Raw genomic sequence first — 130,709 nt, forward strand, 5'->3', positions numbered from 1 at the left:
CATGTAATGTGCAAAGTGCACAAATCTTAAACCATAGTTCCATTTGCTTTTACGTATATGTACCCCTGTGTAACTGTCACCTATATCAGAATATGGAAGAGCCCCCTTGCCCCTTCCCACTCAATCCCAACCCTGCCCCCGCACTGAGGTAACCACTATTCTGACCTCTATCATTCTATACCAGTTTTGCCCGTTCTTGAACATATAAATGCAATCATACAATGGAATCTTTTGTGTCTGACTTCTGTGAGACACAGATAAAGTTTGTGAGTTCATCCATGCTGTTGAGTGTTGTGCATCAAACATTTGCCCCTCTTTCTCTCCAAGGTGTATCCATTGTACAGGTGTGACTCAGTTTACCCATTCTCCTCCCAGTGGACATTGGCCCATTTCTACTCTTTGTTTATTCATGAATGTGGCTTTATTATAAATGGTGTGGCAGCTAAAACATTCCTGCCCTTGTCTTTGGATGGATGGATGGACTCTTCTCTTACTTTTTACCCAGAGGTAGAATTTCTGGGTCAGAGAGTGGGCACGTGGGACTAACCAGTGATGTACTAATAAATATTTAACCAACAGCTCTTTGGGGAGAAAGAAAAAAAGTCCTGCTGTGTAGTGCTGGCCAATTTCCACGGCATAAATAATTCCACTATGGCCGATTTCAAGCTACCCACGTGAGGTCACTGTACCTAGATTTGGAGAGAGAGTCACGATGTCAGAACTTGGTGCCCGTAGGAACCGGCTCGGGATCGCCACCGGGGCTCTTTTCCTCTGGAACTTGTTCAAGCAGAACAGGGCCTCTGAACCCAGACACTGGGCTGCGTTGTGTCCATTCACTGTCCCTTCATAGTCACATTTGCTTTTCTGCTGTCACCCTAGTCCAGTCTGTGGGTTCAAGGGCAGTGTCCACCTCTCACCAGAGCATTAACGGGGTCGTGTGTTCATGTGGCCGGCAGTAGGAATCAGTGAACCGTGGAGAGTTGCCCCATCCCCCCCGGAAGTGTCCCCTTGCTGCCAACATTGGAGGATGTAGGTCTTACTGTTCTTAAGGAAACTGGTCAATTCCTTACAGAAACGAAGGCTCAAAGAGCTTAAGGGTCTTGCCAATGACTACACAGCTAATGAGAGCGGCCAAGTTGAACGGCACCTCTAAAGCTGGTGCCTGGAAAGAAAAGACATCATGTCCGAGGAATGAGCCTCTGATGACATTTCAGCCTCCTCCGCAGGCCGGTCGGGGAAGGAACGGCCTCACACCCCTCATGACACCCCAAAGCTCCCTTGGAAGTCTGGGCCGGCCAGCCAGGCCTTTCTGCCTCCTTTGAAGCCTCCATTCCCCACCGTGCAGCCGCGGGCGGTATCTTACAGAGTAGCCAGCCAGCCCTCAAGGAGCTGCGTGAGGGGAGACTTTTCAGTCCAGGCACGCAGCAGCTGTTAACAGACACGCCGATCTGAGGGCCCGAAGCCTCTGAGGACACATCTGCTCCCCAGAAGGCTTCACGATGTGACAGTCTTCCATCCCGGCGCCCTGTCTGCCCTGGGGGAGGGGGGAGTAGTGTTCCCATTCCTTCCCAGCGGCTCCCCTGTGTCTCTCCATCAGGCGCTGATGAGCCCTTGACTCCCCCCTACCGATGTTGCCTGGCTCCCCACTGCCTGCAAGAGGAAGTCCAAAGTCCTGTGTTCATTGTCTTTGGGGTCTTACAGGTGGTGCACTCACCTGCTTCCCAGAACACCTCCTGTCACTCACCAGCCGGCCCTTCACCATGGACTTGCCGCGCACGACGCACAGCCTGTGCCCTCTGTGGAGCCCGGACCCCGCGCCTCCGCCTGGTGGGCTCAGCCTCGTGGACCCGGCTCAGTAGCATCTCTTCTGGGCTGCGCTTCCCCATCCCTGGCAGAATTAGCTCCTCACCCAGCACCACTGTATGGTAACAGGTAGGGGACGGCTGTCTCTAGTCTGCCCCCCAAGGTCACAGACAAGGTCATCTTCATCTTGGTGCCTTGGTGCCTAGCCTTGAGCCTGGCACGTAGCAGAGGCACTCAGGAGATGTCCACGGTTTATTGAGAATAGGTGAAGAAATATCTCGGCGCTAAGGACCGCCACCAATACCTCCCTGCCTGAAGGTGGTCCAGGGAGGGGGCGGGGTGGGGCGACATTTGGAGTCCTGTCCCTGAGGAGGGTCTGCAGGCCCTGCCGTGGTGGCAACAGTGGGAGGAGCCCCAGTCTGAGCTTTGTCACAGGTCCCCCTCCCCGAAGGTGGACTTGGGGAGTGGTCTCACCTTCCTTTCTCCAGCCTGGCAGCAGAGGAGCTGACGATGAGGCAGGAGAACGTGGACTTTGCAGCTGTACTTACCCGGCTCGCTTCCTGTCTAACTGTCTCCACGATGGGGGCAGATGTTCCCGGCTGTGGGGTTGTTGTCAGACACGGGACGAAAGGCCCCAGCAGAGGACCTGCTGCCCCGGGTGCTCGGCCAACAGCAGCTACTGTCACCTCCCCGGCTTCCCCGGCCCGGCCTGGCCTGGCGTGGTTCTGCCCCAGCCTTGACCCAGCCTCACCTGCGTGGTTTTAAATGCAAATAAGAGATTTCCTTCTGCTGTGTTTCCCCCACGATCATGATGATCTTCTCCTATAAAAAGACTATAGACAGCTAGTGGGAAGCAGCCGCATAGCACAGGGAGATCTGCTTGGTGCTCTGTGACCACCTAGAGGGGTGGGATAGGGAGGGTGGGAGGGAGACGCAAGAGGGAGGAGATACGGGGATATATGTATATGTATGGCTGATTCACTTTGTTATACAGCAGAAACTAACGCACCATTGTGAAGCAATTACACTCCAGTAAAGACGTTAAACAAAAGAAAAGAAGACTGGGAGTTAGACTTGGCAGATCACAGCGGAGGCACTGAGGTTGGGGTGGGTTTTTTGGTTTTTTTTTTGCAGTACGCGGGCCTCTCACCACTGTGGCCTCTCCTGCTGCGGAGCACAGGCTCCTGACGCGCAGGCTCAGCGGCCATGGCTCACGGGCGCAGCCGCTCCGCGGCATGTGGGATCTTCCCGGACCGGGGCAGGGGGCGGGTTTTTTTCCTTCTTTCTCAAAAGGCTTTTGAGATGAGAGTCTATTAACACCCTGACCTTGTCTGAGCCCCTGCTGGAAACTCTGATGAATGAATATATGTGAGGAGAGAAATAAAATGGGAAAGTGAACATCAGGCCGAACAAAGCATAGGTTCTGCTTTTCACATCTGAGATCAGGGTGGCCTGGGTCCGAGGCCTGAGCGTCTCCGAGACTTCGCTCCTCACATCTGAGGCAGACTAATCATGTCCATCTCCAAACGCTGCTGGGGAACAAATGAAATCTGGTGCAGAGACAACACTTTCTACACTGAGAAACAGTGTAATCACTGACCGTTAAGGGTCTTTTACCATTTAAGAAACGTGTGGTCTATCCAGCCCATGGAATATTATTCAGCCTTTAAAAAGGAGGACATTCTGGGGCTTCCCTGCTGGTACAGTGGTTAAGAATCCGCCTGCCAATGCAGGGGATACGGGTTCAAACCCTGGTTGGGGAACTAAGATCCCACGTGCCACGGGGCAACTAAGCCTGTGAGCCCACGCGCCCAGAGCCTATGCTCTGCAACAAGAGAAGCCACCACTCTCCACTACTAGAGAAAGCCTGCGTGCAGCAACGAAGACCCAACGCAGCCAAAAATAAATAAATAAATAAATGTATAAAAGGGAGGAAATTCGGACACACGTTACAACGTGGATGAACCCTGAAGACATTCTGCTAAGTGAAATAAGCCAGTCGTAAAAAGACAAATCTGATATGATGCCACTCATACGTGGTACCTGGAGGAGTCAAGTTCATAGAGGCAGATAGTAGAAGGGTGGGTATCGGGGGCTGGGGGAGGAGGGATGGGACTTAGTGTTTGATGGGCACAGAGTTTCAGTTTGGGAAGATGAAAAAGCTCAGGGGATGGATGGCTCACAGCCATGTGAATGTGCTTAATGCCACTGAACGGAGCCCTTCAAAATGGCTAACGTGGGAAGCTTTATGTTACGTATATTTTATCACCAAAAGAAAGGTGTGACAGACACTTTGGGAATGGAAAATGAAGGGATGGAAACATACACCTCATTTCCAGAAAACAAAGGTTGTGTGTGTGGGTTTGCTTTATATAGATGACAAGTGAAATAAAGGGAAAAGAGAGAAAACTTTAAAAGGAAGGATGCCAGTCCACGAGGCTGTGGTTTTTATAGCCTCTGGGTCAGTGTCCTTCACATCGGAGAAAAGCTGATATTGCTTGTAACATTTTTAAAGGTCAAAACCAAGCGAAGCGTCAGCCTACTGCCTAAACGCATGATAATAGCAAATTTAAAAATTAATTACAGAGTCCTTCCTGCTGACACCTGGTGCCGCTCAGAGGTGCCACTGTTCTCAGACGCCTTCCACTGCTTCTATTCTCAGGAGCAGCTCAGCTCTGCCTCACACCATTGTTCCCGGACAACAGTACATTTTGAAATGAAAAATGTTCTAATTGGACACAGAGGAGACACCTTCCAGATTCTGAGCCGGGACGGGAATAAAAATTCTACTCAGCTGAGGGCAGAAGGAAGAGCAATTCAAGGAGTGTGTCTGGGGAGCCCTGGGTCATCTTCAAACTCCCTGAGTTGCAGGAGCACCTGTGAGATATGGCGCCGGTGGAGTGGGGAGGGCGCAGGGCCGGGGGTGCAGGGCTGCCGAGCACCCGTTACAGCCAAGCGCTCTCCGTACAGCATCCAATTACGTTCTCCCAACCACCCTGTGTTCATCTTGTTTCGCAGATGAGCAATGCAGCACTACAGAGGCTAAGCTTGCCCAGGGTCACCCGTTCTAACACTCAAGCCGAGCTGGATTCAATCCTTGCTCTCCCTGATGTCAAGAAAGGAGCAGAAGACCCAGGATCCATTGCAAATTGATAGCTAGGAGGCCTTGGGGAAGTGTATCTTCATTTGCTCATTTTGGAAATGGGGTTAATTTCTGCACCCATCAGTATTGAAACCAAGTGGGACCCTGTGGGCCTCCTGGGTACGGAAGCCTTTCTGTCCCCCAGTTTATTGTTTGTAGGGAATAGACTCCAGCCTCCATGATCTTCCCCGAGTCCCAAGGGGCAGATTAGAACAATTGCTAATCAGGGAAGTGGGGGGGATGCAGAGACAAGAGAGGAACAGCCCAGAAACAATAGTGCAGCCTCGGGGCAGGTCCTGGTTCTGCCTCAAGGGATGCGCATAACAGTGACTTTGAGCTCTTTACAGAACTAAAACCCCCAACAAATGGAAGATGTTAGCATTCTTCATTCCAGAGAAGACCACCTGAGGCCAGATTAAAGGAACCAGAAAAGCTCATCAGACCACCTGAGGCCAGATTAAAGGAACCAGAAAAGCTCATCAGACCACCTGAGGCCAGATTAAAGGAGTGCAGGCCCTGCACACACCCTAATCCTTATCAGCAACCCCGCCCTTGAACCATCGTCATAACACTCCTCACCAATGCCTCCCAGGTTGGGATGCACAGTTTTGAGGGCATTAGCCCGCTCTGCTCACCCCTTTGCCTCGCAAAGCAATAAAGCTATTCTTTTCTATTTCACCCAAAACTCTGTCTTCAAGATTCGATTCGACGTTGGTGCGGAGGCCGAGTCTGTGTATTTTTCGGCATCCGTATGGTGAGGCGCTGCTGTGGTGACGTCTGTGTGTACCAACCGACACACACGCGTGCTGCCTGGGGACTCTGCCGTGCCTCCCTGCTCTGGGACCCAGGCTGTTCCATGGCAGGGAACCAGTGACTTTTAACGTAAAGGCTTCAGCGATGTTTTAAGTGACGTGGCCACACATAACCTCCCAGGGAGTGGTCGTGCAGTTTTGCTCTGTGTCGGGGGAGGAGGGGACCAGGTATATTTGGTTCCACAGTGTTTTTCCTGATTGCTTCGCTAGGTTGTTGTCAGGATGGAGAGAGGGGATTGTGTGATGTGCACTTTGTTAAACATCAAGTCCTCTGCAGGTGTAAATTCCACATGTGAAATATAAATGTAAGCTACTAACGTATTCTCATTGTTATTATTACTGTTATTAATACGCCTTCCTGTCTTTCACAACATCCAAGAATCAGCTGTGACCGTGAACCCAAAGTGGTTGTAGGTGCTCTCTTCCTGTCAGGACAGAAGGCTCTGAGCCGACCCTGGCACTGGGACTGTGCTCTCTGCATCTGACTTCTGCTGTACTAACTCCCATTAGAGCCTTTTCTTCCTCTGCTGAAGTTTCTATCGTTATCCAATCCCAAAGCCACAGAAGCATTAGCATTTTAATAGACTTGGGCCCCAGAGCCTGAGAGCAAAACATTATGATGCACAGCTACGGATGCAAAGGGCTGGGTCTTTACATTGTGACTGAGCACTGTGCCTTTTAAACCATTCAGGGGGGCCCCGGGGCCCTGCAAGGGCAATGGAGAGGTTTCTGGGAAAACATTTCGTGGTGGAGTGTCATTTAATTGGCTCCGTTTTTCTGTCCCAAAGTTATGCCATCAGTTGGATACCAGGGATTTAGAAAAAACACATCAAGAAAGATTTGACAGGGCTTCCCTGGTGGCGCAGTGGTTGAGAGTCTGCCTGCTGATGCAGGGGACGCGGGTTCGGGCCCCGGTCTGGGAGGGTCCCGCGTGCCGCGGAGCAGCTGGGCCTGTGAGCCATGGCCACTGAGCCTGTGCGTCTGGAGCCTGTGCTCTGCAACGGGAGAGGCCACAACAGTGAGAGGCCCGCGTACTGCAAAAAAAAAAAAAAAAAAAAAAGAAAGCTTTGACAACCTCTAAAAGTTCCCAGATGTCTGTCCTTGAGGTTCATGCCTGCAACTGTACTTCTTTATTCTCTCCCTCTGCAGCTCTTTCTTTTCGCTTCTCTTTTCTAGCTAATGGTATCTTCTTATCGCTGTTCTCCCCCATCGCCCACCTCTCATCCAACCTGGACGCGTGTGCGCGCGCGCACACACACACACACACAGAGTTAGCTCTGAGTACTTTCTCTTTGCACTTCTCTGATAGGAAGTGTAGTGTCATGTATTTGCAAGAATACTTCTTTGGCCTCAAGCAGATCCGTGTTCAAATCCAGCCTCCGACTTGTACTGGCTGTGTGCTCTTGGGCAGTTCCTTAACCTCTCTGGGCCTAATGTCCTCACCACAGCCTGGGGAAGGCAAGGCCTAGTTTGCAGAGCTTGGTGTGTGACGGTGATTCATTTCCTCTTTTCCTTCCTCCCTCTCCATCTCCCTCTCCCACCACAGCCCTGGCCCTAGGTCCACAGTGCCCTCCTCTGGGCTTCCCAGCCCTCACGTGTGTCTCCCAGTCCCATGTGGGTGGCCCTGGCTCGCCCTGTGCTGGGAGGGCCTCTCTCCCCCTTCTGGAGCTCGTGGGTCAGGCAGAGCTTGGAGAGTTGGGGTGCTGGGGCTCTGGCAAAGGAGCAGCCCAGGAGAGGAGTGGCGTATGAGGGAAGAAGAGGATCCAAGGTGTCCCGCTCAGGACACAAGCTGTGTCAGCTTTAAGAGATGTAAGGCAGGGCTTCCCTGCTGGCGCAGTGGTTGAGAGTCCGCCTGCCGATGCAGGGGACACGGGTTCGTGCCCTGGTCTGGGAAGATCCCACATGCCGCGGAGTGGCTGGGCCCGTGAGCCATGGCCGCTGAGCCTGCGCGCCCGGAGCCTGTGCTCCGCAATGGGTGGGGCCACAGCGGTGAGAGGCCCGCGTACCACAAAAAAAAAAAAAAAAAAAAAGAGATGTAAGGCAGAACGGGGAATTCCTTATTATTGCTTTTGGCTCTTCGGATGGGGCTTCTGGCCTGTGACTCCATTCAGAGGCTGGTCCACGTGGGTCCACGACTCCAAGAGTCACCTTCACGTTGATATTTAGTCCGTGTCACAGCTCCGTCCCTGGCATGGGTTCGTCCACGGCCCCGCCTGTGCCAGGCACTCAGGAAACCTTGGTTCCCGCCCAGGACCCCTTCTGCCAGGTTCTCGGTCACGGCTCTGCGTGGCATCTGCTCAGCTTCCCTTTGGGGCTTCCATCTTCCTCGCTCACCCTCCTGGGCCGCCTGCTCAGTCATGCCCTGCCCCCTCGCAGCCTTCGTTGCACCATTAGGTAACCTGGACTTGGGGTGCTTCAGCTGACTTGCAGCCTCCTCAGGTTGCCGTTTCTGCCTTCGTGGGTCTGCCTCGCCCTCATCGCTCCCGTCTGCTTCCAATACCCACCTCGCCTTGAGACCTCTGGCAGGAGGGGCCGTGCCACAGCCCCACCAGAGATCTGAGACTCTTCCTAATTAGGCCGGGGCCTGGGCCTCTCCACCACGACTGCTCACCTTGACGGTGCATCACTTTGTTGTCTCTGGGGCATCCGATGCTAAAGAGGCCACTGGCCAAGGAGCCACCCTGGACCAGAAGGTCGACTGGCTGCCCGAATCAGCCTGGTTCCAGGGGCATGGCCCCTCTTGACGGGGTTCCTGGACAGGCCGATTCCTTCCTGGTGGGAGCTGACCCTCCAGTCTGGCTTGTGAGGCTCCAATGGGCGTCCCCTCCATGGCTTCTCTGACCCAGAGGTGGCCTCTGCCCACTATCCCTCCCCAAAAGGATTCACTTCAATGCTCCATATTCCCACAGCAGCACCCCCTGCAAGATCAGACAATGTCAGAGATGGGGTGGGGGGACTGAGACCATCCACCCCAAGGTCCTTGTCTTACAGATGGGGAGCTGGGGCCCAGGCCACCTGACTCAGGGACCAGCCAGGGCCAGAATCTTGTCCTCTGACTCCCAGCCAAGCACACAGGCCTCCTCCAGTGCCATCCCTGCACAAGCAGCTCAGGACTTTGCTCTAAAATGAGCCCAGACAGTGGGATTGCCCATACGGTGGCTCCTCACCCCACTCCCCACTGGAACCCCTGGTAAGGCCTCCCTGTGAGATTGACATCCTGGCACCTGGCCGGCCCAGCCCAGACACCCTCCATGCTGGCACTAAGCACCATCACTTTACAGGAGCCAGGTGTCTTCAGACCTCCCAGATCTTTAAACAGTAGGACCTTGTGGACCACGGAAGGAAAGATGCTCTCACCGCGAGAGGCACCAGGGCACCAAGGGAACCGTTGAGTCTCGTGTCCTATTTCGGCTCATTCTGAGGTCTGAGTCCACTGCGTTAACCTAGATTACTGGCTCCTTCTCTTCTGCAAGCCGGCGTAGCGTGAAGCATGGAGGTGGAGTTAGACGTGCATACTGTGTGACTCCTCTGTTTGTGGGTAGCGAGATCCAGGCCCCCAAAATGAAAGTCACCCTGAAATCCAGGCCAAGGTCAGTGGTTGCCATGGTTTGGAGGCAGAGCCGACAGAAATCGCAGTGGATGGGATTCGTTTTGGCCCATCCCACACTGTGATTTGCCGAGAGTTTATTTATAAGAATGAGGTCCATCTCTACATCGTCAGAAAGCTGTAATTTTGGACATTGTAACATGTCATGGGGTGATGCTGCTGAGAGAAGCTTCTAGGGGCCAATGAGGAACAAGAAGGAGAATCAGAAAGAAAGAACAGGCGGAGCACCCACAGCCCCCTCCGGGGGAGGAGTGCTGCCTCTGGTGTGGCTGTTGTCCCATCTGGATGGTTTCTCTTTCTCACATAGATCCTTCCGAGACTCTGGCTGTGCTCCAGGCACTGTGCTAGGTTCTGGCGGTCCTGGAAGCAAGACACTAGAAAAGGGGCAGAGGCCCCTGCCTCTTCCCCAGCTGCCTTCTGTGTGGGTGCCCCCTGGGCTCAGGACACCCTGGCCTGATTGACCTTCTACTTGTTCCTTAAACAGTCAAGCTCATCTCTGCCTCGGGGCCTTTGTCCGTGCTATCCTCCGTCTGCTCAGGCATGACTGCCTCCTTCTCATCATATAGGTCTCAGCTCAAAGTTACCTCTTTGGTGGGGTCTTTGTTAATTAGTGCCATTCACTCTCTGGCCTGTTTTCAGTCAATCTGTTTTATTTTCTTTACAGCTCTTACCACTCTCTGGAATTCTGATTTAGTTATTGCCTGTGCCCACTAACTGGGCTGTAAGGTCCATGACAACAGGAACCTTGCCTGTCTCGTTCTCCACTAGATCCCAAGAACTTTCCTAGAACAGTGCCTGGCACAGAGTAGGTGCTTGGTAACTATTCATTGATGAATAACGTTCCACAAATAACTCTTGAGCACCCACTGTGTGCCAGGCACTGTGCTGGGCACTAAAAAGTTGTAAGTAAATTGACAATTTACTGTGCTGCCAGACACACTGCATTTCATTAATCTACGTAAGTGTCTTGTTAAGAGGGAACTGCTATGATTCCCATATTGTAAAATAGACCATAAATGTAAATAACCTGTTAAAGCAGATTATGTTACTGTTGCCAATTATTTGCTGTTCCTACTCCCCTGCCAGGGACAGCAGGCTTGGCCAGGCGGCTTACTTGGTAACTTTTGCCAGAAGTTTTAAAAGTCATCGTGTGGTTCCACCATTGTTCTTTCCCTCCTGCCGTGAGAGCACATCACATCCCAGGGAGGGGCTGGGATCCTTCAGGCTGGATCTCAGAAAGAAGATGCTGGCCAGGAGCTGAGGTTTAACCTGAGAGAGAAATGAGCTGTGGTGGTCATAAGCCTCCGAGAATCTGGGGTGTTTGTGACACAGCCTAACTTAGCGAGAGCTGATTAGTACACTGGCTATAAGAATGTTGATCAGGGAACGCTTTCTGGGGGAGGGCACAGCTGTGGTTAGCTGGAGACACCCTAATGAAGAGATGGGAGGATGCTGGGCAACCCACGTGCATCCACGCAAGTGCTCTGGCCACACACGATTTCTCCTCTCTGGGTTGACCGTCACCAGGACGCTGGTGTATTGTTTCTTCAATGGACACCCCCTCCCCCAGGTTTACAATCAGGCCCCAACCTGCCTCTCCAGCCTCGTCTCCTCACTGCTTTTCTCTTTGGTTCCCCCCATATTCTTTCCTGTCTCTATCCTGAGTTCACCACAAGAGCAGGCATCTGGGGCAATGACTTCATCTTTCCAAACCTCCGTTTCCCCATCTGTAAGGGGAAGGATAATGAGGCCTCTTGGGATTATTTTAAGAATTAAATGAGTCAACATGGGAAAGCGCCTGGCCCTCCTTAGATGTTTGTTGAATGAGTGAATGAGTAAACAAATGAATAAACACTTGAAATCTGGTACCAAAGAATGATCCGGTTTATAAAAGAGCCTCTTTTGATTTGGGTTATTACGAATCAGTCTCCTCTGGCTTGAGCACTTCTGGGAGAGCTGCTAAAGCAAGCATTTCTGAACCTGCAAAATCGAGGCGGCGGTGGCCTCGGCAAGGGGCAGCACTCCCGTGAGTGTCATTTTGCAGCCGTTACAGCCTCACCTGCCCGAGGCAAGGACGGAGGAGCCAGTGTCAGCCGGGGCCCCTGAGCGGAGAGACGCATGCTCTGGGGCAGCTGCTCTCTTCTGAATACTACTCCTCAGGATGCAGGCTCCCAGTAACAGGGCAATTGATTTCTATACGGCAGACACAAAGGCCCACGCAACATGGGACTTGGAGAGACACTGCGACAGTCAATCTTTGCCAGGCACGACGTTGGCCCTGTGTCTTTTTCAAAGAAGGCAGCCTACCAGTTGGCTTGGTACCCCTTGGTGGATTCTGAAAACCCAGGCACTGAAAAATGCTTCTCCTTGCCAACTAATTGAGTCACAAATGCAGCTCGAAAAGCACTTATTTGTTGCAGAACTGCCTATATAATAATGTCAGGTCAGCCCCAAATCCCAGGACTGTGTGAGGTGTGTGGGAAACATGGAGATGGGAAGAGAGAGCTAACATTTATTGAGCATCTACTATGTGCAAGGCACCTTGTAGACATGTTTTCGCGTAATTCTCACAATAACCAGGCAAAGTGGGTGCTATTAACTCACGATGCAGGTGAAGGAACAGAGGCTTGGGAAGGCTGAGTAGTAGGCCCGGGGCTGCAGAGACCAGAACGGCAGAGACTGGACTCAGATCCCCACTGTCCGACCCCCAGAGTACGATTCTCACCCTGCCGCCTCCTGTGAGCCTGCACAGCCTCCGAATGGTTGAAAGGGAACCTGAGGAGGGCTGGCCTCGGGTCACACTGCACTCTCTCGGGAGTGGGGCTGGATTGAGCTAGGTGGGAGCCTGGGGAAGGGGTTGCTTTTATTGAAATGTTTGTTCACATGTGAGTAGAGGAGAGGCTGTGTGTGGGAAAGGGGGACTGTGACGGGCTGAATTGTGTCCTCTAAAAAATTACATATTGGGGTTTTAACCCCCAGTATCTCAGAATGTCTGTTTTTACAGAGGTCATCAGACTGAAATGAGGTCAGCAGGATGCGCCCTAGTCCAACATGATGGTGTCCTGACAAAAAGGGGCAATTTGGACACAGACACATGTGCGCAGGGCAGACACGTGAGGAGACGCAGGGAGTTCGCCACGTAAAGGGGCTGGAGGGAGGTGTCTCCAAGCGAAGGAACCCCGACGACCACGATGCTTGCCAGCCGCCACCAGTGGGTGGGAGGGAGGGAGGCCTGGAACAGATTTTCCCCTCGCTGCCCTCAGATCACATCTTGATCTCAGACTCTTGGCTTCCAGAACGGTGAGATGATAAATCACTGTTATTTTAAGCCACCAAGCGTGTGGCCAAGGAGCCCTAGGACACTAGTACAGGGACGACGGAGTTGGCTCAGCTTCCCCTCTCTGTGGGAGCCCTCAGCTCTGGCCCTCAGCTTGGACAGGCCACTGCCTCAGCGAAACCAGCTCGACCCCTGTTTGGATGGCTCGGGTGACACCAGTACGCCCGTTGGAAGTCCCCACCCCCATCCCAAGGGAGCTGCGGTGAAGACTCGGCTCTCACCCTGTCACGTTTCCCATATAGACTAGGGAGTTGGACGGTGCCGGCGGATCTGCAGGGGCCAGCTGCAGACACAGAAGAGAGAAATCACAGAAAGACACACGATCGCTCCCAACCCCGTCCCGCCCCCTAGATTATTTTAAAATTCTTTAAAATTCAGAATGTTAATAACCAATTGCTTGTGAATACCAAGCACCTCTGTTTACTGCATTTTTCCATGCCCTGACGGTGATGGGCTGAGAAGCTGTCGAATACTGCTTCTGTTCTCATGTTAAACAGCAGAGCGTGGCTGCAAACCTCAGCAGATTAGTCATTGAAATTCACCCTTTTAAAGACTGTCATCTGGGCGTAGAGGCAGACTCGGGGTGGATAATCACCACTGCCCCCTTCCAGTGCATCTCAAGAATGTGCGGTATTCTGGTCTTTGTGTAATATTGTTTCCAACAGCTCTGGCTTTTAGGGGAAGGGGTGGAGATTAATGAGTCACATGAAAATACTAATTTCCATATATTAGAGATGATGAAATATGTTAATGGCTTAAACAGAGCTAATCTACAAGATTAAGAATGTAAACGACAACTTTAAGGGCAGAGACTCCATACTGAGTTTTTGGCAACTGACTAGAATGCTGATGCTTCCCTGTGCCAGGAGAGGGGCTGGAGGCGGCACAGCTAGTGGCGGGACAGGATGCCTCCTGCATCAGAAACCCGGGGGAGGTGTCCCGCCCGCTGCTCAGAGCTATGACCTTGAGCCATTGACTCAGCCTCTCTGAGGCTCCAATCTCTCATCCGCCTCGCTCTCCGAAGAGCCATGAGACTAAAGAGAGATGTATTCAAGTGCTTTGCCAACTGTAAGGTGTCCCACAAACGTTAGGAAGCACAAGGCCAAGGGGATTTGAACAGACTGAGCAGTGAAAACCTTCTGAGATGAATACCCGTTAAGCACGACGAACTCACGTGTTGAGATGTTCCTCCTGTAGCTTCCTAAGATGCCCTAAAAGAGGAAATCCACAGGCTTCGGGACGAGGCTTGTCGGCCAGCTCCCACCTACACGGCAGGTAGAAGAGCCTCTGGACCTTTGGTTCCTAAGTTGCTTGCCATTACTGTCTCCACTGGGGACCACAGCTGGTGAAGGGCACCTCCCCTCAGTACAGCCTTGACGATTTAGCGGCCAAGGTGGCAGGGCCACACTCGGCAATGGTTCCCAGCAACCCAGTAAGCTGGTCTGGGATCTGTCCAGCCACAGACTAGACGGCTGTGCTTGCAAAGGAGCCCACTCCCCGAGGACTGCCAGCTCGGTCCCCACCGCAGCTTTGGGGGAGAAGGCAGGGAAAGCCTGTCCTCCCCATGGGCTCTCACGGCCTCCAGAGGCTCCTGTTTATTCAGGGGTACAGACATGGATCTCGAGGCACGGTGGCATCTTCTGTAAGGGCACCTTGTCTCAGGAATGTAGGAAATTTTGGCTTCGTGTTTCCTGTGTCCTTTCACAGTCCCCACGAGGGGAGGTGTGCCTGCCGGCACTGCCTCGGATCCTGCTATGCTCCCACTGAGGCTGGGCCCTGCCTCCCAGCCAGCCTCCCATCGCAGACTGACCTCCCTGCCTCTTTCAGCCTCAGACCAACTTCTCAGTTACGCCCCTTCCGGCTCCTTGTCCAAAGGCTCTGCAACCGCCAGCTGACATGGTCCACAGCGGGTCTGTATTGACCGCCATCTGCCCTGTGAAAGGGACAGGCTGCTGTGCCTTCTGCGGCCCCGCATTCCCGGTGTCGCATCTGTTTGCCTCCCTCTTGCTAGTTCTCTTTATCTTTGGAATTTGTGCTTTTCACGCTGTGTATTTATTCTCAACTTCGGCTTAATCTCGTGTGTTACTGTTTCTGGTCAGTCCTTTCTCTGTTTTTGGTTTTTTGGGGGTGGAGGGAATACAGGTGGAACAGACAGGTTAAGGGTTAATAGAAGCAGCTCCTCCGGGGACTCCCTGGGACTCTCTCACACAGAGAGTGTGGACGTAAAGCAAATGCCACACCGTTAGCCCAGAGATAATGAAACTAACCACCAAGAGTCACTATGGAGAAAGAGCTCCCCATCACTTCTTCTTTTTTAAAATATTTATTTGGTTGCACCAGGTCTTAGTTGCAGCAGGCAAGCTCCTTAGTTGCCGCATGTGAACTCTTAGTTATGGCATGTGAACTCTTAGCTGCAGCATGTGGGATCTATTTCCCTGACCAGGGATCAAACCTGGGCCCCCTGCACTGGGAGCGTGGAGTCCTATGAACTGCGCCACCAGGGAAGTCCCCCATCACTTTTTAAAAAATGAAGTATGAGCATATTACTGTCGTATGTAACTGAATCAAAACTAATTTTTTCTTTAGTTTCTGTCGGCTGTTTCCGGGTTGCTCTCTGTGGTTTTCAAGTGCATATTATATACTCCAGAGGCAGAGACCCATCATACAAATGAAAATTCTCCACTGCTGGGGTGAACCACTGAACGCAATCCCCAATTAAAATCGTGTGTGTGAGGCTACGTGACATTTCCCAGGTTTAATTATGTGGGGAAAAGAAACCGGGACAGTCTCTCCACCTCCAAACCAGCTCTTACTATGTTCTAGCTTTCTCCAGGCTCTGCTAATTTGGGTCTAGACATGAAAGAGGGCAGGGAAGGGCTGGGAAGCGTGTGTGGAAGCAGAAAGTTCCTCAGCAACAGGAACCAACAGCAGAAGACCCAGAAGGTCTGGGGCAGCCACTTGAGCTGAGCAGTTCTAGAAACTGGGGGCAACCGGCTGGACAGCAGGGTGTGAATGGCGAGGGCAGCTGTGCCTGGCAGGAGCTCCAGCCCCTCCCCAAGCAGGGGCCAGACAGGCTAGGTGCACCCATCTTCCTCACTTTCCCATCCCAGCCAGTGGTACCACCGCCCCCTGGGTACCCTCACCCCGAATTGTGAGGCAGTTCAGCCAGCGGTGCAAGCACAAGCTCTACACCCAGACAGACCAGGGTTCCAGGTCTGGCTCTGACCCTTACAACTACCTGTGTGACCCTGAACAACCAACTTCCTTAGCTTTTCTCAGCCTCTGTTTTCTCATAAGCAATGTGGCAATCCCTTCCTGGTACAGTTGTTGAGAGATTTAAAAAGTGCTTAGAACATTGTTAGCAGTCAGTGAATGTCAACCACTCTTATTGTTGTTGCTGATGCACACACACACCCCAGAATTCTGGAGCTCATCCTTGATTCATTCCTATTTCACATCCTCCAGTTTTAATCAATCACCAAGTCCTAGAACTACCGCTTTTTGCATTTTGCTTCATTGTTCTATGGCGTAAGAATGATGCAGTAACACTATAGGGGACAAGCTCTCAACTGCAGCACAACTGAACACACAGACTGTCATCTTTTATAATGGCATTTTACTGTTTGAATAGCTACGAATGCCCGAAGCCGTAATTCTGCAGTAATTACCATATCTTTGAGAACTTTCTGCACCATCAGTGAGAAGACAATTTGAAATTACCAGCAAACACCTAGTTTCTTCTGAGCCAACTGACTCTTTTCTAAGCCTGCCTGCTGCTAAAAGGTGGCACATGTATTCTGCCATAACGATAATATGGCTGGCCTCCCCAAATTACTTGGTGTTCTGCAAGAAATAAAAATCTCTCAGTTCCACATACCTAAACCTTTTTTATCACATCTCAGAATCCACTCTATTAAAGTGAAACCTAGAACAACAGTCCCCAGTATACTGAGTACGTAACTGATTTGCCAAGTTGTCCTCTGCTCCCTTTCTCTGTGAAATGAAGGCACACGAAAGAAGAGGCTCCTTGGGCAGCCAGGAGCAAACCACTGTCACCACAAACTCATTTGGTGAGGAGATGAGTCACCAAGGTCTCCAAAACCCCCTTTTAAAGGCTATTTTTACCCATTTGTGAATGGATTTTGGAAACCCTTTAACCCCCACGTTTCTATGACACTTTATTTTCAATACGATCCATTTCCTTGTCACTCGGTCCTTTTCTGTTATTTAGTCTATAAATGCTACCTACCCATCACCTACTGTGTCGACGCATAAAGGTAAGCTAAAGTGCTCACATTTCTGACCCACCAGTTCGCAGTCCTATCCTCAAATTCTCCTAGTTCTGGATCCCAGCTTTTGTACATGTTGTTCTCTCTGCCTAGAAAATTCTCTCTCTACCCTAACCCCCTTTGCTTTACTAAATCCTTCTTATCCTTCAGAATTCAGTTTGGACTTCATTTCCCTCGGGATGCAGTCCCTGACCCCCAGATCAGAGCTGGTTGTGGCTTTACACCAGGCTCTCCCACACCGTCCTGTGCTTCCCAAATTCACAGGACTTACACATTACACTCTAATTGCCCATTTATCTGTCTGTGTCTCCACTAAACCGTGCCTCTGAAGACAGGACCGCATCCATCTTGTTCACCATTGTATCCCCAATGTCTAGCAAACTGCCTACTCATAAAGGGCACTTAATAAATGTTTAAAGAATGAACACGAGTAATTTGACAGCAAACAAACTGTAAAATATTTTTATAACTGCCTTATAATAAGATCCTCAAGTTCCAAGTAAAATGCTTACGAGAATAACATCTAATGAAGTATTTTTAATCTGAGATAATTACGAAGTCAATCAGAATATACCCACTCCTAATTTAAGCCAAGTTTGTTCTATTCGTTTAATGAAGTTGGCTAAATAGAAACTCAAATAAGTGCTTGTTAATTATGCTAATTAACAAATGCTTGAATTAAAATATATGAGCTATGTAAAACCTAGTTAAAATATGAAGTTATGGGCTTCCCTGGTGGCGCACTGGTTGAGAGTCCGCCTGCCGATGCAGGGGACGCGGGTTCGTGCCCCGGTCCGGGAGGATCCCACATGCCACGGAGCGGCTGGGCCCGTGAGCCATGGCCACTGGGCCTGCGCGTCCGGAGCCTGTGCTCCGCAACGGGAGAGGCCACAACAGTGAGAGGCCCGCGTACCGCAAAAAAAAAAAAAATCTGAAGTTACTATGTGCATGCAACAAGCACATAGTAAGTAAAGTAGTTTCTCAAAGGGATAGTTTTTGTTGCCTCAATTATTCGTGGGGTTTCTCTAAACAAGTAAATTTCAAGATGTCTGACGTAGTACTTCTTGGTGATGGGGGGTGGGGAGTGAAGAATGCTTTATCTCTGGAAACATTTTCTTCTCAACTGTTGGCAGCGTACAACTAAGAAGTTCTACAGACACTACAAAAAAGAGATATTGTATCCTACTGCCCCTTAAGAATCCACTGGTGGATCTCCCAGATGCATGAAGAAAGCCAACAGAAGATGTCTTAAGATTTCACACTTACTTTATGCTCTGCTTTATTTCATAAAGAAGTTTATTTGCCCAACATGTCATTAGTGGCATTTATTTCAATAACACTGGAATTCATATTTCAGCTCAAAAGTTATTTCCTTAAAGAATTCTTTCACCAGGTCAAATCCTATATATTCTTTCCCAGAACTATTAGCCTCTCACATTTTAAAAAACAATTTGATTAATCTATCAAATTTCTCCAGAATTCTAGAACTCAAGCTGTGTGAGGACAGGAACTATATCTGATTTTGCTCAGCACTGTATCCCCAGGGCCTGGTACAGAATCTTATAAATAACAGGCACTGAAAAAGACAGAGACCTGACAGGCAAATGATCACATAAGCCACTTTTCCCTGAGAGCACTTGCTGAGTTCAACAAATTCCAACTTTCATTTTGATGGCCTTGAAAGGTGATAGGAACAGAAATTACTGCACACAAGGTGGGGCATCTAACAAGAGATACTCCTTACAACAAAGTGGAATCCAATGGCTATGCATTGAGAATGAATTAGAAATGAATCATCTCTTATGAGGAATTTAAGTCGGAGATTAACCTGGGTATTCTAGAAAACTTCAAGCCATGACCTTGATTTACCTAACCAGTATGGTGGTGCAATAGAACCTGGCACTTGGCAGAAGCAACAAACAAATTCTTGTGTTAACTGTACAAATAAATTTTCAAGTGTCATGACCAGCACATAGTCAAAAATAATCAGGTACGTTGGGACTTCCCTGGTGGCACAGTGGTTAAGAATCCACCTGGCCAATGCAGGGGACCAGGGTTTGAGCCCTGGTCCGGGAAGATCCCACATGCTGCGGAGCAACTAAGCCCTTGCGCCACAACTACTGAGCCTGTGCTCTAGAGCCCACGAACCGCAATTACTGAGCCTGCGTGCCTAGAGTCCGTGCTCCACAACAAGAGAAGCCACCACAATGAGAAGCCTGCACACCACAACGAAGAGTAGCCTCCTCTCTCTGCAACTAGAGAAAGCCTGTGTGTGGCAACGAAGACCCAATGCAGCCAAAAATCAATCAATCAATAAATTTATATAAAAAAATCAGGTACACAAGAAACATAACATCATGAGCACAAATCAGCAGGGCAACAGATAACAAAAACAGACCTGCAAAAACCTTAGGTGCTAGAATTACCAGAGAGTACAATATGCTGGAAAATTAAGAAACACACTTCTACATTTCTTCATGATAGGAATTAGACTATATTGTGAGCCAAAAGACAATGAAAATATTATCAATACCTACCAAAACTTGTGGTTCAGTGCTGAAGCCACTTCAGAAAATAGTTTGTCAATTCCTCAAAAAGTTAAACCTAAGAATTACCATATGACTCAGCAATTCAACTCCTAGGTATATGACCAAGAGAAATGAAAACACATGTTCACACAAATTCATAACAGACAAAAAGTGCAAACAACCCAAGTGTCCATGATGAATGATTAAACAAAATGTGGTATATATCCATATAAAGCAGTATTATTCAGCCATAAAAAGGAATGAAGTACTGATATATGTTACAACATGGATGAACCTAAAAAACATTATGATAAATGAAAGAAGCCAGACACAAAAAGCCAAGTATTATATATTCCATTTATATGGGATATTCAGAATAAGCAAATTCATGGAGACAGAAAGTAGATTAGTAGTTGTCAGGGGCTTGGAGGAGGGGGAAATGATGAGTGGCTACTAACAGGTATGGATGTCTTTTTTGTGGTAATAAAAATGTTCTAGAATAGGATAGTGGAACCTTGTGAATAAACTAAAACCACTAAATTGCACACTTTAAAAGGGTAAATTTTATGGTATGTGAATTATATCTCAATTTTTAAAAATTGTGGATTGCAGCTATGTAAAGGAAAATGTATAGCCTTAAATGCATGTATTAAGCCATTCTTAATAGTTCCTATCAAGAATACTTTCTAGTTTACTTACTATTTTTACTAGTAAGAATTCTATACTAGTTTGCTTGCCATTCCTAGTAACAAAGATATGCTTGAAAATATCTGCAAGAAACATAGACCTATGAAAAGCAATAAAGCAGATTTTAAAAGAACCAAGTAGAATTCTAGAAATGAAAAATACAATAACTCAATTAAAAATCCGATGGGAAGATTTAACAACAGATTAGACATAGCTGAGGAGAGAATTAGTTAACTGGAAGGTAGGTTGGGAAATAATTACCCTGATTCATGCAATAGGTATGCTGAAGTATTCTGTTGTAATGTGTCATGATATCTGAAACTTACTTTCAAAGGGCTCAGCAAAACATGTTTTTGTGTGTGTCTACCTACATAATGTGCATACAGACATACATGTGTTTAGCAGCAGAGGGGGATAAAGCAAACATGGCAACATGTTAAAAATTGGTGAATCTGAATAAAGGCAATATGGATGTGCAATGTACAACTATACACTGAACATTTTTATGAACTATTCTATTCTAAAATTTAAAAATGGTAAATTAGCAAAACGGTAGCACTTACAATAGCATAAAAATATCAAGAACAAAGAATTAGGTCTTTAAAAAAGAAATAGAAGCCCTATGTGGGGGAAATAATGAGCCTATCGAAAAACATTAGGAGAACATTTATATGGACATAGAGATATACCATGTTCATGGATTAGAAGATTAAATTTTTAAAAATTCCCCCAAATTGATTAATAGACTTAATGCAACTTTGTTCAAAATCTAATAGGGCTTTGGAAAGAACTTGACAAGATGATTCTGTAATGCATACAGAAGACAAAAGGGCCAAGAATAGAAAAACCCTCTTGGATTCCAAACACTACACACTGTATTTTTTTTGTTCTTACTTCAGTGGTGGCTCTTTCTCAGCTCCTTCATTGGTTCTCCAACTTCTTCCTGATCTCATGTTAGAATGCCCCAGGGCTCAGGCCTTCAACTCTTTTCCACTTTCACACTGACTCCTTTGGTGATTTCATCCAGTCTCCTAGCTCTCAATAAAAATCAACTACTAACTCTCAGCCTCCATTCCAATCTAGACCTGTCTCTCAAACTCACTCTCATATCCAACTGTTTACTTGATATCTTTAATTGGTTATCTAATAGATATATGATATTTAACAAAATGGATGCCTCAATTTTTTTTCTGTCTTCAACTTTCCTCATCTCAGTTGATGGCAACTTCATCCTGAATTTTAGTTGCTTAGTCCAATACCTTGTGTTCATCTTTGACTCCTCTCTTTCTCATATATTTTATACAACCCATCAGCAAATCCCTAAACGAATCACTTCTCACTTTCCTTTACTATGCTCACCCTGGTTTGAGCCACATCAGCTCTTACCTGGCTAACTTCAACAGCCTTCTGATTGGCTTACCTGTCTCATCCCATGTCCCTGCACTAACAGTCCCCTCTAGTTCCTAACCGAGTTTGCATGATGAAAATCAGTTTTGATTTGGGAGTGGCACCCAGGGCATTAGAATACTTTTTAAATGTCTCATACTTCTTCAAAATTATCAGATATTATTTTGCCCTTTGGTTAGTAATTGTTGAAACTGAGTGACAGGTACATGGAGCCCTTTACACTATTCTTTCAAATAAATATGAAATGAAACGAAAGCTTCTCTGGTGACTCTACCACTTTTTTTTTTTTCTATTTTCTTTTTGGCTGCACTGCTTGGCATGAGGAATCTTAGTTCCCTGGCCACTCGCCCTGCAGTGGAAGCACGCAGTCTTAACCACTGGACTGCCAGGGAAGTCCTCTGGTAACTCTAATCTGCAGCAGGATTGAGAAACAACGGTCTGTAATCCCAAAACCAGAGCATTTTCCCTATAAGTAATTGAGACATTTCTACTTGAAAGGCAGTCTTAAAGAATTTAAAAGATACATGTAAGATGAAAAACACCAAATTTATTTTCCAAAATACAAGAAAAAGAGTACACATTTAAATTCACTTTGCAATATACATTAACAACAACAACAACAAACCACCTGTTCCATGTCCTACTTGTCTCAACTTAACTCTCAACCAACAGTGGCATTTGCAAGAAGGGAAAGATTTCTGGCCCTTGGTTTGCAGAACCTGAAACTTGACATTAGAACATGTGAAATGTACACTCCAGACTCAGTTCTTCTAAATCAAGGCAAAGGTTTGTTAACAATGAACCTCCATACAGACGGAAAATGAAGGGCTTCTTACTACCAATTTATCCAAAAGCTCTAGAACAGTCATTTGCAGTTTGAAGTCTGACCACAACTTTCACTAGTGCTCAATGTATTTTGAGGTAAAGTACAGATCGTGGAAGAATGAAATTCTCTTCAGTTTCAAATGAACTAATATCTAAATCTGAAAATATTATCAAAGGTGATTCTTTCTCTCTGTAAAAAAATAAACCACCCAAATGAATTTATTGGTTTGAAATATACTTGTTTAATAAACCTGACAAGGAAAAATCAAACCAACAACCTATTTTTGCCATAGTAATGAGAAACTATAAAAGGTTAATTTCTTAGTCCTTGGGAAGTGACACCACATGAGTTCTATAAAAAAATGGCTATTGAGATTGCTAGACTCGATGTGAGCACCCCTCAGAATACTGGGGAGACGGCAGAGACTTGTTTATTTGGGGACTATTCCCACTCATGCTTACCAGATGGTTATTGATGACATTAAGTTCTTGTATCACCATGCTCAGATCTTCATGTAATTTAACTATTGCATTATTCACCTCCCTTAGAAGAACGTTAGTGGAATCATTTGTTTCAGGCTCCCTAGGCAGGTCTTTGGTTGCCTGAAAACTAGAACAGGACATAGAGGTGAAATGGTCTACATTTTGGGTGGAAAATGCTACCCAATTACTGCTAGAAATAGGACTTGTCTTCTTTTTGGCAGAATCAGAGTTGTCTGGAAGAATTTCCAGTAGGTTGAGGTGGTCATTTTCCTCTTCATCAGAGGACAGTGGGCCCCTAGGAGCAAAAGGGTGATGAACCCTGGCTGTCTTATCTTTAACAGAGGCAGGCGAAGATTGTTGATGGGACAAACTCCAGAAGGAAGGTCCAGCCAAAATTGGGGGTGAGAGATGAACAGACTTCTTTGGAGAGGCTGAATCAGGAGATGACACGGATAAAGTAGAAAAGGAGGATGCCCCCTTAGAGGCAGCTGAAACTAAAATGTATAAATGACAGACAAAGATTAGGCAACATACAAATGACAGTAATAGCTAAAATAATTTTACAATGTAAAATCCTATCTGGTCTCACTTAAATAAATTACTTAGAATTTTATATGTTAAATAGTCATAATAAGCCCAAATAAACCCAAAGCAAGAAATAGAGAAAATCTGAAGCTGTGTTTATGTGTCAATAATTCCACGGAAATGAAACTAAAATAGGAATATCAATATTCATCTTGACTCTCAAACGTTGCCCAATATATTTTTACACTACACTTATCAGAGACAGCAGAAAAGTAAAGTATTACACGGTATTCTACTCACTGCCAGCATTTTAAGTTGACATTTAAAGTAGAAAGTGTGAGAAACCTGTAACTTAGATTCCTTCATTTTTTTTTTTTTTTGACAGAAAATATTATGGCAAAATGAACAACTAACTACAAGTACCCCACAGTTATAAAACTAATCTTTTTCTCTTAATGGTCAAATATAGTCAAGACTGAGTCCAACCCATCTGAGATCCAGGACACTTCAGCACATGTATATAATTTTTTTTTTTCCTCCAAGAAACTGTAAGTAAAATCAAAAGCATTCTAAGCCTATTTTCCATAAAATTAAAAATCTGATAACGTTTTAAACTTCCCTTCAGGCAAAATCATATTAAATCTCTTCTTTCACACTTCACTCCAAATCATTATTTCCCAAACTGTTCTGGGGAACACTGTGTTCCTTAAGATGTAAAAAGATGTTTTGTGAGAACAGGGCTTCAAAGTCAAGACTAGCCAATTGCATACTGTGCCTCCCGTTAGGGGATTAACAATGTCCGTTAGCATATTTAAGGTTCTGAGAAATCGACAGTACAGCTGGCCCTTGAACAACATGGGGGTTAGGGGCGCTGGCCCTCTGCACATTTGAAAATCCCTGTATAACTTTACAGTTGGCCCTCCATACCCGAGGTTCTGAATCAGCAGGTTCAATCAACCTCAGATCCTGTGGTACTGTACTACATGCTTATTGAAAAAAATCATGTGTAAGTAGACCCATGCAGTTCAAACCCATGTTGTTCCAGGGCCACCTGTAATTTATTCAAGTGTTTTCCAAACTTTCTTGGGCACAGAACTTTTTCTTGTCTCCTTGGAATGTCTATTTACATTCACTTATGTCTTAGGTGGTAAAAATTGGCAAATTCCAGTGCTGAAGTCTTTGTAACTAACTCTGTGCTTGTTACTTAAAAAACAAAACAAAACAAACGTATTCACTATAAGTCATAGAAAAGGGGAATTAATGCTTACCATTTAGCACTTATCTCTCTATAGTAATTTTATTTTACATATTCATGCCCCTCTAAACCAAACTAGACCTCCTGTAGAACACGTGGCCAGGGCAGGCAGCTTCTGTTTTCTGCTTCAAAGCTCTCTGAGGCCTATCTCCAGTTCTCAGGAAAGAATTCCCATCACAAAACTTTTGGGGGGTGAAATGAGTATTCTCAGCTGATGCAGCAGCAGGACACAAAAAGGAAAGTAGGAACTTGACGCACACACGGTCAAGACAGGACAAGCACACTGAGGACTCTAGGTCAGGCCTATCCAGACATTCTATCCTTGGATTAAAAAGAGGGTATGTGGTAATGGGCATGCCAATGACGAAAGCCTCAGCATATCTGTGTTCTGAGTCACACAGCGACACTCTGAGCTCCACTCACAGCTGTCATCTGACATGTCCCTTCGCCATCCTCCTGTTTTCTATATCCCAGGTCTTTCTCTTTTTCTTGGTCTACTCTCGTGCTGGAGTAGCACGTTCTCCAGTAGTTCACTGAAAAAGGATGCGTGAGAAGTAAAATTTTGAGAACGCACGTGTCTGAAAATGTCTGTGTTCTACTTTTAGGCTTAATGATATTTGGTTAGGTATAAAATTCTGGGCCAGAAATCCTTTCTTTCAGAATTGTGAAGGCAGAATTCCACTGTCTTCTTGCTTCCAGTGTTGCTGCTCTGGAGTGGGAGTCATTCCATTCATTGTACATAACTGTATGTAACGGTTTTCTCTCTGAAGTTTCATGGAATTTCCTCTTTGTCCACCGTGTTTGGAGGCTTCTCTGTGTGCCCCAAGGGTGACTTCATTGAGGTCAACTGAAAGTCAACTGACTTTTAATCAGGAACTCATTTCCTTCAGCTTTAGAAACTTTTCTTTACTGCTTTAATAATTTATTTTCTCCTCTCTGTTTTCTCTGTGTTCTTTTTCTGAACCTCTAACTAGTCCGGGTGTTAGGTCTCCTGGACTAGTCCTCTAATCTTGTCTCCCATCTTCCCTACATTTGTCTTTGTGCTCTGCTTCCTCAGAGAGTTTTGTCAACTTTAGCTTTCAATCCTACCACTGAGTTGTTAATTTCTGCTATTATATTTTTAATTTCCAAGAGCTATTATTTGGGGGTTCTCAGAAATTCTTTTTGTACCACCCTGTTTTGTTTCATGGGTGTCACATATTCTCTTATCCCTTGTTTCAATGTTCCACGTTAGAAGTTTCTTTCAGATGTCTGGAACACCTTGCTGTCTGCTTATGATTAAGAGTGAAAAGTTACAAAGTCGATTGGAAGCTCTGAGTGTAAGTGTGAGACTTGTCAACACTGAGCTTCAGTGTATAGTCATTTCAGTGGGTCATCTGTTGGGGAACCACTAATGTCAGTATCTTTGGTTCTTTCCTCTGAGGGTTATAGGTTCTTGTGAGAACAGTTTCTCTCTCTTGCCTAGAAGGTAAAGATCTGGCTCTCAGTGTGCTAGGAGTCTAGCAGGGAAAGGAGACGGGGTTCTCAGCATTCAGCATTTGGTTTGCATATGGTCACTTAATCCTGTAGTGTTTGTTATAGGACCTGCACACTCAACTCTACCTAGCATCTCTCATTTCAGAGACCCTCCACCCACCTTCTCCAGAAAACAAATCTCCAGACTTCTGCCAGAGGTTGTGACAGTGGGCGAATATTCAGGGCAATTGTTCATCTGTTTGGCACGGAGGAAAAGTCTAAGGATTTAAATTGCTTTTCAAATAACTATTTTCTAATTCTCTTTATTTAGCACCACACTCCAATAACAACATGTGGAGTAGGCTTTATAACCCCATTTATTTTATTTTTATTTATTCATTTATTATTTTTATTTTTTGCAGTACGCGGGCCTCTCGCTGCTGTGGCCTCTCCCGCTGTGGAGCACAGGCTCCAGACGCGCAGGCTCAGCGGCCATGGCTCACGGGCCCAGCTGCTCCGTGGCATGTGGCATCCTCCCGGACCGGGACACGAACTCACGTCCCCTGCATCGGCAGGTGGACTCTCAACTACTGCGCCACCAGGGAAGCCCCATTTATTTTATTTTATTTTTAAATAAATTTATTTTTGGCGTGTTGGGTCTTCGTTGCTGCACGCTGCACACGGGCTTTCCCTAGTTGCGGTGAGCGGGGGCCACTCCTCGCTGCAGTGCACGGGCTTCTCATTGCGGTGGCTTCTCTTGTTGCAGAGCATGGGCTCCAGGCGTGCAGGCTTCAGGAGTTGTGGCACGTGGGCTCAGTAGTAGTGGCTCTCGGACTCCAGAGTGCAGGCTCGGCAATTGTGGCACACGGGCTCAGCTGCTCTGTGGCACGTGGGATCTTCCCGGACCAGGGCTTGAACCTGTGTCCCCTGCATTGGCAGGCAGATGCTTAACCACTGCACCACCAGCAAAGTCCCTATAACTCCATTTAAAACATGAGGCAAAGGTATCTCAAGGAGGCAAAGAAACTTTCCCAAGATCACAGGACTAAAAAGGGGCAGAGATGAGACTCAAATTCTAGTCTCTGATGTTAAACCATATAATCTAACCCACTAAGCTCTAAGTCCACACCATTCTACTATAATTATTTTTACAGTATTAGAGAATTATGTTAAATTCTGGATATAAAATTGAGAAGGCAGGCAACCAGGATGATGAGGGAATATGACAACCATTCCTTATATAAAGATACATAAGGAATGGTTGATGGATATGCACATCTTTATTCAAAAAGGGATAGGAGGACAAAGGGTAAGAGGCTATATTTGGTTATTGGAAAATAGTCACAAAATCTTAGTAATATTTCTCTCCCTTTTCTCATATTGTGCACAAGTTGGAACTGGGGTTAACAGGTGAAAGTAATAGGAAAAGAGATTTCAGCCCAATTTAAAAAAGAAAACTTTTTAATAGTCATGGTTTTCCACCCATGAAATGAGCTGCTTTGGGAAGTGGTGAGTTTCTTGGTACTCATGGAGCTCATGCACAGCCTGAATGACCATTTGGCAGGAATGTTTCAGGCAAGATCAACGCATCATGTGACAGAACTATATATCCTTGGTGAGATTCTAAGATTCTAGGACCCAAAACACATATGTTAAGAGTACTAAGAAACTGTTCTAGAAATAATTCACTCTGGTCAGGAAGAATGATTTCATAAGGAACATTTAAGAAGGCCAGGAAGAAAATAATATTTGAGTCAAATACTAATATAATGTTATATATGTAAAGATAACACAGTCATGATAGTCACACGTGTATGACGTGATGAGTATCTGGTATTCCACTTTATGTGTAGTGTTTCTCAGAGTGTGATTCCTGAACCAGGAGCAGCAGCAACATTACCTGGTTATTTGTTAGAGATGAACTTCTTGGGCCCCACCCCGGACCAACTGAATCAGACACTTGCGAGGATAGGTTGGGCTCAGGAGTTTTAACAAACCTGCGTTTCTGTTGCATGCTCAGGTTTGAGAATCACTGCTTTTTACTGTATGCCCACCTTTCTTCTGCTTCGTAGCTACAACTGCTGAGTAAATAGCTTCTCACTGTTTACAGTTCTGCAGCTTTGATTCATAGGCTACAGGATCCTTTTGCTCATAAAAAGCCACTTCATCTCTAATTGCTGCAGGCCAATTTACTTTTGTTTCCAAACACGCTGCAGCTGTACCAGACACTGCACACTGCGCTTCAGGGTGCATCTCCCTGCCTGTTTAGTGACCCTTCTCTGGCTCACTAAGGAGGTTATTTGTTCACAAGCATCCTCTTCATACAGTCCACCCCCCAGAGCTGAAATGCAGAGAATATTGCAAATAAGCTGCTGTAAATGGCTGGTTATAAAAATCTCACTGTGTGATACATGCATGCTAATGAATGCTGCACTCACTTGAATATAGCACTGACAAAATTATTCCAAATGCTGATGTGTTATCTCTAACTTTTTATACTCACGAATAACATTGGGTCTGTTAATTATCATATTACAATTTTAAACTTAAAAAGCATTTGGAAGTACTGGGCTGCAAAAGTAAAATGACAAATACACTTCTGGAAATATTTAAAAACTCTCTTTAGCAGTAAATGGAAATTTTTCTGCTAGCAGCAGGTCTTTGGTCAACTAAACAGTTCACTGTACAACAGAGGGATTTTTTTTTTTCATTCTCCAATTCATCTCTTTCAGTCTTCCTCACTGATATATAATGGCTGTCAAGTTACCTACACACGTGAATTAAACTATTCTGATTTTGTTCTATGGTTAAAAAAATGAGACATTTACAAAAATCTTCGTAACAGCCAAAAAAGTGGAAACAACTCAAATGTCCATCAACTGATGAAGGGATAAATAAAATGTGTTTATCTATACATTGGAATATTATTCAGCCATAAAAAGGAATGAAGTACTGATTTGTTACAACATGGATAAACCTTGAAAACATGATGCTCAGTGAAAGAAATCAGTCACAGAAGGCCACATATTGCATGACTCCGTCATATGAAATGTCCAGAATAGACAAATCCAGAGAGACAGAAAGTAGATAGTGGTTGCCAGGGGCTGGGGTGAGGGGGACTGGGAGTGACCGCTCATGTGTACAGGACTTTTTTTTTTTAATTAATTAATTAATTGATTGATTGAGTTTTTGGCTGTGTTGGGTCTTCGTTGCTGCTCGCAGGCTTTCTCTAGTTGCGGCGAGCAGGGGCTACTCTTTGTTGCGGTGTGCAGGCTTCTCATCACGGTGGCCTCTCTTGTTGCTGTATGGGCTCTAGGCACGCGGGCTTCAGTAGTTGTGGCATGAGGGTTCAGTAGCTGTGGCTTGCGGGCTCTAGAGCGCAGGCTCAGTAGCTGTGGCGCACGGGCTTAGTTGCTCCGTGGCATGTGGGGTATTCCCGGACCAGGGCTCAAACCCATGTGCCCTGCCTTGGCAGGTGATTCTTAACCACTGTGCCGCCAGGGAAGTCCCTGTACAGGACTTTTGAGGGTCATGGAAACGTTCTGGAATCAGTAGTGATGGCTGTACAACTCTAAGAATATACTGAAAACCACTAAATTGTCCATTTTAAAACGGTGCATTTTATGGTACATGAATTAGATCTCAATTTTTTTAATGTAATATTTCAAATTTTATTTTTAATGCCATTACTATAAATAAGCTACACAAAAGAACCAGATTTAGGAGTAACACAGAGAAATGCTAATAAGTCTGCCTCATTATAAGTGATTATAAATCACTTACGCTACATTTGTATTAGGAAAATTGGATTACTGGATTAAAGGTGAGTTTACTCACTTACCTATGAAGTATAAGTTTGGTTCACTAAATTAAAAAAATCAAATCAGTGTGTCTTTTTGTCTGTACAAAAGCAGGCAGGGGCTGCACAGCTGGAAGCATTGTCGGGCTGTGTCTGGCGTACAGGGAGCATGTGTGCTGTGACTTCCCCGGCAGGTGCTAAGACTCCCCTCTCCCTTCAATGCTCTGCTCTGCTCTGCACGGTGCTTCTGAATCAGCCTGACCAGTAGCTCAGAGTTAGCTGAGATGGTCTGCAGAACTGTTTTCTATCATTTTCCCCATTTGTTAGGGAAATTGTTAATTGTTCTAGCTCTGAAGGCTTTTATAGCCCAAAAGAAAAAGGTATGGTTAATGAGTCTTTTGTGTGTGTGTCATGTTTGGTTTCTTTCCCCAGCAAAGGTGAACTGAAACACAGCTACAAAGAACAACTACTGCTGAAATTCAGAGTAAGAAAACGGAACTGATGAGACAGAAAGAAAGGACGAAGCCAGTGAGAATGCTCACAACTATCCCAACACGAGAATGTATAGATTTTTCTTTTCCTCCCACAAATTAGAAAGTAAAATCCAATGCGTCTAACACACTTACCCTAACTGTGGCTTTTGAGACGATAATGAAAGCTGCCTGCCACCAGACCTGGCTTCTAAGTACTTACTAGCTCCTGCTTCCTTTTTAGCGTGCATGATAAACTAACGACCTAAAACAATAGTCTGATCTCCAAATAAACAGAGGAGCAGAAGGAATGGGCTGTTCTAGGAACAGTTATTTATCATCAAAGGGTCAAAGGAGGTCGCTGCAGCAAATCCATCCCTCTCATTCAGTAAAGACACTGAAGTGTATTAGGTGGCTGCCTCAACAGCCTCCCTGATATTTGCGAACTGCTAAAATACGAGTGTGCAAGTATTTTTTAATTTGCCCAGCTCATTATCTCCAAAGAGTTTATAACATCAGACCTGGAGCCTTCATGTAAACAAATATTTCTTAAAAGAAAACCAGGAAATAGGTACTATCTTCTTTATCCTCCATCATCTGAGACTAGCCATCCAACCTAGCCTCATCATTTCTTGAATTCCTCAACCACAATGACCTTCAGCCATTCCTCTGAGTACTCCCTAGAAATATCATCACTGACAACTGCCCTACTCTGAAATCTTGTTTTCCAAGATTACTTTTCTTCTCAATTACTTCCAGCCTTTTAGATTCCTTTTAATACATCTACACTTTGGCCTCATTGAGACAACAGAGGCAACGATCCGTCTATTTTCTGTCTATCAGTGCCTCCCAGCTCTGGCCCCTTTCTTGTCCAGTCTAGAATCCCAGGATCCATCACTTCAGCCATTTTCTAGCTACCCCCTTGCCAACGCATCTTCTGCCTTACCTGCTACTAATTCCTAACTCAGGAGTCAGCAAGCCTTTTATATAAAGGGCCAGAGAGTAAATCTTATAGGCTTTGTGGTACATACAGTCTCTGTGTGAACTACTCAGCTCTGCTGATGTAGCACAAAAGCAGCCAAAGACAATATGCGAGCTGAGTAGTGTGGCTGTTTTCCAATAAAGCTTTATTTACAAAAACAGGCTGTGGACCAAGAGGCTGCAGCTCCCCAATCCCTGTCCTAACCCTATTTCAATTTGAATATCTACCCTCTTCGTTCCTATCCCTGGGATGCTCAGCACTACAGGAGAAAAGCACAGGCGGCTGCAAATCTGGACTACAAATTCCGCCTCCTCCGTCTTCTCAGTGTCTTATCAGCTCCCTCCTCCACTCTCTAGATGGGCTGTTCTACATCTCCAGCCTCCTCACAGCCCTTTTGCCACTCCAAACCCTCGGGCTTGGTAGGTGACCTCAGACAGTAAGATACTGAGGCCATGACACATAGAGTGTGGCCCACGAAGGCTCAACGCATCTAAATTATTAAAAACAACAAAACCCTTCCCTCACATCTGGTACAGGCTTTCTCCTCTTTCCTTACAGGCCCGCAGCATGAGGTGACTCTCTTTCTGGTCTGGATTCTTGTCTGCCTTCCCCACATCATGCTCCATCTTGGGATCTCTCCCCCTACCTCACCCACCGGCTCTTGTCTCCTTTCTCTCACCTCGAATCCTTTCCTATAACGGCCTCTGTGTTCCATGTGGCAGTGCCATCATGACTTCTGTCCTATAGATGGAGATACTGACATGCAGAGAGGTCAAGGGCCTTGCCTAAGGTCACACAATTAGTGGTTGAGCTGAGATTATGAACCCAGGCAGTCTGACTCCAGAACCTGTGCCATTAACAACTATGCAATTCAGCCATTCTTTGTGCTATGCTGTGATGTAATTACATTTACATAAGTTTTAAAACCCAAAATACAGTATTAAAATTTTTTGCTTTAAAGAGTTGTATGTTACTTTTCAAATTAGAATTAAAAAAATATATAGTATTTTATATTTACCCACATATTTATAATTTCCAGTGTTCTTTTTTTTTTCAACGAGTCACTGGGGTCTTCCCTTACACATACAGTTTAGCAGTCAGTCAAGGATTTGGGCAGAGTTTATAAATGGAATCTGAGACTCCATCTGAGTCTCCCTCCCTTTCAGGGTTTCCCTCATAAATTTTCAGCTTCTCTGCCAGTGCTGAACTCTCTCTTTTGACATCTCAGGCCATGTGCACTGAACAGTAAGTACCCTCAAGGTATTAATTTCAGTTACTATATTTTTCAGCTTTGGAATTCATGAATTCACTTGATTCTTTTTTTATAGAGAGTAGTATTCTATTCTGATGAAATCCCCATCTTTTCCTCTGTTTTCTTGATTATATTAATCATAATTATTTTAAAGTACCTATCTTATAACTTCAGGATCTCAATTATTTGTGAGTCTCTTTCTGTTGTCTGTTTTCTCCTGTATTTCTGGTCATTTGGTCATTTCCTGGTATGCCTGGTAATTTTTTGTTGAATGCCAAACATTATGCATGAAAAATTGTAGCAGCTCTCAAGAAAGGATTTCATTGTCTTCCAGACACTTTGCTGTAGTTGAAGTTCGGTCTCAGCATTTGGGAGGGCTGTTCTATTTCTGGCTTGTCCTTACTCCTAGAGTGTACTTCTGATGCTTAGGGTGTAGCCTGTTAGAGAGCCCAGCTGAAAGCACAGAGTATTTACCAGAGCCCCTGCAATTTGGCATATCCTGAACTCCAACCTCTGTCTCAGTGCCACAAGATTATGAGAATCTCTGATTAGCTCGTCAGCCTCTTCCCATTTAGGTTGGCTGAACGGGTTGGCTGCTTCCCATTTCGTTTCTTGGCATCTTATCCAGAACATGAGCAGTTTAGCAGCAGGCAAATGTAACAGTAAGAAATTACACAAAGACTTATGGACTTTTTCTCTGTGATTCCCTCCCCTCTGGAATATTGGCCCCTTGAGTCCCTGACACCTTGGAAGTCCAAAACTCCAACCCTACCTCCCAAGCTCAGTGAGACTGTGGAAAGCCCAGGCCTCTAATTTTCCCTCAGCTTCTATCATCCTGCTCTGCTAATAAGCAAATGATGTAAGCAGGGAAAACTGAGGTGAAGGTGGGACCAACTAAATGTGGTGAGTTTCCTACTCTTCTCACATCACTTCTGACACCAAACGTGTGGGCTTTCCACACGAAGGATTTCTCCTGTGCTCTGTGGACACCCAATTGGGTGTCCTACAATTTAATTCAATTCTGACACTAACTACCCAGAGTTAGTGCAGACCCCAGAGATTAAGGGCTTAAACCCTCAAGACTGCCCCCCATTTCAGATGCCAATTGCAAATTCAGGCCTCCTCTATTCCTGATCTGTTGACTATAAGTTGAAGGATCCCATGGTCCCCTCCTTGGGTTTGATAATTTGCTAGAATGGCTCGCAAAACTCAGGAACATGCTTTACTTACTATTACTGGTTTATAAGGAAACAGCCAAATGGAAGAAATGCATAGGGCAAGGTATGGGATAGGGGCACAGAGCTGCCGTGTCTTCTCCAGGTGTGCCATCCTCCCAGAACCTTTATGTGTTCCCCAACCAGGAAGCACTCTAAACCCCGTTGTTTAGGGTTTTTATAGAAGTTCCAATACGGAGGCATGACTGACCAAATCACTGTCCCCTGACGATTAACTCAGCATCCACCCCCTCTCCTCTCCCCACAGGTCAGGGGTGGGCTTGAAAGGGCTTATTATGAATAACAAAAGATGCTCCTCTCTCTCCTATCACTCAGGAAATTACAAGGGTTTCAGGAGCTCTGTGCCAGGAATCAGTGATGAAGACCAAATATATATTTCTTATTATATCACAATATCACAATCCTTTTTCCTAGGATCCTGACCCATCATGTGTTTTCTACCTTGGTTGTTTTACGATGACTTCTAATAGTTTTCCAGCTTTAACCAGCATTTTTGGCGGAGGATTAGACTAATGTTATCTACTTCATTTTAAGTAGGAGAAGAAGTCTTCCTTGTTAACTGGTTTTAGAGGAACTTCTTGCTAATTTTTATAATTAAATGTACTTGATACACAAGCAGTGACCAAAATTTATTTTCAATTTTCTTTTTGTGGTATTTGTGAAAGAAATGAATCAAAATAACTTCCCAGGGGACAGCCATGCACATAAACTAACACGGCCATCATAACCAGTACTAACTGGGTTCTCCATCAGCAGTCTCAGCAGAAAAGTTGATCTGGTGACAAAACTAAGAATTAGTCTTATTTTTAGGCTACTCAATTCAAAACATTCTGGAAAGAGCAGTAAGAAGAGTCTTTTGTTATTCACTGGCCTTACTAGCACCAAGATAAATTTCTTTAACCTCAACATTTTGGCTTCCATTGTCTGTATTTATATTGTACTTGTGACCTGAATTTGAGGCAGTTTATAAGATTTATATTAAAAACTTTATATTTATATGAGTTAATTAGCATTATCATATATAAGAACAAACTACTTAGTCTTTGAAAAATGCACCAGCAAACAAGTTATTCTTTTACTAATTAACTTTACAGAAGAAATTATAAAAATGTAGGATTTAATATCTGATGGCCAACGACCTGGAATCTCAACTGGCTTTATCCTTTATAATCCAGTCTGAAGAATACTGCAACCCTCTTAATGTTTTGTAAGACAGAAAAGGAAGAGATTCTCCACCTGTTTTTGGAATCAGTACACAACTCTTTTAAAAAAGGGAAAACACACACACACATATGCATGTGTTCCCATATATGTGTGTGTGTGTGTGTGTGTGTGTGTGTGTGTGTGTGTGTGTGGTTGTGTGTGTATACATACTAAACAATTTTTTTCATATAGTTTTTTAATAACTAGCCTAAATGTTTAACAGGAAGCTCTTCTTTAATGCTAGTTCTTTCTAATTTGTTCTGCATCAAAACTGTTCAGAACGTGTGCTTCAATCAAGCACTTGTAATCCACAAAGATGAACTGCTATTAGCCCTTTAATAAAAGGGGACTTCCCCAGCTCAAGTACGTCTCTTAATACCAATGGATGGAGAGTAAAACGAGGGAACAAAAACAGGAGACAGAAAGCAGAGAAAAGTAAAAGAAGAGTACTTCAAAAGAGGTCTTTTGTAGACTCACCCCATGTGGTTAAGGTCTTGAGGTTTTCATCCTCCATCTGAACCAGGCCGGATTCTGTTCGTTTCTGATGGTCCTTACTGATTATTACAGTCTGTTTCACTGGGTCAAGTGTTTTGAATGAGGGAGAGACAGAGAGTGTCTCCACAGAGCCCTGGTTATAGAAAGTAGAATCCGACTTTGATATCCTTAAATTAGGGTTGATGAACTCTTCTTTGCTAGATGGCCAAAATGCTGGTAAAGTTGTCAATGTTTCAAAACTTTTTGCAGCTGGCTGCTTTTCTAGAGACATTTGCAGAGGGTTTTCTATTACAGTATCTGTAATGGTACTGTCTGATTTCTTGTCGAAACTCACACTTGTCTGCAGAGATGGGCTTTCTTCTGAGGGAACAGGCACAGCATCTGTGAAGTAACAAATAAGAACTGTAAACAAAAAATAAAACTGAAAATACTCTATTTCAAATTTACTGCATTTTTAATAATTGGATTTTTTTATGCCATAACAGAATTCTCTCCTATTTAGTCGTTTCTACTTTCTTACTATGTTTCTATTCTGTCTGTATAAAGTATACCCAAGCTATAATTGATGCACTAGTCATTTGGTGGCTGTCTTCTCTCTCTTTCTCCTCACTGAAGCCAAGTCAAGGAAAGCTTCAAATAACTTGTCTTTAAATATTTCTCCCTTCACCCACTTATCTGTCTCTGAAACCACTATATTTTTAGTGCCTTCAAACCTTCATCTCTTACAAGATAAACTAGAGAAAATATGCCACATCATACTGGTCTAGCCTTACAGAACCCCCAGCTACAAAAAAGCCTTTTTCCCCAGAAATAAAAAATGTCTTCCCACCCCAGTGTCTATACAAAGCCCGTAAAAGAAAATCACTCTCTTAGATAGCAACCTAATTTTCATGATAAATCTCTGTGGGAGAAAAAAAGCAATTTTCCAGAGCAGTTGTGATGATTACTAAAATGTAAGTTCCATCAGGTCAGGGATCTTTGTCCCTTTTATTCATTAATATTACCAAAGTACCTAGAATATAACAGACAAAGTACCTGGAATACAACAGACAAATAATATTTATTACAAATTGAAGGAATTGAAACAATGGAGAGGATCTGGAATTTAGGGTGGGTCTGATATGGAAATATTACTGAATATGAATTATGAGCCTGGTCCAAGTTTCTAGATGCAAATTGTTATCAACACTGTCAGTGCTAGGGACTTGCTCTCAGATAGTTTCATCTGAAATTGGATATGGAAAGAAAGAAAACTGAGAGAGGGCAAGAGGAAGACTGTCTCATTTGAGCTCCCAAAAGAGAGGAGGCAACAGGAATTAAGTAAGTTGCTATCACGTGTTTACATATCACAATGTGCATCACAACATACCTCACAGTGTGCAGTGAGATGCTTATTATCATCACGTGCAGGCTCTGAGTTATTATAAAGAAAAACAAATTCTCTTTGACTCTAACCTTCCTTTCCATTTTCATCCACAGTTGGAGGCTAACCTGGGCAAAAGTGCTGCTAGTTCACCACAGAATCAGACAGTTCAAGAAACCTAAATCATTACCTCTACCAGGAATTCCATTTTTTCCCAGACCTCTCATCTCCAAACGTTTTCATCTTTTAAAACTCAATTCAACTCTCACCTTCTCTATAAAGCTTGCCCTGATTTTTTTTCCTCCCCTAATCCTATTATTGTTTATCTTACCATATCCTGTTTGGAGCCCTGTGAGCAGTTGTAACACTTCATCTTGTTAACTACAAGTCTGGCTGCCTACCTGAAAACAGGCTCCTTGAGGAGACCTTACTAGGAGTTTTCTTTATACCGCAGCACACAACAGTGCCATTCCCATAGGATGTGTTTGATAAGTGCTTGTTGAGTGAAAAGCCAAACTGAAGCACAAGAATAAAAAAAGGTAATGCCTTTGTTTTTTAAATTGAATATAGTTTAACTACTTAATAACTTCTAAAATATTCCTGATGTGTATATGATCAAGTTATATACCTAGCTGATAAACGTTCTTTAAAAAATTAATATATTCTTAGTAGAATACGAGATCAATGGTATCCCAAAGTGCATGGGTACATCACCAGATTGACATAAAAGCATTCCTAAAAAGTGAATTTTAGTTAAATATTTTCCATTGACTTTAATTTTTCTTAGGAGGAAAGTCTTTCTATAAGTAATGAAAGCATCTTGAAATTTAGCAATATGTAAACTAAGATAATTCAGAGTGACAATGACTTTCTGATGACAATATTCATAATAACACTCCATCTAAATCTCAGAATTGGGATGTATAAAGTCATCTGTATAACCATAATTTTAAAGTTTAGTACAAAAGTTTAAAATTACAAAAGAACAAAAAAAATATTAAAATTCAACGAAAAAAACCGGACTGGAGTCATTATGTTTCTATCAGCCCCCTTTCTCAATAGTCCAGAAAGAACAGAATGCAATCTTCTGGTTACTTAGACTTTTTAAAAAACTGATAACCTTTTAAAATGAATAAAATACTATGATCTAAAAGAGAAAGCATGATGACAAATGGAAAATAATGATTTTAAATGCACAGATTACCTAAAAGAGAAAAATCTTCACTTAAACGGAAAGCTAAAGAGGCCTGAAGGTTCTAGACAGCAAGTTGTACTGGGTTTCTATGCCATCAGCCGTGTTTCATCCTTGCTCTTTCTGTGCAACATGCCAAACTGATCCTCTTCAATTCAATCTCTACTTTAGTTATTTATAGTTCACGTTAAAAAAATCCTGCAAAAATTCCCTCTTGTTTTAGTGACAGTCTACAAGCCTTGGGTTTAAAGGCCCTTCATTGCTTATTTTCTATCGTTACTCAATAGGAAACTAACCCTCAGTCAGGCCATTCTCTTGGTTACTCACACACCCCATGTTCATTCAGGTCCCTTTATCCTCATTCTCCGTGTTATTTCATCTTTCTTTAGCTTTATTACCATTGATTTCTTACCCTGCACTCCAACACTGGAACACCCTCCCCGTTCTCTATTTAAATCCTACCTATTCCTCAAGGTCCTTCTCAAATAATTACTATTTCTGGAAGCTATTTCCAGTCATGTCTATCACTCAATCCTAATCCTTCCCTTCTATGAAATAGTATTCATTTCTGTAAACTCATTTTTTCACTGAATTCTTTGCTGTATAGAGCCTATCACACACCATATTATGTTCCTGCATTCTGACTTCACAGCCTCCACCATGCTTTTGCCTATAGGAGGTGTGCAAATATTTGTTAAATTTAATAATTCCTTAATTTGTAAATTATCTAATATCAATTTTATATGTTGACTTTGTGTATAACAATGCATAGTGTATGTGAAGCCTAAAAATAAGAATGATCAATCAGGAAACGCTTGTTGAGCACCTACTGTTTGCACTGAACTCTATTAGATTTTAGAGACATACTTAAGAAGAAGTCATAGTTCTAATTGTCAATGAACTTAAGAGCAAGTGTGTATTTTATTGAGATAGATAAGTAGATAGGTAGAAGGAAAGAATATATATACATACTTGCATGCATATACACACTAAGTGCCAAAGACATAAAAATAACTAATAATACAAGTTACCAGTTCAATTTCACAATGTATAGGAGACTGCAGCTTCTCAATAAATGAGTGAATATAAAGAATACATTTGTTTAGCAAATGGTCTTTTTCATGGAAAAAAAAAGAAAGTGTTTGTATATTTGTATACAGATTTACATAACGTAAATTGAACATGTTTCAGTTTGGGTTCCCCCAAAAGCAGACTCTGAAAAAAAGACTTAGATGCACGTAGTTGATTTGGCTGGTGATCCCAAGAGCACAAGTGAGGGAGTAGGAAAGGTAAAACAAAAAAGGGCAAAAGCCAATAAACTGTATTAATTACCAGATTATTTTATATATATATATATATATATATACACACACACACACACACATACACACATATATATTGTGCTGAGAGGAAACGAAAACTGTCAATGCAGAATTCTATATTCAGCAATAATGTCCTTTAAAATTGAAGGCAAAATAAAAACATATTCAGATGAACAAAAACTAAGAGAATTAATGGCCAGCAGGCCTTTATAACAAGAAATGCTAAAGGAAGTACTTCAGGTTGAAGAAAAATTATTATACCAGATGGGAAGCTGGATCTTTGGGAAGGATAAGGAGTGCTAGAAATGGGAAATATTAAGGTAAATATAGAATATTATTTTTTCTCTTAATTTCTTTAAAATATATGTGACTTTAAAAAATTATAACACAGTGTGAAGTAGTACAACAAATGTAAATATAATTTATACTACAATTATGGCATAAATGATGGGGTAGTAAATTAGACCTATATTGTTGCAAGATTCTTACATTTTATGCGAAGTGGTGATGCAATGGGACTGCACAAGGTTCAGGATATATAAATTAATCCCTAGAGAAACCACTAAAATTAATACAAAGAGCTATAACTAAAAATCCAATTGATAAATTAAAATTGAATTCTAAAAAGTATTGAATTAGCCCAAAAGAAGGCAGTAAGGAAAGAACAGAGGAACAAAACACAGATGGGACAAGCAGAAAATAAAATAGTAGACCTAAATCCAACCATACCAGTGTTTTTTTCAGTCATATTTTCCAGACTGGATAAAAAACAAGATCCAATTATATGCTATATACAAGAGACACAGTTTAAAAACAAAGTCACAAGTAAATTGAAAGTAAAAGGATTTTAAAAGACATACCATGTAACAATAAGCATTAAAAAGCTGAGTGGCTATATTAAGATCAGATAAAACAGGCTTCAAGACAAAGAGTATTATTAGAGAATAAAAGGGACAGTTCACAATGACAAAAGAGTCCATCATCTGGAAGATATAAACATAATATGTGTATGTAGATGTATAACAGAGTTTCAAACTAAATGAAGCAAAAACTGATAAAATTGAAGAGAGAATTAGACAAATCCAACCAAATCACAGTTGTCAATTTTGATACCCCTCTCTCAGCAAGTGACAGAATACACAACATCTCAGGATACAGAAGACATAAACAACACTATCAACTATCTTGACTTAATCACATCTATAAAGCACCACACCTAACCACTGCGGAATACACATTTTTTGGTAAATTTGCAAGTTTACATGGTATGTTTACCAAGATAAACTATATGCTGAGCCATGAAACGAATCTCAATAGACTTTAAAAGCTTGAAATCTTATATTAGCTTCTCTGGCCAGTGGAATTGAATTAGAAATAAATAATAACATACCCAGAAAAAACTCCCCAATATTTGGAGATTTAAAAACACATTTCAGGGAATTCCCTGGTGGTCCAGTGGTTAGGACTCCACGCTTTCACTGCCTAGGGTGTGAGTTCAATCCCTGGTCAAGGAACTAAGATCCCACAAGCCGTGTGGCACAGCCAAAAAAATAAATAAATAAAAACACACTTCAAATGCCCATAGGTCAAAGAAGAAACTCTGTTAAAATAACTGGTGCTGATTAGACTTCCTCTTCTGGCTAAGATGGAACAGAGACTGGATTTAACCTACTGCTTAAAACAACTGAGAAACTGGACAAAATTAATGAAACAGTGTTGCCAGACTGTGAACTTCAGGCAATACAGGACAGTGAATCCTGAAAGAAGGAAATAAAGAAGGTGAGCCCTAAGAATTTTCCCAGTGTACTGCCTGGAGAGAGTTTCCAGGCCACAGAGAAGGAAGTGGGAACCCAGGGGGAGTGCAGTAGTATCCAAATTGAGGAGATGGAGCTGGGCATCTGTGGAGGCCAAGATGATAGGAGTGTGTAGGGCAGAGTACCAGAGAGACCTCTGGAGATCTGCTGATCAGTGCAGGCAGGTGAGGAAGCTACCTGAAGCCGGGGCACGCGCCTCCTGAAAGGAACAGTAGGTGTGATCTTCAGAGCTCACACGGGTGGGGAGTTCACGCATCCACTAGCCAGTGGGAGACCTCATCATTCACAGGACACTAGTTAGAGTAACACACATTGCTGGTGGGAATGTAAGAGGGTGCAATTACTTTGGGAAACAGTTTGGCTGACGCAGCATTCCACTCCTAGGTATTTGCCAATAGAAAACAAAGTTTAAGTCCTCACAAAGACTTCTTCATGAATGTTTTTCTGTTTGGTTGGTTGGGGTTTTTTTGTTGTTGTTGTTTTAATTTTCTGGCTGAGCCGCATGGCACGTGGGATCTTAGTTCCCCGACCAGGGATCAAACCCGCACCCTCTGCATTGGAAGCGTGGATTCTTAACCACTGGACCGCCAGGGAATTCCCAAGACTTCTGACAGACAAAATCTGAAAACAACCCAAATGTCCCTCAATAGGTGAGCGGATAAACAAATTATGGTATACCCATACAATGAAATATCACTCAACAATAAAAATGAGTGAATTATTGATGCACACAACTTCAAAATAATTAGGCCAGACAGTGAAATAAGACAGACAAAAAAGCACCTACTGTATAAATCCATTTATATAAATTCTAGAAAATCCATAAAATCTATAATGACAGGAAGTAGATTGGTGATTACACAGGAACAGGGAAGGGGCAAGGCAGGGAAGGGCAGGTGTAAGGATTGCCAAGGGCACAAGGAAACTTTGGGGGATGATGAGTATTATCTTGATTGTGGTTGTCATTTCATGGGTATATACATATGTCAAAACTTATCAAATTATACACTTTAAATATTTACATTGATTGTATGATAATTATACTTCAGTAAAGCTGCCAGAACCATAACTGGTACACCGTTTTGTCTCTTTACTGGATTCGGGCTGATACAGTACTTTAGGTAAATTATTGCTATATCTTTAAATTAAATTCTCTAGGGCTGGGAGAGAATAGAAATAAGGAAAAGCAACCAGGAGACCAGAGGAATTCAGATTCTAAGGTTAATTTAATACCAAAACAAGTACCACGAAACTACACATTCAGGCACTGTGTGAGGTTTAGAGGTACAAATACGTCAAAGAGGTTCAAGGAAGTCTTCTGAAAGAGGTAGTGTTTGAGCCGAGCTGAAAGGAGGAGAAGTCAACCAAGATGAGAAAGATGGGAAGGGTGTCCAAGTAGATGGAACAACCTCAGCAAAGCAATGAAGGTTACAGACAGCGTGGGGCGGGGGAAAGCAGGGCAGATACAAACCATTCGGTGGTACTAGAGCAAAGTGTGTGGCAGAGGGGAGGAGTGAAATCTGGAGGGAAAGGAAGGAGCCAGGGCCAGGGGGCCTCATGACTGACAGGCAGGAGTGATGAGGAAGAAGGAAATTGAAATCTCAAGACACTCCTTGAAACTCATTCCTCTGTGGTTGCTTCAGCTGAACTCTGCTGGCTCCTCCATCTCACTAAGCAATCTTTTCAATGTTCTTCCCTGGCTCTGTTTCCTCTAAAATGTAGACAGTCTATCCTTGGCCCCTTTCTTTTCTGCCTCTGCAATACCCCAGGGCGACGTCATCTATTACCATACTTAAAGGAGGATGAGATCTATCACCTGTAAGCAAGTAATTCACACATTTTAATTCTCAGCTCTGACTTCTGCTGAGTTTCAGCCCTAAATACATAGTCATGCCTCTGCACAGGGCAGTCTCACTACCCTCCAGCCTCCTCATCCTTGGGTGTTTGTTCTACCTCTATTAATATGACCATGAACCTCCCAGTCACACAGGTTATTTTGGAGCATAGCTGCTCCCACAGCCTCTAAAAGGTCTCCCCGCCCTGTCCCCTCAGTTCAATCGGCACAGCACAGCCAGAGTGACATTTCCAAACTGAAAATCTGATCATTTTCTTTCCAATACTTCTTCAAACTATTTAATATGGTTTACAAGGCCCTTCATAAATCAGTCCCCATTTACCTCTCGTCTCGTTTTGTACTACTTTTCCTAAAACCGTATGGTTCTGCTATGCTTAACTTCTCCCAGTTCTTCACATTTACCGTGCTCCTTCCAGGCACCAAGTCTTCACCCACACTGTTCCTCCTGCCTGAAATGCTCTCGTGCCTCTTTATACCTGACTCCAGCTTCCAGCGCGATGGCCATTAGGCGGACATACACTTTCACGTCTCTCTGGTTTTGCTCATGCTCTTCCCTCAGTCCAGAATATCCTCATCCTTACCCTTCTCTATCAAAAACGATTTCACTCTTCTAAACTCAATTCAAATACTACCTCCTTTGTAAAGTCTTTTCTATATCCTCAAAGTTAAAATGAATCCCTCTTTTCTTTGCTTTTGCATACTACAATGTGAATATTCATATTTTCACTTATTATTTCAAATTTTATTCATTCATTTGACAAATATTTATTACGTATTAGTATGTGGCAGGCAGTAAGCTCTGGTATCAGCAATAAACACATCTGTGGTTGACGACCTGTTAGAGCTTGTTGACAGCTCTGGCACCCCTGGAGGCTGAACACCCGCTCAGGGCACACATCCTGTTCAACTTGTTCAACCTGTAACTGACCGGTGGAGTATCTAAACAGTCACTTGATAAATGTTTGTTCAAGGAATCATTATCTGGATGATCTAGTCACTAAAAGAAACTTGACTATAGGACAGGAGAAGTCTTAGAGGACATTCTAATTCAGTCCCTTCGTGATACACAGGACAACCTGAGACTTCCAGAGATTAGGTGACTTGCCAGGATCACATAATGATTAAAGGGCAGAAGTAGGACTAGAACCCCAGATTCCTGAATTCTAAACCAATGCTCTTTTTAGGGGAGTAAAAGAAGGACTAAAGAGCGTGGTAGAACCAGCTGCACCAAGTACTTCTTTACCACAGTTGTTGTAATGGTGCATAACTGTGAAGCGACTGGGTTCAGGCCATTTGTCCCTGGGGCTGCCTTTAGGGATGCGGGGCCTTGCAGAGGGGGACAGAGTTAAGCTGGCCTGTGTATCTGTGCCTGTTTGTCTTCTCCCAGGAAGGGATATGGCGTAGATTTTTTCTTGGATTCATATAAAGAATGAACAGCATTTATGGAGAATTTTCTGAAGCCCAGGAGAACCTGTGGGGATTTGATGAAGAACAGCAAAATGTCTTTTTGTTTGAACACAAAGCGCATAAATGGATACTCTGTAAACACTAAAGGGTTTGTTTCGTGAGGGCCTCCCAGCTTTCTCTGGGAGAGAATTTCTCTGAATTCCACTGGAAAGGCAGAGAGGAGCACAGAGTGAACTAATCTGGTTGGCTTGCTTTCTCTGGTTTCTCATTTTCTTTCAATTTAAACCTGAATGTCAAAAAGCTTTATTCTCAAGTATATATCCAGCAGACTCCTGGATGGGAAGCCCAGTATTAAATTATGAGACTGTACCCCGTCTCTTTATTGTACAGTGATTTACACCTGCTAATATACTTGATTAATGCAAAATAGGACCTTGAAATGTCAGTCATATTAAAGCTGGTTTGGATATTCTTGACAGTTATCTTTAGGAAGAAGCTTGTTCCCTATGCAAGACATCAGACAGCATATTTAAATGCAGACTTATCACCGAAATGCCTGAAGCAAGGAAAAAAAAAAAACCCACCACCAACACACCTCCACGCTTTGAGCCTAAGGACAAAAGAGAAATAGCTATGCTGTCGAAGGTACTGAAAATGTTTTTGCTAGTTCGGAGACAATGATGAAATCATTTTTAAAAGAGAACATCAGATTTAATTCTGAGTTGAGAGACTTTGCCTACAGATAGGAACATTCCCATACTGGTAACACTTTTTCATTTTTCAAGAATTCCACTGCCTTGTTTCAGGTACTATAATCACTGCAAATTATTTTATATTCTATTATATTGTGAATCTAATAATGGGTGTTATATTGCAGCAGAGCTATTGCTGTGATCAGTTCTCCTGTTAGTCTGATACACAGTATCCAATTACAGCTACAAAGCAGAGAGTGGGCATGCATGACAAGAGGTGGATGCCAAAATACGTCCTTCTGTAGTTTAAAACTGTAACTGAAGGAGCTTCTACTTCAGTAATTATGTTAACCAAAGGAAATAGGACCTGAAGATAATAAGGCACATATACAATGGAATATTACTCAGCCATAAAAAGAAAGAAAACTGAGCTATTTGTAGTGAGGTGGATGGACCTAGAGTCTGTCAAACAGAGTGAGCAAGTCAGAAAGAGGAAAACAAATACCATATGCTAACAGATATATATGGAATCTAAAAAAAAAAAAATGGTTCCGAAGAACCTAGGGGCAGGACAGGAATAAAGACGCAGACGTAGAGAATGGACTTGAGGACACGGGGAGGGGGAAGGGTAAGCTGGGATGAAGTGAGAGAGTGGCATTGACATATATACACTACCAAATGTAAAATAGACAGCTAGTGGGAAGCAGCCGCATAGCACAGGGAGATCAGCTCAGTGCTTTGTGACCCCCTAGAGGGGTGGGATAGGGAGGGTGGGAGGGAGATGCAAGAGGGAGGAGATATGGGGATATATGTATAGCTGATTCACTTTGTTATAAAGCAGAAACTAACACACCATTGTAAAGCAATTATACTCCAATAAAGATGTTAAAAAAAAAAAGATAATAAGGCCATTTTGCTACGAGGCCAGAGTTATAAATTATTAACATGGAGGGGTGATTTGAATTGCTCATTAATATATTGGTTTAAAGTAGACAGGCCATTAATTTAAAATGGATATTTAATGTGAACGTTAAATAACATGTTTGACATGAAAATCTTTATATTTACCTTACAATATATATATAAAGCCCCAAATAATCATAATAAGTTAGAATAGCTATACTCTCTATATAATCTATGATAAGTGTGTGTATGCCATATGTGTATGTGTGGGTGTATATACACACAGTTGTAGGTTCTGAGAATTTTTTTATCGTATATCATTATATTTAACTGTAGTATATATTATATCCAAGTATTAACATAAGAAAACATATTTGGAAAATACAGCTATGAAATATGCGAAGTATATTTACTACTTTTGATATAAATTTGAGATAATGGTTTAGCGTCTCACAGAAAAATATGGACACATTTAAAATTAAGGTGCTTTTCTTTAAAAATCTTCAAGTGGGACGGCTGAAGACTTTCAGGCCACGAAAATGGATCACAATGAATGGATTATAAAATAGGCAGATACAGGATGCTCATTATTAAATTCTACACCATAGTTATGGTTCCAACAATAATAAAAACTATAATTTCCCTCAGTAGATTATCGTTATCAAAACTGAAGCTAGAAATGTCTTCGGGAAGCTGGTGGTCATTACCTATGTCCATTTTTCTGTTTTTTAGGCTAGAGTTTAAGTGGATCTGGTCTCTGGCATGCTAAGGTCTCCACGTGCTACAGGGCACACTCTAGGCTGACCAAGATGGGCAGGTGCCTGAAGTGTTTGTGACCATCCAACCAAATCTTGTAATGACAATAAAACCCTACAGGTGACTCCAGGAGAGTAAAATATTAAGCTAAATTGGGTCAGACGTTTAATTCTGACATGAATTGAATATATGAGATGTTTGAAATGGTATCCGGCCCACAGTAAACGAATAAACAGGTACTGTATTTTGGGACAGTCTAAAGAGCTGGCATTACGAGGGAGTCCCCACCATGGCCCTGCCTGGAAGCAGACTGGAACCCGAACACACCAGTACTCTCCCTTCTCCCCAGAAATTTCTGTATTCACAGACCACAAGCACGACGCATGCTCTTTGTACCCACTGGTTCTTGGTATCTGAGACCAAGAGACCTGGTGTGCCGTGGAAAGATGACGATGAGGTGAGGAACTACAGTTCTCAAACATTTTCCCCATTAGATGTACAGACCAATAATAAACTTTTTTACCTCAGTACTGATTATAAATCATGTCTAAGTCTGCAATACCGCAACGAACCTTTAAATATCATTTAAATTGTGAATTCAAGTGAAGTGCTATTTCTCATGAAGCATGAGTGCTCCATTACTCAAAATAAGCATACACAAAACCCTGACCTATTAAAACTTCAAGTATTATATAATCTATGTCCTTTTGGAAAACACCTTACTGAATACCTGATGACAGGTACCTTTTCTCTCCCCCCAGCAAAGGGGGATGGTCCTTGTTCTTATAGCTCTCTGCATATATATATATATATATATATATATATATATATATATATATATATATATGAGTCCAGGAAGATTCCACATGCCGCAGAGCAACTAAGCCCCTGTGCCACAGCTACTGAGCCTGCTCTCTAGAGCCCGTAAACCACAACTACTGAGCCCATGTGCCACAACTACTGAAGCCCGTGTGCCTAGAGCCCATGCTCCGCAACAAGAGAAGCCACTGCAATGAGAAGCCCGTGCACTGCAATGAAAAGTAGCCCCCACTCGCTGCAACTAGAGAAGGCCCACGCACAGCAACGAAGACCCAATGCAGCCAAAAAGAAATTAAATAAATAAATAAATAAATAAATAAATACTTCCACATATGGATTTGGTATATGATATCTATTTTATTATTAGCTCCTAAGGAAAAAGAGAGTCAGAAAGAGTCCATTTTAACATCCGAATACACATACGTAGTCTGGCAGAGTCCAAAGTTAATATTAACCCACCTTCTGAATCATTATTCAGAGACTTTAGAACCCTGTAACTCTAACTTGCCCCTCTCCTCAGTTATGTGCTGTTGTTACAGCTAGCATTTCGGTTCTTCTTCTAGCACCACAAATTAAATGTTATAATTATTTTTTAAAAACGGTATTTGTTTAGATTGACCTATATGTTTACCAATGTCTTTGCTCACCATTCCTTCTTAAACTTCAGACTTTCCTTTTGGAATCATTTCCTTCTTCCTGAAATATATGTTTATAAGTTCCTTTACTGAGGGTCTGTGGTGGTAAACTCAGTTTTTGTTTATTTGAAGTGTCTTTTTTTTTTTTTGAAAAGGAATTTATTTCACTCTTGTTCTTAAATGATTACACACTTTACGTTGACAGATATTTTCTCAGAGAATAGAGACAGTATTATTCCCTGTCTTCTGGCTTCTAATGTTGCTGTTGAAAAGTCTGCTTTGGTATTGTTTCATAAATAATTTGTCTTTCTTTCTTTCTTTGGTGTTCCACAGGTTCACTATGATATGAGAGTTTGAAAATTTTTTTAAATTATTTATCCTATTTGGTATATATTATGCTTCCTGTATCTTTGGATTCATGTCTTTCATCAGTTCTGGAAAAATTATCTCCCATATCTTATCAAACTTTGTCTCTCTTTCTACATATATCTTCTCTCCCTCTGGGACTGTAATTGGCGATATTAAATTTCATTTATCATTTGTGTCTTAAGTTTTCTTTAATATTTTCCATCCTCTTTGCCTCCTTGCTGCATTCTAGGGAATATCTTCTAATACACACTCCAATTCAGTAATTCTCATGTCAGTTTTATCTGATCTATTGTTTAATCCATCCACATCCACTGGGTTTTTACTCGGAAATAATTTTATTTTTCCTTTCTGCAAGTTTTATTTGGTTATTTCCCAAATCTGTCTAGTCATCTGTCCCTTACTGATTTCATTTTTTTTTTTCTTAAACATTTCATACTCAGCTCATGTCTGAAATCCTTGGAAGCTAAATCTGCTGTTCGCGACTTTGTTGACTCTCAGTCATGCAGGCTTATTCCTTGTGTTCTGGTGGTCACTGATGATGACATCGTGTTTGGCCAAGGTTAATCTGTAAGAGTGGGGTCTAAACTGGGCCTGCTTTCCTCCAGAAAGGATCTGCGTTTTTGTCGGGAGCCGGGACAACAGACCTCAAGCACTTTAGCCCCCGAGCTAATGCAGAAGTCTGAGGTTCCGCTCCACTCCCTCCCTTGCCACAGACTCATTCAAGCCTTAGTTTTCTGATTGTGGATGCTGATATCAGCATTTGCCTTCAGGGAAAACTGTCTTTGATTCCTTTAAACTCTCAGCTCCCCACTCTAATCAGGTTTCAGTTCTCGGGTTCATTTCGTTTTTGCATTTTTGTTCTGTTTTGCCCTTAGAGATTTCCTTTAGCTCCCATGAACCCAACAGTGCATTAAAAAGTATCTTTTATTCCAGAATCTAGAGGTTTTGTTTGTTTGTTTGTTGCAAGAGGACCTTCAGAGTGTCTAGTCCACCACATTGCTGAAAATGAAGTAAGTCAGGAGTACAGTTTTTACCCTGTAGATAATGAAAAGCCATTAAAGGCTGTTTTGAGGATTTGTGTGCTATACAGATGGCTGTGGAGACTATGTGGAAGATAGACAGGAGTGAGATTTACGCAAAGAGATCACTGACAAAGGTGTTCTAACAGTGCAGGTAACAGATGACAAGAGCCCACACAGTAGGGGCAGAGATAACAGTTAAGATATGATCATCATAGAACTGTCACAATTTAGTGATTGAATATTTCTGAATAATCAATCTTTTCCCAAGTTTTCCTAAGATTATCATAGAACTGATGCAATTTAGTGATTGAATATTTCTGAATAATCAATCTTTTCCCAAGTTTATGGGTAGCAAAGGATTGGTAACTATTAGTATCAAAGTATTAAGTGCTCCTTTCTGGGTTTTTCTTTTCTAAATTAATTGAGTCAAATACCTCCAGGAAGCAAAACACCTTTTTAAATCCATATTTATTCAAAACATTTGACCTTGGCATGAGCCACAACTCAGCTATCAAGATTTGTAACTGCTGTAGCCCTTTGCTTATCTTGTCTCAAGGCCACACTGCATGCTGGTCCAAAAGAAACACCTGCTACAGAACTCTAAGGCACTTACAGAGTGCCTTCGCAGTACAATAGTGCTATCATATTACACACGAGGTCATTCACTATCTACTTCATCCAGTCCTCTAAAGTGCCCATATACCCTGTTTACAGAAGGTAGTAACATGAAGAGGGAAAATCAAGCACCACTATTTCCATTTTGTTAAAACTGCTAACTTCAGGGAAACAAAACTGTAGCTTGAACATGTTAGACACGCTGGACTGTGATCAACAAGAATGGCAAAAAGATTAACTACCAGATTTCTCTCTGAGTTTTATTAAGGGATCAGGCGTGTCTGACGATGACTTACATTCAAGGTTTGTTGTGCTTTTTTGAAATAGTAATAAAATTCTCAGATCTCTGAAATGCACAGCAGACATAACCACCATCCAGAAAGCAGTTAGAATCTTTAATTAGGTGTCTCAAGGAAAGAGAGACTGATTAAAGAAACAGGAAAAACAATCGTCTAAGTTCGAATTCAGTTATTTTAGTGTCCTGATATTCAATATTTCCAGAACAAATACAGAACTTTCAATGTATGTCTCATAGGCACCTCAAGTGTAACATATCCAAAATGTAACTCTTAATATATCCTCAAACCTGTTCTCTCCTGTCCTGCCCTTCTCAGTAAATGGCACCATCACATATTCACTTCCCAAAGGCAGAAAACTAGTAATCATCTTTGTTTCCATCCTTTTCCTCATGCTGACAACCAACCGTCAGGAGATCCTGAGGGCTGAACTCTAGAGCGCACATACCATTACAAACAATAAAAATAACAGCAACACTCCTTATTAGTATCAAAATTAACAAAATATGTGGCTCTATTGAATAGAATTCTGTTTCAGTAAAGAATCAACAATACTGAGTATTCCTCCCTCTATATCTATTTCATTCCACATTTACCCTGAGCACATCCCCAAGCTTCTGCTCTTTTCTCTTCAATATCTTACCAATTCTGACTCATCCATTATTGAATTCAATAAAGATTAATTGAGAGCCTACTATGTGCTGGGCATTGTGCTAGAAACTGGGGTTACAAGGGTGAAAGGATGATGAGTGAAGTGCTAACAGACATGGTCTTCCTCCCCACAAGTCCCACACATACTGAATCCCCAAGGCCCCCTCCCCAAGCACAGTCACCTAAATATGAAGCTGCCATTGCCCAGCAGGAAGTTTCATGGTGGGTCTGGAGATGAAAGACTTGAGTTGAAAACAAACAAAAGCCAGATTAACTTGTAACAGAGGGAATCTGGGGAGAATATTGGTTTAGCTTGTTTTCCCCCCTCGTCCCAAGCATCTACCTGAGACTAAAGATCTTCTGAGAGGGGAGATAAACAGAGGAAGCAAGACTTAGGTACTGGAGAGGGAGCTCTTGCATCCTGAGCCTGTCCAGGGCCGTCTTGGGAGTTGGGGAAACCAAGGAAGGGCCAGTCATCCATCTATCCAACAAGCACCTACCATTAGCTAGCTCTTTTTGGAACTGAGCATTCAGCAATGAACAAAACAGAGAAAAATTCTTTCCCTCATGCTGCTTTCACTCTGAGGGTGAAGAGGATTTCTGTTTGTTTCCCAGGTGGAGCCTGGAAAAGTAAGCAACATTTTGGAATGCCCACCCATCTTCACCTCACACCAGCAGAAGAGGATGGAAGCAGAAGAACAGAAATGCAAGTAGGGGGTCTGGGAAGAGGGCATCTGAGTCAGCCACTCAGAATCTCCCACTGCGTGAGAGGTTATATGCTCTGCCATCGGGAAATTTAAGATTATCTTGAATTACAAAAAAAAAAAAAAAAAATACAGCTACTCCTTTTGGCACACTTGACGTCATGGCTTGAAAATATGCCGGCGACTCAAGCACGAGTTAAGATGCCACCTCTGCCTTTGAGGGCTCTTCCATCTCTCTGACAGCCCCTTGTCTTTCTTCACCGCTAAGATAGCCCCTCGGCACTCTCTCTGCCCTCCAGACCCTCCTCCCTCTAAAACTCACTAACTTGAGTAACAACATCTAGGAAACGGGGGGTGGGGGTGGGGTAGGGGGGAGGCGTGGGGGAGGATCGTCCATGCTGTGTCTCTGGGTTCCTGCCACACCACAGACAGATCCTGCTTTCAGACCAGATTTGAAATGATACGAAAGGAAAAGCTACATAAATAATATCTGGACCAACACCAATGCCCACATGCATTCCCTCTCTAAATCCATGAACATTATTTAAAATTGTATGTGTTTCCTCCTTTTAAATGGACTTTTTTAAAGCTAATATAACTATCAAGTGTCAATGAGGGATGAGGGAAATCCCACAAATTTTCAGAAGGTAACTGCTGGTAGCGAACCTCACTGGTGAACTTGGAGCACACACGTTATGCTGCTCTTCTTTTAAAAAACTGTGATGCAGGGAGATCAGCTCGGTGCTTTGTGACCACCTAGAGGGGTGGGGTAGGGAGGGTGGGAGGGAGACGCAAGAGGGAGGAGATATGGGGATACATGTATATGTATAGCTGATTCACTTTGTTATACAGCAGAAACTAACACACTATTGTAAAGCAATTATACTCCAATAAAGATGTTAAAAAAAAAACTGTGATGAATCTTCTCTGAAGACACTTTTAAAAGCATATGCAAAAAATACAGAAAGAGCAAGAGGATGACGATACTCAATTTAGGGGCATTTCAAATGATACTTTTTTAGCCAACAATTATTTAGTGGAGCACTTACTATGGAGTAAGCACTGGATCAGAGGCAGAGCACAGCCTCAGAGGCAAGACACAGACCTTCTCTCAAAAAAAAAAATCATAGTCTAGTTGGTTTGATGACAGAGGAAATAATGGGTAGTGACAATACAGCAGAATCAGTGCGGATCTGGAGCACACGCAGAGTGCCATGAGATCCCGGATGAGGAGCAATAACCCTGCCTCCAGCACGTCAGAAAAGGCTTCCTGGGAGAAGCCACATCTTAGCTGAACCCTAAGGATGCAAATGAATAGGAATGGAGAACAGAGGAATGAGCATATGCAAAGTGTGAGAGAGCATCCACAGCTAGACCACTGCGTGTGATGGAGGAGGAAGGAGGTGAAAGGTAGACTGGAGAGGAGAGCAGAGGCCAATGCCAGAAGGAGCTTATCCGCCAGGCTAAGGCGTTAGACTTCATCCTAAGGGGAGCTCCTCAGCACTCTGACCACATCAGAGTTGCATTTTAGAAATGTTCTTAGTCTCTAGTTCTGTTCTGACCCCTGACTGCTCTTCCTAACTTGCCCTCCTCCAATCCTTTCTTTACACTGCATCCGCAGTCGTCTTCCTAAAGCAAGGATCTGGTTATATCATGTCCTTGCTTAAAACACTTCAAAGGCTCCCCATCGTTCTCCAGACACAACTGAAACTCCTCAGCGTGGCTTACAAGGAGACCGGGCACACATGCCGGTCTTAGTCTGTTAGGGCTGCTGTGACAAAGTACCACAGACTGGGGAGATTATAAACAACAGCAATTTCTTTCTCACAGTTCTGGAGGCTGAAGTCTGAGATCAAGGTGCCAGCATAGTCGGGTTCTGGTGAAGGTGCTCTTCCTGGTAACAGGCTGCTGACTTCTCACTGTGTACTCAGCCGGTGGAAGGGGCTGGGGAGCTCTGTGAGGTCTTTTGTATTGTATAAGATCAACAATTCCATTCACCTCCATCCTCATGACATAATTACCTCCCAAAGGCCAAAGTCGTTTTAGAGGAAACGACTAAAATAAAGTCTTAGTCGGGAGACCAGAAGGAAGAGCCCTCAGGCACATACCACTCAACATCAACACAGATCCCAACAGGAAGAAACGTACCTTGAATCTTCCGCAGGAAGTGACACTACCTTACTAGAGTCAGCAGGAGGAAGGAAGAATTTCTCCTTGCCTGGCAGCAGCTCAGCCAGTGAGAGACTGTCACAACTCAGCCAATGAAAAGCCACTACACTTTGAACTTCCAGTTTCCTCCAATGGACTTTCTGTTTGTAACAGTCCCTCCCAACTTCCCCTTCCCCTCTATAAAAGAGTTTCCTCTGCTTTGCTTTACTAGACTTGCATATGGCTTGCCATAGTTGCATGTCCAAATTGCAATTCTTTGTTTTCTTGACTAACTTGCTTTGCCAATAAAATAACCGGCTGTTTTACTGCTTTAGGTTAACACTCCTAATACCATCAACTTGGACATTAGGTTTTCAACATATGACTGGGGATGGACACAAACATTCAGACCATAGCAAGACCACCTTGCCCAGGAAGCTCTGGATTTACATCTATTATTCTGGCATAATTATTAGTTGTGCCTCCTTTCACTCTCAAAAGTATCCTGGTTTGGACAAAAAAATTATATGGTCACCTTTATTGATAAGACTCTGCTTACCTCTCTGGTTTCATCTGGCACCTCTCCTATCATCCACTTAATCCTAAGGCCCTACTAAATTTATTTCAGTTCTTTAAACCTGCCCAGCTTCCTCTTACCCCATCCTACATAAAGGCAGGGATCTTGTCATCACTGGATATCCAGCAGTTAGCACAGTGCCTGGCACATAGTAGGTATTCAGTAAATAGCTGTAGGATGCATAATTTGCTCACTCTTGGAAATAGATATATAGCCATTTGTTTCACTCAAATAAAGTCAAATTGGGACTTATACACCTGAGATGTCACAGTCATTTGATGAAGAACTTGTCACCTTAGTTTACATTGAGCTTGATTCTCCTAATTTGAAATGTCTAAGGGTTATACCATATTTTTTATAATACACACACTCATTAGTAACATAGAAAAAGATTTAGGTGGGATGGCTTCTTGACCTAAAATGCATAAATAATTCAAAAGTCAGTGTCTCTTTTAATCATCAAAATGATGAAAAAACTTGGCTACTGCATGGCAAATAAAAGGTGGCATCTTTAAATGTAGTTACCATCCTTCTAGTCTTTTAATTATTTAACTGACTTCTGCAAATGATTGTGGCTTTGCCCTATTTATTTCAAGAAAAACCCATTTAATAGTTTCATTTATGTCTGTTTTTCACACACAAATCATGTTTTCCATATTTTTGAAAAAAGTGGGAACAATTAAATTTAAGAAAAGATTTTGATTGGATTTCTTCACCAACCATATAATACACAGTTACTATGTTGATAACCTCTCAAATTTCTGTAGTCAGTTCTCTAATTAAAAACATGCTTTGCAATGCTCTGATGACTGATAGAAAGATACTTTCAGGGAAATGCGAAAGCATATAGCAACTGCCCTCAAAATGGAAGCCCTTAATGTAATGCACCCAACTCATGAGCACCTGCTTGAACAGCATCATACACACCTAGAAGTGGCAAAGAGCAGAGCTCAAAGTCAGAGCTAAGGCAGTGGCAGAGTCACTATGGTACCTGTGGGTGGTCTGCAGAACCCCTGGATCAAACGATCCTCTTAATAAATCAAATAGACACGTAAGTAATATAGCACATCAGATGATAAGTGTTACAGGGAAAATAGAGCAGGGAAGAGAGAGAGGGAGCGCCAGGGGAAGTGATGAAGGGCCAATTTGTAACACTGTGTTCAGGAAAGCCTCCCTAGGCTGTAACATTTCAGCAGGACCTGAAAAGAGTGACAGTGAGAGCCAGAGAGTGAGAGAGAGAACACCATGTGTGTGGGACTCAGAAGTGGCCTTCAGAAAAAAGGCACTTCCTTGGCATGCTGTAAAAGGAAGTTTAAAGGCTCCAGGAGATGGGACCATTGGAACGATCCTATTATTATGTACAGCATGCTCAGATACCTTCTAATTGCCTTGGAATATACGCTCTTCACCAACGCGCTAAAAAATGTATTGTGATGGGGCACAAGCATTATTGAAGAGCCTGTAGTGCTTGTCATCTGTGGGCTAGAGATGACCATAGGGATGATGCAGTGGGATTGGGTTCTCTGATCTCAGTGGGAATAATGGCGTCCCGGAGTGGTAATAGCCAGATGCTACCGCCTAACTCGTAGAGACAAGCTAGGCACGACAACCATAGTAGACACAGGGATGCAATGACATCAGTTTTTTGTTTGTTTGATGTTTTTTTACTTTCAGGGATGTATAGTAATGGTTAACGAATCACAAGATGGATACAAAATAGGTGGGCAGCCTACTAAGTGTTGCTTGATATATATAGGTGGAAAACGTAATTAGTGTCATCATGGGAGGAGTCACGGCCTCTTACTCAATTCCTAAACTGAAGCCAGTTCACAGAGCCAGAACCTCCTGATTGAGGGGAAGGTCAGATCCCTTTGAGAAAGAATCCTGAAATGCCCACCACAGGTATATATGGTAAATCTTCCCCTAAGCCTTCCCTAGAGGACCTGAAGCCATTTACAACAATGACTGTCCTTGGAAAGGGAAATACACAGAATTTTCTGGTCTTGTTCGATACTGGCTCTTAACTGACACTAATCTCTGGAGATCCAACAATGCCATTATCCTCTACTAAGTGGGGATTTATGGAAATCCGGTGGCACGTGAAGTCTCTGCCTAGGCTCCAAGTCACAATGGGTCCAGTAAAACCACAGACCTACCTCTAGTTATTTCCATGGTCTCAGAATGTATAATGGGAATAGATACACTTAGTAACTGGCAGAATTCCATTAGTTCCACAACCCATGGAGTTCAGGCTATTACGTTTAGAAGGACTAGATAGAAACCCCTAGAATTAATTACACCTCCTCACTCCAAAAAATATTTTGGGGGAAACTGCAGACATTAGCGCTACCATCAAAGACTTGAAAGTTGTAGGGGTGGTGATTCTTGTTTTTCTGAAGAGCCAGATGGTTTGTGGAGAATGACCAGAGATTATTGCAAATATAATCAGGTGGTGATCAGCCAGTAACAGCTGCAATTCCAGCTGTGGTATCTTTACTAGAGCAAATCAACACAGCCCCTGGCATCTAATGTCCAGTTATTGGTCTAGATATGTTCCTTTAAAAATCTCTATTAATAAAGATAATTAGAATCAGGCTTCGTGTGGCAGGGACACAGTAAACCTTTACTGTCTTGCCTCACAGTGTCTTTTAACAGAGACCAGACAGACCTGGATTTTCTTGATATCCCATAGAACATCACACTGGTCCATTGCATTGATGACACAATGCTAACTGGACTTATTAAGCAGGAAGTAACAAACCCTCTTGGTGCTACATGCATGCAGAAGGTGGGAGAGAAACCCTAGGAAAGTTCTAGGGCTGCCACATCTGTGGAGTTTTCAGAGTATTCAATGGTCTGGAGTGTGTCAGGATACCCCCCTGGAAGTGAGAGACAAGCTGTTGCCCCTCGAACTGTCCAACACAAAGAAAAAAAAACACAGTAACATGGGTGTCTTGGAATTTTGGAGGCAACGTATACCACATTTGGGTGTGATGCTCTGACCATTTCCTGCCATTTTTTAGTGGAGATCAAAGCAAGAAAAGGTTCTGCAACAGGCCCAGGCCACTGTATAAGCTGCCCTGCCAGGTGGACCTTATAACCTAGAACCAGTGCTAGTGCCCAAGGCAGAGAAAGATGTTAAGCAGAGTCTCTCATGAGCCCCAATAGGAAAATCACAAAGCTGACCTCTAGGGCTTTGGAGTAAAGCCATATCTTCTTTTGCCTACACCACAGGACACCAAATGACTATGTGCCCATCATGTAATGGGTGTTATCTGGTCCACAGAACACACAGCATCATTCTATTGTAAAATCAAACGGAATAGATGAGACCAGACCAAGCCAGAAGGCCCATGTAAACTATTCAAGCAGATGTCTCAGACTCCATGGAACCTGCTCCCATTCTTTTACTGCTTCCCCTTCAACTTACACCTACAGCTCCATGGAGAACTGCCAGTTAAGAGAGAAAAGTATAGGACTGGTTTACAGGTATATCTGCAAGGAATGCTGGCACTAGCCAGAAGTGGTTAACTGCTAAATCAGAGCCTCACTCAGAAGTGCCCTAAAAGACAGTAGGAAGATCTTCCTAGTAGACAGAATTGCAAACAGACGCACACTGCACATGGAAGGCAAGATGCAATCCATGGCTGAGGGTGCTATCAGGGACTTGGAAAGAATAAAATTGGAACACTGGTGACAAAGAAATATGTGGATGAACCTTCAGGATGTATGTGCACACTGTGTGAAGATGCTCATGTCCCATATAAATGGTTGCCAGAAGACATTTCACTGCAGAAGAGGTTCTCAAAAATCAGATGGGCAAGATGCTCTGTTTAATGGATGTCAACCATCCTCTTTCCTTAGTCACTCTAGTGGTTATACAATGGGCTTTTGCAGTGTGGCAGGGGTGGAGACTATGCAGGGGCTGCCACAACTTCTGAAATGCCCAACCTGCTAAGAGTAGAGGTTAATGCTACATCCCTAGCATGGCACCCTTTCCCAGGGAAAACAGCAAATTAATTACCTGGTGTCAGGTTGATTATATTGGACTCCTCCATTATAAAGGGAGTAGTCCTTTGTCTTCATAAGGAGACACACATATTCCGGGTGCAGATTTGTCTTCCCTGCCTGCAGCCCTTCTGCCAGCACCATTAGTGAACATACAGAATACCTTATCTACTTTCACATCATCTCACAAACAACCCTACACAAACTATTCCAGAGTATAAAAAAAGAGCAAACACCTTCCAAATCTTTTTATGAGTCTGGCAACATCTCAGTATCAAAACATAACAAAGAAAATATGAGAAAAGACAGTCCTGGTTAATTTCACTCGTAGATACAGATGCAAAACTCCTAAATATAACATTAGCAAATCAAACCCAGCAATATATATAAAAGATAATATATCATCACCAAATTGAGTTTATTCCAGAAATTCAAGGTTGTTTTAATATTTGGAAATCAACTAACTTACAAAATTAACAGCTTAAAGGAGAAAAACCTATAACCATCAATATAGATATTAAAAATGGATAAAATTCAACATATTGATGTATTCATGATAAAACCGTTAACAAATTATAAATTGAGATCTGCAAAAAACATACAGTAAACCCGTCTTAATGGCAAATGCTGAAATCATTCTCTTTAAGATTCAGACCAAATCTAGGAAGGCCACAATCACACTTTCTGTTCAGCACTGCCTGAGTGGTTCTGCCTAGCACGGCAAGGTAAGAAAATAAAATACAAAGTATGGTTTACAAATGTGAAACAAATCTGCCATCATTCACAGATGATATGATTTTCAACATAAGAAATCTAGACAAATCTACAAATAAATTAGGAAAATTGATAATAGTTAAGCAAGGTTACTGGTTATAAAATCAATATACAAAAATTAGTTCCACTCATTTTCACAATCAACAAACTGCTAGAAAATACAGTTTATAAAATTATATATTTTACAGTAGCAACAAAAAATATATAAAGTACCGAGGACTAAATTTAACAAAAGCTATATAAGAGTTGTATGGGAAAAAAAACTATAAAATATAATACATTGAAGAAGACTTAAATAAACAGAATAATTTGATATCGTAAAGAGGTCACTTCTCCAAATTGATTTAAAGATTGGTAGTGCCAATAAAAACTCTAACAGGTTTTTTTCGAGGAACTTGACAAGTTTTTTGTGGGAAAGCAAAGGGTCAAAAAAAGACAAAACACTAATAAGTGAAAAGTCATCAAGAATTATTATAAAGGTAGAGTAATTAAAACTATCTGTTGGTGCAGGGATAACCAAATAACTTATGGAACAGAATAGAGGGCCCAGAAGCAAATCCATGCATATGTGTAAACTTGCTTTAGGCTATAGATGGTATATTTCAGTTCATCAGGGGAAAGGGCAGACTTTGCAATAAATGATGCTGGGACAGCTGGTTATCCATCTAGAAGTAAAAATGAACTCTTGCTTCAATCATACACAAAACCCAACTCCAGCTGCGTTGAGTTGTGGAAAGCAAAACTATGAAAATTTTAGCCTACATATAAATATCTTATGATCTTGAGATAAGAAAGAATTTTTAAAAATCACAAGATACAAAAAAGTACAAACTATAAAGACTAAAATTCTACCTCATTAAAACTGAGAACTTCTGCTACCAGAAAATTACTAGAGCTCATCACTGAATTCAGTAAAGTTGCTGGATACAAAATTAACGTACAGAGATCTGTTGCATTTCTATACACTAATAATATACACTAACTATACACTTTCTGAAATATCAGAAAGAGAAATTAAGGAAACAATTCCATTTACTATTGCATCAAAAAGAATAAAATACCTAGGAATAAACCTACTTAAGGAGGCAAAACACCTGTACTCCAAAAACTATAAGACACTGATGAAAGAAACTGAAGATGACACAAATGGAAAGATATACTGTGTTCTTGGATTGGAAGAGTCAATATTGTTAAAATGACCATACTAGCCAAGGCAATCTACAGATTCAATGCAATCCCTATCAAATTACTGATGGCATTTTTCACAGAACTAGAACAAAATATTTTAAAATTTGTTTGAAGACACAAAAGATGTTGAATAGCCAAAATAATCTTGAGAAAGAAGCTGGGCCTTGCTGTTTGAATAGGATTTTGTTAAACATTATCTGATGGAGAACTGTGGCAGACTGTATATTCCAAAGATGACCGTGCTAATACACATCCCATCCCATATGCTTTTCTTTCAATATGCCATTGACAGTTGTCCATGGAGGGGTAGGCATCTACGTACCCTCCCTTTGAACTTTGGCAAGTCTTTTCTATTGCCTTGATAAACTGAATGGGGAGGAAGTTCACAGCATGACTTTGAGATTACTCAGCTCCTGCCTGGTCCTTTCTTTCACAGGATGTTCAACCTTGGAACCCAGCCACCATGCTATGAGGAAGCCCAAACTAACCCACGTGGAGAGATTTACATAAAGAGGTGCATGTGGAGAGAAAGTGAGGGCCTCAGCTGACACAGCAAAGCATCAACTACCAGACACGTAAGTGAATGAGGCTTCAGATGATTCCTGTCCCCAGCATTTGTGTTCTCGGGCTGAAGCCCAGACATAATGTCACAGAACAGAGACAAGTCATCCTCACTGTGCCCTGTCCTAATTCTTGACCCAGAGAATCCATGAGCGGAATAAATGGTTATTTTGTGCCATAAAAGTTTTAGAGCAATGTGTTACACAGCTGAAGTAACTGGAACAAAGACATTCTAAAGAGAAAGTAATAGAAGGTCATAAAGTATTGTGAATACTGGCAGTATTGGGTGATGAGGCCAAAAAAGGTGGGCTGGGACCAGACTATGAAAAGTCTTACATGACAGTATAAAAAAACAGACTTATGGGCAGTGGAGAATTGTTGAAAGTTTTTAAGCTGGAAAATGAAATGCTAAGATCTACATTTGCAAGATATCTCTGAGATCAGTGTGAAGGAAAGACTGGAAAAAAGAAAGACTCAAAAGTAGGAAAACCTCCTCCAATTAAGATGAGTCCTAAACAAGTAAAATGGTGGAATCATCCCTCAAGTGACATGTTTTGTGACCTTCTTCCTCTTAAGGGTTGCCTCTGATGCTCATTTATACTCAAATTCACTTGTATTAAAATGCTGGCAGAGAGAAACATGTAACACAAAAACCTGCACAAGGATATGTACGGCAGCTTTATTTATAATTGCCAAAACTTGGACACAACCAAGATGTTCTTCAGTAGGTAAACAGATAAATACTCTAGTATATCTTATTCAGCACTAAAAAGAAACGAGTTATTAAGCCATGAAAAGACAAGGAGGTACCTTAAATGCACATTACTAAGTGAAAGAAGCCAATCTGAAAAGGTTACATACTGCATGATTCTAACTATATGACTTTCTGGAAAAGGCAAAACTATGAAGACAATTAAAATATCAGTGGTTTCCAGGGGTTAGAGGGGAGGGAGGAATGAATAGGCAGAACACAGAGGATTTTTAGAGCAAAGAAATACTCTGTACAATACTATAATGGTAGATACATGTCTTATACATTTGTCAAAACCCATAAAATGTACTCCACTGAGAATGAACCAAAATGAAAAGTATGGTCTTTGGGTGATTAAAAAAAGTGTTAAAGTAGGTTCACTGATTGCAGCAAACGTACCACTCTGGTGCGGGATGCTGATAGTGGGGAAGCTGTGCTCGTTTGGGGACAAGGGTTATATGGGGAAATCTTGGTACTTTCCTTCAATTTTGCTGTGAACCTAAAACTGCTCTAAAAAATAAAGTCTATTCAAAAATATTAGGGGGTGGAAATGTTAGGAGATATTAAAATACAAAAACATTTTCCTTACTGTTCTTCTTTCAAACTTCTGGATCTGGATCAGTGTATTGTAACCACTTATAACCAATTATTCATGTGAATAATGCCAACCTTGTACTACAGATATCACCATAACCCACAATTTCTTGTTTTGGGGTCTATTAAAATATCCTCATCATTCTCACAACTGGCTTTATAAGAAAGCCATGAACTATATACATATACGTGAACTATATACATATGAACTTGTAATATAAACCTATAGTAATAAACTTCAGTTTTAATATTTTGGATATCAGGGTGCTATATAAGGGGAAAATTGAGGTGCATGGTCCAAAGATGAGGGAGAAGATGTAACTCAGAATGTAAGGAGCCAACTCTGTGAAAAGGAAAAGGATGCCTGGATGGATATAAAAGCAAAGATATACAAGGGAATAAAAGCTACTGAGAACGTTTTGTTCTCATCCTGGCAGATCTTTCATCCTATTTTCTGAGAAAATCAAGAGGAAGAATGTATTGAAAACTGAGAGTTCATGGAGGATAGATGGGATGGAGTGGCTCGACAGTGGATCAATCAGACCTTGAACAGCAGTAGAGCCCAGTTGGAATTTGATACCGTAATTTATTGGAGGCCAGTTTTGGATAATTTTGTACTGTGCCATTCTCTAATGTTAATTACTCAAGAGATGATTAACCAATTTGTGGTATACCATGCATCATGCTTTTTCATATTTTCATCTAATGCTTGCTTCTGAAAAATATCATAATTTAAACTCTTCATCAAAGAGAAGATTAATACAAACAAGAGAAGGAACTAAAATGAAATTTTCTGCTTTAAAAAAATTTATAAAAGATTTAAGCCTTGTAGTTAATAATTTTTGAAATAAAACAATGAAAGAGAAAAAAACATTGAAACAAATGGTAAAATAAGGTTACAGGATCTTGATCTTGTGTGGGTTGAATTTATCCATGCTAACCCGGTCCCTCATGACCAAAGTTAAATTAAAGCCACTGTTGCTATATTTAACAAAATAAAATCTGATGAAAAACAATTCCTGTCCAGTGTTTCTTATTCATGGTTCTGAGTAAAAATTTTATTCTTTACCTAATTTACCTGCATCCCAGAGGTTACAGACATCTGTTTGCCCTTCTGACAACCATGTAGTTGACGAGATAATGGAAGTAGGAATTGTCGGCAAAACTGGCTTTGGATCATCCTCATAAAATAACATCAGGTCCTTATGGAAAACAAGAGAACACACATGAAAGTAGAAAAATAATTAACCCCACTGCTTCAATATGCTACAACGAATGGACAATTTATAGAGATACAATGTGCCTCTATGTGCTAACATCGTCGTAAATACATTTTGACTGAAAGAACTTGCACGTAAGTCATCCACACATGGGTGTCCACTTAGTTTTGGGTGGTATTCTGCCCTTAAGAATCCCCACTCCCTTTGCAGCAACATGGATGGACCTAGAGAATATTATGCTTAGTGAAATCACTTATATATGGAATCTAAAAAATAATGCAAATGAACATATATTCAAAACAGAAACAGACATATATATAGAAAACAAACTAGTGGTTACCAAAGGGCAAGGGGGAGGGGCAAATTAGGGGTATGGGATTAAGAGATACAAACTACCATGTATAAAATAGATAAACAACAAGGATATACTGTATAGGACAGGGAATTATAGTCATTATCTTGTAATAACTTTTAATGGAGTGTATCTGTAAAAATACTGAACCACTATGCTGAACACCTGAAATTAACATAATATTGTAAATCAACTATACTTCAATTGAAATAAATAAATAAATAATAAAAAACTATACCTTCCAAGTAGAAAAAAAGATTCTCACTCCTTGCTAAAGACACCTGGTACAGACAAGCAATGATTTTGTTTGGGGCATTAACTTTCCCTACCACTCCTTGGGCATCCTTATAACGTACTATCTCAGAGGCCAATTATTCTGTTTTATTGGTAGTAACAAAGCTACCTGTGTGTATCTTTTATCCATATTTAAAATTTTAAACTTTTTATCACGGAGTAAAAAGTAGACAATAATCCAATCATGTAGGTTAAACAACAATCAACTCACAGCCAGTCTTGTTTTATTTACCACTCGTGTTTTATTTTGAAGCAAATCTTAGATATATCACTTATTTCAACATGTATCTCTAAACGATAAGAACTCTTTAACAATAATAATTATTTTACACCTGTAAACTTTACAATAATTCCTTAATGTCATCAATTATAAACTGTTCAGATTTTCAATTTAACCTAAGTATCATAAACAGGTTTTTCTACAGCTAGTCTGGAAACGGATCCAAACAAAGTCTACACAGTGGGACTGGTTGACCTGTCTTTCTTCCCCCATGAATGGGTTGACCTGTCTTTCTTCCCCCATGAATGGGGGATAATTCTTTTTGCCGTACTTTATTGAGGTATAATTAACATATAGTAAATGCAAAACCTTAAGTGTAAAGCTCAGTAACTTTTAGCATTATGTGTATATTTACATAACCACATTTCCTTGACTCCAGAAAGTTCCATCAAGCTACTTTCCAGTTGATACCATACCCCCGCCACCAGTAAACAGTATTCTACCTTCTATCACCATCAATAAGTTTGCCTGTTCTTGAACTTCATATAAATGTCATCATACCCTATATATTCTTTTGTATCTGATTCCCACTGCTTAACATAATATTTGTGAGATTCATCCATATTTTGTGTGTATCGGTAGCTTGTTTTTCTGTAAGAAGTATTCCATTGCATGAAAATATCTCAATTTGTTTATCCATTCTCCTGCATATGGACATTTGGGGTGTTTCCATATTTCAGCTATTATGAATAAAGCTACTATGAATATTCTTGCACAAATCTTTTTGGGGCCAAATGCACTCATTAATCCTGGATATTTACACAGGAGTAGGATGACTAGGTCATAGGATAGGTTTATTTTTAACTTCATTAGAAACTGTCAAACCACTTTCCAAGTGATTTGCCACTTTTCATAATTCAGCTTTTATTCTGAAGTCATTGTAGATTCATATCCAGTTGTAAGAAATAATACAGAGAGATCTTGTGTATCCTTTATCCAGTTTCCCTTAAAGGCAACATCTTGCAAAATTATAGTACAATATCATATCTAGGATATTGACATTGATATGATCGAAATACAGAACATTTCTATCACCATAAGGCTCCTTCCTGATGCCTTTTTATTACCATGCTCTGCTCCCCACAACTACTAATTTATTCTTCATTTCTGTAATTTCGACATTTGAAGAATGTTACATAAATGGAATCATACAGGATGTAACCTTTTGGGATTGGCTTTTTTCACCTGGCATAATTCCCGGAGATTCATCCAAGTTGTTGCATGTATCAGTAACTTGTTCCTTTTTATTGTCAAGTAGTGTCCATGGTATAGATGTATCACAGTTGGTTTAACCTGTTATAGGCCATCTAGATTGTTTCCAGAATTGTGCTATAATAAAGCTGCTGTGAACACAGTGTACAGTGTATGAAAATAAGTTTTCATATCTCTGAGATAAATGCCTAACAGTGAAAATGCTGGGTCTTATGGTAGCTACATATTTAGTTTTATAAGAAACTGTCAAACTGTTTTCCAGAGTAGCTGTACAATTTTACATTCCCACCAGTGATACATGAGGGATCCAGTATCTCTGCATGATCACCAGCATTTGGTGTTGTCACTGTTTTTTATTTTAGTTATTTTGATATTTCGTATTTCAAAATTATATATTCCTAAAGGCTAATGATGTTGATCTTTCCATCTGTTTATCTGTTACCTGTATTTGCTGAAATGACTGTTTATATCATTTGCCCATTTTCTAATTGGATTGTTTGTTTTTTAACTGTTGGGTCTTGAGACTTCTTTATATACTCCAGGTATTAGTTCTTTGCTGGTTATGTGGTTTGCAAATGTTTTCTCCCAGTTTGTGGTTTGCCTTTACATCCTCTTAACAGAGTCTTTCACAGAGCAAAATTTTTCAAATTGTGATGAGGTCTGACATCATTTTTGTTTTCTTTTATGGATCATGCTTTTGGCCAGCCCTAGACCCCAAGACTTTTCTCAAATATTTTTCTTAAAGTTTTATAGCTTCTCATTTTACAGTTAAATCTGTGATCCATTTGGAGTGAATTTCTGTATAAGGTTTAAGTTGAGTTTCATGGTTTTGCCTATGAATGTCTAGCTGCTCCAATATCATTTGATGAAAAAGTTATCCTTCTCCTTTGAATTTCTTTTGCACTTTGTCAAAAATCAGTTGGCTATATTTGTGTGGGTCTATTTCTTGGTTCTCAATTCTGTTCCACTGACCTAAGTGTCTCTCTATCAATACCACACTCCCTTGATTACAGTAGCTATGCAGTAGGCTTTAATATCAGGCAGAGTGATTACTCCCACTTTTTTTTTTTTTCCCAAGATGGTTTAAGCTATTCTAGGCCCTGTGCCTTTACATACAAAATTTATTTATTTATTTATTTTTAAAAATCTTTTGGCCATGCTGTGCAGCATGTGGGATCTTAGTTCCCAACCAGGGATCAAACCCATGCCCCCTGCATTGGAAGCACAGAGTCTTAACCACTGGACCACCAGAGAAGTCCCTCCATACAAATTTTAGAATAAGCTTATTATCTATGTCTACAAAAACTTTGCTGAAATTTTAACAGGAAGTGCATCAAACCTATAGAGTAATTAGGGGCAGTTTTACTATGATATCTTTACTTTGTGGAGTCTTCCAATCCATGAACATGGTAGGTGTTTAATTGGGTGGTTTTAATTTCTTTCATCAGTATTTTATAATTTTCAGTATACTGATCCTGTACAGGTTTTGTTATAATTATACCTAAGGACTTCATTCCAGGGAAGTGATTATAAATGGCATATGTCTTAATTTCAGTTACTGTTAGTATATGTTCACTGTTAGTATATAAAAATGCAATTGATTTATGTATGTTGATCTTATATCCTACAACCTTGTTGAATTCACTTACTGGTTCTATGAGGTTTGTTGTATCGTTTCCTTGAGATTTTCTATGCAAACAATCATGTCACCTGTAAATAAGGACAATTTTATTTCTTCCTTTAAATTCTGCATGCTTTTCCTTTCTTTTTCTTGCCTTATTACAGTGGCTAGAACTTCCTATACTATGTTGAATAAGAGTCCTTGCCTTGTTCCTTATCTTAGAGGGAAAGCATTCACCCTTATTTATGATGTCAGTGTAACCAAAAGTGGGGTCCAGCTGCCGCTCAAAAGCCAATAAAGAGGCCATACTGGTGAAGAGGAAAGTTTGCTTTATTTTGGATACCAGCAACTGGGGAGGGGAGGGTGGACGTCTGTCCAAAGGTCGACTCCCCCCCACTGACAATCAGTGAGCAGGAGCTTTTATAGGCTTAGGGAGGGGGCTACATGCAGAAACAGCACAGTCAACTCTGACAGTCATCTTGAAATTGGTCATTGGTGGTCTGATCAGCGTCATCTTGATTGTTTTAAGTACAGTTAATCTTCAGTTCCAGGATCAGTTTGTTCCCATTTCCTTGGGGCCAATTCTTGGAGTTGTACCAGCTTATGTCATGGCTACAGTCTGGTCATCATGTAGTTAACCTCTTCCACCTGGTGGGGGTTTCAGTACCTACAAGACACTTCACAGGATACGGCTCAGAATATTATCTATAGCCCTTGAGAAGGAGCTTAAAGGTCCTTGACTATGCTCGATGACTAAACTATTATTATTTGGTCTTCTTTGACTGTTTTCCTTTGTTTCTGCATTTTCTCACTTCTCTGATTAAACTTATTCTTTGGCTAAAGCTTTTCCACAGACAAAAGGCAGGCTGAGGACATGGAGGGCATAGACCATAGGGTCCTGTTCCATTATACTAGCTGTAGGTTTTGTATAGATGATCTTTATCAATTTAAGGAAATTCCCTTCTATTTATAATTTGTTAAGAGTTTTTATCTTAAATGGGTATTGAATTATGTCAAATGCTTTTCTGCATCACTTGACATAATCCTGATTTTTTCTTCTTTAATCTGTAGATATGATGAACTACATTGACTGATTTTCAAATGTTGAACCAGCCTTCCATACCTAGATCAAATCCCCCTTGGTCATGGTATATAATTCTTTTTATACATTGTTGGATTCAACTGGATAAGTCTTTTTGAGGGTTTCTGTATAATTTCATGAGAGGTAATAGTCTGTATTTTCTTTTTTCATATATTTTTAAAAATTTTTATTTATTTATTTATGGCTGTGTTGGGTCTTCGTTTCTGTGCGAGGGCTTTCTCTAGTTGTGGCAAGTGGGGGCCACTCTTCATCGCGGTCCACGGGCCTCTCACTATCGCAGCCTCTCTTGTTGCGGAGCACAGGCTCCAGACGTGCAGGCTCAGTAATTGTGGCTCACGGGCCTAGCTGCTCTGTAGCATGCAGGATCTTCCCAGACCAGGGCTCGAACCCATGTCCCCTGCATTGGCAGGCATATTCTCAACCACTACGCCACCAGGGAAGCCCCTCATATTGTTTTTGTCTGGTGTTGGTATCAGGGTAATACCTCATAAAATGAATTGGGAAGGGTTCCCTCCTATTTTCTGGATGTAAAACTCATGTTAATCCTTCTTTAAAAGTTTGGTAGGGAATTCCCTGGCAGTCCAGTGGTTAGGACTCTGAGCTTCCACTGCAGGGGGCATGGATTCAATCCCTGGTCAGGGAACTAAGATCCCACAAGCCTCACAGTGTGACCAAAAAAAAAAAAGAAAAGTTTGATATAATTCTCCAGTAAAACCATCTGGGTCCAGAGACTTTTTTTTTTTCAGGACACTTATAAATTCAATTTTTGTAAGAGCTGCAGGTTGTGGTTCATCTTGTTTGAGTTTTAGTAGTTTGTACTTTCTTAGAAATTGTTCTATTTCTTCTAAGTTGTCAATTTTATGAGCATAAAATTGGTAGTAATACTTTATTGTCCTTTTATGGCTACAAGAACTGCAGTGATATCCCATTCCATCCTGATATTGGTGATTTGGATCTTTTCTCTTTATCTTTGTCAGTGTTACTACAGGTTCATCAATTACATATTTTTCAAAGAACTGGCTTTCTGTATCATTCATTTTCTCTGTTAACCGCTTTCCTGTTCTCAATTTCACTGATTTCTGCTCTTTACTATTCCCTTTCTTCTGTTTCCTATAGGTTTATTTTGCTTTTCTTAGATTTTTTGAAGAAGGAACTTAGATTATTGATTTTAGACCTTTTCTCTCTTTTTTTAAAAATTATATTCCTCTTTTCTAATTTAAGCGTTTAGGGCTATAACCTTCCTTCTCACCTCTACTTTAGTTGTGTCTCATATATTTTGATATGTTGTGTTGCCTTCTCATTTAGCTCTATGTATTCTAAAATTTCCTCTGAGCTTCCTCTTTGACCTATGGATAATTTAGAAGTTTTTCAATTACCAAAAAAATTTTAAGGTAAAATTCACCCAATTCAATTCTGATCTGTTGGGTTCCGGCAATCTCTTCTCATTTACATCCCTATGTTCTTTCTCTGATACTCAGAATCCCAGGTGTTAAGGACACCAAAGATGAAGCAAATAAAGTACCACATGATTATTATTTGATTCACGCCACATTATACTCACATAATCTCAGATAAAAAGTACCAACATCTCAGAATAAAAATACCAACTGAATGAAAGGTAAATTTTATTTTACATTTTTAGGGATTATTTTCTTTAGTTCACTTTTGTCTTATAATTGTGCAAAATATTTCCAGGGTTCCAATGACAAATCTAAAAACAAGGTATAATCAAAGAAATCTAGCTATTTCCCCTCTCTACCTTGTTCCTTCTGTCCCCTACCTTCCTTCCTTTTCTTTTTTTTCTTTTTCTGTATTTCTTTCTTTTTTAATGTTATGGTTTATCTTTACATGTTACTTCTTTAATATAAACAAATGGAAAATCCAGGAATGGGGCCAAATATAAATGGGAATTTATTATGTGATTGAAGCCACATTTCAAATCAATGGGGAAAAGATAGATTATTCAACAAATGATGCTGAGACAACTGATTATCATTTGTAAAAATAAAATTTTTAAAGTGGATCTCTAGGGACTTCCCTGGTGGCACAGTGGATAAGGCTCCATGCTCCCAATGCAGGGGGCCTGGGTTTGATCCCTGGTCAGGGAACTAGATCCCATAGGCATGCCACAACTAAGAGTTCACATGCCACACCTAAGGAGCCCATGTGCCACAACTAAGCCCCGGAACAACCAACTAAATAAATTTTTTCTTTTTAAAGTGGATCTCTAACACTCTCCATCTATCAAAACAAATTCTTGATAGATAGCATTTAAATACATTTTTAAAATTAAAGCATAAAAAGACTGGGATAGTTTCTTACAAAAATAAACATGCTATTACCACAGAGCTCAGCAACTGCGCTCCTTGGTATATACCCAAAGGAGTTAAAAATTTATGTCCACACAAAAACCTACACATCATTGTTTATAGTAGCTTTATTCATAATTGCCAAAGGTTGGAAGCAAGCAAGATGTCCTTCAGTAGGTGAATGGATTAATAAACTGTGGTATATCGAAACAATGGCATGTTATTCAGCACTAAAAAGAAATGAGCTATCAAGTCATGAAAAGATATGGAGAAATCTTAAATGCATATTACTAAGTAAAAGAAGTCAATCTGAAAAGACTTCACACTGTATAATTCCAAGTATATGACTTCCTGGAAAAGGTAAAATTATGGAGAGTGTAAAAAAATAATTGGTTGCCAGGGGTTAGTGGGGAGGAAGGAGTGAATAGGTGGAGCACAGAGGGTTTTTAGCGCAATGGAACTATTCTCTATATAATAATGGCAGATACATAACATTATACATTTGTCAAAATCTTTAGACTATACAACACCAGGAGTGAACCCTAATGTAAACTATGGTCTTTGGGTGATATTGAAGTGTTAATTTAGGTTCACTGATGATAACAAATGTACCACTCTGATGAGGGATACTGATAGTGGGGTGTGGGGTGGGGATGGGCGTATATAGGGAAATCTCTGTACCTTCTTCTCAATTTTGCTGAATCTAAAACTGATCTAAATAATAGTCTGTTAAAATAAAAAGCCAAGGTGACATTTTATAAAGTCTTAGGCTAGAGAAAGTCGTTTTAGAAATGACTTAATATCTAGAAGCTGTTAAAAAAAAGGCACATTTGGGGCTTCCCTGGTGGCACAGTGGTTGAGAGTCTGCCTGCCGATGCAGGGGACACAGGTTCGTGCCCCGGTCCGGGAAGATCCCACATGCCGTGGAGTGGCTGGGCCTGTGAGCCATGGCCGCTGAGCCTGCGCGTCCGGAGCCTGTGCTCCGCAACGGGAGAGGCCACAACAGTAAGAGGCCCGCGTACCGCAAAAAAAAAAAAAAAAGAATACAGCACAAGATAAATAAGTACTAGGGATGTAATGTATAACATGATAAATATAATTAACACTGCTGTATATTATATATGAAAGTTGTTAAGAAAGTAAATCCTAAGAATTCTCATCACAAGGAAAAACGTTTTTTTCTTTTATTTTGTATCTATATGAAATGATGGATGTTTACTAAACTTAACCGTGGTAATCATTTCATGATGTAAAAAGAAAAGAAAAGAAACAGAAAAATTCCTGGCAGCTATGCATTCTATTTGAAGTTGTGATAAGAACTAATTTTTATGTTTACTGTTGATAAAGAGATTTTTTTAAATGTCCATTTTTTGATGCTGCATTGGAAATCCCTTACAATTTTAAAGGAAAACCACATACCCTTGACATCTTGGCCTCTGTCTCTGCAAGTTCTCTACCTCCAGGCCTTAAAGCAGCAAGGGTGGTACCCTCACTGTCCAACAGCGTTTTCTTCAATACTAGAAATGTTCTCATCTGCACCATCCAACATGGTAGCCTCCAGCCATATGTGACTGTTGAGCATTTGAAACGTGGCTAGTGTGCCTGAGAAACTAAAGTTTTCATTTAATTTTATTAATTTAAATTTAAATAGTCACATGTGTCTAGTAGCTACCTTAGGGAAGTTGTAATATTTGCGAACAGAAGGTTGATTATGGAGACTTCTATTAAGTGTGTGAATTAGTCCCCTGTTCTTTCCCTCCTTGTGTTTAAATCTTTTTTGAAAAATTAATAATAATGGTGATAATGAAAAAAGAATACAGCAATCTATATGTACTAATATAGAAATATGTCCATAATATATAGTTTAGTGAAAAAAGCGTATTTTGGAACAATTTACATCGAATGATTGCATTTATTATAGAGAAAGATGAAGATATATTATTTAGTTAAAAGTATGCATATCTTGAATGAATGAGCAGTATATCTTGAATGAATCCATTTAGGTAAAAAATGTATGGACACAGAAAATTTCCCCCCCAAAATTCATAAAAATCTTTGTAATGACTGCCTCTGAGGAAGGGAACTGAAAGAGTATAGAGAAGTAAGAAGAAACTTTGTTTTTCACTCTTTACCCTTTTATATTGTTTAAACTTTTTTCAACAAGTATTTTCTAACTTAAAAAGAATAAAAGCCCAAACATGAAAACAAAGGACTTTTAAGCACAAAGCAATGATGCAGAAAAGCGGTAAAAGGATGGTGAATTAACATAATTAGAATAAGTATAATTTCCATTTCTCTAACAGCTTTGATGAGTTCAAATTTTTGCAAATATAATAAATTATATGCTAATAGATCCAAGGATAAAAACTGTTTACTCTTCACCTAACAAATAATAAACAGAGGCAGTAAGACGTAAACAGTTATCTTCTGTCACTAGCGATTTAGTAATGCACAACTACACTGAAGGCTTCGGTCAGATTTACTTTTGTGTGAACCAATTTATAGCATCCCTAACTGTTGCTATGGAAACAACTGAGACCAAAAAAATCATAACCTCATTGTTGAATCTCCTCAAGCAAGAAAAGAGGAAGGTCTTTTGAGCTGGTGAAAAGCTACAAATAGTCTTATTAATTAGCAAATTTAATAATAAAAATTCTGGACAGTACACAGAGAGAAAACTCATCCAAGTGTCATAAATTTAAAGGCTTTCCTTAGTTTTGACGGTATCAGAGGCAAGTACTATTCTGCTTTTGAAAGCCCTATTCTGTTAAGAATTTTATTTACTGCTTTTAGATCATTTTCACATTTGTAGAAAGAAAATAGTTAAAAGAAGTTTCCATTTAAAGTTCTTAAAAGATTTTTTTAAGCACTCCTCATTTTTCCTAAGCAATCAACGATATCATTTCTTTCTCATTCTGTATTAAAAACATGGACATTTTAACGTAGATGCAGTACATTTGGCAACAACAATTAGATTTACGACTCAGCTTGGTAGGTTTTGTCTTATGCTACAGAAGCAGATTACTGAAGAGGACATATTGGATTGCATCAAATGTTCATGACAGTAATAACAGTAATGCTTGTCAGTAGGATGATGGAATAGTGTCCTGATATAGTAATGCTCTGAAAAAGGAAAATCTAGCTTTAAACTTCTTTTGAGATAAGGGTACCATTTTCTGCTCACAGATATAAGACGTGAAATGATGTAAGCCAATTACGGTGGGTTCTTCTAAAGTAAGAAAAAACAATAATAATGAGAATTTAAAGACTGATTAAAAAAAAAAAAACCACTAGGTGATATTTTATGTCTTTGTTACCCTCTAAAGCACATAAGATTATTCAAGTCTATTCTCTTCTTTAAAAGCCATCAGGAGCAAATAAACTGATCACAGATTTTAAAATCATTTTGACTTAATGTCATATCTTTGAAAATAACCTATGTATTTTCAATCTGTGGACTATTATGCAATTAAGAAACAGTGAAATTTTAATTTTATGTACTTTTCTGAGCTGCTAGAAAATCTTGTAAATCCAATACCTAGTTGGTTGGGGAAAAGGGCTGGGAACAGAAGGCCAAGAAATAATTTCAACCCTCCCTCACAGGAACTGTGGCAGAACACTAAACAAAGCATTCTGAGCAGAAGGCCAAACAAGCCTGTATCACAGGAAAAGAGGGGAAGGGAGCTAATACTGAGCGTCTACTCATTCATTCATTTCACTTTTCATTAACAAGAATTTGACAACTGAAGATTCGATAATGAATAAGACTAGAAAGGTCTCTAAAGCACCTGAAGAGGATCTTTCCTTTTAGTAGGAGAAACACACATAAAACAGAAGAATGAATCAATGAGATAATTTCATACAGTCTTGAGTGGAACAGGTTTCCAGTCAAGATGGTTCTATGTGTTCATATTTCAGGGATATGTGTTCTCCAAACACATAGTAATGAAAGAGAAAATACAAAGGTGAGAATTAAAGGTACAGTCATGCTAAAAGACAAGATGAGCATCTTCATGGATGAGAGCACGAACACAAAACACATGATGGTAAGGAGGCTGAAGCTGTGGACCTTTGGGACTCTGGGTCCAGAAAAAAGCAGAGAAAACCAGAAGCTCAATTCCAGAGTGGTCAACACAGATTTACCACTGTGGTGTGTTAGTTTCTGACCGTCCAAGATAGGAGTGCTGAATATGGGCTCACTGCTTGAAACTACGCCGGGCACTGAGCTTCACTACTTACAAAGGAAGCTGAAACAACCTGGCATCAGTCACAGCCTGGGACTATGGCTTCTAAAAGTAGTATACAAGCAGGTGAGAACTAAACTTCACTAGCAACTGAGCCACAGCATCCTGTGGTCTGGGGACCGGATCTGCAATATCTCTGACATGAGCAAAAGAAAGGAGCCCCAAGCTGCCTGGGTAGGTTCTGAATGTGCTACGTAGTCCCAGGTGTCAGGAGGAGGCAAATGAAAAACTGTTAGGCAGGAAAGGTTAAGGACACTCAGAGAATAAGAAAGATAAAAAACTTGAGCCACTCAAGGAGAGCTTACAAACCAGTTTTCCAAAACACAGAAAGAAAACTGAACCCACTCCTGACAAAATGAAACTAAGAAATCTAAAAAGCATATAAAACTAAGTATATTTAGTTCTCAAAAAGAAAATGGAAAGGATAGCATTAATTTAAAGAAATAAAAAAAACAAGAAGCCAAAACAGGCAGAGATGAAATGAGTACAAATGAATATCCTGTAAAAAAGCAATGCAATAGCTATCGAAATAAAACACTTAATGGACAGCGAAAATTCTAGAGTGGACAGAGGTGAAAGGAGAAGAAAATGAACTGGAAGATGGTTCTGATTAATTACCTAAAATGCAGCATGGAGACATAATGAAACAAAAAACTACTTTTTTTTTTTAAGTTTTTTTTTTTAACATCTTTATTGGAGTATAATTGCTTTACAATGGTGTGTTAGTTTCTGCTTTTTAACAAAGTGAATCAGCTATACATATACATGTATCCCCATATCTCTTCCCTCTTGCGTCTCCCTCCCTCCCACCCTCCCTATCCCACCCCTCTAGGTGGTCACAAAGCACTGAGCTGATCTCCCTGTGCTCTGCGGCTGCTTCCCACTAGCTATCGGTTTTATGGTTTTACGTTTGGTAGTGTATATATGTACATGCCACTCTCTCACTTTGTTCCAGCTTACCCTTCCCCCTCCCCATATTCTCGAGTCCATTCTCTAGTAGGTCTGCATCTTTATTCCCGTCCTGCCCCTAGGTTCTTCATGACCATTTTTCTTTTTTATTTTTTTTACAAAAATCTACTTTTAAAAGCAGTTGTTGGGGACAGACGGTTCCTAGACTTAACACAACGACTATTTCATAATGTATGCAAATGTCAAATCACTATGTAGTATACCTGAAACTAACATAATATTGCACATTAACTATATTTCAATAAAAATTTTAATAAAATAAAGCAGTTGAAAGTCATAGAAAATGAGAGATTAAGTGGCCCAATATATACCTAAAAGAAATTAATCAGAAAAAAAAAATGTCAAGGAAATAGAGAAAAAAATATTATTTGAGGAGTTATATATGCCAGAATTAAAGATGTGTGTTCTTATGTGAAAGTACAAATAGAAGTAAGTAGGTGCATGTCTGGGAAGGTCAGAGAACACTGAAGAACAGAGCAGGTTCCAGTTCTGATTCAGTGGCCCCCTCCCTCAGGATCAAGCTTGGAGATCCTATAAGGGGATGACATCAAAATGAGAAGAATTTTTTGTTCTAATTCTGTGAAAAATGACGTTGGTAATTTGATAAGGATTGCATTGAATCTGTAGATTGCTTTGGGTAGTACAGTCATTTTCACAATATTGATTCTTCCAATCCAAGAACATGGTATATCTCTCCATCTGTTTGTGCCATCTTTTATTTCTTTCATCAGTATCTTATAGTTTTCTGAGTATAGGTCTTTTGCCTCCTTAGGTAGGTTTATTCCTAGGTATATGGGAGGAAGATCTAAATAGACATTTAGCCAAAGAAGACATACAGATGGTTAAAAAGCACATGAAAAGATGCTCAACATCACTAATTATTAGAGAAATGCAAATCAAAACTACAATGAGGTATCATCTCACACTGGTCAGAATGACAATCATCAAAAATCTACAAACAATAAATGCTGGAGAGGGGGTGGAGAATAGGGAACCCTCCTATGCTACAGTGTACTCCTACACTGATACAGTCACCAGGGAGAACAGTATGGAGTTTCCTTAAAAAACTAAAACTAAAACCATATGACCCTGAAATCCCACTCCTGGGCATTTATCCAGAGAAAACCATAATTTGAAAAGATACATGTACCCCAATGTTCATTGCAGCACTATGTACAATAGCCAGGACATGGAAGCAACCTAAATGTCCATCAACAGAGGAATGGATAAAGAAGATGTCGTACATATATACAGTACAATGGAATATTACCCAGCCATAAAAAAGAACAAAATAATGCCATTTGCAGCAACATGGATGGACCTAAAGATTGTCATACTGAGTGAAGTCAGACAGAGGAAGGCAAATATCATATGATATCGCTTATATGTGGAATCTAAACAAAAAGGCTACAAATGAACTTATCTACAAAACAGAAACAGAGTTACAGATGTAGAAAATAAACTTATGGTTAACTGGGGGGGAAGGGGGGAAGAGTAAATTGGAAGACTGGGATTGACACACACACACACTACTATATATAAAATAGATAATGAATAAGGACCTACTGTATAGCACAGGGAGCTCTACTCAATACTCTGTAATGGCCTATATGGGAAAAGAATCTAAAAGAGAGTTGGACACATGTATATGTATAACAGATTCACTTTGCTGTATACCTGAAACTAATACAACATTGTAAATCAACTATACCCCAATAAAAAAATTTTTTTAAAATGAGAAGAAAACCGTGAGGGGCCGCAGGAGAGATGGCGTGGCTATTCTGAACTGGTATGTTTGTGTGTGAGGGGTGTGAGGGTGTCTAGTTGGCTTTAGCCTGGGGCAGAAGGTGGCCTGTGCAATGGTTGAACAAAATAAGGAAGGAGTTGGTGGAATTACTGCCCACTCAATGCCTTGGAACCTGCCTGCGCACCTGCTGTGAGTCAGAGAGCTAAACTCGGGAGGGAGTGCTTCCGGTGAGTGCAGAAGCCCTGAGGAGGTAAGAACACTCAGTGGGGACTGACTAGGTAGGCTTGAGAAGATGCTTCTTCACACTTCCTTTTCCAATCCCCCAGGGCAGGTGGTTTACAATTTAAGGAGTGTCTCCCTCTAAATCTGCTTCTTCTTGGGGTGCTAAGGATAAAGATCTAATGTGAGGCATTGATCCTCAGAGTGAGGAATGATTAACTCTGGTATTCTTGGAGGGAACGGGGAGGGGAGAGAGGTGCTCTCCACCGTAGAGTCCACTTCCCCTACATTCCACTTAAGCTGATAGGGCTGACACAGACTGAGGCCCGACCTCTAGCAATCCTAGACAGAGCAGCCATAACCCGGAGGGGTAACCAGTCATTTGGGGATCAAAACTATTAAAAAAAAACGGAATTACAGGTTTTTTCAGAAGCACAGATATTAGAAAAGATGGACCAAGAATTTAAAATAAACTTAATACACATACTAAAATAAATAAGGAAAGGGATAAGCAATATGAAACAGGAAAAAACACAATAAAAAGAATGAAATAGAAATATTAAATATCAAATGTAAAAACAGAATGTTGAAATAGAGAACACAGATGGGATAAACAGTGGAATGAACATAGCTGAGAACAAATTATTAAACTGGAAGATCAGATTGAGAAACTCTAGAGGAAGAAAACAATAAATAGGGACTATAAAGAAAAGTTAAGAGATATGAAGATAGAAAGAGAATTACTAATATCCAGATAAGAAAAGCCCATATAAGAAAGAGAGAAAATGAAGTAAGAAATATTTGAACCAGAGATAACTGTCTCAGAATTAAATAAAGATGAAAGACCTCCCACTGGAAAGTCTCATTGGGTGACAAAGAAGAGAGAGAAGGAAAATCACACTTAAGCATATCAGAGTAAAATTTAAGTCTTTTCAACAATGGCGTTGAAACAATTGGATATCTGTAGGGAAAAGAATTTTTTTTTTTTTTAAACCTCAACCTGTACTTCACACCTTATACAAAAGTTAAATCAAAATAGATCACAGGGCTTCCCTGGTGGCGCAGTGGTTGAGAGTCCGCCTGCCGATGCAGGGGACATGGGTTCGTGCCCCGGTCCGGGAGGATCCCGCGTGCCGCGGAGCGGCTGGGCCCGTGAGCCATGGCCGCTGAGCCTGCGCGTCCAGAGCCTGTGCTCCGCAACGGGAGAGGCCACGGCAGTGAGAGGCCCACGTACCGCAAAAAAAAAAAAAAAAAAAAAGATCACAGACCTAAATGGAAAGCATGAAACTATAAAGCTTTTAGGAGAAAATCTACACAACCTTGGGTTAGACAAAGAGTTCTTAGATATGACACCAAAAGCACGATTCACAAAATTAAAAACTGATAAATTGGACTTCACCAAAATTTAAAACTGTTGCTCTGTTAAGATACTGTTAAAAAGAAAAGACAAGCCACAGACTGGAAGAAAATATATGCAGGTCACCTCTCTGACAAAGGACTTGAATCCAGAATAAATGAAGAATTCTCAAAACTCAATGGTAAAAAACAACCTAGTTAGAAAATGGGCAAAAAATATGAATATATATATTTAACCAAAGAGAAGTTATGATGGCACAAATAAGCACATAAAAAGATGTTCAATATCATTAGCCATTTGGGAAACACCAATTAAAACCACAATGAGATCTCACCAGAAACCTAGTAGAATAACTAAAATTAAAATAGTGGTAATACCAAAAGTGGGTGAGGATGCAGAGAAACTGGATCTCTCATACACTGCTGGTGGATGTAAGACGGTACAGCCACACTGGAAAACTGTCTGACAGTTTCTTAAAAAACTTAGTATGCACTTACCATGCAATCCAGCAAGCACACTCTTGGACAGTTATCCCAGATATATGAAAACTTCACATACAAAAACCTGTACACAGATGTTCACAGCAGCTTTATTCATAAACAGCCCCAAACTGGAAACACTCAACTATCCTTCAGTGGGTGAATGGTTGAATAAACTCTGGTACATCTATACTATGGGATGCTACTTAACAATAAAAAGGCATGAATTATTGATTCCTGCAACAACCTGAGTGGATCTCAAGAGCATTACGCTGAGTGAAAAATAAAATCTATCTCAAAAAGTTACGTATAGTCTGTGTCCATTTACACAACATTCTAGAAATAACAAAACAACAGAGATGGAGAAAAGATTAGTGGTTGCCCATATACGGGGTTGGGAGGAGTGGGATGGGGTGAATAGCATGAGGAACTTCTTTTGTGGTGATAGAACAGTTCTGTATCTTGATTTTGGTGCTGGTTATAGGAATCTATACTTAGGATGAATTACACAGAACACATACACACACAATGCAGGTTAAAAAAATGGATACTGAATTGAAAATTTGAAAACTGAATAAGGTCTGTAGTCTAGTTAGCATAACATGCCAATGTTTATTTCCTGATTTTGATATTGTACTACTATAGCTATATAGAAGTCAACACAGGGGAAAGCTGGGTGAAGGGTACATGGGACTCTGTACTGTTTCTGCAACATCCTATAAGTCTATAATTATTTCGCAATAAAAACCTTTTTTAAATGCGTAGAGTAAGATGGACTGTTCAAAACGTTAAATATTGCTTATCCACGGGGGATAAATAAGACCCCTATATTACACTATACAGCAAAATTCCAGAGGGCATAAAATCTGAACATGGGAAGAAAAAATAAGACACCTTTATTATATTAGGATTAAAAAAAAGAATTGCTTAAATAAGATTTTAAAAAGCATGAACTATAAAGGAAAACTTTAATTTAACCTTATTCTTATTTAAAATTCTGTGTAACAGAAGACATCAAAAACAAAGTTAAAAGACAAGCACAGTTTCTTTTAGAACACATGAAGCTGGAAAAAGCAAGAAAACAAATTCTCCCATAGGGCCTCCAGAAAGGAATACAGCCTTGCAGACACCTTGATTCCGGGACAGTGAGACCTGGGTCAGACCTCTAACACATAGAACTCTAAAATACTACATTTGTGTTGATTTAAGGCACTAAGTCTGTGGTAATTTGTTAGAGCAGCCATAGGAAACTACTATAATGACTTACCTCTGCTGATTTCCAAGCATTAATCTTGAGGGGTAGTATTTCCTGGGATGACACACTTCTGCTAGGCAACTGAATGTCTTGACACTGCTCTTGTTTCAATCCTGCCTTGGAAGTGTTTTCTGTCAACAACATAAAGCTAAGATTTTACTTTGACAGGAAATAGTAATGTTTTCACATCAGCTCACAATTTTTAAGTTAATCACTTCTGAAGATCCATTTTGTCTACAAAATATACATCATGTGCCAATGGTTACCTATGAATATTAATCATTTAATATATCCCTTTATCATAATTGACAAGTTCGGACAGATTTTAAAAATACAAATTCAATTCTAGCCCTTTCTCCCATCAATGATTCAATTTTAAGTTTTATTATTTGAAACATTTTTTAAAATAAAGTATAATATAGTGTAGAAAATAGAGTTTGAAAATGCAAATTACTCAAATGAAATTTTAGCAAAGCAGGAATGACAATTATAATTATTCTAATAATATTTAAAAGAACTTTATTCCTGCAGTGTGAATTTCATGTGTTCTAGGCAAAATTAGTCAGAAATGTATAGATTATTTTATAAAAAGAAAATTGAAACAAAATTTAAAAATTTAAACAAAAAAGAAATGCCAATGAAGATAAGCTGATGTATCTGTTTATATATATTTGCTGAATTTAATGTTTTTGTAGTCTTAATATCACTTTCCTTCCTATGTTAATTACTATGTAAACAAAAGTATTAGCAGCAACTATATTTCAGCATATTATTGGGGACCACAAAAAGCATAAGAAATCTATCTTCAAACTGGTATATGCACACCTCTGGGGGTACCCGAAGACTTCCCAAGTCTAAGTACATAGATAGCTTTATGGGCATAGATAGCTTTAAAGGACTCAATTTCCAGATGCACAAGTTCTGTATATATTCTTACCAAAAACTGATCTGCCTGAGAATGCAACTGTGTAGAAGCATCTGGCTGGTTCTTTCCCCTTTCCCTTTCATAATCAATTTTCTCCGACTTTACAAAGAAAGACATTTTCTTTACCCATATTATTATGGTGCATCTTCCCTTAAGATACAAGCATAATTGTCTCTAAGGCACCAAACAATAGTAAAAACGACTGGTATAGGGAAGCTTCCTTTAATCAAGGCATGAAAAACCCAAAGTAGAGCTTCAAAGTTTGTCCTGTCTTATACATATTTCTTTTAATCGCAAAGCATGGCACAAGCAACAGTTCTTTTGATCCACACCAGGATGTGTGGTACTCAGATATATCACAGTGTGGAGGAGCAGGACAGTTGATAAGTTTCATCTAATGTCCTTGTGCTTTCCATTCCTCAGTACCGTCGAAGAATGCATCGTTCCTGAGTAAGAGTCCCATAACAGAAGAGCACAGAAAGCATCAGAGGCAGGGGCACCTTATTTCACCAACACAACATACTTAGGGCAAGTCTTCATGCCTTAGCTATTTATCTTAAGAAAACTAAGGAGTGTGAATACAACCAGAGTGATGTCTGGTTACATGTTTATTTAAATAATGTTAGATGTTTTCTGAAAGAAACTTTAAATCTGATTCTACTGGTTGTTTTCACAATGAGGGCCGACTTTGACAGCTAGGTAAATATGGTAAATATTGTCCAATAATTGAATGAAACAAATCTGCAGTTCTGAAGACTTGATGAAAATTCATTTAAAGCATATGACACAATAAAATCACTTTCTCAAAAAATTTTGTATTGACGGGTACACTGCAATTAGTGTTTTTATTTTTCCCACACATTCTGAGTATATTGGGTTAAATTAAAATGTAACCAGAATAATTAATAGTCATTTGATAAATTTTAGCAAAAGGTTTTTGGTATTATTTCCAGAAATTGAGAACATAAATTGCTCCCAATGACTGTTTAACAAGTCTTTTTCTAAGTGGGGTGTTTCCAATCCTTTGCTTTCAACAACATTAAAGAAAGATCTAATCAAGTTAACAGTTGACAAGAGATGAAAAACATTTTTATAATAAATCACTATATAATTTTTGGCATATTATTTGGAAAGAATTCATAAAATTAATTGACATTGCTATAATAAAACACCTTCTATTCCCCACCCAATTTCAGGTGAACAAATCTTCTCAGCATTTACATCTCTAAAAATGTAAAACAGAAACAGAATTTATGCTAAACCCTGTTTATTTCAAGGAATAAGTAATATTCATATATGGGTAAATGAACAGTTCCATGTAGCTCATAAATAATATCTTTCCAATAAAATTTTATTCTTTATGTTTAATAAGTACTTAACCACATTTATGTGGTTGTTTCTTTTTTTTAAATTTTATTTATTTATTTATTTTTGGCTGCATTGGGTCTTCGTTGCTGCGCACGGGCTTTCTTTAGTTGCATCAAGCGGGGGCTACTCTTCGTTGCGGTGCACGGGCATCTCATTGCGGTGGCTTCTCTTGTTGCGGAGCACGGGCTCTAGGCGAGCAGGCTTCAATAGTTGTGGCACGTGGGCTCCGTAGTTGTGGCACACGGGCTCTAGAGCACAGGCTCAGTAGTTGTGGCGCACGGGCTTAGTTGCTCCGTGGCACGTGGGATCTTCCCGGACCAGGGCTCGAACCCATATCCCCTGCATTGGCAGGCAGATTCTTAACCACTGTGCCACAAGGGAAGCCCCCATTTATGTGGTTTTGATCGACTTTGTACTAAAAATAATTGTAACAGTAAGTCAATCTAGAAGAACTACTTTGCCACTTAAAGCCTCTTGTCACAGACAATTTAGAAAAATAATTTCAATTTATATACATATTTTATGTAGAGACAACTTTCAAGCATAAACATACTTTCTATCAGGATAAAATTCTGTGAGGGATGTGGAATAGATATATGACTTCAAGGAGAAAAGGGAATGATGTACAATGTCCAATAATTAAAGAAGACCATGTATTGTTTCAAATGAATGACTACAGATATGAATCACAATAGTATTTATATTCCTTTAGATGCTCTTAAAAGACTCATGAAAGTTTTGCTTGTTTTCTTTTCTTTTGTCTTTAATGTCAATATTTTGAATTATATCCTTTGCATTTACCATACTTAAGACAAAATTTCACACGTCAGTTAAAAACATATTAGGAGGCATATAATTTTTCAAAATCATTTTAGGAATTATACAAGAAAAATAGCCTGGTCCTTGCCTTCAGAAAGTTTATAGCCTGACTAGTGAGATAAGTCTAACATACAGAGACTTATGGGAAAAAATTAGAAGAGAACAATTACAGGTCAAACTTTCTTAAAATAACTAACTTTAGGAATAGAAATTCTAAGGAGGAAAAAAAATCAATGTGTACCAGAGTAATCAGAAAGAGCCTCAAACAGGAAGTAAAATGTGAAGAAGGCTTTGAAGGATGGCTAGGATCCTGATAAATACAGAGGGAGAAATTATTCCAAGCAGAAGGAACTACATAGGCAAAAGGAGCAAGTATGATATAAGACAAAGATGCTGAAGAATAAGAACTTTGCATTTATGGCTCTAACTTTTCATTTTCTTGTAACTTCACATGAAAATGAATAATTAAAGTGAGCTTATTTTGGACTTGGAGATTTTATAAGTAATACCGGCAAACAGCAGTAGTTTGAGGCTTAGATCATCTATGTACTTTCAAGTGATTTAATGAGGAACTATCTTTATTATCACTCTTTGAGCATTCAGCAACAAATTATCCTTGAAATGATATGGACTTAAGTTTTAGACATCACAGAAGTAGATTAATAAAAATTTCAGGAAGTCAATTGTGAAGTAAAGTGTGAGGAAAACTGAAGAATAGTAAGGATTGTGAAAGAAAAAAATATCTTGCATATTTGGAGATGCATTTTAGCCTAGAATAGCTAAAATGTTTTAAGCCTATAATAAATTATCTTATGGAGCAAGAAGGAAGGCAGTTAGAATATACTGAGTGTACAGAAATTCATTTAGAAATTTATTTTAGCATCAGCACAACACTGGAAGTGAGGTGTGCTTAATTAAATTAGGTGATTACACAACATTGCTTTCTGGGTTTTCACAAGCAAGTGGAGGGGGAGAACACACTTCACACATTTAGTTCCTTAGTGGAAATGAAGTACCCTGTATATCACAAGCTACTTATCAATCAAAACTGTGAAGTCACAGTCAAGGAGTACTAGTATGTGAATGAGAAACCTCAAAGGAAAAAGCGAAGATGCTGCAGGAAACGATGCTATTGAGTCATTCGAAGATGAGTGCTTAGATACCACGGCTGTAGGTACTTGGCAGAAGCTATCTGGAGAGAAGCTATAGATCTCATTGAGCCTGTATCACTAGATAATACCACAAAGCAGAACTGGTGAACCCTTTGATATTTCTCAGATGAGATACCAAACTGACGTTCAAACTATCAGACATTAACAATGTGACAGCACATTTTGGAGTTGAAACCCTCCATAAATACCCAAACTGTTCTATGTATTATTTAGCATCTACTAGACATTGTTGCTATGTATTGACAGTGTCCTTTTAGGTGTAATTGAAGTAAACTAAGTCATTTACCTAACAAAATTAACTTTTAAAAATGAACAAGTATATCTATCATAGAAAACATTCATGGGCTAATGAAGAACTGATAAGATTTCAAAGCCTCATAGTGATTAAGTTTATATTTAACTTTTGCAGAATCATGAGTTTAGAACCTTAACAATTTCATTATCTTGGAGCAAACTTACAGAAAAGATGCAAGAATAGCACAAAGAATTCTCATCCAGATCCACCAATTGTTAACATTTTGTCCCATTTGCTTTATAATTCTCTCATTTATGTACGTATCTTTGTCCTGTATCATAAATCTTGAGGCAAAGCCATTGTTGTAGGTTGGATTCCCCAGGAAACAGACTCCGAGACCCAGATTTGTACGAGGGGATTCATTAGGGAGTACTCTCAGAAACCACATCTGGGAGTAGGGAGGGAGGCATGACTGGGCCAAGGGAGAAATTCAACTGGGATGCGTTTGCAGCAGAGGCCTCAGCCAGTCCTACTAGGAGCTCTGGGGCTGGAATGGCTCTTCCCGGTGGTCCTGCCTTGAAGCAAAGGGGACGGCCCACTTCCATAAGTCATTGAAAGTAGGTTCTCTCAGGGACAGGGCATGATCTTAGGTAAAGAGGCTTTCTTCAGCTGTTGGGAATTTGAAGAGAAGAACTCAGCTGAGACCCCTCGGGCACCAAGTCTCCCAGCTGCCGAGGGAATAAGTGCCTTGATCTTGAAGTGGGAACGTGGGAAACGCCACAGCATCCACTACACACGGCCCCTCCATTATTCCGCGTTATTACTCTGCTCCTATTTACTCATGACAAATACTTCAGAGGCACAGGAGACAGGATGCGAGTCTGATAAATCTTTTTTGAAAGGTGAATTTTGAAATTAGTGGAGAAAAGCATGTTTTTTTTAAAAAATGAAAACAGAGAAAGGATAAAGAATAAGAAAGCAGAGATGTTTAAGTAGATTTTTTAAATTAAATTGGAAATAGGTAGCTAATGAATAATGAGAAAGGACAAACTTTTGTTTCAGGAGATCTTTTTGTTTGTTTGTTTGTTTGTTTTTGTTTTTGCAAAGTAGCATTTTATTTTCTAACTGCATCTTTGCCGGAAAACACATTCCATGAGCTAAAAATCTCCCCATGGACACTGGCCTAATGACAAACTTCCTAATAACGGTAATTAAAAGTTCCTTTGAAAGTATAACCTCTTTCTTGAGTCATATTATTCTGGGAAAAATGAAGGGTGGATGAGTACGTGTAGAAATCAGGTCTTCAGTTGTGAAAATCTGAGTTGTACACGGAGAGAAAGCAGTAGGGGAAAGGCACACTCCCCCAGGCCTGAGCTCAGACGGCGCCACTTTCCTCCTCTGGATCGGAGCCCCGGTTCTGCTGCCATTCATCACCCCCTTGATGCCCTGAGGCTCTGGGCGGAGGGAGGGGCCGCAGCTGTGGAGGCCGGTGTGTGCGCAGGGAGCACCCGAACGCCTGTGGCTGAGCAGCTGCAGCTGCGTCCAGGGCCACCACGCCCTGCGCCTCACCCCAGAGCCAGGCTCTGCTTGCAGGACCCTCAAAGAAGCAACATAGGGTCAGGAGGGACTCAGGCCACGATGCCCAGGAGCAAGAAAGCCTTAGTCTCGCAGGACCTCAGCACTCCAAACTCTCTATGGCTGCCGTTTTGTATGTTTCAGGAGATCTTAAAAAGGGAGTTGAGGCAATTTTATTTCAGCATTTTGCTAACAATAGCATACAAGATTTGAGACACTGCCAGTAGTTCTTACTCAATAATAATGGTAAACAGGAAAACCCACAACTGTATTATATACTCAGCTACAGGGACAAGAAGAAATGAACAGTCCCTACAAAAGCAAGTCTAAATATTCAGTAGCTGACTCCTGAGTTAAGGTAACAGAGTGAAGCTGCAATACAGAGTTTCCATCACAAAATATTGAATACTTAATGAGATGTTTTTCTTAAAAGTCAAAACTAATCCAGAGGCAGAGTCAAGATGGCAGTGTGGGAAGATGCAGAGTTAGCATCTCCCCACAACTAGGGCGACTGCCAGCCGCTGGTGGGGAACTCTGACGCCCAAGGAGACGGGAGGAACCCCAGAGTGAACCGGCAGGACATGGGGGGGACTCAGGGGGGAGGAGAAGTGGAGGCCAGACAGGGTCAGCACCCCTGAGGCTGGGGAGATCAGGAGAGGCAGGTGGGAGGGCCCTCCAGGAGGAACGGGAGAGAAGTGGAGGGTGATTGCCCTGCCCACTCGAGTCCAGGAAGCCTGCTGGGCTCCCAGGTGAGGTCCCCTGCCCTCTGAGACCAGGGATGAGGGGCACGCCTCAGCCCCTTCTGTTCCTTGAGCCTAAGCCCCACCTCCCACACCCCTCAGGGCCTTTTCCAGCCCTGTGGGTCCTAAGCATAGGCCCCAGCCACCATGCAAATCTCGCCCTTGCTTAGGCCCCGCCCTCCACAGTCAAGGCCTCCCCCCCTTTTTTTTCTTTTCCCTCCTCCTCTTTTTTACTATTGTGGTACTGATGTACGTTCCAGTTGTTGATTCATCTATATTTTTATTTTTATATTCTTTCTAACATATCTGGTAGTTTCCTAGTCTAATTTTTTTACTTTGTTATTGTTTTGTTTTTTTTTTTTTTGCCGCCCCACATGGCTTGTGGGATCTTGGTTCATGAGCTGGGGGTTGGGCCAAAGCTGTTGCAGTGGGAGCTCTGAATCTGAACCACTGGACTAACAGAGAACCTCAGACCCCAGGGAATATTCATTGGAGTGAGGTCTCACGAAGTTCCTCATCTCAGCACCAAGAGCCAGCTCTACCCAATAGCGTACAAACTCCAGTGTTAGAAGCCTCGAGCCAAACAACCAGTAAGACAGGAACACAATCCCATTCATAAAAAAAAAAAAAAAAAAAAAAAGACAGCAAAAAAATATGTCACAGATGAAGGAGCAAGGTAAAAACCTATAAGACCAAATAAATGAAGAGGAAATAGGCAATCTACCTGAAAAAGAATTCAGAGTAATGATAGTAAAGATGATCCAGAATCTCGGAAATAGAATGGAGGCACGGATTGAGAAAATACAAGAAATGTTTAACAAAGATCTAGAAGAACTAAAGAACAAACAGAGATGAACAACACAATAACTGAAATGAAAAATACACTAGAAGGAATCAATAATAGAATAACGGAGGCAGAAGAACAAATAAGTGAGCTGGAAGACAAAATGGTGGAAATAACTGCCAAGGAGCAGAATAAAGAAAAAAGAATGAAGAGAATTGAAGACAATCCCAGAGACCTCTGGGACAACACTAAATGCATCAACATTCGAATTATAGGGGTCCCAGAAGAAGAAGAGGAAAAGAAAGGGTCTGAGAAAATATTTGAAGAGATCATAGTCAAAAACTTCCCTAACATGGGAAAGGAAATAGTCACCCAAGTCCAGGAAGCACAGAGAGTCCCATACAGGATAAACCCTAGAAAAAACACACCAAGACACATGTTAATCAAACTAACAAAAATTAAATTCAAAGAAAAAATATTAAAAGCATCAAGGGAAAAACCAAAAATAACATATAAAGTAGTCCCCATAAGGTTATCAGCTGATTTTTCAGTGGAAACTCTACAGGCCAGAAGGGAGTGGCAGGATATACTTAAAGTGATGAAAGAGAAAAACTTACAACCAAGATTACTCTACCTAGCAAGGATCTCATTCAGATACGATGGAGAAGTCAAAAGCTTTTGAGACAAGCAGAAGCTAAGAGAATTCAGCACCACCAAACCAGCTTTACAACAAATGTTAAAGAAAACTCTCTAGGCAGGAAACAAAAGAGAAAAAGACCCACAAAAACAAACCCAAAACAATTAAGAAAATGGTAATAGGAACATAGATATCGATAATAAACTTGAATGTAAATGGATTAAATGCCTCTACCAAAAGACACAGACTGACTGAATGGATACAAAAACAAGACCTATATATATGCTGTCTACAAGACACCCACTTCAGACCTAGGGACACATACAGACTGAAAGTGAAGGGATGGAAAAAGATATTGCATGCAAATGGAAATCAAAAGAAAGCCGGAGTAGCAATACTCGTATCAGATAAAATAGACTTTAAAATAAAGAATGTTACAAAAGTTAAGGAGGGACACTACATAATGATCAAATGATCAATCCAAGAAGAAGATATAACAATTATAAATGTTTATGTACCAATATAGGAGCACCTCAATACATAAGGCAAATGCTAACAACCATGAAAGGAGAAATTGACAGTAATACAATAATAGTAGGGGACTTTAACACCCCACTTACACGAATGGACAGGTCATCCAAACAGAAAATAAATAAGGAAACACAAGCTTTAAATGACACAATAGACCAGATAGATTTAATTGATATTTACAGAACATTCCACCCAAAACTGGCAGAATACACTTTCTTCTCAAGTGCACACAGAACATTCCCCAGGATAGATCACATCTTGGGTCACGAATCAAGCCTCAGAAAATTTAAGAAAATTGAAATCGTATCAAGCATCTTTTCTGACCACAGCTATGAGATTGGAAATCGGTTACAGGAAAAAAACTGTAAAAAACACAAATACATGGAGGCTAAACAGTGTGCTACTAAATAACCAAGAGATCACTGAAGAAATCAGAGAAGAAATTTATAAATACCTAGAAACACATGACAACGAAAACACGACGGCCCAAAACCTATGGGGTGCAGCAAAAGCAGTTCTAAGAAGTGAGTTTATAGCAATTCAATCTCACCTCAAGAAACAAGAAAAATCTCAAATAAACAATCTAACCCTACACTTAAAGCAACTAGAGAAAGAAGAACAAAGAAAACCCTAAGTCAGTAGAAGGAAAGAAATCATAAAGATCAGAGCAGAAATAAATGAAATAGAAACGAAGAAAACAATAGCAAAGATCAATAAAACTAAAAGCTGGTTCTTTGAGAAGATAAACAAAATTGATAAACCCTTAGCTTAGCCAGACTCATCAAGAAAAAAAGGGAGAGGACACAAATCAATAAAATTAGAAATGAAAAAGGAGAAACCACAACTGACACTGCAGAAATACAAAGGATTATAACAGACTACTACAAACAACTATACGCCAATAAAACGGACAACCACGAAGAAATGGACAAATTATTGGAAAGGTACAATTTTCCAAGACTGAACCAGGAAGAATTAGAAAATATAAACAGACCTATCACAAGTAATGAAATTGAAACCGTAATTAAAAATCTTCCAACAAACTAAAGTCCCGGACCAGATGGCTTCACAGGCAAATTCTATCAAACATTTAGAGAAGAGCTAACACTGATCCTTCTCAAACTCTTCCATAAAATTGCAGAGGGAGAAACACTCCCAAATTCATTCTACAAAGCCACCATCACCCTGATACCAAAACCAGAAAAAGATATCACAAAAAAAGAAAACTATAGGCCAATATTACTGATGAACATAGATGCAAAAATCCTGAACAAAATACTAGCAAACAGAATCCAACAGCACATTAAAAGGATCATACACCATGATCAACTGGGATTTATCCCAGGGGTGCAAGGATTCTTCAATATATGCAAATTAATCAATGTGATACACCACATTAACATATTAAGGAATAAAAACCATATGATCATCTCAATAGATGCAGAAAAAGCTTTTGACAAAATTCAACACCCATTTATGATAAAAACTCTCCAGAAAATGGGCATAGAGGGAACCTACCTCAACATAATAAAGGCCATATATGACAAACCCACAGCAAGCATCATACTCAATGGTGAAAAACTGAAAGCATTTCCACTAAGATCAGAAACAATACAAGGATGTCCACTCTTGCCACTCTTATTCAACACAGTTTGGAAGTCCTAGCCACAGCAATCAGAGAAGAAAAAGAAATAAAAGGAATACCAATTGGAAAAGAAGTAAAACTGTCACTGTTTGCCAATGACATGACACTATACATAGAAAATCCTAAAGATGCCACCAGAAAACTACTAGAACTAATCAATGAATTTGGTAAGGTGGCAGGATACAAAATTAATGCACAGAAATCTCTGGCATTCCTATACACCAACAACGAAAAATCAGAAAGAGAAATTAAGGAAACACTCCCATTTACCACTGCAACAAAAAGAATAAAATACCTAGGAATAAACCTGCCTAAGAAGGCAAAAGATTTGTACTCAGAAAACTATAAAACACTGATGAAAGAAATCAAAAATGACATAAACAGATGGAGAAATATATCATGTTCTTGGGCTGGAAGAATTAATATTGTGAAAATGAATATACTACCCAAAGCAATTTACAGATTCAATGCAATCCCTATCAAGCTACCAACGGCATTCTTCACAGAATTAGAACAAAAAATTTTACAATTCGTATGGAAACACAAAAGACTCTGAATAGCCAAAGCAATGCTGAGAAAGAAAAATAGAGTTGGGGGAATCAGCTGCATAGCACAGGGAGATCAGCTGGGTGCTTTGTGACGACCTAGAGGGGTGGGATAGGGAGGATGAGAGGGAGGCTCAAGAGGGAGAGGACATAGGGACATGTGTACGCATATGGCTGATGTGCTTTGTTGTGCAACAGAAACTAACACAGTATTGTGAAGCAATTATACTCCAATAAAGATCTATTAAAAAATATATTAGAAACCATCAAAACTGCTTTATCAAGGGATTTTGCCCTCTTTTTTAAGAGCCTTCGTGCACAACTACCCTCAGTGGGATAGGGAGGGTGGGAGGGAGGGTATATTGGGATATATGTATACATATAACAGATTCACTTTGTTGTACAGCAGAAACTAACACAACATTGTAAAGTGATTATACTCCAATAAAGATGAAAAAAGAAAAAAAAAAGCTAATCCAAAAAATTTACAGTAGCAATCTGACATGGAAACAGATGTACCTAAAGGTAATTTTAAAAGAAAAAAATAAATAACTGGTGGCCAAGGAAAGAAACAAAATCTAGGACATCCCCTCTCTCCCAAAGGTGATACCGATGAGTTGACAAGATTCTGAGATTTCTCATCAATATTCTCATATCTGGAAAAAAAAGGGAACTGAATGGACAATGCTATTTTCCTTCCTTATGACTGAAAAGAGGTGGAAACAGCTAAAGAAAAAAAAATAGGTGTAACAGAGTTAGTAAATAAAGATGCTGACACTTAAATGAAAGTGAAAGCCATAGTTTCACATTAAATTGGGTGAAGGTTCTGAAGTTGAGGGTCTCTCCCCACCTGATGGGAATGGGGCACATTTCCCAACTTGATAGAATGAGCAGGATCTTGTACAAAAGACTCGGAAGTCCCATATTCTAAACAAGGTTGCATATGGCCTAATGAAGGCCCCCATTCCTCCGTGCTCCAGAAAAGTGGATAAAATAAATAGCCCACAAACCGCAACTTGGTGGAGAAAACAAACTGGTCTCAGATATGGTACCAAGAGTCAAGAAATCACACCTGAGCAAATAACCAACAAAGTCTATTGTGCTATACAGTACCTCTATTAACCCATTTACTTCTTACAAGAACTCTGTAATAGGAGCTGTATTATCCCCATTTTACAGAAGATGAAATTGCAGCATGAAGTTTTAAGTAGGATGTCCAAGGTCATACAATCCACACAATCTGAATCAGGATTCCAATCCAGGCAGTAGGACTCCAGAACCTGAGTGCTTAACCAGGATTCTCTATTGCTTTCAAAACAGTGCCTAGTCAGAGCTGCCTGAGCATCAGCAGATGTAAAGAAATGACCTGGCAACTAAACAAATACATTCCAGTAGAAAAAAAGAAAAGAGACGAGGAGTAAGAGAGCGAGAGATGGTATGCAAAAAAAAAAAAAAAAGATTCCAAATGTAGAAGAAAATGTAGCACAAGGAACAGAAGGAAATTCCTCACAATATGGCATTAGATGGTTTTTGAAATTATTGTAAATTGTGTGTTTTCATATATTTCATTTTATAATTGTTTGTTGGTACTATATAACATCACAGCGTTAAGCATTAAAAAAATATGTTTCCTGGCCTTACATATTTCCTCCTCTCTTTTAGGAAATGCTTTCCATATCTCCTTCCTATTTTTCAAATGGGCTGTTCTTCTTGTTTGTTTGTTTGTTTGTTTGTTTTTGTGGTACGCGGGCCTCTCACTGTTGTGGCCTCTCCTGTTGCGGAGCACAGGCTCAGCGGCCATGGCTCACGGGCCCAGCCGCTCCGCGGCATGTTCTTCCCAGACTGGGGCACGAACCCGCGTCCCCTGCATCGTCAGGCGGATTCTCAACCACTGCACCACCAGGGAAGCCCTGTTCTTCTTGTTTTATAGGAATTCTTTATATGTTCTGGAAACTAATCCTTGTAAGTTATACGTGTCAGAAAATTTTCTCCTAGTTTGTGACTATCTTTTTCACTTTTTTATATAGTGTTTTTTGATGAGGAGAAAATTCTTAAATTTAACATAGTTTTATTAGTTTTCTATTGCTGCCAAAAATTACCACAAACTTAGTGGCTCAAAACACCACCTATTTATTATGTCACAGTTCTGTAGGTCAGAAGCCCAGGCAGGCTTGACTGGGTTCTCTGCTTTGAGTCTCACAAGGCCAAAATCAATGTGTCAGCCAAGCTGGACTTTCATCAGGAGACTCAGGGGAAGAAAACACTTCCAGGAGCATTCAGGTGGTTGGCAGAATTCAGTTTCTCATGGTTGTAGGACTGAGGTTCCCATTTCCTTGCTGGGTGGCAACCAGGGATCACTCTCAGCTTCTAGAAACCACTTACATTCCTCATCACTACATCTTCAAGCCAGTAAGGGTGCATCAAATCCTTCTCACTCTTGGAATCTCTCTGACTTCTTCTAACACCAGCTCGAGAAAACTCTGCCTTTAAAGGGTTCATGTGGTTACATTAAGTCCACCTGGATACTCCCTTTTAGACATATAATGTAACATAATGTATACTCCCTTTTAGACATATAATGTAACTCCCATTATCACATGGGAGTGATAATTCATCATACTTCACAGGTTATGCTCACATTCAAAGGGGAAGGCATTAAATAAAGGTGAGGGTCATTGGGGTTTATTCACAGAATTCTGCCTACCACAACAGTCAAAGTTATAAATACTTTTTTTAAAATAGTTTGATCATTTTTGGTTATGTTTAAGAAATTCTTCCCTATCCCAATGTGAAAAAGATATTCTCCTATATTTTCTTCTAACATTTTGAAGTTTTATTTTTTCACTTTTAAGTTCTTAATTCCTCCAGGATTTGTTCTTGTGCATGATATGAGGTAGAGACCTAATTTCATTTTTTTCAATATGGATAAATAATTTCCCTGGTATTATTTATTAAGCAGTTCATCCTTTCCCCACCAATGTGAAACGCCACCTCTGTCATACACTAAGATAACATAGTTGCCCAGGTCTGTTTTCAGGGCTCTATAGTTTGTTCCATTGGCCATGCACCCATCCCTGCATCAATACCACACTACCATGATTACTGTTGCTTTATTCTTGTTATCTAGAAAGGCAAGCTCTCCACCTTATTCTTCTTCAGGAACATTTTGGATATGCTTGAGCTTCTGATCCTTTCAGATAAATTTTTGGAATCAGCTGATCAAATTCAATTTTTGAATCCTTTGGGACTTTGATTGTAAATGCACTGAATCAGTGATTCTCAACTGGGGGCAATTTTGGCCCCCAGGGGACATTTGACAATGTCTGCAGACACTTCTGGTTCTCACAAAAGGAAGGGATGTGTGCTAATAGCATCTAGTGGGTAGAGGCCAGAGGTAATGCTGAACATCCTACACTGCACAGGACAGTCCCCACATCAAAGAATTATCTGACTTAAAATGTCAATAGTACCAAGCTTGAGAAACCGTCCACTAAATTTATGCAATTTGGAGACAACTGATACTTAATATTTTTGATTATTTCAATAAACAATTTATTTTGACCTTACAGCCAGCCATTTTGCTAAAACTCTCTTATTATTTCTAATATGTCTGTAGATCTTTTCAAGTTTTCTGTATGAAAATCTTTTCATCTGCAAATAAATTTATTTCTTCCATTTCAATACTTATGTTTTAAATTTCACTTACCTGTTTTATTGTCATGGCTAGAACCTCCAGTATAAAACTGAACAGAAGGAGAATGGGAACTTTTTCTTCTACCTGATTCTAAATAGAATACCTCCACATTCAAACATACGGAAATTTTTTATTTACGTTTTTAATACTCAAACTAAATTGCATTTTTGCTAGAAAAAGTGCTCTTCGTGATACAGATTCTTTGAAATGTTAAGACTTTCTTTATAACATATAATCAATTATAAAATCCATACTTTAAAAAATGTTTTATTTACTTATCAAAAATTGAGAGATTTTGAAATCATCTACTATAATGGTATATGTTTCCATTTCTTCCTGTAGTTCTACCAATTTTTGCTTTATATACTTTGAAGTTATTTTATTGGTTATATTCACATTTAGAAATGTTATGTCTTCCTGGGGAATTAAACCTTTTATCATTCTCGTTAATAATGCTCTTGGCTTTAAATTCTACTTTGTCTGATATTAATGTAGCTATACTAGCTTCCTTAGTATAATGCCTGGTTTATCTTTTTCCACCCACTTGCTTTCAACCTTTATGTGAACTTATGCTTGCAGCATATATATATATCTGGATTTATTTTCCCCCAATTTGATAATCTCTGCCTTTTAACAGATGAATTTAACCCACTGATATTTATTGTGATTATTAATATATTTGGACTAATTTCTACCATTTTACTTTTTTATTTCCATTTGCCCCACTTTATCTACGCTTCTTACCCTTTATAAAATTAAAAAATATTTTTCATTCCATTTTTTTCTTGCTACTTTGGAATTTACACACTCTACTTCTCTTCTTTTAGCATTTACCCTTGAAAGTTTATCATGCACATTTACCTTTAAATGTTTAACATCAAATAATATCCTTACCCATTTCTCAAAATATACAAGGAACTTAAAATACTATAATTCTGTAGACCCACTCCCATGGTTATCCACTATTTTAGCTGTCTTTTTTTTAAACTCGAAAGTTAGACATTATTATTTTACACAGAAAGTGTTTATTTTATTTTATATACATGTTGATTATTTGTTAATCACACCCCCTTACATCTCCAACCATTCTTCTGGAATAATTTTCCTTCTCTTTGAAGTATATTCTTTAATTATAGGTCTCATGGTGGTAAACTCTCAGTTTTTGTACTTATCTGAGAATGACTATTTCACTCTCAGCCTTGAATGATAGTTTTGCTGAGTACACAAATATAGGCTGTTATTTTCTCTCTGCACTGTGAATATATTGTATCACTGTCCTTTGGCCTCCATTGTAATGGAGAAGAAGAGTTTACTTTTACTGGCATGGTAATTGTCATTCCTCTGTAGATGTATCCTCTATGTCTAAACATTGCTTTCATATTTTCTATTTACATTGGATATATCCTCTAGTTCACTAAATTAAGTTTTTTATTTCGATGGTATTTCTCATTTCTGTAAGTACCCATTTTTCAAATTCATACATTCATTCCTAATAATCTTTTTTTTTTTGAAGTAAAACAGTTTTAATTCTTAAGAGTTTAGTTCAGCCCAAGAACCCAGGCTGTGAGAGACATAACTGACATTTGAATAATTGGATTAATTTAGAAAAGTGCAAGTCTGGTTTTGACAGTTGTGCTTTTGTATATTTCTTTTTTCAAGATTTTATTTTTTTAGAACAGTTTTAGGTTTAGAACAAAATTGAGAGGGAGGTACAGACATTTCCCATATACCTCCTGCTCCACACATGGATAGCCTCCCCCATTATCAACACTGTGATTACATCCTTTATTCATTTAAATATTTAAGTACATAGTTCTTCTACATTATGTATTCAACCTTTCTAGTATCTACAGTCTGTGGGTGACTAGATATGTTCTTTGCTAATTACTTTCTCCTGTGTTTGGTGAAACAGATTGTGAGCTCATTGCCTGACTTTAATTGGTGGGAATCCTATGGACCTAACTTGTGAATTGAACACGTTTTCTTCTTGCAGAGAGAACTACCCAGAATCAATTCAGCCCCCTCTTGAGGGTCTGGGTTCAGCACAGTAATCCCATGCTTTCCTTCCCAATGCTAAAGGCAGGCCCAAAATTCATTTTCTTAACTACTAATAACTGCCCTTAAGCAACTCAACCTCTGCAGTCACCTGCAGTGTCCCACAGGCACCAGCTCCAAGTCACTTTCACCTGAGCTCACGTGTCCTGTTCTTATTTCATTTACTTAATTAATTAATTAAAAATTTTAGAAGAAGAGATCCTTAGGGACTTCCCATACCTCTGGTGAGGCCAGAAATGTCTCAGTGTATCATTTCTAGTCTTTGATTGTTGTGCAATAAATGAGTTTCTTGGAGCTCCTAGTAAGTGTTATTGCCAGAAGTAGACCTGAAATATTTGTAGTGAAACTTAGCATCTAGTACAATTCCATTTTTATAAAAACAATTTCTTTCTAGTTATTCATCTTTATACCTATATGTATGAATGGATAGAAAGATGCCTAGAATTTATGTTCATCTGATATTAATTATGGCTATTTCTCAGTGATGGGATTGGAAGTGACTAATTCTTTACAATGGGCCTGTATTTTTTTTTTTTACAAGAGGGATTTTTCTGAAACAAAAACAAAAGAAGAAAAATAAGCAGACTAGAAGCAAATATTCTAAGATGTTAACAGCAGTTGGTTTAGGGTGGGTAGGGGTATAAGTTATTATTATTTTCTTTTTTATACATTTGTTTTTAAATTTTAAAAAAATCACTGCTTGAACATTCACCAACATAAATGTTTTAGTAGCAACCACCATTTGTACCATAAGCCCTGCCATTGAGACTGTATGTGATAAGGCAACCAAGTACGACTCTACATCAAGTCTCTAAGTACAAAGTTCACTGTGGGAAGTAATATCAACACTGGTGTTTTCCTTATAAAAGTATGACAACTGATTAGCAGCTGTGTGATACTTCTCCAGTAAGATGGTGATCTTGACACATGTTATTTTGGTAGGATGGTAAGAACTCAAGCCTGACTGGGTTCAAGAACAAACAGAAAAAGAGAAATTGAGCATAGCAGGCTTTTTTTGAGAGTTGAGATGAAAAGGGGCACAGAGAAATGGGGTAATAATTGGAGGGGAATATGGGGTCAAGAGAACGTTTTGTTTTAAGATGGAGGATCATATGCATGTGCTTGATTAAAGGACATTACGGATTATACGATCTAGTTTTAGCTGAAATAATCTTCACCGATGGACAAGTGGTTTAGAGATTCACATAGTGAAATGATGCCGGATTGAAAATAATGCCAAAATGCAACAGCAATGAACAAGAAAATGGCAGAGTCTACACTTCTAGCCACAGTAGAAGCTGTTGATCAGCCACATCATGGGGTTCAAAATAAGGGAAAGCTAAGCGGATATGAAAAGAGGTCAGCCCTGTCCTCCAATCAGTAATATTAAGGAGACTAATTGAAATACAGGTTTCTATCTCATATCATTATTGAACCTCTCCCATGAGTTTATTGTGTATGTTGCTCTCTGTGAGGTATCCTTTCCAACTAATATGATATTAAAATCAATGAAAAAGTTTTTAAAAAAGTATGACAACTACTTTGAAGTTTAACTTTTGGTCCAACAGGAATCATATACCATTTTTAGGGAAATACTTCCATGATGTAGAATGTTATTACATTTACCATAGGCCAGAGTAATCCTTCTCTAATACAGGTAAAGTTCCATTGCAAAGAATAATGCCAGTAAAGAGCTCTTTATGGAAGATTGGATGATCCACAGAGGTCATGCTTTGCTGGTCTAGTTGTAAGTAATGTCTCTGGTGATAGTTTTCATAATTATTACCTCTAAGGAAAGGACCTAAGTCTGATGCTTACAGCTCAGAGAAGCTGAGTTACCACTGTGCTTTATATAGCTTTCTGCCTTACCAATCAAGCTGCAATTATCCTTCAGCTCATCTCTTCCTTCGAACAACAAAATCATTTAAACAAAAACTACCCAAGCTATCTACCAGAATTAATTAACATGGGGGAAACAACCAGGAACAGGTAAAAAGAAGTAGAAGTAGTGATGTGTGTATAACACCTTCTCTAAAGTACCTTTTTTTCCCTTGCTAATTCACCACAAAGAAGTGAGGCACAGCTGTTTCAGCTCTGGATCCTAAAGCCAGGGTATCAGATTTCTAGCAACGCATTCAATTTTACATTTCATTATAACTAAATTATTTAGAGGAGTCTTTAAATTCCTTCTGATGGAAATTTACCTGTATGATACCATCACTTGCCTCCATTTTCTCTAACTCAAATGTTAGAGTCATTTTCAATTTCTCCCTTTCTTCTCCAATACATCATCTACCTACCCATTTCCTTTCTAAATTCTGTCTTTAAACATTACCTGTCCCTCATTTCCATAACCCTAGATCAGGTCCTGGATACCTGGATTGAAATAACTGTCTCTTATAAAGCTTCCCTCAAATTTGTATCTCCTTCATGTCTACACAAAGCAGTAAGAATTATCTCCCACCAACAGCTGTTTTCAGTAATAAGAAAGCTAAGTTCTGTGACTAAGCTAAACATCCCTTCTGTTCTCCAAGGCCTACAATGGATCCTAGTTGCAAGTCATAGCAAATTGAAATTTCCAAATACTGTTCATTATGTCCTTTATAAACTGTGCTGAGTACTCTCAACTATCTGCCCACATTTTTCTACATATTAAAATTTATATTCTCTATGCCTTTTAATCTGACAACCATACGTTACCACGATTAATTCATTTCTTGTATTCTTTCCTACTATGGTAGGGACTATTTGTTGTCTCCTACATTTATTCTCTCCTTCTTCCTTAACAATAGATTTTCTTTCATCTGGGCACATGTTGGTTCGTATAAAGACTACATTTCTCAGCCTCTCTTAAAGCTGGGAGCGTCCATGTAACTAAGTGCTAAACAGTAGCATGTAAGCCAAAATGTCACGGACAACTTCCATTAATGTCCTTAAAGGGAAAGGGCATTCATATTTTCAACCCCTCCTCCTTCCTACTGGCTAGAAGGCAGATGTGATGGCTGGAGTCAAGCAGCCACCTTCCACCTAAAGTGGAAGCTACATGCTGAGTTTGGTGGAGCAACAAGACAGAAAGAGCCCCAACATCATGGAGAGCCATATCAATCCTAGAATACCTAGTTCTGGATTATTTTAGAAGAGCGAGATTCCTATTATGTTTACACCACTACCAATTTTGTGGCCTAATACTGTCACTTGTGGGTGCACCTAACTTTAACTGATCTACCCACCTCCAAATTTTCATTTGCTACTTCTTCTAACCCATTAATAATGCCCACCTAGTAAATTTTCTTATTTTCCCCCCACCCAACCAAACTGTCAGTTTTCTTTCTTCTTTTAAAATACAGTTTCAGATTCAAATGCCTACGTGGATATGGTTAGTACTGCCAAGCTTACTTACTCTAATTTCTCTTTTTTGAACACAAACACGCACATCTATATGTCTACTATGTATGTGTATTATACACAGTAATGGATAAATGAAAATTTAAAATAATGTAACAGATTTTTAACAAACTTACTACAGTTTTATATCCAAACATTCACTACTCACTTTAAATCTTACTACAGATGCACTTCAACGATGCTCTCACTCACCAAAACTCTTTTTGAACACCGTTTTTGAAACAGACTGAAAGCCCATCACTAGATATAACCTCTATGAGAGCAGAAATACACCCAGTTTGCTTACCAGGCCTAGAACAGTGTCTGGCATATAGTAAGTAGGTACTCAGTACATGTTTGTGGTATGAAAAAAAATTAATTGTAGCAAAACTTCTTCATTTGCAAGTAGATTGATTTTTTTTTTAAATAGTCAAAAGATATTCAGAGCTCAGCCTAGTGAATAAGAAGCTGTTATCAAGTGGGGAAATACCATTTTGGGTTTTTTAAAAGCAGTGACTATAAAGCAATAAGCTAGATTTTCTTATATGGATCATAATAATGGCTCAGAGTTGAGCTAGTTCTGTAGCAATTTAGGGACTCATTTCCTAAGCTTACAGTGAAGTGAGCCAAGCTTGCTCCCGTTTCAGAGCGTCTGCACCTGCTGTTCCCTCTGCCGGAACACCCCAGATATACCTGGATTGTTCCCTCACTTCATACAAGTCTCTGTTTAAGTATCTGCCTCCTCCAAAAGGCCTTTCCTCCCTACCTGACCTAAAATAAAGCATCCCTGTCACTCTCTGTCCTGTCACTGCTTTTCTTCTCTTTATAGGACTTGACACTACCTGACATAATATTTTATATCTATTTTGTTTATGTGTGTTTAATATCCATCTCTGTCACTAGAATATTTGCTCCATATGAAAGGGACTTTGTTTTACTCACTGCTATAGCTCCAAATTTCTGCTAGATATCCAAATTTCAAATTATAAATTTAATAAATGTTTACAATGAAAGAAAAGAATAGGAAAAGAAATGGAGGAAGGAAGAACAAGAAAGGTAACAGAGAAGTAGCAAAAGAGGTGAAGAAACTCTAGATGAGTCATAATTGGTTATTTTACTCTGTTACTTTTTTCTAGTATCAGTTTGAATTTAAGGCTTCTATGAGAAAATTTCAGAATGTGTCTCTTTCGAGATTTATTTCAAAGTACTGGGTACCCTAAAGAAAGAGGTTCCGTGACTTTCAGAAGCATTTGGTTGGTATTTACTATTGTAATTACAATGCCCACCTCTTTTACTATCTTTCAACTGCCCCAGTCCACACAAGTACAAATTGAGTGAACATTTGAGAACTTCTGACTTACAGTAGTACTTTAATGATTTTTAGCAGGATGGGTTTGTGTTGGTATTACTATTAACATTTTTAAATTTCAATATTTAACTGACACTTGGAATATCTCTCTTTCAAGATGTTGCTTAATAGAATTACATGATAAAGCTGGGAGGCAGGCCTTTGAAAATGCTTTTAACTCTACGTTACTCCTACTATGCCCCTCACTTACGGCACAAAGTGTAGTTCCTTTCAAGGGACAGCTACGTAAGTCACATTTCATTAATGTTTTTGCTTCCTCAAACTGTCCATTCTTTACACACAATTTAATAACAGGGTTTGTACTAGAGAAGTTAGAGCAAAATGACTTTCCTTTATGTTTTAGCAAATTCAGTAGAAAAGATAACTGCATTTTCCTGCTGATTTCTATTATAACATTATAAATAATTGCCTTCTTTTTCAGGTTCAGTAGTCCAGATTTAAAGTTTTAGGCAAAGGAAAGGGTTATATAACACAGGGTATTGTCCTCGAAGAGTTTTAGAGCACTTTCAGAATTTTGAGGCACATTTTTTAAAATGTCAATTTCTTCATTTGGAGGATCAAATAGTGCAAATGCACACACAACCAGACCCCTAGTCTCAGAAAACAGTTCTTCACTCTCCAGTTATGATTAACATCTTAAAACTGAATCACGATGCCAAATAGGGTAGTCACTAGTTTCATACCTTTAAAGCTCAAAAACATTTTATTTGAATCCCAGATAAACACATTCAGAAAATAGTCATAAAATTTTCTACTGAATAGTATCTTTCATCATTGTTCTCTACAGTATAATGTCTAATACAGTAATAGTAGTACTAATACAGTATTAATGCTTCAGTACTAAAACCTAATGTTTTATATGTTTTAGCTGTTCTTAAATGATACCTATTGCACTCTAGGCCAATGCCCATTATACGCACTTTTATTATGTAGCCTTGCCGCCTTAAGAAGCGTACACTTCTTCTCTGAAGCAGGGATTTCTGGTGCAGGAGCAGAAGCACATGCTGTTGGTGAGTTACCCATACCAGGTAATCTTTTAGGAAATGTCACAGAGTAGGAGGTACGCTGTCTAGTCCGACATGCTACTCTCCTCTCTCTATGCAGCAACTGTTCATTCGTCAGCAACGTTATGACTTGCTTAGACTTTTCCCGGATATAATAACCTGAAAAATACATTAATTGGGTTAGAAAAGAAAATATTAATTAAGGCTACAATTAAGTTTTATTCTAAAGAAAATTAGGAAAAAATGAAAATGTAAGCAAAGCAAAATATTCTCTAGCAAATGTAGAGGGAAATTTAAGTTTCATTAAATTGTCAATAACTGTACTCCTTTTCTCATGCTCTAAGAAGTAAATAATCATATGATGAAATCATATCACACACTGACATTACATTTTTCACCTTAAATATGGTATTGGATTTTCCTTTTGAAAGCAATATATACTCTTCAATAAATCAAACAATACAGGCATACAGAGGAATGAATCAGATCTAGATGTACTGACCTTCTAGGTCAGTATGTCATGTATGTATGACATACTGTATGTATGTATGACCATGACATATGGCTAAAGATTTAAAGTAATATGCATAGCATGATCCAAATTTGTAAAGCATAGGGGAAAATAAACCATTATAGATAGAAGAGAGAAGCAGACAGAGAAATACAAAGATGGGTGGATGGATGGATGGATGGATGATGGATGGGCAGGTGTACCCACAACATTGTGTATATCCACAATCAACATTGTGTATAACTTAGGGATACAATTAGGGTAGGACAAGGGAGGGCAATTGGCTTGTCTCTGACATAACATCCTATCAAAATAACATGATGCCATTAATAGAGTGCCAGAGGACAGTCTAAGACCAGAATTCTAATAATGCTGCTGTCGTCCTTAACCATCGGAGTGACTCTGAGCCAGTTAGGTGGTCTGTCTAAGCCTGAGTTTCCTATCTGAAAACTGCATACCTGTTCAGGTTAATTCACAGATATAAAATTATACTCATTCAAATATATAGTATTACTAGTACTATTCTCAACCATCTCCCATGAGAAATGATAAAGGAAATATCTCTCCACATCTTGGGACCAACTCATATTAACATCTCATGTCTTCCAGAAGTAAACTGAAAGTCCCTAAAGATTCACTACTATGCTCGTTTTGGGCTCCAAGTGTGATGAATTAAAGTGTTAATATTTCCAGCTATAATTTACCAGTAGTGGAAGTAGTGAGAAATAGTCAAATTCAGGGTATATTTAGACGGCAGGGGCCACCAATGTTCTCCAAGTGCCAGTCATTTCATTAAGATTGATATGGACAATGTCAAAAACCTTTGCTCAAGTTGCCATCTTTTCCAAGATTATTTTATCTAATCTCACTTCTTTGCCATTTTTTCCTTCCAAACTTCTTTGATAACTGCTTTAAACCACATTATACTCAGCACTCTTAATTTCCTATGATTGGCTTGCAGTCAATAACCAAAAAATCCCACGTGTTTTGGGTTACCACTCTGCTGCATGATAGAAGCCTGCTGTGACTATCAGTCTTTGGGGACAACACACCAGATACTACCTTCTCCCGGATAATTAACATAGCTTGATTTGGTGGGGGGACTTGCCTTCCCATTCTTTGCTTCATGACTCATCTCCTTCCACTTTCCCCCTCACTCCCTCTACTCCAGCCACCTTGGCCACCTTATTCTGCAGTCTCACCACACTCTTTACCTCCTTAGAGCTGTGTGCTGGCCGTTGCTTCTGCCAGGGACTCTTGGCATGACTAGACCCCTGATTCATTCAGGTCTCTACTCACATGTCACCTCCTCAGAGAAGCTTTCCTTCTGTCCATCCTCTCTAAAACAGCCTCACCCCCATCACTCTCTATTCCCTTACCCTGTTTTACTCTTCAACTTGGCACTGATCACTACCTAATACTGTTCTATATAGTTATCTGTTTACTTGTTTATTCTTTTCTCGCCTAGAATACAAGCTCCATGAAGGCAGAGACTCTTTAGTGTCTAGAAGAGTGATTGGCACATAGTAAATGCTCAATAAACATTTACTGAGTGAATGAATCAATAAAGGAGCAAATGACCAAAAAAGTCTCAGTTTTCTCCTTGACATAATACAAGTGGAGCCAAATAGATGAAAAATACTAATTGACAATTTATAACTTAGCTGCCTGAGAAAGTTGCTTGGCCTGAAATAATTTCTTACAACACTCCTAATTAGAAAAGGTTACAACTAGAAATTATGGGACAGATGTGGAATATTCTACTTGGAGTCTGCATGGATTGGTGGAATTTGAGGACAGCTGCAGTAGTTCAAGGGATGAGCAGGTATGTCAAGCAGAATGCCAGTCAATGATGGAGGGCTCCTCCCTGCAGCATCAGGACGGTGGGGCCACGGGAGTTTACAGAAAACAGAGAAGAAATCACCCAGAAGTGAACTTCCCATTCAAAGCTGCCCGCTGCCCTAGCTACCTCCCACCACCCTCGAGATGCTGGAGAGCGGGAACCTGGATGTTTTAAAGCGTCAAAGTTGAAAGTGAAAAAAATCTAAGAGCCCAATAAACCTGCTTGAGATAAATAACAGAGATGAGATATGAAATAACAATAGCAATAAGATGGCGTCTACTTACTTCTTACCAATACGTTTCAAAAAAGAATGAATACATAGTACTAAAATAGAATAGTACCGAAAATAGAATAAACTTAGGCAACAACTGCTTTGTGTTTGAAAAAAGGGGGGGCTAGGGAAGGGAACTGGGAAGGGGGAGAGGGAGAAAAGGAGGCAAGGAGAGGGAGACAGACAAAGAGAGGAGAGGGCGGGAGGGAGAAAACAGATTCTCTGAAATAAGAAATTAAACTATGTTAAGAGATCAATATCCAAAGACACTATGTAAAACACATCAAGATGAAAAGCTTGTTGGTTGAGGTAAAGGTTAAAATAAAAATAAAGCTATATACTGTTTAATTGTGAATGTTTTGGTTATAAGTGACAGAAACTCAATTTGAACGGGCCGTGGGAAAACCAGGGGCTGCAACTGGGCCTCAGATACAAATGAAGCCAAGACTGGAAAACTACCAGGACCCTCCGCCTCCCAGCTCTGTTTCTCCCTGTGTAATGCCTTTATTTTCTCCTTTCGCAGGTCGACTTCTTCAATCTGAATGTAGATATTACCGCAGACAGCTCCAGATTCTCATCTCACACGCTGCCACCTGAGAAGTCCCCCTCTTCATTTATTCAAATCTGAAACATCCAGGAGAATGACACTGAGTGGCCCAGCTTAAAAGTCGTATACTCATCACCGTGGCCAGAGGATGGAATGCTACCATTGGCAACCCCCATTAGAAAGACACAATGGAGTGAGGGAGGGTCAACAAGATAGAAAAATGAATGAGGAAAAAGCCAGTTTGAGCAATCCTCCCAAACTGAAAGGACAAGGACATACAAATCACTAGATCTACTATGCAACAGACCAGTTCCAAGGATGTTAACTTTTACAGTCATTTAATCATTTCCTGAACACTTAAGTTTCAGGAAATGTTCTAAGTAGTGGGGGCACAGGTGAGGAAAAAAGAGACAAGGTCCCTAATGAAGATAATTTCAGATAAAAATTAATGCTCTAAAGGAAATAAAGCAGAGGGACATGCTAACATCAATTCAGGGTGCAGTCAAGGAAGGTCTTACTGAGGAAGTAACATATCGGCTGAGTCTTAAATAGCAAGAAAAAGCCAGCTGTGCAGACATACAGGCAGAGGGAACAGCCCAGATTCCACTTCTTCAGGAAAGCCTTCTACTGAGAGATGACAACCCCTCTTCCGCCTCGCCCTACATGTACATCAGGGCCTCGATGGCCAGGCTCTGCTTTCACACACTCTCACAGCACCTACACTTGTCTTTCAGAGTGCTTCCACGGTTTTTAACTGCCTATGTGATAAATGTTTTTTTCTCCATTAGAGTATAACATCCACGAATGCCAGAAGTGTACTTGTTCACTTAAGAGATACTTAAGAAACGTTTGTTAAATAATATGCTGAGGAAAAATTTCCTAAATGCAGGGGAGGAGTCTATATAAATTCACAACCGAATGTCATGTAACAAGGTTTGGAAATATGGTAGATTCAAAGATATTGGGCACTGAGATGCATCAGCAAGAAAGACACATACCAGACTTAAAACCAAAAAACACATATTGGGTTTCTTGTTATACAACATCATAATACTCCTCTCTCCGTTCCTGACCCACTGACCTGCCAAGATCTACTCTTCTTCCTATATTCCTTTCTCAGTGAGTTTTACTTCCGTTCTAAGCCAGAAGTATGAACATTCACTTCCCCAGACTTAGTAATCCATGTCTGTTGATTGCACCTACTAACCATCTTCTAATTCCATGCTTTCCTCTCCATTTCTCTTAGTTCAGGCCTGTGATGTTCTAAATCATTTATTCATCTGCAGTCTCCTTTCCGATCTACCCTCCACAGTGCCTTCAGGGGTGGGGATGGGGTGGAGTGCGGAGGAAGAGGAGAAGTATCCCAAACGGTATAGCTGATCAAGTTATTTTCATAAAAAACCTTCAGTCAAGTTGGCACAGTAAGTTCATGCTTCAAAGTACCCTTCTGCTCTATTCCAAATGCACAGCAATAATAGACATCACCAGTTCTGAAAAACAAGATAAAAACCTCCAAGAACCAGAAATATCAGAGAAATGAAAAAGCACTGAACAGGGCTCAAGCCACAGGGCTGCTGGGCTCTTGATCTGGAGGCCAGGAGTTCAGCCCCTCAGGTGTTAGGGAACCAGAGGTGGTCTCACTCTTTGATGTTAGGGGGTATCCATGCTTGTGAGAGAAGGCTGGAAAGAAAAGAAAAAGGAAAAGGAAAAAAAATAAACAGCCACTAATTGGTTCCTGGGCTGTAACATATTTGTAGCTGTGGGAATAGAAGGACACAATGCAGCCCTAAGGCCTGGAACTCAACTAAGCCACCCCCTGGCTCAGCAACTGAATCTGTGGCACCCTCATATCATCACAGGGCATGACCCCTGAGCTACCTTTATAACGCTGTACTGGAGGTGGAAACTGAAAAATCAGCATAAATGGAAAAGTGAACATGGTTAGCCGGGGAAGAACCTCTCACCCAAAATAAGCCTGAAAACTAAAATTCCAAAATAGATTTAAAAAAATCTTAAGATGGCCAGGAAATGCAGCAATTAAAACATATATTCGGGCTTCCCTGGTGGCGCAGTGGTTGAGAGTCTGCCTGCCAACGCAGGGGATACAGGTTCATGCCCTGGTCTGGGAGGATCCCACATGCCGCGGAGTGACTGGGCCCGTGAGCCACAATTACTGAGCCTGCGCATCTGGAGCCTGTGCTCCGCAACAAGAGAGGCCGTGATAGTGAGAGGCCCGCGCATCACAATGAAGAGTGGCCTCCGCTTGCCACACCTAGAGAAAGCCCTCGCAAAGAAACGAAGACCCAACACAGTCATAAATAAATAAATTTTAAAAAAAAACAAAAAAAACATATATTCACTCCAAAAGAAATCAATGTTCTATAGGATTCTATAGGATCTTCTATAAATCAATATTCTATATTATTGTAAGATTTAAAAATCTAACAACAAAGATTTTAAATAAATATTAAGACAGAACTTAAATAAATACTAAATAAAGATTAACACAGGAATCACATTCACAACAAGGAATATGAAATTATGAAACAAAACAAAAATAGGCAGAAATGAAACAAGAACAGATAGATATGAAAAGAGCCAACTTAAAATCCTAGAAATGAAAGCCATAGTCACTGGGATTAAAAAGAAAAAACCCTCAATACCCAAGGCAAACTCCAAAATCTAACAGTTGAAGAGAGAATTGGTAATCAAAGAATAGTACTAAGGAACTCTTCCAAAATACAGCACAGAGAGGCAACAAGATTAAAAAGATTAACTAAAAGTCATAAGGGACAGATTGCAAGACCCCAATAGTCACTCAGAAGTTTCAAAAGAAGAATACAGTAATCACACACACACAAAAACGCAATATTCAGAAAGAGCTGGGAATTTTACAGAAAAGTCATAGAATCCTCACGTCAAAAATGATCTCCAAACACCAAGCAGGATAAATAAAAATAAAACAATACCTAGAAACACTGTAGAAAAACAGAAGAACATGTAAGATAAAGAGAAACTCAAAGCTATCAATCCCTTCTTTGGGCCTACAAGAGCCCACTGGCCACTCAGTCAGCAAACATTTATTCGACACCTCCACAAACTAGGTGAAGAAACAGAGATACAACTAAAGTAATCTCAGCCCTCCACACGCCCACAGTCCAGTGAAGGGACTGAGGTAAAATAAGTCATTACAGCAGAGCCATGCGTGCTACCACGGACGTGTGGACAAAGCACTACGGATGGGTGAACGCCACAGGCAGTGGGAAAGCACTTCTGGTACATTTTGCATGAAGCTTTACTTGAACGTGAATATACACTGCAGGAAATAATAAAAGTAAAAATATGTCAATGGCTAATATTTTTACCTAACATTGACTTATGACTTTCTCTGTGCCTGACTTTCAGACATTATCTCTAATCCTCACAACCACCCTCAGAGTTTATGAAGTACATTTCACAGATGAGAAAAGAAAGTTTAGGGTGGGTAAGAAACTTTCCCAAAGTCATAAAGTTGATAAACTAGAAAATGTAGATTGGCTCTATAAAGATAACAAAATACAGACTTTAATTTGACTGACTTTAGGATACAAATGCAAGCTATTTTATTTGATGAGAACCTGAGAAGAGAATGATTCTGCTGACACAGCACTGAAGTCCTAACCTGGTTACTGGCCCTTTTGTGTTTACTGTCTGCTGTCCATATGAGTACAATAGACAAAGAGCACTGTGGGAAGACTGGCTGGACGGGAACAGTTAACTTTATATAAATTCATGATTTGCTTCTTGCTACTATGATTATCAGTATGACTCTATTTGTTGAAAAGGAGCGAAAGACGATCCAAAATATTCAACTAGGTATAAAGGTTTTGTTTAAACTCACAGTAATATAACTTTTAACAGTAACAGAACAGGCTTATCATGACCCAAAAGTCTATAATATGGTTGTTAAAGGAAATTCATTTGTTCATCAAGACTACAAAAATGTTTGTTATAGGAAATCGCATTTGCTCACGTAAGCTATAAATGAACTCAGCAGCATCGTGTTAAGTAACCAGCCTCTCGATAGGTCAGCACACCTACACTGCATTAATTAGTCAAGCCACCAACATCTAGCAGGTGAGTTCAATGGTTAGAGAATTCTGACTACTGCTGTCTGACAGCTGTAGAAAAAAATTAAGTCTGTGCCCTTTGAAGCTAGAGTTTTTTCCACAGTGTTCAGTCACTACATCACACTGCCTAGGAATTGTTGCTTCCCACTCTCCACATCCAGTCCCTTCTGTAAGAGAAGTAATACCTCCAAATTTTAGTTTTTTGACTTTTAGAGCCTTAACACAGCTAACCAAGATCTAAAATAATATTTTTACTTTGAAATGTTTTCTTTTTCTTGAACTTTCTCTTTCCAGGTATCTTGTCTCTATTCAGTTTATTTCAGTCGCCTTGAAAAGAAAATCCCTATCATTCCTTTTTTCTCCTATTTGCCCAGGCTTCCTCTTTCTCTAAGCCTAAATACCTGAGTTTTTCTCTCCTTCTACGAGTACCTGAACTCAAAAAACAAACTCCCTCTCAAAAAACATTGATTTTAATCATTTATAAGCTAGTGTAAATATAAAGAAATGTATTACATATTCCAGAAAATTTACCTTTCACATTTTAATTTCTTAACTACGGCTTAAAAGGCTTTGTTCTTACCCCAAGACATTACGACTTCAGTGAGCAAATGGGTAGGTGAATGGTAAGGGTTCATCCTCGAGTTTTGGAAGACACACAGAGAAGCAGCCTATACAAAATCAGCCATCAACATAAATGTGAACTGTCTAATTTCCTAAATTAGATGACTGATAATGACAGCAGAAAACTAAAATGGCAGTAATGTCATCAAGGCATGCTACTTCTAGTAAAATAGCTTAATATAACTTTTTAACAACACTGAAAATTTGTTTTTTAAAATGTACCTTTTAAAAATCTACCTTTAGTTTAAATATATGTGTATAAAATATATTTACTTTATATAAATGTAAAATGGCCCATTTAAGTGAAATTAACCACAACTTCATGACTTACCTAATTGAGAATAAAACAGTACATAAAGTTATAAATATGCATTTCTGAGAATCTGAATTGGTTTTATAAAAAGAATACTATAATTTGTTTAAATAAATTGTTTAGTAGCATGAAACATTCAACCAGGTATTTTTCAGACAATTTTAATTAAGTTCATTCTGGTAGTTCAATGAAACTATTAGGATATTTTTAAGAACTCCTTAAAAATTAAGAGAGGCTGTGTAGCATAATAATAGAATAGAACTAAACAGTATTAGGATATATATGTTTTAATCATGTTCAGCCATTAATTAGCTGTGCAACCTTACCTAAAAAACTTAATCTGAGTGTTAACTCATCATCTCTGTAAGAAAGATAAGACATATCCTACGTTCCTCATAAGATGTTGTAAGGATCAAATGAGATACCATACATGGAAATGCTCTATTATTAAAATCTAAAAATGCTCAAACAACTAGATTACCATACAGGAAAGAAAGAACTTTACCTCACAATATACCTCCAGTATTTCAGGTGAAATATCTCGAAATATAAAGTAATGTGTCCAACTGTTAACCTTAAAAAGAACTACAATAAGTATAATACAGTGTCCCAAAAGTCTGAAAACATAGGGAAAATCATGTATTTATTGTAAATTTTTTGAGATTATTCATTGCTTTAAATTTACTTCACCTGAAAAGCTGTCTGGAAGTTGAAGAAAAACATACTGAAAACATTATTTGAAAATGTTAACTAATGTACTATTTGAAAATAAATTTCTCCTGTTTCCCAACTACTGTGACTTGTTTTCTGAATTTTTTCCCCTGTAGTTATCACTATTATTAATTATTGATCATGTTCTATATGATAGGCACTGTTATAATGTTGGAGATGGAGCATGGACGAAGCAGACATAAAATGTTCCTGCACTCATGAAACTTACTTTCTGGTAGGAGGAGACAGACAATAAACAAATAATAAGATAAATCATACCCTACGTCAGATAAGAAATACTATGAAGAGAAAGAAAACAGAGAAGGTGGCTAGGGCATATCAGTACAAAGAACGGGTGGGGCTGCTTTTTTACAAATAAGGTACATCTAGAAGGCCGCACTAACAAGATGACTTTTTGAGCAGAGATCCGGAGGATGCAGAAAGCACTGCAGGTATCTGGGCACTCCAGGCAAAGGGAACAGCAAGTGTAAAGACCAATGGAGAAAAAAAAGACTTTCTTCTATAATATTTTCTACTTTTATCTTTTCTGTATCTCTTCTTGATAACCTGTTTCTAGGGTAGGATCCAGCTGTTGATTACTTGGATCACTACAATTTCTCTTCGATTAATTTCCCATTACAGACTTCACTCTCTGCTTTTTTTCTTCTTGGACTGAACAAAATCATTCTTACTGATTAGTTTTTCAATGATCACATTCCTTTCTTCAAGTCTCTTATTATTTTTATGATTTTCATTAGTAAAAATTTATTGATTATCTATTATGTGCCAAGGCCTGATGGTAAAAAGATGATTAACATATGGTATACACCCTCAGAATTTAGCTAAGGAGAGATATATATAGTAGATAAGATACACTGTAAAAAATACCACTCTTATATTATGAATAAAGTGTTGCAGCAATTAATTCTGCCCAGCGAAGAAAAGACGAGAGTTGGGGGTGCAAAGGAAAAGGCCTCTGAGCTAGGATCTGAAGACTAAATAGGAGTTCAGAAAGCAGATAGCAAGGAAAGAATATTACAGGGAAGAAGAAACATCTTAAATACAAGCACAGCTATGTATAAGCAAATAATATATTAAGAATGCTTGGTGATGCAATGTCCTAGATTGAAGACTAAGGAAATAAGAGTAGAAAGGTAGATTGGGAACACTCTAAGAGTCTTGACTCTATCACGAGAACCAATGGGGTTTTTTTTATACAATTTTTAAAAATTTAATTTAATTAATTTATTTTTTGGCTGCTTTGGGTCTTCGTTGCTGTGCGTGGTCTTTCTCTAGTTGCGGTGAGCGGGGGCTACTCTTCTTTGTGCTATGCCACAGGCTCTAGGTGCGCGGGCTCAGTAGTTGTGTCTCATGGGCTCTAGAGCACAGGCTCAGTAGTTGTGGCACACGGGATTAGCTGCTCCGCGACATGTGGGATCTCCCCAAACCAGGGATTGAACCCGTGTCCCCTGCATTGGCAGGCGGATTCTTAACCACTGCGCCACCAGGGAAGTCCTGAGACCCAGTGGTTTTGAACTATTTCAACTGAACACACCATCAGTAACAAATTTTTGTGCATGCATCCACCCCCAAATATATATATACATTTATTTATGTATAAATTAAATTATGTCAAGAGCTACTATTCTAATATGTTACACTCATTAGGGAACAAACATAAAAAGAGAAGTGTATAAAAGATAAAAATAAAATGAGTAATATTTTCCCCAATGGAATCATTTTTCGTTAATTAATATTTATTAAATTAATAGTGTGCACCAGTGTTATCAATCAACCTTCCATAATCAACAAATGAATATACAGTTGACCGTTGAACAACATGGGTTTTAACTGCAAGGGTTCACTTATATGTGGATTTTTTTCAATAAATATGTACTACGGTACTACACAATCTGTGCCTGGGTGAATCCGAGGATGTGGAACTGTGGACTGTAAAGATATATGAAGATTTTCCACTGTGCATTGTGGGGGAGGGGGCGGTGTCAGTACCCCTAATCCCGACATTACTCAAAGGTCAACTGTACTACGCTTCTGTTGACAATTCAGTTCTAACTTGCTTTTTTTTTCCTCTCTCTCTTGATGCTAACAAATCATCAAGAGTATTTATAAAGTCCAACACAGCATAGTTGTACTTCTTTAATCCTAAGCTCAACCATTAGGGAATCTGAAAGACCTTTATGATAGTGTATTCAAACATACCCATATATACCATACCTGTACATATAAAAGGTATAAATGAATAAATAGGTTTTTCTGTATATTTATAATTGCATGCTTATCTATTTTATGCTCAAAATAGCTCATAAACTCTTTAAAGCAGGGGCTGACCCTTTCTTTCTACTTAAAAAGAAATTATCATAGTGCTCTGCTCAGTACAGTGATAAAACAGCTGTTCTGTAAAGTACAAAAATGATTATATTTCATTCACTATTATCCAAAAATTATGCCTTTTTACAACCTAACTCTTGGGCATGGAAAATTTTAATTAACATTTAATTTTAATAATAAATTTAACCCTAACGGAAGTTGATGTCTTTACAATTTCTGGATTAAGAAGCGTAGCATGCTCAAAACCCAAGAAGATATTCCCCAATTTCATCATTAAGCCTCAAACCTGACCTAAAAAAACACACAAAAAAATAGAGGATGGATATACACCATGGCCAAGTGGGATTTATGCTAAGAATGCAAGGTTGGTTCACCTATGAAAATCAATGTAATACACCAAGTAATAGAATAAATGGGGAAAAACACATAACATCAACAGATGCAGAAAAGGCAAAAAGGCAAAAAGTCAGCACGCTATCGTGATAAGGACACTCAGCAAACTAGGAATAGGAGAGAACTCTGTCAACCTGATAAAAGGTATCTATGAAAAACCCATCCCTGACATCATACTTAATGGTGAAAGACTGAATGCTCTTAAGATCAGGAACAAGACAAGGATGTCTGTTCTAACCACTTCTATTCAACACTGTACAGGAGGTTTTAGCCAGGACAACTAAGCAAGAAAAAGAAATAATATTCATCCAGATTGGAAAGGAAGAAGTAAAAGTATCTCTATTTGCAGATGACATAATCTGGTATGTAGGAAATCCAAAGGAATCTAAACAAACAAACAAAAAAAACTATTACAGCTAATAATTATTACAGAAAATATTACAGCAAAGTAGTAGAATACAAGATCAATATATAAAATTCAGATGACCAGCTGAATTTCTATACATCAGCAATGAAAAATATGAAAATGAAATTAAGAAAACAATTTCATTTATAGTAGTACCAAAAAAAGAAAAAAAACTTAGGAATAAATTCAACAAAAGAAGTATAAAACTTGTACAATGAATACTACAAAACACTTATGAAAGATGACTTAAATAAAAGGAAAGATTTCTTATGTTCACGGATTTGAGGAAATAATATTATTTAGATGGCAATATTCCTGAAATTGATCTACAGATTCAATGCAATCTCGAAAAATTCTAGCTGCCTTTTTTGCAGAAATTGATAAGCTGATGCTAAACTTGATATGGAAATGCAAGGCACCCAGAACAGCCAAAACAATATTGAAAAAGAACAAAGCTGAAGTTGCAAATAAAGTCACTTTCCTTTATTTCAAACTTACTACAAAATACTTACTAAAAATAGTGTGGCACAGGCATAAGACTAGATATATACGTCAATGGAATGAATTAAGAGTACAGAAATCAGCCCATATATCTATGGTTGATTTCTGTAAAGGTGCCAATATAATTCAATGGGGGAAAGAACAGATTTTTCAACAAGTAGTAGTGGAACAACTGGATATCTGCATGCAAAAGAATGAGGTTAGACCTCTACCTTACACCATATGTAAAAATTAATTCAAAATGGACCCAGGATAAATGTAATAGCTAAAACTACAAAACTCTTACATAGGTATAAATCCTTATGACTTTAGACTAGGCAATGAGTTCTTACATATGACACTTAAAGCACAAGCAAACAAAGGAAAAACAGATAAAATGGACTTCTTCAAAATTTAATCAAGAAAGTAAAAAGACAACCTATATAGAATGGGAGAAGATTATCTGCAAATCACCTATCTGATAAGGGTCCTGTATCCAGAATATATAAAGAACTTTAAAATTAAAAAAAAAAAAACACAAAACAGTTAAAAATGGACAAAGGATTTGAATAGACATTTCTCCAAAGAAGACATATAAATGGCCAAACAAGTTCATGAAAAGATGTTCAACATAATTAGTCTGTAGGGAACCATAAATCAAACCCAGAATAAGATACTACTCACATCTGGTAAAATGGCTATAATAATAAAAAAAAAAAGATGGACAATAACAGGATTAGCAAGGATGTGAAGAAACAGCAATCCTCCTACACTGCTGGTGGGAACGTAAAATGGTACAGTTGCTAAGGAAAACAGTTTAGTGGTTCCTCAAAAAGCTAAACATTGACTTAACATATGACCCAGCAATTCCACTCCTAAGTATACCCCCAAAGGAATTGAAAGCAGGGACTCAAACTGATACTTGTACCCTAACGTTCACTGCAGCATTATTCACAATAGCTAAAAGGTGAAACCAACCCAGGAACCCATCAACAGAATAGATAAACAAAATGTAGTAAGTACATACAAAGGAATGTTATTCAGCTATAAAAAGAATGAAGTTCTGATACATCCTCTAACATGGCTGAACCTAGAGGACTTTATGGTAAGTTAAATAAGTCAGTCACAAAAGGACAAATACTACATGATGCCACTTATATCCGGTACCCAGAACAGACAAATTTATAGAGACAGGAAGTAGATTAGATCAAGCCACGGAGTTACTGATGGTTACAGAGCTCCTGTTTGGGGTGATGAAAAAGTTCTGGAAATAAACAGTGGTAATGGTTGTGCCACAGTGTGAATGTAATGAATGTGACTGAACTGTACACTTAAAATGGCAATTTTTATGTTATGTTTATCTTATCATAATTTTAAAAATAATACACCAAAACCCATAGGATTGTGCACTTTAAATGGGTGAACTGTATGATATATGAATTACATCTCAATAAAGCTTTTTTTTTTCTTTAAGTGAAGGAAAAAAAAGAAGAAATGAGGGCTTCCCTGATGGCGCAGTGGTTGAGAGTCAGCCTGCCGATGAAGGGGACACGGATTCGTGGCCCGGTCCGGGAGGATCCCACATGCTGCGGAGCGGCTGGGCCCATGAGCCATGGCTGCTGAGCCTGCGCGTCCAGAGCCTGTGCTCCGCGACAGGAGAGGCCGCAACAGTGAGAGGCCCGCGTAACACAAAAAAAAAAAAAAAAGAAGAAAAAATGAGCTCTCGAGCTGTAAAAAGAATCTTATGGAAGAATCTTAAATGCATATTGCTAAGTGAAAGAAACCATTCTGAAAAAGCTATGTACGGAATGATTCCAACTATATAACAGTCCGGAAAAGGCAAAACTATAAAAACAATAAAAAGATCAGTGGTTGCCAAGGGTTCAGGGCAGGGGAGAAAGGATGGATAGGTGGGGCACAGGGCACTTTCAAGGCAATGAAACTGCACTGCATGATACTGGAATGGTAGACACACACACTGCATTTTTCAAGACCCATAGAACTGCAGAACACAAAGCGTGAACCCTTTGTGTAAACTAAGGACTTTAGTTAATAATAATGTATCAATACTGGTTTAATTGTAACAAACGTACCACACTAATGCAAGATATTAATAGGAGAAACCATGTGTGGGTGGGGAAGGGTATGTAGGAACTCTGTACTTTCTGCATAATTTTTCTGTAAACCTAAAACTGCTCTAAAAAAGACTATTTTAAAAATGTATACTTAACACAGAGATTACACTGAATTTTATCCTCTTCTCATAATTCATAAGACTATTCACTTTAACAAACTATAATTTTACATTAGATGGGGAGGAAGTGCTGATTCTTTTACCATTGCAGAATATCAGGCACTACTGAATCTTCTCAGTTCAGTATCCTGTACAGCCTTTCCCTACTTCTCCTCTTCCACCCCCAACAAAATTACTTAATGACCTAAATTTCCGTATTCATAAAACTACTTCCTTCATAGTTTTTGAAGATTCCATAGTCTTTAGAAACACTTTCTTACATTTATGACTAAATTCCAGTCTAATTATAATTACAGTGACATTATTATATCAAATTACCATGCTTCCTATTTTATTCATTCTGTTCTTTCTTTTTCACATTGCCACCTTGGTTTTATTTGGTCTAATTATAAAATGTTTTTTAAAATATACAAGTTTATATAAAACAAAATAAAAATCATCTCTAATACTACCTGTACCACTTGCTAAACTCTTATCTTATATACATAAACATAATTTTTTAAACAAAATTGGACCATTTTGCATATTCACTCTCTTTCTTTCATTTATTCTCTCACTCAACCAATGTCGATGGCTCCTCTCCTGCCAAGACCCAGCAATGGGCAAGGTAGACAAAGTCCCTGCCCTCATGGAGCTGACATCTATTGGGGAAAAATAGGCAAACATATTTGCACTCCTCACAACCATCCTATGAGACAGATACTGTTGTTATCCCAATTTACAGAGAGCTAAACTGAGGCCTCAAGTAATCTAGTAAATTGCCTGAGGATACACAGCTAGGCAGTAGCAGAGTCAGGATTCAACCCCAGGTTGAATGACAACACTCTATGATGACAGACTCCTAAGCTTTTAACTTATAAAAGAGATATATATCTTAGTATGATATACTGATCTTTACAAAATGGTACTGGGGGTAAAGGTTGGATTAGCTCCCCAAAATAACATATTAACTCCAAGGACATAGTTCCTTGACTTCAATCATGAAGTTTGTTCATGGAAAATTATTCATTACTATTTTTGCTATACTTAAATTTAGTAGGACCTCAAGTCCAACTTTTTAACTTTTTTGGTGTATTTATTCTTTTTCACTTTATTTTTAAATTCAATTTATTTAGACAAAAACAAATCAGTTCACCCATTTCTCCCCGCCCAAACCTCCACCTCTGACAACCACTAATCTGTTCTCTCTATGAGCTTTTTTTCAACTCCACATATAAGAGAAATCATACAGTATTTGCCTTTCTCTGTCTGACTTATTTCACTTTGCATGATGCCCTCAAGGTCCAAAAGAATGAAATCTTGCCTTGTGCAACAACATGGATAGACCTCGAGGGCATTATGCTAAGTGAAATAAGTCAGACAGAAAGACAAATGCCATACGATCTCTCTTATATGGTCATCATCTATAAGACATCATTTTATCAGATACATAAGTGTGTTAGTTTCACACATCCTTTTGAAAAACAAAATATTGTTCTCTAAGGCACTCAAGAGTCAACACAAAGGATTAAACTGAAAACCATAACTGTCCTAGAGGAAAGGCAGCTAGTACATTTAAGAACAACTTTCCCCCAGCTCCTGCTTTAAAATGATCCCTTCCCAAACTCTTAATCTTTACTGGCACAATGTATAAACTTCAACGGGTACCTTGATCTTTTCCAGCTTCATCTATGTGTTGAAAATCTTTTAGTGTTTGAAGGTTACAGAACCCCTCTCTGCAATGCTGAATAACTTTCTTTGATCCATTCTTGATGAGATAATCCATTAGGGTAAGGGATTTATACACATGGCGCCAGTTCTTCCCATGGTCTTTGAGTCTCTGCCATAACATACTCATAATCTCTGAGAGAGAAACTGTGTTGAAAGTCAGGTCACTGATATCTAACATCAGAGAACTAGAAGGACCCCAAGGGTCATTAGAAGTTGCTTCCCTGACTTTTATTTCCGCATCTGAGTAATTTTTCACAAAGTTTTTTAGTTGCCTCCTGAATGCCATAGGTAAGACAAATTTGAAGGTGAGATGGGGGTTGAGAGCCATGGACTAGGAGTTTATGTGATTGGTTTATAAAACCTTTGAGAGGTAGTTGGTCCCCAGGTCTGCTGCTCCCAAATACAAATGATTAATCTCCACCTTGACAAGGTATCAATTTCCTGCAAAGGAAGGCACAAACAATAGGTAAGTTAAATATTTTTTTAAATGTCTACAGAAGATCAATTCAGTCTGAAAAAGCTAGCTTTAGTTTCCAAATCAGTGCCTCACTTACATCAGCCAGAATTGAGGGTACCATATACATGTTCCTAGGATTGATATGGGAAAATCTCTCACAAGGGACTGGCCTATGTTATTTAAAGAAATATAGGTGGTCTTTCTAGACCTAAAAGTTTCCATTGAAAGTATCACTGAACCTCTTTGGCCAGAAATAAAATTATTATAAAGCACTACATGGAGAGTGGACAAGTTACTAGAAGAAAATGGAACTTGCACTGTGACATCTCTTGCTTAAGATTTGTTGTTATGTATAAAAATATTATGTCCTGAGAGTAATTAAGTGAAAACTGAGTCTTAGAATCATCAACTGACCCTATGGTTGCATCCCTTTTAGAACTTACAAGTCATTAGAATCAGAACGAAATATGGTCTGTTTTCTTGTTAATCTAAAAGAGGGGAGGGTCATCAACTATTAAGACAAGTAATTGTCCTTAGTGGACTCCACAGCTAACTCATGGCACCCTAAACCAATATTTTAGTCCTCGTAAGGCTGGTAACTTTAAGGAAAAGGTTAAATTACTTTCTTTACTCAGCTTTAGAAAAAGATGCCCTGATGAGCATCCAGACCCACTGAAGCCTCAACAATCCATAATCAGATTTTACTAGAGACGCTGCACACACACAAAAGAAAAATGTTACAATCCATAACAAATTTGTCTGTTATTTTTAGTTTTGTTTCTCTTCCTTGACCTTCTCAATTCCTAGCTCAGGCCTGATTAATTTCTGTGTATGTATTTAAGGAAGACATAAATTTTCAGAAGCATCCTAAATAAACTATCCCTTCTTTTTTAAAAAATAAGAGACGGGGATAAGTAATCTTTTTTGGTAAAAGTCCAACACATCCTCATATAAACAAGATAGAAAATCTATCTGTTTAATTAAGATTTCTCCAGAAGAGACTATCATCAACCTTAGGAAGAAAAAGAGAACTTATGTGTTTTTACAATTTTCTGATTTTCTCTCTTGTTTGCACTTCAAACACAGACATTTTTATCTGACTCAATCCTGCAGTGAAAACTCGATTTACAATGTGTTTCAATAAGCTATTAAAATTTTCAATCACAAGGGTTTTCTTTTTCTATTGTCCTTTTCTCCCCCTCTACCAAGCTCACTCAATGCAGAGATACACGGTTGACACTGGCTTACAGAAACGAATATTGATCTGTTTCTCCACAAGTCTATTAAAACAAAAACAAAAACAAAACCCTGTTAGAATCATAACTTGCTGGAATTAAACAACAGTTTTTAAAACCCTCTTTTTCTTTTCTGGATAACTACCTATCTAGAAAATATACCCATACATATACCTATGTATATTTTGGAGGGACAAAATAATTTTTAGGTTTTCCTCTATTCTCTAACCCTCATTTTAAAATTTTTTAAAATGTTTTCATAAATGAACTTTCTGCCCAAGAAAACTATCTACATAATAGCTTTCCATCCAATAGAGTAGTTTAAAATGGATGTGCTGGACATCATACCAAAATTAAACATATTCCTAACCATTCGAAAAACCACAAGGAAAAATGTCTGGATAAGTGAATTAATATCATTTACTAACGTACAGTACTTTGTGACATGAACAAAGAATATGTAAGACACCATTCTACTAATGAAATCTTTTCAAGCTAACAAGGAGTTCAATAAATTGGTGTTAGTTGTAAATTATATGTTGTTTTACTATGTGTTTTAGACACCTGACTATATGCAAATGCTCAGTTTACTCAGTCCTTCAAAATTTTGAGATTATATCAATAAATACAGTGATGTGACATCTCAGACAAAAGTAGTGCCCAAGAGGGTAAATTTTCACACCTGAATTTTGGTTGTCTGGCTACCCAAATCCCTGTAATATTTAGAAATGGAGAGAAGTGAGATATTTCATATCATAAACCTGGGCTGCCCCCTCTGACAGGCCTTCACCCACCACACTTACTACTTAGGTCTACCCATCATGCTCTTTTCAGCACCCAGTTTACTTCCTTCATGACACTTAACAGGATGCATAGTTATGTGTCTGTTATTTTCTCTTGGCTTTCTTCACCACCAAACTGGAAATTCCTTGAGAGCAGGGACCATGACTGTCTTATTTACCAGTGTAATCCTACTGTGTAAACAGGTACCTAGCACATAGCAGGCACTCAAGAAACAGGTCATTGAGTGAATGACCAAGTGGTGGAGTGATACTGCTTTGGGATAAACCTGAATTGATTCTACAGCTTTTAATTATAAACATGACACTTAAAATATATAATCTAGCTCTTGTAATTGTCAAGTAAAACTCTAGAGTTTTGAGCAAACATTTTCAAATCAATCAACAAGTATTTCTTGAGTACCTACCATTTATATGGCTTTGTGGAGGATATAAGAAATATAAAACATGCTCCTTACATTCAAAAACATCATTTAGCTAAGGAGCTTTCTCCCTTAAATGATTCTAAAATAAACAAATGATGAGGTATAAAAAGATCTCTTAATTTTCTTATTACATTTACCCACTTCCACAATTCTTTGGCAAAGGCTGTTTTCTCCCCCAACTTTACCTCAATCATAACAGGAGAGCATTTAAGTTGTCGGGTGACATTAAAATATGGGTCCACAATCTCTTATCTGAATCTTTTGAGGCCAAATGAGTCATGGAATTCAAACTCAATTTTGGGGGGGTAACTTTTGAAGGGTAATGCCATGCCTACAACCACATATTACATGATACGCATAGTGAGATCTGGGGTAAATTAAGCAAGGTCTGAACAATCAAACACATTAACATGACTGCAAAAATAATTTGCAAATATTTGGAATAAGTAAAGACAAATGGCTGTTTCAGTTCAGATCTTGTGGCCAGATAAGTTAGGGGAAAAAATTGGTTTTCAAAACTTTCTGGATGTCAGAATTGAGAATAAAAGATTGCGGAGCTAAACTGACGTTTTCCAAAGATTTAGGACAACAATGACAACAGCATCTAAGAGGCTGAGTACCAACACGCATCTCTGGAAAGACACATTTAGGGTAGTGCTATGAGGACAGCACAGCTCTTGTGTTTATACAGGTTCTGCCTGTAGACATGAGATCAACTCAGGAGAAAATAAGCTCTGGCCAAGATCATTATAGAAGAAGGATTACAGAGAATATCTCAGCATTAGAAGGTGTTGCTGTTTTGATGGAAAGAACATTGCAAGAGTCAACCTAACTTGAGTCCCTCCTGTGTGTTCATTAAATCACTCAACTATTAATTTTCCAGAATTTACCATGTGACAGACTCCATTTCCAAGAAATGGAGAAACAGGTGCACAAGACACAGTCTCCACCCTCTGGAGTAAATGGCTACTCTTTACTGAATGCTCACAACGTGTTCACACCTAGGCACTCAGTACCTCATCTCATTACTTTAATTAGGATTCCAGAGGCACGGATTTGAGGTCCTGCTCTGCCATTTCCTAATTAGGGCTTAAGGACTTCTCTGAGCCTCAATTTCCCCGTCTGCAGCAGAAGGAATAATCACCTAGGGAAGACTGTTGAGGGGAAGACATGAGATGTCCTGTAAAGAACTTCTAACGTGAAGGGCAGAGGGAGAATCAACTGCCTGTAGCCAGGGTCGTTCTTGGCATTCGCTTCATCCATTCAACAATCTTTTCAGAATAACCACTGTGCTCCAGGCAGGCCCTGGGGAGGGCACTGGGTCACACAGACGACTCAGCCCAGCGACTGCCCTCAGGGACTTTACTGCGAGCGGGAGGCTTGGAGAAGCTTCTAGAAGAAGGGAGTGACGTGATGGCGTCACACAATAATGACCTTCCCTCACGCAGGCCTGCGGGCCTCGTCGCCCTCCCGCCTGCCTCCGGCCGGAGCAGGGAAGCAGCACGGGATGGGCAGCGGGATAGCACCCCCTCCAGTCCCCTCCAGGGCCCGTCCCTCCCCACCCCCACACTAGGGGCTCCTACCAGAGGAGAACGTCCAGCCGCCAGGTTCCGGGCTTTTCCCTCCGCAACACAAGCCCCGCCTCCTCCAACCGGGCCAGAGCGCCCACGCCCGTTCCCACTTCCTCTTCCTCACTTCCGACCCCTCGCTGCCGGCCTTTCCCAGAGGCAAAGTCTGCCGCTCCCAGGGCTTCGGAGGAGAGGGATCTCGAGGGTTAAAATAAGCCCCGCTTGAGGGTATCCCGCGGCTTGAAGGCAAATGTCTTCATTTCATGATCTGTTGGGCTGTGGCACTGCCCTAATCCTTCATTCAAATAATAAATTTTACAATTTGTGTTATTAGTGTAATTTTAACTGACTGGAAACACCGTCCACAGCTGATTTTCATCTCAAAGGACAAAGAATGTAATCTCTAGTAGTAGATTACTAGAGATGAAAAGTGTGTGTGATGGGCAGTGACAGAGTGCCTCTGATGAGGGCCTCAGGTACCACTGATGGGTAGTCCTTGAAATATTCGACTGACCTTCACTGGGCACCTACCATGTGTCAGGCACCCCCGAAAGCAGCAAGGACTCAGATAGGACAGAGTTCGATGCTGGGTGAGTTTCGAGGCTAGTGGAGGCACCATCCCAGAAGATTGCGACAAGATGTGTATAGCATAATGGGAGAACAGAGAGCATCTAATTCTACCAAGGAGTATTTGAGGGCCGGTTTCAGAGAACAGTTTACATCTGAATTGAATCTTAAAGGATGACAGGAGTTCTCTAGATAGGCGAAGTAGAGGAAGCCATTAGAGGCAAAGGGCACATCATAAGTAACGGCTTGACAGCTGAGAGAGCCTATTATCTTGGTAAAACTACAAGCACTGTAGTTACCATGGCTGTCACAGACTATTAGTGAAACAGCACAGGGAGATGAAGTGCCAGAGGAAATTCAGATCATGAAGAACCTTGTCTGTACAACCAGGTGATTTTATCCAGTAGGCATTGAAAATGTAATCAAACCCATGTTTTAAAGAACCGTGGTGGCTGAGTGGAATACTGACTGGAATGGAAGGAAAGAGATTTAGAGAATAGGAAAATGCTTAGTAAATGAAAGTTACCTTTGTTTTTGGTTCCTACTGCTTCAATCATAATTATTATAATAACAGCCTGCATTATTGATACTGACATGTAGATAGGTAAGTGTAATACAAAATGATAGGAGATATGGGGCTTCCCTGGTGGTTCAGTGGTTGGGAGTCCGCCTGCCAATGCAGGGGACACGGGTTCGAACCCTGGTCTGGGAAGATCCCACATGCCGTGGAGCAACTAAGCCCGTGAGCCACAACTACTGAGCCTGCGTGCTGCAACTACTGAAACCTGCACACCTAGAGCCAGTGCCCAACAAAAAGAGAAGCCACCGCAATGAGAAGCCCGTACACCACAACGAAGAGTAGCCCCCACTCGCCACAACTAGAGAAAGCCCGCGCACAGCAACGAAGGCCTAGCACAGCCAAAAATAAATAAATAAAATAAATATATTTTAAAAAGATAGGAGATATGAAAGAAGTTGGTACATTATAACCAACTTAGCTGGCTGTAATATAGAGTGGTGGGGGTAGGAGCCAGAGGGAAATTGAAAAGATGACCTGGAAATGGGTGGTTCAGGACCTTGAATGCCATGGTAAGGTGTTGGACTTATAAAGGAGTGAGGAATAAACCAGAAGTATTTTTTACCTAGAGTTATAGTTTATGAAGACTTTTTATATGCATATCTTATGTAAATTTCAAAGGAAGTCTGAAATGTAGGTGTTATTATCCCATTTTACAGATAATAGTGCTAAGTTTGAGGCACATGCCATCATTCTACATTAGAGCCAGGCACTATTCTGAGCCATGAGAATATAAGGAAGTTATAATCTAATAGTCTAATAAACAGGAATACGTCAGTAAATGTGACAAATTACCATGATAAAGGCAAGTATAGATTGCTATGGGAGTCAAAAAGGAATTTGTCCAAACCACACAGTTAGGGAAGGCTTCCTGGAGGAAGTGAACCTGAGCAGAGTTTGCAGGAACAAATAGGTTATATGACTTCCCCAGTAATATTCAACTAGCAAGGATTTACCTGGAACTTGAACCCAGATCTCCTGCATGCAATCCTATGCTCTTTCCCCTATGCTGAGAACCAACCTTTGTCCTTGATGTTGAGGTTCATTGACCTTCTCAGTCACAGGTCTACCTGTTATATTTTGAGGTCAGAGACCCCAATTTTTTCTTTTTAAACCCATTCATTTTCTCCTTTTAGAACAAATCTCCCAGTGTGTTCAGAAAAATAGATTGGAAGCAGGAACAGAGGGATTGGAAATAGAATAGAAGTTTATAATAGTTCTGGCAATAAGTGATGAAAGCCGTAACCAAAGCAGAAGTCATGGGCCTGGTGCCATACTCCGCTCTGCTCATTCTTCTCTGACACGCAGACTTTTGCATATGACGTTAAAGCGTAGTATTTACTGGACTTGGCTCCAGATACATGTGGGAGTGAGGGAGAAGAAGGAGTCTACAGTGACTCTCAAGTTTCTGTTTCGTGTGAATGGTTGTCGCTAGTTCACCTAGATATGTACACGTTCTGAGGAACAGATTTGGCAGGAAAGATGTTGAATTCTGTTTTGGACATTTTGAATGCGAGGTGTCTGGGGGCGACCATGGGAAATTGCCCAGGAGACAGCTGAGTAGAAATAACTGGAATAAAGGAGAAGGTTCTGGGCTGGGCTCACAGACTTGAGAGTAGTCAGCATATAGGAGTTGATTGAAGGGTCAGATGGAAAAAAGAGAACAGAGCAAACTCGAAGACGGTGGTCCCCATGCAGGTGGAGAGGCCAGTAACAGTGACGGAGTGGATCAGGCAGGCTAATGGCTCACGTGCTACCAACCTATGGATTTAACTCCACTAGAGAAACATTGTGTAAAGACATTCTTCTTGTCTGCTTTCCTCCATTTGGGGGCACCATAATTTAGTTGCAATACTGTAGCATCCACCAAATACAGACATCATTTTACCACGATAACTTGGTGTGCGTTTGTTTTGTTTTTTTTCCCTGAACTCAGAGTTCTATAAAAGAGAACAAAGCTTTCTTCACTTGGTTTCCAGGACATCACTTCTTTTCATCGCCTTGGCAGTTTTCCTCTTATTTCTCTGACCTCTCGACTTTGGAGGAGTCGGCTCTCTGTCTGTATTCATTTCCGGGGTGTTTTTATCCAGTCTCATAGTTTTCAACACCCTTCCGTCTCTCAACAACAGTCAAGGTTTCATCGCCAGCCCTAACCTCTCTCGACCTCCAGACTCATATGTCTAACTCCCTTGTCGGCCCCACTGGCATGTCTCATAGACATCTCAAATTTAATATGTCCGAAATCTAACTCCTGATCTGGAATTCAGACCTGCTACCCCACAGTCACTCCTGTGTCAGGAAATGACACATCCTTGCTGCTAGTTTCTCGGGCCACGAACCTTGGGGTCACCGCTGACGTATCTCTTTGTCTCTCACACTGCACATCGTGTCCGTGAGTGCACCTGTGCCACAGGGTGGCTACCAAGTCTGGGTTACATGTGCTCCATAGATAATAAATGGTTTATCAATGCCACATTTCTAATACACATAAAATAATAATAATATCTATGGCTCCAGACTTTATGGTCACCCTGTATATTCAGAATTCAATCACTCTCCAACATCTGTCCTAAGTCACTGTCATCTCTTGCCAGGATCGTTGCAGTAGCCTCCCACCTGCTCTCTCTGCTTTTTCTCTTGCTTTCTTACTGTACAATCTATTATCAACACAGTGATCAGCATGAGACTTGAAAAACTTAAAACACAAGTCAGATCATATTATTCTCTAGTTCAAAATCTTCCATTGGCTCTCATCTCACTCAAGAATAAAATCCAAAGACCTTGCAACAGCCAGTGAGGCCCTACGTGTTTCGGCCCCTGCTCCCTCTCTGACGTCCATCTCGACTCCTCGCCACCTCACTCACTGCATCAAGCTTGCTTCCACCTTCAGGCTTTGCCCCTGCGAGTCTCAATACCTACAAAAGCTGTTTCCCCAAAGAACCATCAGGCCGGATCCCTCACTTTGTTCTGGACTTTGCTCAAATATCCTTTGATCCCCTAATGAAATCACAACCCCTGCTTCAGTCACACTGTCTATGACTCTTGCTCCATTTTATAATTCTCTGTGGCAGTACAGCCATCTGATGTATGTATTATTCCTTCCTCTACCAGAATGTGAAATCCAGGAGGTCAGGGACTATGTTTTGTTCACTGATACATTCCCAGTACCTGGAACAGGCTTAACGAGGAGTAGGCGTTCAAACAGTATCTATTGAATGAATAAAAAGAGAGTGTCTGAATCCATACTATTAGATGAAAAGTACACATTTTACCACATTTTACTTAAATTAAACATAATTATAAATAAGAAGTTCTGATAGTAACAATGACCTGTCAAAAGGAATTGCTGGAAAATTTTAAACAAGTATGGTTTTAAATGAAAATTTCTCCATGGTGGATAAGTCCAGATTTCATATATGTCTTAATCCTCCTGATTTTGCTTATATTTTTATGAGCGTCCTGTGATGGTGAGGACTGAGTTGCTGGCATCTTACATGAGGGTTTTTATTCTCAGTTTCTGCCTTTGCACCAGTTCAGTTACAGAGCTGCTATGAAATTAACCACTAAAGGGGCCTTGCTTCCCCCCCAATATGCTCTGTAACATGTCTGCAGATCATTACTACCAAAATAACTTCTCTGTGAGATCTTCCTGTTCTGCCGTCGGCGCCATGCTTGGAGGGGAAAGGGTTGTATTCTGCTCCCTGGGGGCATTGCCCTGTGGGAAAGCAGCTTCCCCGCTGGTGCTCAGAACACCACGGCACTTCCTGTACAGCCCTAGTCAACAGTCCCCTTCCTTCCCACTTCAAAGCCACTGGCTCGGGATAAGGACTGTGGCCAGAGGATTTCAGTGTTTGAAAACTAGCGATGGAGCTGTCGGGTGATCCCACCAAGAAGGCCCTTAGAACCTGGAGACTGAAGAACACTGAGGCCAACATGGAGATGCTGTTTTAAAATCGTTGTTATCTTGAAAAGTCTGTCTTTATAACATGTGGAAGTAGTGGGGACCCTATTCAGATGCAATTTGGATTTAAGAACATTTGACAAACTTGCATTAATAAAAAGAAAGTTCTTTATTACAGACGTAAGAGGAGCAAATTCCTTCCTTTAAGTCATTTGACCAATCATTTACTGAGAACCCACTATGACCAAGTACTCTAGTGACTCCACACCAGATTCTTTTCTATTTCAATAAAAATGTTGAGTGATCATAACCAAGGAGAAATTCCCCCCCAGAAAAGGAAATCTTGAGCAAGGTTTAGGTATAAAGGGGCAAAGAGATAGAAAAGGATACCATTTCACAATGGAGAATAAGTTTAAATCAGAGACTCCCAAGTTGTCTTATCTGATACCATCCTTCTTAGCCTTTAAGGGATTCACACTGGGAACATCTTGTCAGCCAGTACTTCCCTCTTTATCTTGGGTCTGTTCACCCAACGCTGAACGGTGCCACTTAGCACGTAGCAATGTCTCTAATTTTGTGCAAAATATGCAACGTTGGCAATCCGTTTTCTAACAAGGGCAAAGACAGAGGAAGAGGCCTTCGCAAGTTACACTTGGTATGGGAGGAAGGAGCTTAAAGAAGAGAGCTGGCTATAAATTTGAAGGTAAGAGCTAAGGAAGTTGAAGGTGACAAAAACGTTAGGTCGTGCAAAATCTTCAAATCCCAGAAATATTTTAGTCCAACCTACTCAGGAGAAAATGAAACCCCCCAAATCTAAGTAACAAGCCCCAGCTCACACCTGACTACGGCAAAGCTGGGGTTAGAACTTGTCCTGGCGTAAGTTTTTCTTCTGTCTTTTCTTAAGGGTAATAT

The 130,709-nt window shown here is 40.0% G+C and overlaps 1 protein-coding gene across 1 annotated transcript; it reads right to left on the reverse strand.

Moving 5' to 3' along the window:
* Positions 1-22,197: 22,197 nt before the first annotated feature.
* On the reverse strand, positions 22,198-120,703 carry ENTHD1 (ENTH domain containing 1). The gene is made up of 6 exons (XM_067698749.1): positions 120,205-120,703; positions 103,666-103,908; positions 81,280-81,398; positions 63,686-63,809; positions 35,574-35,972; positions 22,198-23,414 (listed from the first exon to the last, which is right to left on the reverse strand). The coding sequence occupies exons 1-6, from the start codon at positions 120,593-120,595 to the stop codon at positions 22,816-22,818; spliced, it is 1,875 nt and encodes a 624-aa protein (XP_067554850.1). The 5' UTR covers positions 120,596-120,703; the 3' UTR covers positions 22,198-22,815.
* Positions 120,704-130,709: the final 10,006 nt, after the last annotated feature.

This window comes from Pseudorca crassidens, chromosome 11 (genome assembly GCF_039906515.1).
Source record: "Pseudorca crassidens isolate mPseCra1 chromosome 11, mPseCra1.hap1, whole genome shotgun sequence".
Taxonomy (NCBI): Eukaryota; Metazoa; Chordata; class Mammalia; order Artiodactyla; family Delphinidae; genus Pseudorca; species Pseudorca crassidens.

Bases quoted from the DNA above. Each gene is read 5' to 3' on its own strand.
- ENTHD1 (XM_067698749.1), bottom strand. From the start codon at position 120,595: ATGGCTCTCAACCCCCATCTCACCTTCAAATTTGTCTTACCTATGGCA. The intron at 81,399-103,665 runs GTGCGTATAATG...TGTTGTTGACAG, and splicing joins GGCAAGGCTACATAATAAAA to AAAACACTTCCAAGGCAGGA. The intron at 23,415-35,573 runs GTGAGTCTACAA...TATACATTTTAG, and splicing joins CAAGACCTTAACCACATGGG to TTTCAGCTGCCTCTAAGGGG.